The sequence below is a fragment of the Typopeltis vanoorti genome, chromosome 1 (genome assembly GCF_054136105.1).
Source record: "Typopeltis vanoorti isolate ZY-2024b chromosome 1, IOZ_Tvanoo_1.0, whole genome shotgun sequence".
In the NCBI taxonomy this organism is placed as follows: Eukaryota; Metazoa; Arthropoda; class Arachnida; order Uropygi; family Thelyphonidae; genus Typopeltis; species Typopeltis vanoorti.
The window spans coordinates 95,521,105-95,665,283 of record NC_143549.1 but is presented as its reverse complement, the minus strand read 5'-3'; the positions used below and the strand labels follow the sequence as shown (position 1 = coordinate 95,665,283).

General features: G+C 34.7%; 1 protein-coding gene across 1 annotated transcript; it reads left to right on the top strand.

The window, feature by feature from the left end:
* Positions 1–52,253: 52,253 nt before the first annotated feature.
* On the top strand, positions 52,254–139,461 carry LOC150110228 (uncharacterized). Its single transcript, XM_090393678.1, has 3 exons — positions 52,254–53,375; positions 137,080–137,219; positions 139,266–139,461. Exons 1-3 carry the CDS (start codon positions 52,254–52,256, stop codon positions 139,459–139,461), a joined length of 1,458 nt encoding a protein of 485 aa, XP_090249804.1.
* The last annotated feature ends 4,718 nt before the right edge of the window (positions 139,462–144,179 follow it).

Below are 144,179 nucleotides of genomic sequence, written 5' to 3'. Positions count from 1 at the left end.
TAAGAAAAGCGTGAGCGGTTGTTTTCAGTAAGTGAATTACTCGTCGTCTGCAATGAGTAGAAACTTTGGAGATGTGTTGGTCAGCAAAGGTCAAGGATTCCATCTAATGGTTGCAAAGCTAGCACCAGTGCACGTAGTAACTTCAAAGGTTTGTCCTTATGACCATTCTACTACTGTGGATCTCAAGATTTAACGACGTTCTTGATATATCGTTTCGAATAAAGAAGAGCTTGCAAGGGCTAGCACTCTATTAGTCCCGGTAAAGCAATCAACTCGGTTTATGATCCTTTCCATTCTGCTCGCCAGAAGCAACTGGTTTTCTTACTGGAAATGCCATAAGCCCAAACAGAAACAAAAACAAAAATAAAATAGAGCCCTTATGTTCATCCCCTGTACTTTCCTCCTCTGATTGTGACTCTCAATTCATTTTATCAGATCCTTCCAATCGTATACATTTCTTTATGCCTAGTTTCATTTTCTTCTTTACGTTTTCCTCCACTTTTCTTTCTATGGCTTTTACAACCAAGTCATTGTCTTCCTTTTATAAAATATGCGTAATATATCATTTGTTTTATATCGTCATTTCTGCAAAGTTTTGTTTATCGTATTGTTATCCTCATTCATTTAATGAATCTCATTTTCTATGCTTCCATCTTCTTCTTCCGACCATCCTGTATAATATCAAAATCTAGCTGTCCAACAGAATAGTTCTGATTATTTTCACTATACGTTCGATCACCTATAATTCATATATACACTATGGTCAAAGGTAAAAGGTGTTTTATATACGAGTGGAAGGAGGTATATGAAATCTGATATTATCTACGACAGCAGTTCTCAATCCTATGCCCAGAGACACAAATACTCTCACGGACACACCTTATTATGACACCTTTTGGCAACTGGTATATGGAAATATGACTTCTACATTGTTCAACCTTGGTGTCACCTTTGGGTCTGGCTCCCACTGAAGAGAGCTCAATAAAGGTCGAAACCGGCCTGGGTAGTGACCCTTCCCATAACAACATTATACATGTCTGCAGGGAGATGTGCTTTGCATTATGAGATACTAAGGCAAGTGATGAGAGGTTTGTTCACCTTTGCCACGAGTTGCCCCAGTCCTGAAGATACTTCACGAGCAAAATTTGTTTGCTTACACTTGGATAAAGGATTAAACTAAATATATAATTTGTTGTATACGTACAATTAATACATTATTACCACGGGTAGGCAAAAGATCATTATTATTATTATTTTTTATTCACACGTTCGAGAACGGCCTTAGAATTGATGAAATAAACAGATGTAAAAGAACTCGTTTGGTGTTTGGTGGTAGATGAATTTCATCGCCAGGTATGTGAATACCAGTCCGCTTATTGGAGGCCTGGAGATGCTTGAAAAAGTTCCATGTTTGTTCCTAGAGCAGGGTTTCGGTATTTTGTATTTTTATTATTTTTACACAATATGAAAATATTGTGTAAAATAATAAAGATATTTTTATTATTGTAGAAACCACAAACCTGAAACTCAAGCATCTTCAGGCCTCAAGAAGTGGAGCAGTAATCATACTGGGCGTTGAAATTCATCTTTCAATTAAAAGTGAGACTAGTTCACTTTCAATTAAAAATAGACTAGTGTTATACATCTAAAACGAAATTAAGACGAGGTGTTCTACAACTGATTATTTAATCAAGTCTAAGGTTATTGACCCTCGAAGAAATTAATCAAAGTCAGTATCAATAAACATTGATATCAATAATATCAATATTCAATAAATATGTATCACCCTGGTGATTGCATGGCAAATTGAATGAAGAACAGGAAGAAAAAATAGACGAATGTAGCAATCCGAGTATCGATGGATGGATTAATGTGATAATACGCAAGCTAATGACGAAATCATCTAGGAACTGGATGATGTCATCATAAATATGGAACTTTTTATACATCAATTGAGACTACCAGTCAGCAGGATGATGGTCTTCGAGCGGACGATGGAAATAACCAATCGCCTACTGTAAATGTCCACAATTTAAGGAATGACAATATTGTATAATAGAGTGTGTAGTGAACCAATGAAAACGAAGTATTTGCATTTAACTTTTAAACTTCTTATGTGCTTAGCTTTGGCAGTTTTTGTTCTAGTAAAATACTATTTGCTTTTAATAAAAAATATTTATAGATAATCGCAAATTGAAACACACACACATACACACACGCACACACAACAACAACGCGAGATAACTACAATCGCTAACCCTAAAGATGAAATACAAAGTAAGATCGCGGAGTGTCTCTTTCATTTTATAAAAATGATGCTGAGGAATTGCATGAGAATCTTCCAATGTTTATGATTTGGATGACATTTATATTTCATATTTTTTTGTAAACTTCGTCTTTTTAGTTCAGCATGAGTTTATTTAAAGCAAGCCAACCATTTAATGAACACCGTCGATGGATTTAACAATCAACTCGTGGCTTGAAGCCAAAGGAAGTTGTTCTGTCCTGGGGGAAATCTGGAAAGTGGCATCCTGCCAATGTTCCGAAACCCCCCCACACACCTGATGCTATTGTCGACATTGCAGTAAACCGCGATTTCAACAGCTGACTACCCCCTTAAGTACCCATATTTCTACTTTTAACTTCCTTATTTCCAGAAAAATAAAATAGGAAAAATAATATTAAGAGGATATAGTGTTTTGTGAAAGAAGTCCATGGCATCAAATGAAGCAGTGAGCTAATACGATAGTTATAAATATCGTTGAACACGTCAGCAAGCCAGATGTGAATATTGGCACATGTCTCCATGTTTGACAACATCAGTTCACGATTGTTTGACCTGTGTGGGTCGAAATGGTCAAGTAATGTAAAGTTAAATGAGTTGGTTGCTTAATACTTTAAAAAAATCTTCTTTGACATGTTACCAAGCAGGGGGAGGGTAGTGATAAATGCCTATTTTTACACATTTCTTCAACACCACCACCACCACCTGCGAGTCATATTACAACTTAAACGGAGACATTTGTAGAAAACTCCTGTCATTATGTTGCCCGACAATGCATAAAGCCAGATCCTGTCATGTGGTTTCGAAACATTGGCGAAAGAAGGAATATTGTATCAATCAGCGGAAGAAGAAACACTGTAGCCTTCCTTCCCTCATATCCCGTGTCAATAAAGACTTCGTGAACAGGAGATATCAGAGAATAATATGTATGGCTTTAATCTATGCGATAAAATGATGAAAATTCCCAAGGCCAGCATGTATCGACCACTTATGTACATTCAGAAAGAATTTCCCATTAATATACCTGTAGGGAAAGATGATATTTTTGCTCTAAGGTATGTAGAATCTAAATCATCTCCAAGTTAAAATATCACCCTTGCAAGAAAACAAGTCTCATTCTTTAACTAGTTTTGTGTAAAAGTGACCTGTGTCATGATTATGACATATGAGGATAAAAATAAAACAGCGTACAGCGATTCTTAATCTTGGCGTACTTTATGTAACTTTCATTCTCCGAATATGATCGTTTCTTACAGGTACGATAATGGGGCAATTTCGTTTCTAAATATCCATAAAGGGATGGTACATGATGCTTAAGGTAACCTGTCTTTGGGAGATGAGCTTGTATCATTTTACTTCAGAGCTTAAATTCTTATATGCTCTCTTCCTGTCTATCTACTGGCGGCGCGCAGTTTAGGTATCTTGCCGACCTGGTTGACCAGCTAAAATATTTCAGAGTGGTTAGAGCATTAGAGCATTAACTCTCCAATCAGAAGACTTCGAGTTCGAATCGCACCATAGTTATTGATGTCTTTAAGTGAGAATGAGTTTCTGGTCGTTGTAAAACCATCACCATACTTAATAGAGGTTTGAAAAAAATGTTCTATGTTTAGTCTTCAGTAAGAATTTCAGATTATCTAAACCTTAGCTCCCAAGGTGCTAAAATATACGCTTAGCTTAAGACGTTTAATTGAAGGGATTCACATAAAAATATGGCTTTTGTCCTTACTATACATGCTCTATTGTGGGCACACGTTCGATCCCTTTGCGAACATATGTGTTATATGTGTTTTCTTTGATCATTTTTCCTCCAACATGACCACCAACCCAGGTATCACCTGTTGGATGCAGTCATCTATCAATACCCAAAGTTTCAAGAAATGTTTTTTATTAAAATGAGACTGGATTAGGAATCTATGCAGACCAGTGAAGTTTATTCACATCATTTTCCTCAAGCCATATTGCAATAGTCTACATTGGAAACTACTGCCAAATTTCTGAAATTTGGTGCAGATGTGTATTGGCATAAGATTGTGTTTCCCAGGAGATTCAGCTTCTTACCTTTACATCTCTTTGAAAAACCTCATAATTGGGATAATTCACCCTGACATGAAACGTTTCCTCGATAATCCTCCATACATACAGTTACCGATAGCATGGACTTCAAAACTCTTTGAGGACTAATCACAATGTTCTTTATGCGAGTTTCATCTGATCTGGTGACTGGCATGAGTTGGTGTTTGTTTTACGTGCAGGTTTTCTTCTTTGAAAATTGAGACTTTTACGCAGTGCTTTAAACTGAACGTCTATTAAAAGGAACTTCTGCAGACTCTTTGAACTCTTGATTGTTCGTTTCTACATTGGACTGCTGAGATTTTCCTGCTAGTTTTACGATTATCGTTCATTCTCTTGATGTTAGCTTCCTGAGCATTTCTCGATTGAGGTGAAACCTTCCCAATTCCGTCAGTTCATGATGTTATCTGCAGCTCATTTTGAGTGACGCATTCTTTTCGGAAATGAACGAAATGAACGGATAGACTATTGATGTTAACTTTTTTTGCTATTTTTATCGATTTATATTTATTTTGTGTAATTTTTTAAAATTATTTTTATATTTTCCGAAACCCTGCTTCTAGTAACCAAACATGGTATACTTTTGCAAGCTACTTCTGGTTTCCAGTAAGCGCGGAGATGGTCTCACACTGGGCGATGAACTTCAACTCCCACAAAACAATTACAAACATCCATGCCCAAGGCACATTCGAAACCCCGCGACATGTTGGTTGGAGAGTGGTTAGCATACCGGCTCTCCAACCAACAGATCGAGGGAGTTTGAATCCTGCCTTGTTCATGGATGTTTGTAATTGTCTTTAGGTGGAAGATGAATTAGGCCAGCTTATTCCAGTTATGAGGCCTCAATAGAGTCCAGTATTGTTATTTTTCTTCACTACCTCCTCGTGCCGGGAGTGGGTAATTTGCGCGCCTGCTGCCTTCCTTGAATGTTGTGCCTGTTTCTCACCCCCCCCTACGAAGGAGATTCTTTATAATAGCATTATACACCACGAATGATAACAGGAATATATGCAAAATCAATAGGATTCATTCCAATACCTTTTTTAAATAATGTGTTTGCGCTTAGATAACAAGCATTTTTGCATATAAATGTACTAATCGTTTTATTTCTCTCAAAAATTAGAAATGAATATTTATTAAGTTTATACTTAGACTGCTTAAAGTGGATATATTGGGATTAGTCCAGACGCACGAGATGATGCATTCCTCAAAAGAAATTAACAAAATTAAAATATAAATGATGCTGAATTTAGCATATCGAGATTTCCCATCATTAAATAAAAGAAGAAAGATTGTTTGGGTGTCAAATGTCTGGAGTGTCTAATGTCTTTAAGGAATTTTTCTAATTAATTATTTATGAGAAAATTATTTCTTTGCTATCTGTTGCTGTATGCCACTATTTGGTCAAAATGTTAGAAAAATTAAATGTGAAATGGAATTCACGAGTAGCTCTCGACTAAATGACACATGATAGGCTCATAGAAATAGGTAGAAGATGGTTCTCATGAAACTGTTTTTGCGTTCAAGTGAGCATATGCGTTTGGTCATTTCTAATAATGGCCAAACTTTTGTTCAGAATGACTTAGAATGAGGATTCTTAGTGTAAGCCATTAGAGCCCAGTAAGAATACTAAAATTGTTTTCCGTACTAAGATAGCTAAGTCCAGCATTCTGGGATATACTACACAAAAATGATAAATATGACAAGTCACCATCAGGCATGTGGCCAGAAACTGCTGATATGTGTGTGTGTGTGTGTGTGTGTGTGTGTGTGTGTGTGTGTGTGTGTGTGTGTGTGTGTGTGTGTGTGTGTGTGTGTGTGTGTGTGTGTGTGTGTGTGTGTGTGTGTGTGTGTGTGTGAGTGAGAGAGAGAGAGAGAGGAAGGTTACGGGTTGATGAACAGTTTCTCAAATGGCGTATAATAGCAGACTACCATTAAAGGTATCACTCATTTTCAACGAAAAATAAATAGTTATATCTAAGATAGACGCAGTGTTATCAGCACTGGACACATCCGAAGACTAGACAATTGTGGCTTAGAATGATGGTTTTTTTTCTTATTTAATATATCGAAGGAGAACGGTATGGCATCACCAACATAAAGTCAGTGATATATCATTTTTGATCACAACAACAGTGTAGCGGTGGGCTGAGTGATCAAGGTAAAATCTTGGTGTCCTTTGCTTATCCATCCTTGTAGAGCAAAGTGCTCTACAAGTATCAAGAGGAGGAAGAAATATAGTTGCCAATCAAAAAGCATTTAAATCTCCATGTGATGGACACTTCCAACAAGATAATTCGACATTGAGTAGCACATGTCATCCAAGAATGGTACAGGGGGTAGCATTACATTAATAGATTACTCCCCCCATCAATCACGAGATCTAGATCACATGCAACATTTTAAGATATACAGTATTGTAACTAGATGTTCGTGACAAGAAACCACGACAAAAACTTTGATGGCAATAAAAAGAATTCATTATGTTTTCAGCACTGTCCTCTTCGGATAGGATCGGAATGTTCTGAACCTAGTATAGACTTAGAGACTTCAGAAAGCTTAAGATAGTTACCCTAAGAAACTGCCCCCCCCCCCAGTGTATATGAAAAGTACAACCCGCGTTTCTTACGCGACTCCAAATTCTCCTATCTTGACATTCAACATTCAAACTAATAGAGCTAATACTTATTTTTATATGCTTATGATTATCGATATAACAGAGATGAGTATGCCTTCGAGTTTGGTGTTTTTTCCCCCTCTTTTGAAAATTATTTGCTTTAACTGCAGTCGTTTTTATCATCTTTATAACCGGTTTGTTTAGGCTTCTAGTTTAAATATGATTCAGTATAATTTGTATTCATTAGTTAAGTTATCATTGAAAATGTCTACTATATCAATGGGAGATATCAGCCCTTTTGGGAAACATTAACACTCGAGATTCTCAATTAAAACTACTGAATTAGGAGAGGATCGTAATTGCACCCAATCTCCCCCATTTACAATGGGATAAGACATTAAAACGAATCGATATCAGACAGGTAAAATGCATCTGCCGATTAATCAAGGTCGACCAAAAGAAATGTATTTACGTGGTCCTTACAAACCTCAGAGTCCCACACAGGAAGAATAAAATAATATCTAATGAGAAGTTGAATTACTCTAACGCTTTATTGGACAGGAGGGTTTTCAGGTCGGCTTGTGATTCGTCTGTTTTATCACCTCAGCAACAAGCGTTGGCCTGGTAACCACAAAGGAGAGGAGGGTTCGATATGTGCTTGCACGAGACCGCAAAGTCGAACAGTTGGCAGCCGAGTCCGTTAGAGTCCTCCACAGTGTGATGCGTTCTCCCAGCACTCGGCATTACCGATCGCTTGCTAAAAGTCACTCCGTTAGGTAAAAGCGGGTATCGGCACAGACAGGGAAGCGGAAGAGCAGCACCAGCCGGGATTCAGTGAGGTGAACACTGCAGAGGAAGATGCTACTGTGAGTGTGTCAGGGTGCAGAGACTGGGAGATATCCAAGGACCCGATAGAGAGGAGGTTTCCGTTTAGAGGTAAGAGAGTGAGTATGCTTGAGTACTTTTAATGGTAGATATGACGAACGGGATTAAAATTTGTTTATTTCCGGTTCCTATCTCTCTCATCATATTAAATAATCCGTAACGAAGGCTACAGTTGTTTATAAGAGATCTATAGTAACTTAATTTAAGTTGAACCCTTCAGAAAAAATATGCGGCATTTTATGACCTGTGAAATTTGAAATGGATTTTAATATTTCTGTTGAAAATTTTAAAATTTCCCATTTTCCGATTTTATATAATTTTCTGAAGTCTGAATATTCTTTTAAGATTAGTTTTCTGAGGAGTAATACTTAATCAAACTACAACATGAAAACTTGGATCTGGGAAACTGTTTTTCTTAAAACAGTTTTTCCTTCTAACTTTAACAAAAACATTGCACCCACCTGGTGAGATTTAAAAACTAATCCATCTGGGAAATGGTCAGTATATTAGGCGAATAAACCAGACAATGCTGTTATTGGATTAAAATGTGTATTTATGAATTCTTGCCTCCAGGCAAGAATTCATAAGATAGAGGGAGGCAATATTATAAACATCGGAAGACAAAAAAAATCAGTGACAATGATAATTATTATTAAATATCAAAAAGGCTTTTGCCTAAATACTCCACCAAGACTGACAATAATTAATATGAAAATAATAATTTTCTTTAAGTGCAGAGCAATATTATCGTTGCTGTTACACTATATCTTTGAAACTATTATTAAGGCAGTTTATTTGGAAGCTGTAAAAAGACGAGAAAATATCCGCCTATATTCAAACTTCCACGGCCATCTACGTTACATATCCACATTTAGTAATCTGGGTGGCTTCTGAAAGACATTCTTAGAGTTCATTAAATGTTCTTGATAGCAGGAAATATAAACAATATTATTTTATTTATTTATTTTTGTTGAAGACCAATAAATTGATTTCTTCCTTGAGAAGTAGCCATTTGTTTGTTAAATTCGGTAAGCGTTATTTGCAATTGGAAAGCGAATTATTGTTTTAGAAACTTGATAACCCCTCCTTTACCCGTTGTCTTATGGCATTTCATTTGTGACTATTTCTAATATAGTATTGTACCATATCTTTATGACACCCAGCATATGGTTTTTCATATTGTATATTAAATGAAAAGCATATCTCTTTCATCTTGCATTCAGGCGGTAATCGTATCCCCCCCCCCCATGTTATTCTGATGTTTGTGTTTACACTGGAAAACATAAATAGCTACATACTAGATCAGATAACTTGCTTTTTAATTTTTGTGTCATAAAGTAAATGATCATTTAGTGTATGTACGAGTATTTATAGGAATAATGTTGATTAAATTTCTAAGAACAGTTTATGAAAGTTATAATGATAACACAAGTTTATTTGCTCGAAACTCTGTAAATTGCTATCCACCTTACAATTTATACTGTTTAAATGTATGAAGGAAGAGAATCAAAATGCATTCAGAGATGTAAAATGTCAGAATGCTCAAACATTGCTATCAAGACGAATTACAGGTGATCGCGGATGCTTCCTATTTCATTTTGTCGCAATCCCATATCATGAAATATTCAAATCCTTCACCAGTGCCCTCTACATCTGTTGCCCCCAAGCAGATTTCCCTACTGAGTTGGACTTCGGCAATCGATATAAACACCGTGCTAGAAAGTGGGTGATAACAGAATGACTTTTGCAAATCCACGTGCTGTCACATTGCTTGTTTCTGTCGTAATCGCTTTCATGAGGCTTATCAGTGTGGGTGGAGACGCCAAGAACAGGTGATTAGGTCGACAGGCGGAGGGTGGCGTGTAATGCATACACTTATTCGATGAAGATGCACTCGAAAGACTTTATGATCGCATTTCCGGGAAACATAAAAATAAGTGCGTGTCGTGTTCTTAATTCCTCCTCAGTTTCCTCTTATACGAGGCTCTGAGTGCTTATGGATATTTGGATGGGGCGGGGAAACTAAGGGTGTAACGTTGTCGTATTCATTGCTTGTTTGTCTATTGTAACTGCTATGCAAGATATTTCTTGTTTGCCCATTGTAACTAGCTAAAGACTCAGCAGACCGCGCGTACAAGAATAAACGGTGTGTGTGTGTGTGTGTGTGTGTGTGTGTGTGTGTGTGTGTGTGTGTGTGTGTGTGTGTGTGTGTGTGTGTGTGTGTGTTTTAGATCATGATGTATATTTAAACAAACAAAATGAATCTACGCACTATATACAAACACAATTGTTTGTTTAGATAGAAGAAAAAGAGAAAAGAAAACAACAGAACTGGGAAGAAGGAAGAACAAACACTAAAATAAAAATAGAACACAAATTTATACGACAGAGAGAGAGAGAGAGAGAGAGAGAGAGCTTATATGACAAGGAATTAAAAAAGGAAAGAAAATGAATATGAAAGCAAACAGAATGAAGGATATAAACGAATGGACAGATAGAGAGATAGATAGAAAAAAAAAGGCAGGAGGATAAAGATATAAAAAGAAATAAATTAAATTCAGCTAATACAATACATTTATTTAAATGTAAAGAAAATGTGAATATAAATCTAAGAAAATGTAAAGAAATCTCTCTTATAGAGAGACACCTCATGTAACAGACTTTTGGAATAATAGTCATTTTAGTATATTGAATCATAAAAAGATTACGTCTGTAACACCCTCAATATGGAATTTTGTTTTCTCCTAAAAACTACTGTTCATGAGAACAACCGCATCTTTGTAAAAAAAGAAAATCTGTTTTGTTTGGAAATCTATTCCAATGTCTCCAAGAGTTTCCCTAAGAACTCTTAAAATGCGAGTCCATTCACTCTTCTCTTTGACTGACAGATTCTGTGTACCTATAATATATGATAAATCTACGTGTCTATCTATAGGTATTAATCACACGAATCTGCATCTGGAATTCCACAAAGCCATCCACAAAATCTGTTGAAAGCAGAGCAAAAATCAATTACCCTGAAATACACAATTCATTTTAATGTTCAGTTCCAGTTCAGACCCATGTTATTAACTTCTCATCGTCCTCGTTCATTCTTGATAATTTGCATGCTGTGCACTTAATATCCACCAATAATAATTTTTTGAAGAAATAACAACTGTAGTCATCCATTAAAAGTGTCGGTAATATTCGTTTTCACACCTAACTCTTGGTATACCAAAAGTCTTGTTATTCTATATTATTATTATTATTATTATTACGGGCGACTCCAGGGAGTCCTTAGACTCATCGAGGGAGGCCTTAAACATCATGTCCACATAACTATACGACATTCTCACAGTATCTATCATACCTTGCCTTGAACTCACTCACCGTCATAGCACCCACAACAGACTCTGGCAGCTTACTCCACTCATTTACCACTATAAAAGTAAAGGATCCAGCTCTAACACCCTTGCTAACCACACTCTTGCCCAGCTTCCATAGGTGTCTCCTAGTTCTCCGACCACCACCAGTCCTGATCTCAAAAATATCCTCTGAATTAATCCTATAGAAATCCTTTAGCAATTTGAATGTCTCAATCATATCTCCCCTTTTCCGCCTATCAACTAATTTCTGCAACCCACAAATCTTCAACCTGTTCTCATAAGGTAGAATTATCTACCTTATGAGATAAGGTGGATCCTCCCCACCTCCTCCCCATCAAGAAGAAACCTAGGTGGCCAAATCTGGGCACAGTAGTCGAGATGAGGTCTTATCAAGGCTCGGTACAGAGGTACAATAACTTGCTTGTCTCTGCTCGTCAAGGTATTTTTCAACAACCAAGTGAGTTGATGAGCTGATTTAGCCACTTTTGCAATGTGCCCCTAAACTTCATATCCCTATCCACCAACACTCCGAAGTCCCTGGCCTCATCAATCTCCTGGAGTACAGCTCCGCCAATGTGGTATACTGCTGCTAATCTTTTCACCCCAAATGCATAACTTTATATTTTGTCACATTAAATTGACATCCATTTTCCTTAGCCCAGAACTCCAATCTATCCAAGTCGTTCTGCAAGATTTTGACATCTTCTGCATTCACTATTGCCCTACCCAACTTTGTATCATCAGCGAACAAATGAACTGTTCCTCTTAGATCCTTCCCTATATCATTAATGAACAAATTAAACAGCAGTGGTCCAAGAACAGAACCCTGCGACATACACCACTAGTCCCAGGCCGTCTTTTGGACTCTACTCCTGAATAAACGACTCTTTGATATCTCTCCATCAACCGCCCACCTATCCATCTCACCAACCCTATATCCATTCCCATATGTTGTAGTTTACGAATTAGAATTCATGTGGTATCCTGTCAAACGCCTTTGCCAGGTCCAGCAGTATCACTGTAAACCCATTATCCTTTTCCAGTTCAGCAGTCATCTTGTTATAAAACTTGAGCAAGTTACTGAGGCATGATCTACCCTTCACAAAGCCGCGCTGTCCCCCGTACAGTATCTCATTTTCATCAATCCATTCCTGTATTTTTCCCTTGACTACTTTCTCCAAGACCTTGACAACGACTCCTGATATGCTGATCGTCCTTTATGCAGTGGAACTATTTTCCCCTCTTTCCACACCTTCGGGACTAAACCAGACCCGAGACGCAGATAAAACAACATGGTCAAGGGCACTGATAATTATTTAGCCGCTTCACGCAAGGCCCGTGCCGGTATTACCATCCAATCCCACATATGTTTTCACATTAAGGTTCTGTAATAGACTATTCACCTCCACTTCATTCATCACAATTCCCGTATAAACTAATGGTTCCTTCATTTTTTCAATATGACCACCTGGGTGATATACGTTTGCAAAGTGCTCGCTCAGTAACTCCATTATATCGACTAATTCAGTGACCTCCTTACCATCGTCATTCCTTAAAATCATTTTACCGTGTACAGTTTTTTCTTGCTTGCAGCATATTGAAAGAACTATTTGGGATTCTCTTTAACTTGCATAGCTGGTTTCCTTTCATAATCCGCTTTTGCTTTTTTTTTACCACACTCGTTACCCTTCTGGCCGCACTTTATACCGTTCGTGTGCCTGCAGGTCACAATTCTCTTTAAATTCCCTCCACAGTTGTTTCTTTTTTTTGCAGCTCAAGCTTAATGGTGTTATTCATCCATTTAACCCTTACTTGTTTTACTATTCGGACCCTAGTTCTGATTAGTAAAAGAATATTAATTACGATATTAGTTACGATATTATTAAAGAATATTAATATTAATTACGATATTAGTTACGATATTATTAAAGAATATTAATATTAAATAATATTAGTTACGATATGCTCTGAATGTTTCGTTAATAGATCACTATATAAAAATTGGCTACTAAATGTGAGTTCTATTTAAAAGTGCTTGATTTATCCCTGATTGAATGCCTATTTGTAAGCCCTCCCTGTATTTAGTGAGAAATTAATGAAAACAAACTAGACATTTTATGCTACTTAGTAGCATAAAATGTCTAGTTTGCGAGGTTGGTCTGAAAAGTTCTAGGCATCGACCATAGATGGCAACACTATCGGCAAGATTTCTTTTCTAGGTTGGTACATCTGTCATAAGAAACCGTGTGAAATTGCAAGTCATAGTAGTTTGTTTTATACTGTCGGAAGCGAAATTGTTGTCTGTATCCCTTCAAATGGATAAAATTCAGTATCGTGCGGTTATAAAATTCTTTGTAAAAGAAGGTTTAACGCCAAAAGGAATTCATTCGAAGTGAATAAAAGTTTATGGGCACTCTTCTCTTTCGTTTTAGACAATTAAGAAATGGACTGCCGAGTTTAAACGCGATTGTACCAGCCTTGCGGATGATCCACGTGAAGGACGTCCAAAAAGCGTAACAACACCAGACATCATTGACTAAGTGCATGATATGGTATGGATGACCGGCGAGTAAAAGTGCGCGAAATTTTGGAGACTATAGGCATTATAAAAGACCGTGCAGGATATATTTTGCATGAAGAATTGCAAATGAATAAGCTTTGTTCTAGATGGGTGCTGTGCTGCGTTTTCTCACAGCAGATCAAAAAAACGCACCCGAATAAAGCTGATTTCTTGCGTCGATTTATTACTATGAATGAAACTTGGATTCACCATTACATACCAGAATCCAAACAGCAATCAAAACAGTGGACAGAAGCTGGTTGTTCAGTGCCAAAAAGATAAAGTCGATTCCATCAGCAGGAAAGGTCATGGCATCGGTGTTTTGGGATGCTAAAGGCAATTTGTTCATTAATTATCTTGAAAAGGATAAAACAATAACCGGGGAGTATTATTCCGATCTTTTAACCAGACTAGACGAAAAATTCATGAGAAAAGACCCGGTTTGCAGAAGAAAAAAATTATCATTTATCAGGACAATTTCCCATTGCCTGCCCACAAAGGTGTTTTGGCAATGGGAAAATTAAGGGACCTGCACTATGAATTGTTGGAACATCCACTCTGTTCCCCAGAGTTGGCTCCGTCTGACTTCTATCTCTTCCCAAAACTAAAACTCTTCCTTGCTGGTCAGCGTTTTTCTTCTAATCAAGAGGTGATTGCAATTGTAGATGGGTATTTTGCAGTTCTTGCTGAGAACCACTGCAGGGACGGGATAATGGCGCTGGAGCATCGCAGGAATAAATGTATTAGTGTTAACATGTTCATTGCCAATCACGCGATATCGCGCGATGCCAGTTCTCACCAAACGGCCGATCACGCATTATCGCATTGACGTCCCTAACTAAATAAAAAAATAAAAAAAATTTGGCCACCAACACGAAATTCCAATTTTCAGCTTGGCAATGAACGATACGCGTGATGCGAGTTCTCACCAAACGGCCGATCACGCGTTATCGCGTGGACGTCGCTAACTAAGTAAAATAATAAAAAAAAATTTTGGCCATCACACGAAATTCCAATTTTCAGCTTGGCAATGAACGATACGCGTGATGCGAGTTCTCACCAAACGGCCGATCACGCGTTATCGCGTGGACGTCGCTAACTAAGTAAAATAATAAAAAAAAATTTTGGCCATCACACGAAATTCCAATTTTCAGCTTGGCAATGAAAGTGTTAAGGGAGATTATGTTGAAAAATAAAAATAATTTTGAAATTACTGTATTCGTTTTTTCATTGTTAGACCTAGAACGTTTCAGACCATCCTCGTAGCTACTGAAGATAAAAATTGCTGTTCTTTCTGAAATAGACAAAAATGCGAATCAAATTACATAAAAATCTCCTTTATTAGTCCTTTTTGTTTCTCTTTTACTAAATTCCTATTAATGTTGCATTTCTTGTTTGTAAGCAAAAATAGATCAAAGATGCCCCAACACACAAACCGAGATGGTAGATTTTTTTTAATCATTTCCTCCCATTTACAAATACATGGGGATATCTGTTCAATTTGCTTTTATGTTTATTAGACCATTGGCATGTTATGAACAAATAATGTGGCTTCTTATAAACGTAGCCTTGGTTATGATAAGTTTAATGTTTCGTAAATTCACTAGTTTACTGTTTCGAAGACGATAACCAAATTTTCCAGATGGAAAATTTAGTTGTCGTCCATGCCTCCGAAACAAGAATATAAATGAAATATTTCTTACTAAATGGCAGAGTTGCTACCGACTAAGCTATAGAGATCATGTGTATAACATGTGCTGTTTATGATGATTAAGGATTATACTTCGTATTACGCCGACGCTAGTAGTGATACTCTTTTTGTCGAAAGTAACGCTAATCGTTACTTTCTACAAAAGGATATCAAATATTTCATAAGTAGACTAACTTGCCTGAGATATTACATAATTTACAGATATAGGAGAACGACCACACTTATCTTAGTTGCCTAGTGATTAATTCTAAACAATATAATGATTATTGTTGTTACACTGCGAACACTGTTAGAAAAATTTGGGATGTATTATGATGATTCCGATAGTTTGCCAAGCGATTTTTTTCGAGGATTATAAAGGTATCTTGAAGACTTGATTTACCATTTTAGATTGTTTCTAGTTGCGACTAATCGTCTGTGAGGCAGTTTAGCGAAAGTTGATTGGTTTGGAAACACTGCAAAAGGGAACTTAGCTTATGAGGCCTTTTTTAGTTGTTCTCTGGATAGGTTTATATGTTTTGCGAGATGAAAACCCGAGTTTATGAGAAGAAAACCCTCCCATCATCGAATGAGAATGGATAACTCACCTTCAGTTGAAAAGCCCTAATCAATGCCCTTCGCTTCAGGCTGATTTCAAATTCTAGTCTTTCCAACCGAAAGGCAAATTATCGCGATGTTCTCTGAAATATACTATGAATGCATCCAATGTACAATGCAGATTCTGTATAGATAGAGTTGTAGTTGAAACTTGGCTACAGTAAAAAAAAACTGTCTTTGTATTCTTTGCAAAGAATGTTTACTACGAGGATAGTGAAGAATGATATTATCAAATTCTTTAATTCTTTACGACATTCTCGAACAAATTGTTTCATTCTGCTGTTTCGTGATTTCCCTTGAGATACTCCCGGTCTTTAATCTTTAAGGCAACTAGTCACACTCTGAAATTATGATAGACATTTAAATCCCTTTTGAAATATTCCTAATTTGATTTCAAACATTACGTAGTGTTTTTTTAAGGAGTAATTCGTTTGTAAGCACTCCATTGTTTGACATGGGTGGATTTCAAGAGACGTTTTCTGAGAATTACTATTATATACACAGTCATCTAAACTTCTTGAGACGAGAAGAATCTTGGAAAACACAGTCATCCACAGCTGCGTCAATATTAGCCATTATTTGTGATATTTCATTTTACGCAATGCATTTGCGAATGGTCGAGTTTTTCTCATACTTCCCCACGTATAAAGCAAACGCAAGCCATTCCCCTCTTCTCACGTTAATGAAGAGAAACTAGAAATATTTGGAACTGAGGATGCTCTTGGAATACCTTTATTCTTCATTACATGATGTTGCACAGTTCATTCGAACACACTCGTTTTTATCTAAATAGTATGTAGCAATGACAAACCAAGAAGTATAAAAATATATAAAAATGTATAAAAATGTATAAAAATACATTTTTATACATTTTTATACATTTTTATACATTTTATACATAAAAATGCAATGTATAAAAAGGGTGCATGTTAAGAGACTCTATACCATCAGACTCCATACTCACAAAGTTATATAGATAAATTTATTTTATTTTTATTTATTCATATCTAATAATTTTAAGGGATTCAAAGGCTGGTTGGTGGTTGAGGGTAGCATTGGGGGAAAAGGATACACATCGATTAACGCAGAGGACAATATATTGAACTTTAGAAAACATTGAACTACCGGAAATGAGTACCGTATTGATGGGAAAAGGAGAAAAATCTGTGTGTGTGTGTGTGTGTGTGTGTGTGTGTGTGTGTGTGTGTGTGTGTGTGTGTGTGTGTGTGTGTGTGTGTGTGTGTGTGTGTGTGTGTGTGTTTATGAATGTGGTGGAAGATCTCAAAAGCATGAGAGTTAAATCAGTGCTCCCTCTCAAAAGTGGATTAAAGGCTATCGAAGTTTAAGAACATTCCGGTGGCTGTATAATTTGTGCAGAAATATGCATTTTGCCTATTTGAAATATGCACAAGGAAAAACTTTCCTTGACAAAATAAATAAATAAATAGGAATGCCATTGTAATTTTTCGGAGCTACTAAAGCTTTATCTGAAATAAAACGAAAATCAGAAATATTTAATAACCCTTATATAACAAGTGATAGACAGAAAGACAGACATTGCATTCCTAAAACATGAAAGAAATCTAGTTTCGAATTCGTATGATCCAAATATAATAATTATCGTGTAAACTTACTTTATTTACTTTCTAACATGTGTCATTGCTAAGTAATTTGATTTTATAAAAACCTAATTAATGCTATCATATGGCAGCTAATTCTGTCTACGTTATATAATGTATTTCTCAACTGCGTGTACTCTTTGTCCGATTTCTCTGTCAGGAGGGAGGAAAAAACCCGAGTTTCCCGAAGATGAGGTCTCCGCCTCCGAATGAGACCAGCTAACTCATGTTTAGGTGAAAAGTCTGTCTAGTTTCCTAGACTGTATTAGATCTCAAATCTCTTTTGAACCCTAAAGCATATTCGTTAACGATTAAAATTCAGAGGTACATATAATGCTCCTAAAGTATTTCACTTCTTTAAAAAAATTAATGCATCATTTGATAGAGCTGTTAAGCAAGAGGATGATCAGATGTCTGATGAGGAAGATTAACCACTGTTCCGGCACTGCACTCACGAGAGATTATGGAATAATTCCAAAGTAGATAAAGTGGCGATGAGAATTGAATGAAACTGATGTAGTATAAACAGAAAAGAAAAAAAAATGTTCAGTTCTATTCTTGTGGAAGAGAATGCTACTCTCACACAATCCGAGTATTTGTTAATTTTATAGTAAAGGAAAAATGCCTGCATTAATAATAATAATTTGCAGATATCTTATTTTCTTATATTGCAGTGTTTCACAGCATGAGGTGAAGCTCAAAAACAGAATACATATTTTCATCATCAATTTTATGAGTGATAATTTAACTTTTACTTTTTAAGCATAGACAAATTATAAATTAAAATAATTATTCCACCATTATTGCCAACTGTATGACAACAGTAGAATTTATTGAGTTTCTGCTAAGAAGAAATCTCCATTGTTTTGAAAGAATTTACTTTTCAGAATGATAAAATGGCAATTCGAAGTTTTTGTACAATATTATTATCAGAATTAGTCAAAATTAAGAATAAAATTTCTTGCATATAATCTGTTCTACTCAACTGAGGAAGCTTATTTAATTCTCTTTTACAAATTCAGAATTTAATTAGAATTTGTAAACACGCCTGTTTAATTTCAAAATGCAGATATTATAGATCTGCTTCAATTGAGAATTCTATGTATGCATATTAAACAGTAGAGCTTCCGTAGCTCAGTCGGAATAAATGAAAGCCTTTTGGTCGAAAAGACCTAGGTTTGATTTCCGTCCATGACGTGAGGAACTTTTATCTGGTCTCTTTCGACTAAAGGCGAGTTAGCGCTCTACCTCTCATACGGGGGTAGAGAGTTTTTTCACCAGGAAAGAGTCGGGTTTTTGATCCCTCAGAAAACAGGCAAACCGGCAACTTGAACACACACACACACACAAATCTACAGTCATCAGACACTCCTGGAATAAGGAGTACCAAACCTATTCCGTAGGGATGCCTACACGGTAAAGTGTGGGTCTACGCATGAGCGTAAATCAGGATGGATAGATAGGATATTTAACAGTAGCTATTTAGAAATGCGAACCTCCGTAGCGCAGTCGGTACAGACGAAGTCCTTTGGTCGGAAAGACCGGAGTTCGATTCCCATCCAAGACGTGAGGAATCTGATCTCTTTCGACTAAAGGTGAGTTAGTTGGTGAGTCGGATTTTTCTTCCTTCAGAAAGGCAAACCGGCCCCGTGAACACACGTATCTACAAACATAGGACACCGGAAGCCATACAGCAAATTATCTTATCCTCGAAGCGGTTGCAGTTTCGAATCGTTATAGGCTATGCTTAATACGAACGTGACGGGCCACTAAACCTAAATGCCGAAAAGGAGTAAGATTTAAATATACACAAATATATATGCCCTTCAGACCACGGCTCAGTAATGCACTTCATATATTGCATTAAAATCCGTTGTATTCAATATAAACGTGGTTTTGAGTGCTAGCAAATCCGGCATATTTGGATCGAGTGGTTAGAGTATCCGCTCTGCTACGAACGGACTGTGGGTTTGAATCACGCCGTAGGCATGAATGCTTGTTTGCCTTCCGGTGGGAGATAAATTCCACAGCTCGGTGTAATCGCTATTCTACTTACTAGAAGGCTGCTTAAAAACTTTCATATTTGGTTTGTAGAGGAGGATTTCAGGACTACATATATATAAATAAAGAAATAATATATAAAATTGATTATAAAATAGAAAAAAATCCTTAGCCGATCCAGGATATGGGTTCCCAGACAATTCATTGCGGACAATTCATCGAATGGACAATTCATCGCGTGGACAATTTATCGCGGGGGGCAATTCATCGCAGAAAAATCCATCGCGCGAACTATTGATCGCAGAAAAAATTCGCAGAAAATGCTATTCGCCAGAAAACTGAAATGAATTGCATTGATACCGATATATAAAAAGTAAATGAGGGCTAGTTTATATCTCATATATAGTTTATCATCCCAGTTTAAATGAGATTTTATCTCCCGCAAACTTGCCTTGAGAACGTAAAGCTTCTACAGACAAAGGATACACTGGAGGGCATAGGCCAACCACCTTATCCTCCTATAACGGTTGCGGTTATAAGGAATAGAAACCCTCTACACCGTAAAGGTAAAACAGGGATAGATCTATGTATTATTTATTTAGATTTTCATAATATTTTTTTATTCTTATACAGGGAAAGTAATATTTTATTGATTGGTGAGTTTCCTCATTTCTGTTTCGTCTTAAAATGGTATAAATATTCTTTCTTACTTTGATAATACTGATTCTTTTGATGGAATATTAATATTTATAAAATTATAACCGCAACCGCTATACGAGGATAAGATGGTTGGCCTATGCCTCCCAGTGTATCCTATGTCTGAAGAAAGGTTATCTTCTCAGGGCCAGTTTGCTGTTTGCTTGCTTGGGGAGGAAAAACCCCATATAAACTGGGGAGAAAAACCCTGCAGTCCTATCCCAAGACCAGTTAACTTGGCTATATCTGAGAAAGATCCTACACTCCTCACGTCAGCGACTGGATCGAACCCAGGACACTCTTTTCCCAGGCATATGGTTGTGAAGCAACCAGCTACTCGGCTAACCGCGCGGACTAATACATAGATACATAATAAAATTATATTTTGTGAAACTTATCTTGCGCTGCATTTACTTTTCATATATCGGTATCAATGCAATATCATTTCAATTTTCTGGGATCTGTTTTGGGATCCAAGGATCCTTTATGAAGACTTTTCAACCGAAAGTGAGTTATCCGATCTTATATGGCATTTTACTTCCCTAAGCCAAATGGACCAAAGGATACTCTGCACAAAGCAGACAGGAATGTGCGCATTAGTTGCTTGTGTGAGTCTAAATAACAATAAAAAAAAACTTCAGAATGAAAAACAGGTGTTATTCCTTAACTTTTTTCTTTTTTTTTTCCCCTCTCTCTCTCTCTCTCTCTCTCTCTCTCTCTCTCTCTCTCTCTCTCTCTCTCTCACACACACACACACACACAAGAACAATGCATTTGTGGTCATTTCTCAACGTAATTGTCCATTAATTTCCAACATCCAAAAAAGTAAACATTTTTCAGCGCCTCGAAGTAAAATACAAGCATGTGAAGCCTGTTGTCTTTTTTTCTATTTTTGATTCAAAACTTTTTTACTTTTCTTTTTTGCTTGTGTTTTACTTCGACGCTCTGAAAAATTTTCAAAAAGCTATCGTGGATCAAACAGTGCTGAGGCGATTAAACGAAATTTGAAGAAGAAACGTTTAGATTTCGATAAAGATTTCCAACAGTGACAGAAATGATGGCTAATGTTTGTTGCGATAAAATGTAGTTTCTCTGAAAGGTAACATGGATTTCTTTGAAAGTAAGCATGAATCCTGCAAATCTGTTATTTTTGTGCAATAAATTTATGCATCCTGTTTTCTGACTGAAACAGATCTCGCATTAAAATTATATATATATATGTGTGTGTGTGTGTGTGTGTGTGTGTGTGTGTGTGTGTGTGTGTGTGTGTGTGTGTGTTACGGTTAAAGTGATAAATTCGGTTATTATTAATAATTACCGGTTAAAGTGAATAATTAGAATTCATCACTTTAACCGGTTAAAGTGAATAATTCCTAGAGCAGTCTGGTAAATGTAATAAAAACATGTTTATAGGTTTTACATATAGGTTTTCATTCTCAATAGAAATTATAACAGCTTAGGTTAGGTTAGGTTAGTTTATAATGAAAAAATTAAGGAAAGTACTTCTTTCACACTCAATGAAATTAGAAATCATTATAAACTAACCTAACCTAACCTAAACTAAACTAACCTAACCTTTATTGGTTAGGTTAGTTTAGGTTAGGTTATAATGAAAAAAGTAAGGAAAGTACTTTTTTTGCACTGAATGAAATCAGAAATCAGAAATCATTATAAACTAACGTAATCTAAACTTACCTAATCTAACCTAACCTAACCTAACTTAACTCAACCTAACCTAACCTGGATGTCGCATGTCGAACCAGAGTGTAGTCGTAGTTTGACGTGCGCAGATTAATGGAGATGAAACATAAACGTTGTTGTGGGCCAAGATTAATGATTGCAGGCAGATAAATCGGGATAACAATTAAAAGTTGTCGTGGGCAGATGAATGGTGATAATAGATAAATCAGAGGGGAACTGATCAGTGATTTTCTCCATTGATGAGGAAAGAGGTTCAGCGACGACGTTTATCTATAATCCCCATTCATCTGCCCACAACAATGTTTATTTGTTATCCCCATTTATCTGCCCGAAATCATTAAGCTCGGCCCACAACAACGTTTATCTTTTATCCCCGTTAATCTTCCCACGACAAACTACGACTACACTTTGGTTCAACATGCGACATCCAGGTTAGTTTAAGTTAGGTTAGGTTATAATGATTTCTGATTTCTGATTTCATTGAGTGCAAAAGAAGTACTTTCCTTGCTTTTTTCATTATAAACTAACCTAACCTTACCTAACCTAAACTAACCTAACCAATAAAGGTTAGGTTAGTTTAGATTAGTTTGGGTTAGTCTATAATGATTTCCAACCGATAAAGGTTAGGTTAGGTTAGGTTAGTTTATAATGATTTCTGATTTCATTGAGTTCAAAAAAAGTACTTTCCTTACTTTTTTTCATTATAAACTAACCTAACCTAACATAAGCTGTTATAATATCTTTTGAGAATATAAAAACCTATCCATAAAACCTCTAAATATGTTTTTATTAAATTTACCAAACTCCTCTAGGAATTATTCACTTTAACCGGTTAAAGTGATTAATTCTAATTATTCACTTTAACCGGTAATTATTAATAATAACCGGATTTATCACTTTAACCGTAAAACACACACACACACACACACACACACACACACACACACACACACACACACACACACACACACACACACACACACACACGTATCAAAAGCCATGAATACGTATCCTTAGGGGGATCCAGCAGAGGAGTGACGAACCGGCTGCATTAATTCGTCGTACACCCATCATTAAGGGGGTGGGGAGGAAACTCAACCCGTCCTAAGGGACGGATGAGAAGAGAAGTACAGAAGGAAGTGTGAAGATATGGTTTTGGGATTGGTTTTTCTCTATATGCTATTGGTTTTCCTTTACAAACCATACAATGGGCCTCGAAAACATATTTCTAAAATGAAACTTTCTTTATTGCAAAGCAGGAATTGTAATTTGTGGAATCCATACTTTTGAAAACATTCCAGATGGAGTCTTGTTTCCTGGTGGAAAGTTTATAAGTTTATAGCAGTAATTATAAACGAACTTACAGTTTTGTTTACATTACTACATTTGTTTCTATTTTTATTTTTCCACACACACACACACACACACACACACACACACACACACACACACACACACACACACACACACACACACACACACACACACACACACACACACACACACACACACACACACACTTCTATATATTCCAGTCTCGCATAGAAGTTGTAAGGTTCGCACTGCCAGAAATGAGATTTTCCACAGACGTACGCAAACATTCAATCTGAATGCACGGAATTAATACAACGGCGTCATGTTCGTAGTTACTTCATCTCTAGCGGAAATCAGATAACCCAGAACTTAGTACAGTAGTAGTAGTAAAACTCAATTTGATATTGTTTTTATGCAGGTATGCTGAAATCATTCTTGTCCTAATCATATCATATTGTTCAGCGTCTGTTTAAATTATCTAAAATCTCTTCAATGGTAATAGGTTATCGACGTGTGTCTAATTTTCCACTATTTAATGAAACACGAAACGATATCTTTTGATGATTTAGAATCTCGTAAAATCATCAAAATTTATAATAATACCCAACCACTTTGTGTACATTTTTTCTGAAAATCTTACACCTAGTTAAGATCAGGTTGCTGCATACTTACAGGGTCGATAATGCACACGCCTTTCTTATGGATATCTTAAAAACTGGAAGAATACTTATTATGCGTGAATTTGAATATCCATTTCTTTCACTCGTATTTCCCATGGTGAATGCAAATAAGAAAAATATTTTTCGTTGAAAATAATCACAAAAAAAATAGAAAACATGAAGAATAAGAGAACTTTATTATGCAAAAATGCAAAGATATACCTCTAAAAACACACGACTCCATAAGAGATTAAAAATATATATAGAAGCTTTCCATGGCTGGGTTAACACTGATGCCCAAATGGAACTACATTTTTACCTGTATATGAAAAAAGTTTCATGTCTACAGCGAAATGTGGACATACATTTACTTCCAGCATCCTAATAAATTATATTACACGAAAATGTGTTTTAAATTTTCTACAAATTGTATTCCAATACGTTTCTGGCAAGAGTTACAAATTTACTAAGAATATGGTTAAGAAATTAATGAACAGTGCTTACAATAAACTATGCAGACAGAGATATTTCAGTATGAAATATGTCCATCGCGAACTGCGATGCAGTTCTCACAGCGTTGTACCATGCTTAGCATGAAGTGATTCAGGAATTCTTGAGGAAAACTGGCCCACTCTTCCTTCAGAGAAAGGATAAGGCCTTGTTTGTTTTCTGGAGGGAAATTTCTAGTAGCGATGCATCTCCCTATTGCGTCCTAAACGTGATCTATGGGGTTGAGATCTGGGGAACGTACTGGCCACTCGAATGGATTAATATCCTCGGTCTCCAGAAGTATCTCCACTGCTCGTGTACGATGTAGTTTGGCATTGTCATCCATAACAATGAATTCTTCGCCTAAAATATCACAGAACGATGGAAACGCACATTGAAGACTTTAGTTACAATATCGTTCACCAGTCATAATCCAATTTTTTAGCATTTGTAACTTGGTGAGTGCATTAAGCATATGCCTCTCCACCCCATGAGCCTAGCATCGCCGTATCTATATATTTAACGCAATGGTAAGCAGTATCACTTTCGTGCCAGATTGAGTGTCGTCTAGAATCAGAAAAAGGCTAAAACGACTCTCATCTGTAATGAGCATAGATGAGACATTACTCATTAGCCATTGGCGTTTTGTCCAATTTATGTGGATACAACACAACTGAAAACATGCTCTACAATGAGCTGTGGATAAAGAGACGCAGACTACAGGCATTCGGGCGTATAGGCTTACTTGTCTCAGACGTCTTGCCATAGTTTGTCGAGATATCCGAGGACCTGTGCTTGAATGGAGCCTACTTGCAAGCTGACCTGCCATGGTGCGTCGATTACCTTTTGCTCTCATAACCATCGCGATACATGGTAGAGCGACGGCAATTCCTATGAAAACGTCTGTAATATAATACATTCCACTGGTTTGAAACGTTACCAAGTGTCGGGATGCAAAGCTATGTGAGATTTTAAATTCTCTGACAATATCTATAATTCTGCTGCCTTCAAATTTTGCAATAATTTTTCACCGCGTGAAATCATTCAGATGATGTCTTTGAGACAAACTATTCAAGTTTGCAGCTTTATTATTTCACGAAAAGAGCTTCGTTCAAACACAATTCGCTTACCGCAGCCTTTTGCCTTTTATCCTGTCGAGTGCTACCACATGATCCCTTTACACACGATTCAAAAATTTGAATATGTACCCCCCCCCCCCATCTACTCGATATCGTCATGCGAATTGCCACAACTGATTCGTCTGAATTTGCGGTTGCAATCTTCAGATATAATCGTTGTCCTTAAGTTTTGGACATCAGTGTATAATGCAGTCTGTCAACTAACACTGTGAGGTAGTAGTTTGTTAAGCGAGTTTGTTTTACAGCTCTTGTGTCTGTATGACTGGATAAATAATATAAATAAGATATATATATATATATATATATATACTATATATATATATATATATATATATATAACTCAAAATTCCGATTTTATTATAATTTTAAAATTTGTTATCAAATATTAGTCCTCGCCACAGTTACTGTAATTTATTCTGTTAAAATCATTTTCAGTTAGGTTGATGTCTTTACATTTTCAGAAATGTTATTTATTAAAAACATAATTAAAGTGCGGTGCTTTTATTTCATTTTCATTTGAGGTAAGCTAATTACGTTGCTCATTTCATAGGTTCACATTATTAGTTAATATCCATTTAGTAATATGTATGAACAGTCGTTGCATACGTTGAAATGTATGAGAAAAAACGAATATGGAAAGAGTAGTGAAATTGCTAAAATATATTTTAGGTATATCTAAAAACAAACATGTACAAACGGTGGTTTCAGAGAGAGAAAGAGAGAGAGTGAGAGAGAATATTTAATTTACTTGTTCCTTCTTATGAACAAGAATTTTAAGTAAGGTGTAAAGGTATATTCCACGTATTTTAAACATATTCCTGTATATTTTCTTTAAATTATACATATTTTTGTATATTATAAATTTCACATGTTCAACATACAACTAAAGTGTAGCTCTAGTTTCTACGATGCTGAAGAAACAAACTATAAGTGAACTTGAGTGTTTCATTTCAAGAAATGTTGAAGAAAAATTATCGCGAAAGAAAAATATTGAGCTACTCCTAAACAATTAGATAAATAACAACTCATTATTTCCTGTAAAATGTGCACAAGGGAAGTGGCTAAACATGAACGATTATGATCGTTCATGCCCTTCATCTTGATCGATTATGATGAACGATTACTCAGAAAACTCATTATGTCCTGGAATTTCTTGAGGTTTTCGCTGAAATGACTTCAGACTTTTCATAGAATTTGTCAAAAAACAAGTGCCATCACAAATGTAGATTTCTTGTCGATTGACAGCTTACATAATCTAAATTCGCGATCATCTTCTAATTAGTGCTGAGACAGTGTTCTATTTGATTAATAATATTCATCATTGCAAAAAGAATCGAATAAAATCGAAAAAATCGAATAATAGAATAATGATAAATTAATTGAACGCAAGAAAAACAGAATATTAATTCTGAAGTACAGTGAACATTTATCACTGTTTGCATGTTAATACATTCCTTCCTCGTTGTTTTCTATATTTTCCTATTTGACAGCATTTTTACCACACCATCATTTAATGCTGATATGTGTGAGTGAACAAAATTTCTTCCTCATCATTCTATTATTTTATCATCTGTTTCTTTCGAAGCACTGACATTTTCTTCAACACTTGGGTTGATCAAAAATGAATTAGAGATTTCTAAATATATAAGTTGGTGTCTATAATTTTTTTTTTGTTTGAAATTTTTTGGTGGATAATTTACTTATAATATTTTCACATATTTGATCGAAGTATTGTAATTTTGAATAGGAGTTTTTATATTTCTCTTAAAACTATTAGTTTAACTTATGCGATATATAAAACTTTATGTGAAAATTAAAAACCCTTAAAAATCTCGCCGGGAATACTTTATTGTCAATGCCTACAAAGTCACATACGGTCGGAAATGACTGAAAGAGAAAACTAGGTGAAAATATATGAAATGGTGCTGTAGTTTTCATAACTTTTTCGATTACGTTTACCAAATCAACTTTCAGCTTAAATCTGAATAATGTTTCAATTCTCCAAACTTCCTTCATTTAACTTATTGTTATCTGTACAAACTAAAGGCAAAATAACACAATAGTGTTAAGATTATCAATTAAAAATCACAAATGGCTGCACGAAAATTTTTTCGTACAAACAAAAGAAGCAGAACTTAAAATAGCTTGTCATGAAAACAAAAAAGGCATGAAGAAGGAGAACAGGAAATACAAGAACCTCTAAACTATTTCGGAAATAGAAGTAGTCAATGGTGAATACGAAATCCACTATTCTACCTAAGCCCGAAACGAGTGAAAGAACAATATTTGTAAAGGTTGCCATGCGCATCTGTCCACCTGGAACACATTCTTCTACTCGAGCTGCACGCACGCAAAAAATAAAGAAAACGAAATTAAAAAGAAATCCTCGACTTTCACCTTAGTGGTGGAACCTACACATCTGCTGACCCAGCATGCATTGTTTCTTCCTCTGTGCAATGCATCTAGAAATCGTCTATAAAACAATAGTCTGAATTTGTAATTTGTCCTTTGTTGTAAGAGAGGACTACACCATTCTAAGAGATGACCTTAATTAAATTTCATAGTCATATCGGAGATATGCTTGGGAGTGTCTGACGATGTAAATAAATAAAACAAAAACTGTATATGTCTGCTTTATATTAATAAAAGTAATTCAGAATGTATTACCGTGAAGAGGTACTACAGTTTAAAAAAACATTTTGTTTTTGAGGCCAAGAATTCTCATGATGTGTATTTTATATATTTAAACATAATCTGGAAACAAATTGAAATCCATCGCAATCTAATAAAAATAATATATGTGTGTGTGTGTGTGTTCCAAATGTTCTAAATTACATTAATTATTCTTTAAAAATTTTCGGTTTTTATTATTGTTATTATTATTATTATTATTACGAGAGACCTCCAGGGAGTCCGGAACTCATCGAGGGAGACCAAATAGTACACACCACCTATGATATTTGTTCTTCAATTTTTTCGCACTGCTTGCACACACAATGTCCAATGGCAATCCGTTCCAATCATGCATCACTCTATGAGAGAAAAATCTAGCTCTCACTCACTTCTTAGCGGCATTCATTCTCAGCTTCGAAGGATGCCCTCTTGTGTTTTCTGCATAAAATAAAAAAATTTCATCAACTGAACTTCTGTATGAATCTTTCAGAAGTTTTAAGTCTTATATCAATTCTCTTTTTCTGTTCTCCAGTGTCTGCAGTTTGCAAATACTCAATCTGTCTTCACAATCAGTATTCACAATCCTAATATTATTTTAACACTATCTCTATACTCTCTCTACTGTATAAGAATCATAAATGAAACCAAGAGACCAGACCTGCGCACAATAGTCCACTTATCAAGACCTTGTAAAGAGGCAAAATGACATCCTTATCTTTATATGTCAAATTCGTTTCAGCATTGCAATTATCTTTTGAGTTGTAGTTGCATTCTTTGGTATATTGCCTCTGAAATTCAACTTCCTATCTAACGCTCCAAGATCCCTAGCCTCTCAATTTCTTTTAGCACAATACCACCAATATAATACGACATTGGATATCTAATCACGCGGAAGTGAATGACTTTATATTTACTGGCATTGAAGTGACACTCATTTCCCATGCCCACAATTCCAGCCTATTCAAATCATTCTGTAAGTACTGCATATCAGCCGCATTCTTGATTATTCTAGCTATCTTTGCATCATCAACAAATAGCTATATGTCGTATCTCAAATATTTACTAATGTCATTGATGCACAAATTGAAATTGAATAATAGTTGAACAAGCACTCATACTTGAGGTGCACCATTGGTTACCCTATATTTTTCAGACTCACAACCTCCGTATACCACTTTCTGATATCGGTCAGGTAGCAATCTTCTTATCCATGCCAATATTTTATAATGCAAAACCATGTTCTCCAACAATTTATGCAACAGTTTTCCATTCTGTATTATGTCACAAGCAAAATCCAAAAGTATCATGGTTTATGATACTTTTCAATGTTACCATTGAAAAGTATCATACATCATGCGTATCATACTCTAGCTTATGATATCATATCTATTTCAATGGTAACATTATTATAGAATGTGAGCAAGTTGATAAAACATGACTTTTCCTTAATAAACCCATGCTGTTCGTTGCAAAGTAGAGATTCTCTGTTAATCCATTTCTGAATGAGAGCACTAAGCAACTTTCCCAAAATCTTCACCAACCACCGTTATTCCTGAGATACTGATTGGTAGATAGTTGGATACATCAGTCTTTGCATGAAACATATTACAAATGAACTACTAATCAACAACATACAGCCTGCTATGTACTATGTACTTGATCCCTCTACGGTACCATGGCTGGTCGATGAAAGCAAAAAACTGTCAACACCAAATCTGTGTTCCCTTACTCAACAACGTATTGCTCTCTTCTCAGGAGGTGAGATAGCGTTTAAAACAAGTGATAATATGGTAATTTAATACCCCAAATCTGAATTTTATTTTAAGAGAAGTAAAGAAGAAGAAGAAGATCAAGAAGTCCTAACTCTCCATCTTCTGAATTTTTAAAAAAAAATTCAGATCTCCTCTATTTAGCTTGCTTGTTATTCCATAACCCTTTTTGATTGTTTGTCCATTTTGATTGTCTATTGCGCAAAACAACATAAACTCCACTACTTGTTGAGTATTGCAAATACTCAATACTAATTGAGTACTCGCAAATACTAATTTGTATTTTGCGAGTACTCAATTAGTATTGAGTACTCGCAAATACTAATTGCCATTGATGATGTTCCTTTCTGGAACTAGCTCAAAGACGATCACATCAAATTTCCAACAAAATCTATAATATATCTCATACAAGATCCTAAATTTATCGAATTAGGAAGTGTGTGTTTATACAAATCCACTGATTTGTGCATTAGGGTTGTTGAAGGAGCATCATTTTTCATCGCTAACAATCTTTCTCTCATCAAATGTTTTCTGCTCATGGGCAATCTTGAATTTAGTCTGGTGTTAGTTCGTGCTGAACATTTCGACAGCTGATATTCGACTTAACCAATCTGAGGAAAATGACGTCCTGGAGGGGATGAGATAAAACATATTAGTGCCTTTAAACTGGGATAAAATGAAAGAGAAAAGCAATGAAAAGAGAAAATACCAGTAAGGAATAAAAGGAGAAAAAACTGTAGGGCATAAAAGGAGAAAAAAAACAGTAGGTCATAAAAATAACGAACTGAACTTGAGAGTGGTCTCGGCCTTTAAACTGTTGGAAACTCTCAAGTGCAAGTCTCTTCTTCTCCGCATTGTGGCCATTGGTTTTAAAAATGTTTCGTATTACTTTGGCTGCAGTGTATCCTAGTTTGCTAATTGGATTATTTGATTTGAGAACTTATTCCAAATAATAAAAAATCACGTAAGCATTATATACGAGAGATTTTTCTATAACCTTTTGCTTTTTAATTGGCAAGCAGATAGACATACACATGTCTATATAAATTCATTGATTCTGAATAATTTCATGTTACCTTGGTAGAAGCATTGTGAAGATGTTATAGTGTCATTTGAAATAAATATCGATCATTTATTTATCACAGTCCCTAATTTCTTTCATGTTAAATTTTTTTATGCCAATACCACCCAAAGAAGTTGGTAACATAAGCACCTTTAACACCATGAGTAGGCCAAGATTTAAATAATTCGGGAATACTGCTTTAGAGCAGGAAAAACAGACATTTTTCTGTTATCCCGTTTAAGATGTTTCTTTTTTTCAGAACAATAATAAAAGGGATCGGCGAGTGTACACGAGAACAACTTAATGGATACGCAGACGGTGACATGCCATTTATAGTCGCTGCTGATTAACTGGATCGTTTGTGACTCTAATTTGGTGAAACTGTACACCGTGTGGTTTAAATAGTTGATTTTAATGCATCTCTTTAAATCCCAAGGCTTAACTGTATTCCTATACGGCGATCCTGAGCAAACAGCTTTGCTCTTAACGAGACTTCGGATTTCTTTGAGATTCTTGAATAATTAGTTTTATTAACGGTCTTCATTAATGTCTGAGAAAAATGCAGCGTCTTAACTAACAGACATTCGGCGGTTAAAGCGTGACATATTATCTGAAAGAATGGTGGACGGAGCATGGAACGTGCAAAGATAGGATGAGGTAAAACGTATTAATGCCTTTAAACTGGGAGAAAATAAAAGAGGAAAAACAGTGAAAGAAGAAAGAATTAGTAAGGCGTAAGTAAATTAAGGAACGAAAGAGAAAAAGAGATGAAGGGATAGCAAAAGAAAGATAAATGTAGAGAATAACAAGCAAGGTGATTTTCAGGCGTAGGTGGCCAAATTTAAAACTGCTTTTCTATCCCAACTGGCACTGGGAAGAAATTCCATTGTGGTATGGCTGTTTGAAAAATTCTATCGAGTTTTGGAAGTTTTATAAAAATCGCAATTATTTCCATAAACACAGACAGTATAGATAGAATTTTCATCGTCTTATGTGGAATCATACGTGTAGACCAAAAGAGAAGTCTCTTGTTCAACGTGGAGATTTAGTCTTTCAATTGCAAATCAGGGTTTTATACGAATATACGAAATGGCCTGTCTATTACTGCAACGTAACGTGGCTTACTTGAACATATTATGTATTATTCAGGGCATACAGGTTAGCTCCATAGCGTGATAGGTATGCCAAATGCATACCTATCATTTATTTGCAGTAAGAAGGGGGTGGGAGAGAACATGAGTTTTTAGATCTTAAAACCGTGCTAACTACGTATGAATCGGTAAATTCGCTTTCACTTGAAAAACCCTTATAAAAGTTTCTCATCTAGGCTGGTTTCGAAACCAGGTGTTTTCAGTTATAGCATGAAGTTCCGAACATACTGAGGAGGAACTCGATTATGGTTGATTCATAATATTTTTTAAATGGACCTATAACAGGAATCTTCGCGCTCACTGTCATGTGATCTTTGCAATTTATTTATGACAGACTAAAATTCTGGCCAAGTCATTACTTTTTTCTTCCTCCCAATTAAAGATCACGCATTTTTTGTTCTGTGAAATCACTAGCTGATCTCATGACAAGTTTATGCGGAACGCATTTTTATAATGTTTCAACTTATTCTAAACCTAGAGAACATTCATACTGCGGGTAGACCAAGAGTTACTTAATCTGGAACCGTGTTCTAGAGGCCAAACATGGTCATTAAGGGAGGTGTCTCTGACTGGAGATAAAAATCATCAATAACCTGATGACTCTCATACAATCGAAGTCACAAACTGTTGTGGCAAAATGGAGACGTATCTACTCCGCCAGCTAAAATGATAAACGGATAAGATTATTTAACATACATAGAAATCATATTTGCCACGATGATAATTGGCAAGCGTCAGGAGGAAAGAGTATTTACCCAGTGTAAGATTGAAACAGAAGGGGATATTAAGATTACCGTGTGTGTGTGTGTGTGTGTGGGTGGGTGGGTGGGAGAGAGGAGAGAGAGAGAGAGAGAGAGAGAGAGAGAGAGAGAGAGAGAGAGAGAGAGAGAGAGAGAGAGAGAGAAGAATATGTTGAGACGATGAAGTCGAAGAGTAAGAACAACACCATCACCGACAATACGATGATGATGATGATGATGATGATGATGATGAATGAAGTTAAGGAAGAAGAAGAAGAAGAAGAAGAAGAATCGGGTGAGAAATGAGAAGGAAAAGAGTGCAGGATTGCAGACAGAAAGGAAGAGTGAATAAAATACAAAAAAGGAAAAATTATAAAGTGACAGATGAAAGAGAGAGAGAGCAAGTTTTGCATCAGAGTAGAAATTCTCTTGTTCGTCATCTAACGGAGGTGTAGGTGACAGTTTTGACTTTATTAGGGGGTCGTTCCACTTCCTTATAATCCCCGGGGAAGTTCGCCTCTTGTCAACGAGTGGTGTCAATATTCACCGAAACTACTGAATTCCATTTTTCTGCAGCCTCCTGCGGCGAGCTACCTAAGGGCCATTCACATGCTCACTTCCCTGCGATCGATCGTGCTAGCGGAGAGGGAGAGAGAAAGAGAGAGATAGCAGTCCGACCGCCTCACGCGCGCGCGCTCGGCCGCGCTTAAGTTTCTCGTGGATATGAGCCCGAAACAGCGGCAGTCTTTTCACGGTGTCTGGCAGATGACTTTAAGGTGTTCCTTATTAATGAAAGAGGAAAGTTCGTCAGACGCAGAGATCTCCACTGGCTCCCGAATATCGGTAAGTTCGTTTTAAATCTTGTTGAAGATGGTGTGGTGGCCACACGATGAAGAGCGCGGCTACACAGGTAGTTCGTTCTCTTAACCTATTAGCAGTAATGATGGGTGTGGGTGACTCCTTGCAGCAGGCTGACGCCACAGTTAGGCTCATGAACACCACCCTACACTAGAAAGCAAACATGATCTTTCGAACTGCTAATGCCTTTATGGGATTAGTCGTTAGATAAGGAGCTTCCTTAAATCCGCCTGCTGCTGCTCCATAAAAAACAGCAGCTGGATTTAAATCCATCAATCCTGCTTGTCGGTTAGGAGTTACCATTTCCCATATGCTTGTCTAATTCACTAATTTGTGAGGATTAAATATTTAAGCCAAATGTCTATTTCTTTCTTCACAGAGCAAATGTTTGGATTTTTGCAAGCTGCTGGTTTAATCTCATGCGGAGTTTTTTCTAATAAACTACGTTTTCAGGGTAAATAAAGAGGTGCTTACTTTTAATTCTACTTTGAGGTAGAGCTTACGTTTGCAATTCAATTTTCCTATCCGAGAAATTAAATATAATCCATTAATCCTTTGATAATTTAATCTGTTTTACTGCAGTGTATTCCAGACGTTATAATGCCTCGAAAGAGAAAACACAAACTGTCAGTTAACCTGTATAATAATAGATGGAAAAAGAAAAGCCTGTTCTTCACTGCTTGATGGTAAACACCATTTCATTCGAGGATTTTCTCATAGATTAAAAACATCTTAAAATATTTAGCAAAGAATTTGAAGGGTTATAGTCAGATTAAGTATGAATTTTTATACAATAAGAGAAATTAGGGATTTTCGTGGATTACATTTTTAGAAAATACTAAGAACTTTCAATTATCAAAAATATTTCACTACCTTTTAAGAAAAAAATCTTTCTCTTTTTCTTCCTGATTACAGCTTTTTTCTCTTTTAATTTTCTGTCTCTCATTTTTCTGTGATTTCGTTTCAACATTTAAAGATTGATTTTTGAAATAATTTCACCTTTTATGAGATTGATTTCGGAATTATAGAGATTATCTGCATGTTTTTGGATTTACAGAATTAAATTCTAAATTCTGAATTAGAATATAAAGGATTACATTTTGAATCCTGAATTATTACCTGCGTGTTTTCCGATTTACAACATTAAGTCTTGAATCCTGAATTAGAGTTGGAGGATTACATTCTGAATTCTGAATCAGGATTGTAGGAATTACGTTCTGTGAATTTGAATGGGGAAATAAAGGATTAACCAGATATTCTCAGAATATAAACGATTTCAACATTTTCAACGTAATCCTTTTTAAGATTATTCAACAGGATTTAAAAAGAATTTATGACATATTTCGAGGATTATTTCATATTGATTATTTCGTATTAATGATTTGAACATCTTCATTAGATATGGAATTTCCTCTTTTGAAGTCTTTCAACGCAACTAAGTTTGGGGAAGAACTGAAGATTCCCACAAGACACAAAATGCGAAGCGATTGTTTTTCGAGGGATCGCCCACTTTATCCACGTCATAAATTCGTTCGTCTTTATTAATCAGAAGCAACGTGATTAATTAACTGATTTTCGTCGACTCTTTTACTCCCGTTATGCAAAGCACGCAAGCTGAAAGTGTGAGAAGTACGCCAACAAACAATCGATGAGATCCGCTTTCAGTAGCGGAGCTGAACACAACACTCGTATTTCAAGTTTGAGGCAATTATTTGGAGATTACACAGAAAATCGCCCTCGAGTCACACATTTTTCTGTTCATTTTCTCCAACATTTTTTCCCTCTTTCTTTCTGATTCTCAGAAATCTTTCATTCTTCCTTTATTTCCAATGAATCTGCCCATCTGGGATTCTGCATTCTGCATTTCTTTTTCTATTTCCTCTTTCATTTCTTCTCTGTTTACATTGTTCAGTAATTTTTTATTTCTGTCCTATTTTCGTTCTATTTTTTTATTTACTTCTTTCTTTCGTCTTCTAATTTCTTTCCATTTACATCTCCTTTCGTTAGTTATCTTTCTCCTTTTCGTTCTTTCTTTATTTTCTTATTTCGCACTCCTCGTTTCCTCTCTTTCGTTTTAAACTTCCCGTTTTAAACTTCCTTCTTCTTTTTTCCCTTTGGAATTTCGTTCTTTTTTCTATCTTACCTTATAATAATGTATCTTTCTTTCTTAACTTTTTAATTTTCTTTCTTTCTGGTATCCTTTCCCCTATTCGTACTTCCGTTTTATTGTTTTAAGTCAATGCTTCTCCTTCCCGTTTCTTTCTCTGACGAAACTGAGAAATTAAATCTTATAAATCATCTCTTTGAAAGTGAGTTAGTTGAGCTCATATACGTAATAAACGGAAGCATTTTCCTCCGAGAAACTTGGGTTTATCTTTCTGCATAACGTGCAAGCCGAATTGAGAATATACGGACAATCATGAATATCGGAGGAAATACAATTGGATTGCTTAACGGACCAGAGTGTAGGAGATTACTTTTGTGTAGCCTAAGAAGCTGGGTTCTCTAGCTAGGAGAGAAATTTCTCAGAATAAAAGTAGAATAAAAGGCTGATTAACTGGACATAAAAGATGCCTATAAAATTGAATCTGTACCTGGGAAATCAAAGTTCATTCTCTTAGTGTATGTTTACTTCGACGTCTTCCAAACTGTATCACAGATAATATGCTCACGATAAAGCAACTAGAGCTGTGAGAAAATATTTAATTCCGGAGTTTCCGGAATGTAAACTGTCTCTCTCTCGGTCTAAGGCTGATGTTAAACTGAAAACTCTTTATAAATGCTGCTCAAATCAAAACGGGATTCGAACCCAGGTCTTCCCTATCAAACAGAATGTGGGTCTTCAATGCATTACGAAGATTCACCGACAACCAATTTTCATTTTTTATATGAATCCAGCCTACGAAAGATTACTACCTGATATATTTAATACTGCCGGTGGGGCTAAAGGTCAGATAATCGGGATATTCCGCCATAGAAATCAAGCATGAATTTTTTTTTTGCAGCGATGAAAGACTTACTTTAATAATCACATATAATAAAGAAGATATAAACTAGTTTTATTCGCTACTTTCTTCCCCACCCCCAATCAGCAGGACAGTAAAGTAGCATGCATTTCACTATACCTATAGGTTTGTTTCATTTTAAACTTAAATGTAATTAGATTAATAAAACTGATATTTCAAAGAGATATTTGCACGATAACCTCTTTGGAAGTCATTAACTACGAATAAATCTTATTTTGTACTAAATATTTGTCGACTCTGTTAATCTTATAAATAACAATTTGCATAAATAGTTTTAAAATTCATAAACCTAGGTAACTCTTTCGTTTTCCATATTCTGTACACGGGAATTCACGACTATAGCGCGACCTATGCGTTCAATTGTTTAGTAAATTCAACCCAGAAAACAAATAATTCAATACCTACCTGTATATGTAGGTTTTCTGTAAACAGAAAAAGCTAGGGATCCATCACGCTGGCGTGTAATCAAAGTGTCTAGGAAAGGGAGACTGTTGTTTCCCTCTGATTACCCACCACCCTGATGAATTCCTGGCTTTCTCCGATTACAGAAAACCTAAACCTACACATACAGGTAGATACATTCACCAGCAGTCACTCCCCTCCAACAATATGGGATTATAAAAACCTTATCACTTCAGATCACAATCCATACTACTGAACTTAACCATATCCTTAATACCTTCTTAGCCAATGGCTACAACCCTCCAGCACCCCCCTTCCTTCCCCTTCATAGAGAAATTACTCTAACTTTATCACCATTCCATATATTCGGGGTACATAAAAATCCTAAGAAAATATGACCTCCCAAGTGGTTACAAACCACATAAGAAATTGGCATCCTTTATCAGCTCCACGAAAGACCAGCCACTTCCCTTGGAGTATAACACTTCCTGCAGTTAAAAATGTCCTACTACGGACAAACAGGCAGAACAGTCACTATCAGGATATCTGAACACAAGGACTGCCTGTTTCACCAACAGAGCCACTCAGAACTTGCTGACCATGCATTTGGACACCCGCCACAGAATACGCTGGAAGAAGGCCACTTTATTACACCGCAGAAAGTACCTACGAAAGATTATTACTTGAATCAGTCTCAGCTCTGAAAACCTCAACAAATTTGGGTGCATGAGGCTGCCCCAAATTTGGGAAGCTTCCTTTCTAAAATCGTCAGTCCAACTGCCAAGACTAACCTACGTAGCCCGATAGAGGTACCTTTAGGATTGACTTCAGTTGCCTTTCTTCAACCTCGTTTGCTTTAGTGTGAGTGTCTGCGTGCACGTATCATTGTTTTGTAATCCCTGAAGATGACAATGCAATATTTCCCAAATATAGGTAGTTATTAATTAGTGTTTTATAATTAACATTTAGTTGAGTTTAAATTAGAAGTATGCCAAACCAGCCTTATAAGCTTATTTACAAGAATTCAAATAGGTAAGAAAGAGATGTCAAATAAACTATTCACTACGTTAATGAAAACAAAACAGCGAGAATTTCTGATCATTATCTCTATAATATCTTTTCCACTTTTCTCATTCTTATACAGCAATAGCAGAATTATTTTTTCAGGAAACTCGGGTTTTATAGTTCGCAAAGCAGACAGCATGACTAGAAGAACACTAAATTAACGGACATAAAACGGAATGACTTCGCAGCCTTTGTTGATTCGTCCGAAATACCAAATAACAAGAACAACAACAACAGCTAAAAAGAATTCTAAAAACGGAGAAAAACTTACGTAAAAGCTTTATCCGTGTAGAATTTTTATAGCATCGTCAGTACTGTATCACAGAACTCAATTCAACAGTAACTGACAATTCTAAAACGTGCCATCTGAGTAGCTAATATAATATAAATAAGGTTATTAATTTCTTAACTTATTAAAGTATATACATAAACAAAATAATGTTCGAAAAGATTAGCAGATTTTGAAAAGTACTATCTCCGATAAAGGGGATAGACATCGGATCTATTTAAGTTAGCACAATGAATTAAAGTTTCACACGTTTCTTTATAAAGACGTTCTCTTGTCTTGTTTTAATAAACTCAGTGTCGATAGATTGCATGCTCCTCAAGTCCATTATTTTCAGGCTCACTGAAACAAACAACATCTTATGTTGTTCATCGGCATACTCTCGAACTAGAGTTCATGAGATTAAATTACTAAAATAGACATTTCAATCTAAGAGAACAACAGTCTTCATTTATTAAGGTTTACGTCTAGTAATGAATATTTGTGTAATAATAAATTCTAAAAATATATTGCACTAACAGAGTTCGCTACATTATTATTGACTTCACTAGAAGAATAAACAGACTCGAAACTACTGCGAAAATATATTTACGATCGTTTGAAAGATAGAGAGAAGCTTTATTTGTGGACATATGGCACACTAGGGAGTTATTAATACCTAATAAATAAAGATTGCTGAGAACAATTACGTTATTATAACTCACTTTAATTTTCTTAAATAGCTCCTTATCGTTAATCATACATCATTTTATCTACATTTCGGTCATGTAAGCTTTACTGTACTGTAAAGCTGTTTGCTCTTCCAAATTGAAATTTATTTTTCGTTTAGTTTGTGGGCTTGGTTCAGACGTTTATTTTTATTTTATTATCACATTGAATTAAGTTGAAACATTCACCAATGTGTACATAGCTATTAATATCATATACGTGACTTCCATACTTGAATGCTGATGTCCTTGGACTGCAGCTTCAGAGAGAGAGAGAGAGAGAGAGAGAGAGAGAGAGAGAAAGAGAGAGAGAGTTGTCCATTTCGTACTGTATTTTGTGTATGTATGTGTGTGGGGGGGGGGGCGGGGACTAGAGGTCTGATTGCCAAGGAAATTCTGTTGAGAGCTAGCATGGTAAGTATGTAACTATGTACATACAATATTTCCTGATTATATTCAGGGTTACAGCGTAAATATGATAAAAAAAGAACTGAAAGAAACAATGCCTGAAAATTCACCACTAATAATACAAATAATCGAAAATAGAGCTGTCAACAGGAGCTAATTTTTACATCGACGTTGTCGCCATTTGAAACACAGAAGAACGAGTTGAATTCGTCTCTAAAGTTCAATAAACTTTTCACTTACGAAGCCTTTCCTCAGATAGACTTCATCAATAAGTAAACAGAAGTAATAGAAACTCACCATCAGCACTAGTGAACCCAATCCTGTTAGTAGTTGATAGGATACAAGAGGGGAAACAGCTACAATCATACAACCACAAGTCAGATAATTAATATTCAAGATTTTTGCATCTAAATAGATAATACAGCGAAAGAACATTCCGATTTGGCAAAGGAATTTTAGTAACAACGGAGAACTCTATCAGCATTGCAAGAAAGGGGTGGAGGGAGTGGATTGTTGTACTATTCACGCCATTTTAAAGGTCGCTATTCCATCTGATCGGTATGCTTGTTGGAAACGCACGGGAGAATTTGGATGTACGCCAGAATTCTTTACTGTGACCTCATTTTTATCGTCACAACAAAATACAAATGAACACTGACCTTGAAAGGTCAAGCTAAAGACGTATATCTTCGTTATTGAAAAATTCTTTGACATTCTGAAAGAGTTGTTTACGTGAGTTTGAGACCTTGAGTTTTTTTTTTTTTTTTCATTCCATTTGAAGCATGTCAGCAGTTCCATGCTCACTTAAGAGGAAATAAACAAATCACAGCCATTACAAAGTCAATTAATTAAATGCACTTGACCTTACACTCTTCGATGTGTTCCTATTGGCCACTGCTTAACTATACAGTATTCCTTCTTGAGACTGCAAATTAATCTTTGACGTACGAAATTTTCATTTTTATAAAAGATTATAGACTGAAGCAGCTTTCCGTTTAAAAAATAGGAAAACGAATCATATAAAAAATGGAGTCAGTCACCAATAATCAATTTATCTATTCCATTGTTGACAAGTTTTTTTTTTCCTTTTCATTAACGTATTTTTAAAATGTCAGTTTCACAAGAAAGAATGTAACGCATTGTTGATTTTCTAAAGCACAAAAAGTAACAAGGTTTTACTATAGGCTAAATCATCCACCAGCAACAAACGATCGTTTCTACTCTTTGTTCGCGTGCTTGTTGATTTCATCGCGTGCTAGATTGTTGTGAAAGCGCCTCTGTTGCACGAAATGTCCGTCACCAAAGTTCATTTATTGTCTAACCTTCAAAATTAGCCTTTAACGAACGAGAAATCCTTTTTTTATTGTTGAGACATTCTTTACTCTTTGTTCTGTTCCTCGAATCGCTCGTCTCTTTAACGCTAATGAACTATAATCTAAAGCTCTCTTCTCAAACAGATCTTATCTCTTTCTACTTCATTCGAAGTAAGAAGACAAAACTACGTTGTCCTTCAAAAGGTGATCCATTAAGTTGAAAAAGAGACTCACGTGATAAACACACACACACACACACACACACACACACACACACACACACACACACACACACACACACACACACACACACACACACACACACACACACACACACACACACACACACACACACACACACACACACACACACACACACCTAAAATCTTTTGGTAATATTTCGAAAGGGAAAGATGCACGATATTATTAAATAAATAGTCCTCTCCATAAATGAAATAAAATATGAAAATTTAAAAAGCTATTTTTGTAAAAAAAAAAAAAAAAAAATCCTGATCCCACTACTTCTCTTCAGAAATGAACTAGTCTGGACCATGAAAACACTGCTTCCACTGTACCACCACATGTCTGTGGCGTAGTCATATGGCAAGATTGATTCATTGACTCATGACGTCAGAGTTTGACTTTGCAGTAAGCATGAAACAATTGGAAATGGAACTCGTTCGGACAAGGCGACCTTTTACCACTCTTACAATGGCCAATCTTTGCAAATCCTTGTTCAATGTACTCTTATTTCCTTATTTGTAACGGATGGGAGCGGAACGTTGCTATATCAAATCAGCGACAATGTTCGATAAATTATTCATACAGATATGTTCCTTTGCACATTACTAGTGCAATTGCACTGCCAGATGATCGGCTGTGGTAGCCTGTTTGTGAGACTTGGTGTTTTTCTGTTTGTTGAACGTTCTTCAGTACTTTAGATACTGCTGTGCGTGCGTGCGTGCGTGCGTGTGTGTGTGTGTGTGTGTGTGTGTGTGTGTGTGTGTGTGTGTGTGTGTGTGTGTGTGTGTGTGTGTGTGTGTGTGTGTGTGTGTGTGTGAACATTCCACCAAGACGAAAGTCTTATACTTGCATCCAGCCGGCTGTCTGGCGCCGACTTGTCATATTACTCTCCATGTTACTTAGGTCGCGCTGTTATCTCATATTCGCGTTGAATTGATTAACGCACACACACACGCGCACATATACACAATCCTTTAGTATTTACCAATCTATATAGTCTGGAATGGGCACATGACGCTGTTTTAGATGAAGAGGTGGATTGCACAGATGATAAGTGCTTAAATAAACTGACCACCCAATGTATAACGCCCAGTAAAATAACCTATATATTACCCAAAGGTTTCCTCTTAGTGCAGCAAATTGCCAGGTGAATGATGTACCACTAGGACTATGTTAATGCTCGATTGGACCAAAAAGAACAAATACAGCAAACATCATATTTCATTTTCTTTGGTTTAAATTTTTTTAGAATGACAGAATTATTCAATATTCACCAATACTGAATTTTGGTTTATATTTTAGTACGAATCTAAATAGAAGACTGGCAGTGTAATCAAATTTATTTTTGACTGTATTATTAAATGCTGTTCGGGTTATCACAACTGATGGGAATAATGGTAATACAATCTTTATTTCTCGTTGGTTAAACTCAGGTTTTTCATGTTATCAAAACCGAGAAGAAATACACACATTAAGAACTCGATGCACTGGCTCAATAGCCCTTAGTTGCTTGGATCACAAATCCAAACTAGCCAATCAATGAAATGGGACAGATCGTAGTTAGAAGTTGTAAAAGGCATTTTCCTGCTAAGATTACGTTTAGTCATTTTAGTGCTAAACAAGTACAGAACTAATTTGTATTTTAACACTTTTTTTGTTGGAATTTAATCGTAGATTGAAGCCATGCTATTTTCTTGCTTTAATATACTTTTTTTTTTCATATTATAAATTTAGGCAATCCCTATTGATTCATTCCAGTTGCCGTTGCATGCCGTTTTATCGCTAATGGATTGTTTTTTTATAACGCACTTTAAATCACTGAAGCTATTAACGAATTGTTTACCCATGTAGAAAATTTATCGAATAAGTGATTTGCCAGGAGAAAGTGCAAAAGGGGTACTATAACAATGTATGGTACTATCCTATTACCGAATTTTAAACCAGTTCGTTTCTGCATACTTTTGAAATTCTATTCACTTTCTATACAGCATAAACTGAAATTTATGATTGAATTGAAGACTGCTCATTTTTCCCCTACAAGCGTAATTAATAATTCCGATTCTGCAACACTCGCGTGAACAACTATTTCATTGCAATTCAGATACTTCATGGTACGTGCAATCGGCTTTTTTTGTTAGTTTAAATGAACGTCTACGTAGTTATTTGATTTGTAATACGATCTGAATTCTCATGTATTTTAGTTTTGTTAAGTTATAATATCTGAAGAATGGAATATTTGCTCATCGTATATACTTGCACCTCTTTAAAAAAAAACTAAAGATCTGTAGAAATTATTTTGATGGATTTAAGCTTCATTTATAATTTATAAAAAATGTTACTATCTCGCAGATGTTTTAGATAATCTTACCAACAGTAATTTATAGATAATAACAAGTAAGGAACTATGGAAGACATATTACTAGAAAATCGTATAATTCAAAATTCGGACATACAAAAGTTTTCTAAGTCTTATTGTGGCGTTTGTTTTAATATTCTTAAATTCATAGTAGTAATTTTTAGATAAAAACAAAACATTCGTTTAAGGAATGTTTTTTTTGTGTGTGTGTGTATGATCTGAGTTTTCATAATACTGTTTCTTTCTTTCTTTATCTTATCTATGTTTTGTGGATATTATTTGATGTGAAAATTTATGATTTATCTGGATAAATATATGATAGGTGTACTTTCACCTTCGAATGAAAAGTCGACCATCTTATTAAAAATATTTCTTCAACACACACACACATGAGCGCGCGCAATAAAGAAGTACAAAGATTTCTTCTTTCCCAAGACTTTATGTATCTGCTTGGAGACCGAAGCGATTCTTTGGGGTTTTTAAATGAAGTTATAAAATAACAGAGGAATAAGTAAAAAATTAAAAATTACCTAAATACGCTTCTCTAATACTCAAGATGAATACTTCAGAGGGAAATTTCATATTTCTAGTCTCCTTAATGGAGCCTAATATCAACCGTGTATTATCTTCATTAAGTTGGTCATATAATAATTATAAAATTGCTAATGAATTAAATTTCATTAGCAGTTTTATGACTATTTTCTACCTGCCTGTTCGTAACTGTTAATAATGAACTGTCAACAATTAACTGTACACAATTAAATCTCGGTTTAATGTTCGCCTTGGGGTATCGTGCAAAATCTATTAGAGGTGAGATCCATTTATTATCTGAGGTATTGTGAAGCTATGTTTTAAAATCGTAATAAAATTAACATAATTAAAAAGACATTAATTTTAGTTTTCTTACTCGTGTATGCAAATAGTAGTTAAAATCACTTTTTATGAATTTTTATTTAATTACTTCATTTACAAACTCTTTATTTTTATTACTTTTTTGGGAATCCCATCTACAGTGGCTGTTTAGTCTATATAGTGCCGTGGATGGAGAGAAAGTTAAAGAGAGAAAGAAGAAACTGTTTATCATTGGATTTGAAGATCTGTACATCGTACTCTTCAGCAACACATAAGAAGGAAGGCTATTAGAAAAAGACAGCAGTAGAAGGAATAAAGGAATGAATGAAAGAGGTAGAAAATTTGTTCTGTAAGATCGAACATGACTGGTTTAGGAGAACTGAACAGCTGATTTAGATTGAGAAGATTGCGGAGGATCAAAGCTAGTTTATTGCAGAAAATGAAGTTATTGAAACTGAATGTCTGTGTGAAACTGAATGGAGTGAACCCGCGAGGGATGGGTCATCATTCAACAATAATAAATTCCTGTCCTCTGCACCGAGTCGTGTATTTTTGAGCAACACTTCAAAAGCATATTCCCAAATATGAGAATGATATTAAACGGTAGGATTGATTGATGTGATGCGTATAGAGTTAACAACTGTTCAGAGGCAAAGTAACATATTTAGCTAAAGAATAAAAAAAAATGTTTATTGGATGATGAGAGGACAATATTTGTAATGTGTTTTCCAAGCGTTAGAGATTAGAGGTTAGAGTAATATCAAAGAGAAAAATGCAGTCTTGTCTAGAGATATGGATGTTGTCAAAAGTTAAAATGAATGATGAAAGAGTTCTCTTTGGAGAGAAAGGACAGGATTGATATTAAGAAGGTTATCTATGCCCCATTGAAAAAAGAACAATGTTTTGGGGATGATAATGATACTTTAAAGTTGCAGAAGTTAATATTCTGGGAGTTTTTAATGAGATCGGCTTAATTTCCGATTTCATTAAGAAATAGAAAAAAAAAAACAAAAAAACGTTTTCCCTTATAATTCATCAGAACCCTCTTCAACAATATATGCAACCCTACCGGGAAACAAACAGTTAAAAGAAAATATTCTCTGCTCGCGGCCTTGACTGCCTCTACATAATCCTCCACAACATAATTCTGCTGCAGATTTTCCACAAGGTTTTGGAATAGATAAAAACCCATAAGCCTTAATAATGAATTATAATCCTAAAGATTTTCGAAGCCTCATTTATTAACAATAGCAGCTACCAATCTGATCTTAGCATGTGTTTAAGAGGGTGAACTTCCGGACGTTTGCCGGAAGTTCGCCCTCAAATGAATTTCTTTTTCTAAAGGTTATTTCATTACATTATCTACTGGTGATTAACGAAATCAATAACCCAATAATTATTATAACGCTTTCATTGCAAATATCACTGGCCATCTTTAATAGTTAGGATAGACATTTCACAAACAATAAGCAAGTTTTAGAATATTTATCTGAAATATTTGCATGAAGTCCCCAGTAAAAATGAACTGCTTTATGCCTCATGCAGAACCTCTAAGATGACGTTGGTCATCAACGATTGCGTCTTGCTAACAGAAAAAAAAATGAAGGTTAGATTGCATCAGCTGCCCACTTATGTGACCTTAATTTCGCGAATTTACGGTGATATATAAAGGAACTAGTGTATCATGTCAACATTAGCTATGTACATCATTAAGTATTTCGATTGATCCGGATATGTAGGGCCAAATACGCCATCTATCGGGCAATAATACTACTGTTATCGTTTACTTCTTAGTATCCAATGCTGGATACTAAGAGGTGGATACTAAAAAAATGCTGGATTGATGTTTGCTTCTGCGTACTTATAACGTAAAAAAAATGACGGATACTTTGTGGCTACAGAAAGTGCAACACTCTGATACCAACAGCCACACCTTCCTTCCTTACGTTCGCTTTAGCTCAATAAACAATCCTGCAGTCCTTCTCATCAGCAGTCGATATTTCACGGGACGCTACTGCAAAACTCCAACTTTCAGCGCCATAATGTTCGCAATCTTAAGGTAACATCCACTCGGACTAGTGCGTTGCTTCCTCCCTAGTCGCTCATTAAGGTAACTGAAACTAATGTGGTCGCTTTTATTACATCGCTGCTCTGTGAAAACGACGCACGTTTTAGCCAAGTACACGTCTGCCTCTGAACGTGTATGTCGTAGGAGAAATTTCATCGATTTGTAATTCGGGTTTCACAACCAGATAGGGCGCCATTTTCAACGGATTGTTTATTCACTCGTTCTCCTTGAAGTATTGGTTGGACTTGGGGTACAATTTTGTGAACTATTTATGTAGGGAAAGATTATCCAGATTACGAGCGAAGTTCAACAGAAGTATGAAAATATTCCATACTCTTATTCTTCTATCACCAATTTCTGTCATAAAATCGAATATAGAATAGTTTCAGTAATGAGTCTGTGATGACGTAATGATGACCATAATTTTGACATAACAATGAGAACTGGTGAAAGTTATTAATGACGTAACAACTAGCTTTATTAATCTCAGTTCAGTTATTGTAATATGCATTGCTTTTTTTTATCTAGTTGTATTACTACAGACATTACTACAGTCCGCTTTATCATTTTAATTTCCATAACATATTCAAAATATTACAACACAGATAATAGTAGCCAAATGATTTTAGGGATTACAGTTATCATTATTGTTGCATGATTTTCCTTAGACAAACTCATCAGTCTTCTTAATACAGCTTCTTAAGAACACCGAGGTTGAAACGGAAAAGGGAGACGGAAGAGAACAAGTAGAATGCAGCCAGGTCGTAATCGGAGGTCACGACAGGCGTTCACCAATCGATATTTGGGAGTCGACATCTCATTGGCCATAGAGACAACTGTCACTTCTATGCTGTTATTAAAGGTGGCATTTGGGGAGGATGAGGCGGTAGACTTTTCTTTTTCTTTTTTTAGGAAGAATGGATAAAGGCATAGCAGAATAACCACATCAGCTGGCCTCTGATGTTTCGTACAACTGTGATGTATATACAGAGCTGAAACAATGGCAAGAGATTGACAGATTTTTGATTTAATCGAGACAGAGCAGCGCTTTCCATACGGCAAATCATCATCTCTATCTCTACCGAACAGGGCATAGGGGAAGAGGAACATCCTACTGAATATGTTATACTGATCGCTTGCGGAACAAATTTCCTTGGTCGGTTCTTAAAAGGGCTGTTTTGTCAGCAAAGAGAGATACTGTTTCGGATTGCGGAAATAATCAATTGAGAATGGGCGGGGAAATTCACTCATTAATTAGGGGTCATAATCGACATGGTTTTAATTAGTAAGCCAGTAAAAATGTGAGACAAGCCAGATGTCCATGAAGGGCTGTGTGACAGTTTGAAGAACGGTGTACAAGTTTTCATTAATACGCCCCCTTTAACTATTGGACGATCGGTTGGTGCTATCGCAAACACACCCTGAAATCATGTTCAAGAAATGTACGGAAATGAATCTCTTAAGAAAGAGGAAAAAATTCTATCTTGCGAACACGTCTTCTTGTGTTATTAGACAGAATAAAATTAAAGTTCGACTTGAGAGTATTCAAGAGATTTATCTTAGTCAAGAACGAACTCTGTTGTCTTTGATAATGATCGCTTGAGTAATGAGACTAAAGCGTTTACGTTTTCATTAAATTCAGCTCATGTTTTTTATTCCTGAATCAAAAAAAAAAAAAACGAGCCGGCGATAGGATGAAAATTTTTTGGAAAGAACTAAGTTCGAATCGTGTATAAGATACGAGAAACACTTTGCTTCTAGAAATATAGAAGCAAATTCTGGGCTATAACTGGTTACACAATCTGTGAGAAAAAAGCGAGATAATACGTTGATTTTCAATTTATAAATAGAAAAATAAAATAAACGAGTTGATAAAAAATAGTTTGTGAACTATTATTATAAATTTGGAATGAATAATATTCTGGTGGATGATTTCTTTAATATCTTTGCAGATGTTTAAGAAAACATACGAACTAAACATCAAAAAACTTCCTATAAACGATAAAATAAGTTAATTTAATTTTTACTTCTCTATCATATGTTGAACTAGATTTGATCATGACACGTAAGAGAATTTTGCACCCAGATAATCATTTCTTAAGTCGTTTATTCCTGCAATTTTTCCTTTTTCTATTTTTTTGATTATTCTTTGCGGTCTGGCTTTAATTTTCTTTCTTAAAAATAAGAGTCTTCTTTTTCTCCCACATTCCTAGTTCTTACTATTCCCTTCTTAAAAAACGTATTAAGAGAGTTTAAATCATTTTTTTCTACTCGTCTCAAATGAAGTTTTATTATTTTTTTCTTTCTTTTTCTCCTCTTTACTATATTAAATCTCCAGAACCGAATTAATTCAAACTTGTTGTGAGATAGTGACGTTTCCTTGGCAGTTTTATCGGAGGGCTGCGTTGCTCTGTAATCAGCAGCATCTGCAAATGAAGAAAGGCGAATGCTTTTGACAGTCTTCTTTTTTTACCACCCTCGCGTTGCCTCGAAACATTTTCAATTTTATCCGAATTTCTATGAAGTAATTTAAGTGGCCTCTTGGCACAATCACCTCACCGCAAGCGGTAGAAAAGCTCCAGTAATTCCGTCATTCTCCACCCGAATGCGTACATTTTTTTTTTTACTTTTGGCTATAAAAAAAGGAAAGTAAGATTAAGAGGACGACGAAATACTTCTGTGGAAATTCATTTCTTCTTATGGCTTTAAATCATCTGCAGTAGGAGAATACGACTGGAGATGAATCTGCCATGCAGGATGCGATGCTTTGCCGTGACAACGGCAAAAACGGTGACTATTTTAAGTGGGTTTATTCGTCTTTTTTTGAGAATGTTTGACATCGCAAAATCAGTCACATGATCAATTTTAGCATCACGTAATTTAACTTGAGTTGATGACACTTTCAAGAGTGATCTTAGGGTTTATCTTTCTTCTTCATTTCCTCTTGATTTCCATTTATTTTGCTCTTTGTTAGTAAACTGGCTTTCTCTGTGTGTATGTACGTGCAATTTCTATGACTAACTGATGTCCCTGAGCAGCTTGCGATCCCAGATCCCAATAGGTACTCAGTACTGACACCTTATTGATTACCTGCGCAAGGCCTGTGAGAGGGCCTACTAACATTGATTAGCAACAGAAGCAGGAAGAACTTGCAATTAACTAACTAGCCTCTGTCAGCATCCGCACCGGAGTTCTAGTTAAGAAGCTTTATAGGAATTTCGGTTAACCGCGAGCTGTCCAAAGATTCTGGTCATTTATTTGATTGTACACTTAAATAACGTGAAAGATCTCATTTTTCTTAAGCATGAATCACGATGTTAAATGGAAATCGTTTATAGAATTCTTTTTTACACTGATACAAACATTAATTCTTTCAAATCAGATTATGCTGATCGCCAAATTTCAACTTTCTTTGTCAAGTCTGTCTTAATTATTGTATGACGCTTGGTAGTGAAGTCAGCAAAAATATTTTTCGATATCATTGATTTAACATAAATATTCTGATATCTGTTATTTTTGCATTTGGATAAACATATTCCAAAAGTCAGCAATATACACATGTTTAGAAGAAGAAAAGAAAGACTAGAGAGAGAGAGAGAGAGAGAGAGAGAGAGAGAGAGAGAAAATCAATTCGGAGAAAACGGAGAAAAATAGTAGTTAAAATGGTAAGAAAATTAAGAGAGAAAGAAAAGAAAGACCAAAACGAAACAAAAAAAAATTATAGAATCGAATGTGAGAGAGAGAGAGAGTGAGACAGCAAGACACTTGGAGATGAAACAAAGACGAAAAATGAGAGATAAAAAGAGAAAATCAGTGAAAGGAAAAGCGAACACGAAATAAAATTTCAGAAAAAATATTCTTTAAAAATGAAAGGAATGAAGCAAAAAAGGCATGTAAAAATAATACGGGCATTAAGAGAAAATGAATAAAAATATTGCTTTAAATACCAAACATTATTAATTCTAAAACTTGTTATCCAAAATAAAAAAAAAATCAATAAATATAGTAGAACCGAAATAATGAAAGAAAGAAGGGCGAAGATTTAAGATAAGAGAGTTTTATATTTATAGCTTGAAAAAAAAAACTTACACTGCCGTCTCAGACTGGTTTACCTGGCCTAAGTTAAAAATGTTTAAACGTTTAATTATTCTTTCTCATTTCCTTGGCAAAGTTTGAAGTCCTAATTGAAATGTACTGTAGAGGTAGGGATCAGTGGAAAAGCAGAATGGCTAAAATAAATTATGTAATGGAAAGAAAGATAATTAAATGGAAAGATAAGGAAAGGCATGAAGGTAAAAGAGAGAGAAAGAGGGAGAGAAAAGTGATGCACATAAGAAATTGAAGATGAAAATGAAAGAAGAAAACAAAAAGGTGACTGCTGTCATTTACAGCATCGGGATGGCCAATGTGCACGCGTGTTGCCTGTCTTCTTCTCATTGATCTTCTGAGCTTAGTCAGCGTTTGTGTTGGGAATGTGGAACGTGACACGGAAGAAAGACTCTGTCGGCGCTTTATGTTATGGAAAATCACATTTCTAAAGAAAAGAAATCGTCCTTCCTATCAGCATCCCATCGTTGTCTCTTTAGCACACACTCAACTCCCCCCCCCCCTTTCGCTCCCGCTGTAGTCAATCTCTCTTTCTGCATTATTTTTGCATATTGCACATTTCTGTACGCAAGTAAAACTGTCATTCGCCACGCTTCCCTGCACACAGACACGTGACAAATAGCCGTTAAAATGATCACAACTTATTGTGTTGGTAAGTGCTGAGGTGGACATTTACTCGTCTTCTAATGTCGCTGACCGATGATAAATTCACGATAAAACAGTTAAAAACTAAAACATTGTCGTATACCGCTATCAAATGACTTTTAGCTGCTCAGGAATGTTCTTCATAAATCTCGCACGCATGAAAAGGTAAAACAGAGAAAGCAGCAGGGCATTAAGAGATATTGAACAAACAAAGTTTGAAGACAATTACATTATATTGTTAATAATATTGTTTCCATTCAAATATTGCACTTGCTTAAACCTATGCTGGGAAAACATTTTTACACTCAAGTGAAACTCTGAAAGGAAAAAAAGCAATGATATTTAAAGCGTGACAATAACGTCGTACCAAAACAAACCCTACTGTACTCTTTAGCTCCACAATGTACTTTGGTAATATAATTAATGTGCATCTCTATTAGCATCGGTGTGATGCGTAGATCTTCATTAAGTTGTGATCAATATATCTGACTGCAATTTAAAGTAGCTCCATGATGTTTATCGGAAGATTCAGGGAAGTGATCATCAGAAAATTACAACGGATAGATTTAAGGAGGGTTACCTAAAATAACAGGCCAACATTATATACGGAGATTGGGAAACCCTAATACAAATTGATAGAAATGTATATGAATTTAGTCGGAAATAAAGAGAGCTACTAATCTAGACTCTGTAGGTTTATTGTGTTATCATTCAGCTTGTTTGGAATCCTAGGGATGAATTACTGACACATTTTCTTGGTTTTCTTGCAGCACCGCTTCGTTGGATCATCCATCATGCTGTAGAAGTTATGGCCCTGCTCTATAGGTTTGCCCGTCTCAACGACAGAGCGAACACAGGAGTCTTCACCTTCATCGTGACCCGTTCGGTGACTCGCGACGTCCATCGCGACGCCACTACAAAGGATTTCATCTTCGGCTATCACAGGTGGGCGGTGTCTTTCACCCGCACCGACAAAGAGCTTGGAGTCTACCTCATTCTCCGGAATCCCTCCCCAGGTACGAAGTGCTACGTGGATTTCAGCTTCACCCTGCTCAACAGAGAGCACTTCAGTAAGAATGAGGTATTTTCGGAGAAGCAGTGCCGTTACACCGTCGAGCACCCGACCCACGGGACCAGTAAGTGGATGCTGATGGCTGACCTCCGAGCCCGGCGCTTCACGGACGAAAACAGCGAGTTCCTAATGGAGTTGTCGGTCGGCAGCGTCATGACCGTATTCGAGGGGACCATCAAAGTATCAGCCGCCTCCCTCACCAGCTCTCACCCGAAACCCATGAAGCTGGAAACTCCTTACTTCACCTTCGGGAACTTCGAGTGGAACGTGTCCGTGCTGCCTCACGGAACCAGGGAGGATGGCGATACCAGCACGCGGCCCAGGCTATTCTTGAACCGGCTGACGGGATTCGAGCACCAATGTCGAGTCCAATACCGCATTGTGCTGGGCGAAGGTGATCGGAAAGTGGATTCGGGAATCTTGGATCAGATTTCGGATCTCAGTGGTCGCATCCGTGGCTTCTCACTGCGATGTCAGTTGGTCGATCTGATTCGTAGAGGGGGCGTTCGTGTGTATATTGAAATGATTTGTGCCAATACCATCAGTGAAGCGAAGGTGCCTACCGTCAGAGATCCCAACGCTACCTCTAACTGCTACGACAAAGACAAGCAAGGGTGGTGCGTGGAGGCAGACCTGGAGGGGGAGTGTTTAAAACTGAAGTTGTTCTACTCGGATATCCACCACGTTCCCCGCAACCATCTGCGGTACGTGTCTTGGAATGCTTACGTCGTTAGGTTCCACTCCTCTACCGGAACCAGAGAGAGTGTGTTGGTGCTGAATGCTCCGCATACGAGTTACTACATCCAGGATGGCGTCGACATGGGGGTCATCATGGATACGAACGTTGCTGTGAGGCAGGTAGGTGTTTTCGTCATACACTGCAGGTGATGTGTCGTATGTTGATGTCTGCATGTTGTGATTACTTTTTTTACTATGTTTCTATCCATTGGGTTTAATTAAGAAAAAAGTATGGAAATTAATGACTATTCAGCACGCACAGTTACGAAAGCTGCCGGAAGTGTTTTCAATTATGTTTAACATCGGCATTTGACATCTTTATCATTTGTTATTTGTTCAACATAGTAACATTTCAAGGTATGCTTTCCTTTATGATTAGCCACATATTACATAATAGTATCAAGACGAGAGAGAAATTGGAGACTTCATATAACGATGAACAATTACCCATTATTACAGATTTTGGTTTTGAAAGGTGTGAATATCGCTTCATCGAGATTTTATTTCAATTACAGATATCATTACAATGGTTGCGTAACACCAACAACCATAGTTGTGCTTATCTCTCCTTTGTAATTCTAAACGTAACTTTATTTGTTTCACAATTTCCATAACATCAGAATTAAATTCGCGTACATATCAACTTATAAAAGCTTTAAGCTTACTATCTGAGTTAAGTGCACGACTTTTATATAAAATAAGTTTAAGAAGCAAAATTTCAGGTATATTTGAAGTCTATGTTGGCTGCGAAGGACTCTTAAAGAATGCATGAGAAACCTTTTATAAATTCTCTTCATTTGCTAAAGTTCTGAGTTTAAATCTTTTGTTTAAGGTATGAAAAGCACTCGTGGTTGGTGATGGTTGTAATAGTACAAAATCTTAATAATAAAGGTGCGTAGTTGAAATAGAACGATGCAGCGCCCTCACTCGACAAAACTAAAACTTTTAATTATTTAAGAATTAACATACGAGTATATACGCGAAAGTGGAGAATAAAAAACTGAAAAATGAAATGTCAATCTTTTTATTCATTTATAAAATATTACTAATATATCGAGTTCCCTCAAAAAAGAATGTCAGAAATTTAAATGAAAACATTTTCAAATCGATACTGTTGACAGCTGTTCGACTTGTTAGTTTTTGATTTCACGCATGCGTATTCACGTTCTTTCTAATCAGTGAATGTTAAAACAGTAAGTTCTCAACCAAAAAAAAGTGAGAGCAGTCTTACAGTATGTGGCAATTTCTAGGTAATAATAAACGTTTCTGCTCTAAACTGTCATTTAGAATGTTTGGTATTGCTGGATGTTATTTATTTATTTATTTATTATTGTTTTCAATAAATAGTTGGGGATGATTTTAAGCATTTATTTATAAAATGATATATTTATATGATTTATATATATAAAAAATTTATTTTTCCTTAAGGAAAAAAAAGAATCCTTTTTTTCATATAGCCGTTTTGTTATTTCTACATAATTATTCATAAATCAGTGAGATGCTATTTAGTTTTATAAGCAATTTATAAAACATTCAAACGCATTTGAAAGCCATTTTTCATAAAACATTCATACAAAAAATGCTTTCTAGTCTTTATTCTAGACATAGAAAAATGCTTTCTAATTTTATTGCAAAAACAGAGAAACATGCCTCAGTAGTTCAGTCAGAAGACATCGCGAAGTTGGTGCTTAGATATCCAATAGGATGACACAAAGTATCTTTATATACGGCCCTCAACTGAAGGTAGTTAACGAGTCTCATACAGGCAGAAAAAACTTTTTCAGTTCCCATAACTGGAATTTTATTCTCTCAACCAGAGAACGACCTTTTCAAGAAAACACATAACTAGAGCCATCACATGTGCTTCAAGAGACGGCTGAAGGGGTACACAACATAGGAATGTCAAAAGGCTGCATTAAATTTAACATACTTCTAACCAGAGTACTCAATCCATGTAGTATAAAAGAGATTATGAAGAAATAACGAAACGGATGTATGGAAAAAAAAGAGGTTTTATTTTTTCCTTTAGGAATCATGGTGCTTTTTTATATAGCTTCAACGAAGATATATAAATAAATAAATAAATCATTTTATTAGGTACAGATAGTCAAACATTATATTTTAAAACAAAATCCAAGTGAACTAAACTATCAAAAGAATATGAAGTGAGGGCACCATCTTTCGACAAATGATTGAATTATGGCTAAAATCGAGAGCTTTATAAAACAAACTGGCACGATTTTTTTATTTATTTATGGGTTCGAACTCGGATAATATTACAGCAAAATTCATGATGCTCTGAAGCACAACACTTTATCCGATTGCTTCAAGAAATTCAAAACTTCCTGAACTAATCAACATCGTTCTTGAAGATCAACTTCATTCCGAATATACTCTCATTCGATGCACAGGCACCCATGAAGCCATCGAACCTGACCGCACTCTGGGATGTCATCATCACAGCTTGCGAAAGGTCAGCAGAAAATATAACAATGTTCTGCACGAATTAATGCCTGCTGAAATTGGCATCGCCAATGTCTGTAGGAACCTGTTTGCCAGTTCTAGCGACGATTGGCTCATGCAATGAATTGTTATCTAAAATGGAAAGTAGGTTGCTTTATTAATCCGAACATATAAATCAGTGGATCGGTATGGCTAAAGTAGCATTTCTAGTCCCGATTAGACATCGGCTTCGAGAATGGGGTAATTTCGAGGACATGGTTCACTTTGGTTTGGTTACGGAAGGAAGCGCCATTAGCGCCGACCTCCATTGTCAACAACCAGATTGAACGCATGCTTCTTCCCGAATGCTACCCACCATTAATTAATCAAAAGCAAGGGTACTCTTCGTAGAAGACAATGCAGACAATACATAGAGTTCAGACACAATAAAAGAAACGAAGTAGTCATATTCGGAGTGTTTCTTCAACTAGCATACAATACAGATTATACAGTCTCATTATCTCTTGTTCAGGCTCTTGCTGATTCTGAGAAATTCGAGAATTATTCGAATACAAGGATCGTAGAAAGAACACAAGGCCTAGCATCGTAGACAGGGATCATGGCCATAGAGCCCAATATCCTTAATCCATCTATAAAATTACAACCTGAAAAACATTATCTGTTGAGTAATGTTTTAATCAGTGTCGTCCATCCTACCTCCATAAAGAACAAATATCATCAGGGATTATAATGGCCAGCCAGTGAAAAATTTCGGTATGTTTTTATATTTTTGTTAACATTTTAGATTTGCAGTTCTGAATGAAAGTAAAATTGCAAGTATCTACTCTTTTCCCCCTTTTTTCAACTGGTATGGAATGTTAGGACATTATCCATAACGCGTTATTTTTTTGGCGGATGAGAACTCAGAGTCAACCTATATATAGTGCTTTATATACGTGGGACGTCCAGAAAGTAAGTTCAGTTTTTAAATATTTTCACTGCAGCGCTGCGATCGCAATGGTGTGCATGCGTGCTAAGTTTTTTTGATTACTTAGCAAGGCGTTGGTTCAATTTTCAGACATTCTCGCAGTGCGGACGCTTCTTCGTATGTGTGTTTATAATGTCTAAGGAAATCGAATCGCCCGCCGCATGTGAAATTAGGTCAGGTATTCATTTCTTTTTTGCGAGAAATGTTAAAGCAGTTGAAATTCATCGGCAAATTATTGAGGTTTACGGAGAACACGCAATGAGTGATTCAATGGTGCGAAGATGGGTAAGACTTCTGCTGGGAACAATTCCATCATCCTCCATATAGTCCTGACCTCGCGCCTAGCGACTTTCAAACATCTGAAATCTTTCCTCGGTGGCCGGCGGTTTCATGACGGACGACGAGGTAAAAGAAGCAGTCAGTTCGTGGTTTGCGTCACAGGCTTCTACGACGAAGATATACAACTCTTGGTGCCCCGTTATGATAAGTGCCTGAATAATAGAGGAAATTATGTAGAAAAGTAGTGAAAGATGTCTACTTTAATTTCCAATAAAGTGTTTTTTGTAAGTATATTTTTGTTTCTCTGACAGCCCATTGGAACTTACTTTCTGGACGTCCATCGTATAACGCCCTTCTTAAGCCAAAAGTGCTGTGGTTTGAGATTTTATTTGAAAATAAAATTTTTCAAATTGATCAATTTGATTGATTCAAATTGGTTAAAGTAATAGACAAACAAATCTGATGGAAGAGATTTCTTTAGGATACCAAAGAATTAAAACGTGCTTATCGATATTTTTTAAGAAACCAAAATACTTTCAAACATCTGAAATCTTTCCCCAACTAATTGCATTCTCCGTAGCTTAGTTGGTTTAAACAAACCCTTTGGTTAAAAAGACCAGGGTTCGAATCCGTATGCAACATAAGAAACCTTTAACAGGTATTTTCAATTAAAGAGTGAGTGATCTGGTCTCATACGGTAGATGGAGATAAACATAAGTATAATATATCCATTCCACAAACAAAACATTTGTTTGACGGAAGTGTGATACTTATTTCTGAATTTTATTATTGGCCTCCAAGGAAAGAACGCCATTCCTCCGTTTAGAGTTTGAAGTTTAAAAGTTTATATAAAATAAATTAAAACAATTTTATAACGATGTGTGCAAACTCACTCCGTAAAGAGGATTACATTTGAATCATTTCTCTTCACTGGAGTACTTTTTTCAGGATTTAAAGTAGCACTCCACTAGCTACAGACAGTAAGTGTTTTATAGGATACGTTGCATTAAGATATGGATTCATGTGAATTAATTGCGTAGGCGACAATGATATAGTCTTTTGTATTTATGAATTAATGCTATGGATGTTATGGATGCTTGAGAGCTTAGCCTACTTCGCATACTTTATTGTTATTTTGCATGGTAGAGCATATCTCGTGATTATTTCCCCATTCCCTAACCTTCACCAAATATAGTATTCTAAGTGCATGCGTTTAGTTATTTATTGCCCTTGGTGACCTACAACCCTCACATCACACCCTCAGCAAGTGCATCCGGCTTGTTCCCGTATCCACAGCATAGAAAATGTGAACTATGAATTATAAGCTATAACAGAAGGCCTACTTATATATATATATATATATATATATATATATATATATATATATATATATATATATATATATATATATATATATATATTAATAGCAATTAATAATATATAATAGTATATTAATACTTATTATAATAATTAATACAATAGTATATTAATAGTAAATTGGAAACTTTTAAGGAATTCTTTCATAATCAGATGTCTACATTCATCCCGGGAAGTAAGTTTTAAAGAAATACGTCATAAGGGGTAATCTTTGGGAAGAAAATTATGATAAATATACAAAAAAAGTTGTTAACTAAATCGTTAATAAAAGATTTCAAGCTAAATTTGGGCTACCATTTGCGGAGAGGAAAGTTAAAAATGCTAATATTTATATACAAACTTCCACAAATATCGAAAACATTTGGAAAATCATGCTGAAACATCAAAGGAATTTAATAACCATCTCGCGAGTGTTTACGCAGACGAAGATGAAAGTAGGATCATCCAAATTTCAAAGCCAAAAAGCGCTAATAGATCTAACATAGGATAACGAACTTGTTCATTTTTTAAAATGTCTGTCAATCGATAAGGCTGGAGATAGGGATGCTACTCGCCATTACATGTTGGTCGTAATTAAATTGCCAGTGATTATTTTTACAGGGTTAATAAGATTAGCAATCGTCCCGATCGATTGAAAATTTACAAATATAGTAACAGTTCATAAATAAGAAGCTTATGTTTTAAAAGGAATAATTATAGGCTTGGTAGTATCATAAGAGTTATTTATATAACAGAAAAAATAATTAGTTCAACTTGAATCAGATTGCTCAATGAGCAGCAGACAGCATGGGTAGGTTGTAAATGGTCAGTGGATCTTGACGAAACTGTCGAACTTTTACGATGGGGGTTACGAGCGAAATGCATTGCAGCAATGTCTCTGATATGATTTATTTAGATTTCTGCAATGCCTTTGATAGTGTTCCACAAATGAACCTGCTGATAAAGGCATTGCTTTTGTATCGATTACTATGTTAAATGAATAAGTAAGCTGTTGATAGCAAGAAACATTGATTAAAGGGAGGACTTCCACAAGTCCCGATGTTATCTTCGTTAATTAAACAAGGGACAGAATTTTGAAATATTGTAGCGAAGAAATGTAGTTAGGGAATACCATATATACTTTTAATTTGAGATGTAATGAATGTAAGAAATAAAACAGGCTTTTGTAATGCTAGTTATTTATAGCTTAAATTGCTTATGAGTTTTCAAATATTAAATAGAATGTTATAACATTCCAAGCATCATGCTTTCTTAAAATAGACTCCTGACTTGCAATACCCAATGTCACTCTTGCACGGCAGGAACAAATTAAAGTGAAAATTGTATTTCAGCTGTAATTGTACTGTTTTAGGTACATTTCGAAAAATAAACAAGCATCTCATCTATTAGATAAGTTTGATCTGTTTATTTGCTTGTCTGACCGTTCACTATATCTCCGAAATGGCTCAGTGAATGTTTATTGAAATGATATTAAAGAATATAAATTAAATTTTAGAGCAATCCTACATACATTATCGAATCCTCTGTTTTAGTTAAAATGAAATAATTTTAGTTAGACCATTTGTACTTGTTGCCTTTAGGTTGGAAAGCCCTGGGTTCGAATCTTTATCAGGGCTTTTCAATTAAGGATATGTTAATCTACTCATGAGGAAGTGGAAAGGATTTACTCTCGTAAACTCGGGTGTTTCATCATAAAAACAGACAAACCACCTAGAAAATGCACACAGTTTACAGATAAAATTACTTTACTACCAATAGCAATATACTGATTTAGTGTTATGGTGTGCACCCGCTTGTAGCGTTCTCACAACTGTTGTTATCACTATACCCTATATAAGTGTGGAAAATAAAGATAACGTTCTTATACTGCATTTATATTCCTCGCAAACAAAGCCTTTTGTCATATTAACTCACATAATCTATAATCTTGCATAAATTGCTTTCATTTTTTTATCACGACTTCCGCTGTATTATTAAATTAAATACTTTAACTATCAGTTTTATATCTATCATTTATATGTCTTTCCTTCCGTAATTCTCTGGTGAGTCTTGATATCTCTTTTATTCCTTTATTCATTCCATTCACCTTCTTTCACTTTATCCTTTTCATCTTTCTTTTCATTCCCGCTTATCCTCTTTTATATCAATACCCGAACGCTTTTAACTTCATCCTTCTGTCTTCTCTCTCTGTGTGTGTGTGTGTGTGTGTGTGTGTGTGTGTGTGTGTGTGTGTGTGTGTGTGTGTGTGTGTGTGTGTGTGTGTGTGTGTGTGTGTGTGTGTGTGTGTGTGTGTGTGTGTGTGTGTGTGTGTATCTGCCGGCTCTATTCCCTCCCTCCTTCTCTCTCTCTCTTTCTGTGTAGCTGTAGGAGTGGCGAGTTGTCGCCGAGATCAGTTGAAAGTATTGATCTGTTGGCTGAATGACAAGATACAGTGTCCGAGCAAAATGAGCTGCCAGGAGGTGTTATGGTGTGAACGAGGGAATCTTCCAGATGTTTGCTAGCGGCCATCAGTGCGTTCCGATTAATTTTATTGTCATTGACTTATTGATTTTTTACTTTGGGCAGTTCATTGACGTCTCTCACACCTAATATGTGGCTCGTTATAACATTACGTGCATGGTCCTAGTGTTTCTTCTTTTGCTATGATCACTGACAGTATTGCTGATTTTTTTTTCTCTCTGCAGATGATTTCGATGAACCACGCATTCTTAGATACTACTGAGTTTTGTGAACTTTTAACAAAACAGTGGCATTTCTCCTATAAAACCTTCTTTCCCACACAGCAAACAGGCCTTATGAAAGAGCACACTTCTTAAATGAAGATATCAAAAATGAATGCCGTTTATTTGTTTTGAGAAGTGATTAATAACTTATTTCAAAAAAGTTGCGATACTCATTTAGATTTTGAAATAAAAAAATCATAGCTATAATTTCATTTAACACTGCTGATTATTTGTAATCAATAAAAGCAGCACAGAAAAGATCCTCGGTTCAAATGAACACATAAAATTATTAAAATACAGGCCTTCGATAGGAGTTGCTTTATTATTTTCGTAATTAAAAGTCTTTTTTTTTCAAAAAATTCCCGTAATAGAGATTAATTATCCTTTTTAATTATTTCGTTTAATTAACAGTTTCATTGAGAGTGAAACCCTTAAGTGTAAGCATTAATCAATGACACAGTACAGAACAAACGCTAAGACACCAGCTCCAAGGCAGATTTCATCTTTTATTTAGTATACTACCAAGGCATAAACAACCATCAGTTGTTTATCATATCAGTTGTTCAGAAGAGCAACTGATAGAATGAATTCTTAATGAATGTTGAATATTGTTTCTTGACTATGGCTTAAGGCGTCTACTTTCGAAGGTTCAGGCCTTGTTTTCAAAAGTAGTAGCCTGTCTGTTTCGTTTCCTCTATATCATCGTCAGGTATTCACATTGTTTTATGAAGTATTTCAGTTTCATTATTTTATTCTGATTATATTCTTGTAAACTGAATAAGACTATATATATGAAACATAGCACTGAACTATATACTCACGGTGGCCAAACTGCGGCTCTTCTTAAGTTTTATTGCGGCTCAACTAACAAATAAAAATATTTATAATTTTTCTTACTAGCAGACATGGGGAAATCACCTAATAAAGAATCTAAAACTGTAATAGAGGCTAGTTTTAAAATATCATGGAACATCACACGTGCAAAACGGCCTTATACTACCGAAGGGGAATTTATTAAGCAAAACATTCTTGATACAATTGATCACTGGACCTTAATAATTCAAAACTTTTAAAGCTAGTTACCTACATTCCTACCTCACGACATACAATGGAACGTCGAATTTCAGAAATAAACGTGGATTTATTATCCACGTTTATTAAGGAAGCTTTTGATGTTGCCCTTAAAAATGTTCCAAAAAGTAAATTAGTAAGTGTGGGATGTGGCTCTTAACAGTTTCTGGTAGGTAACTATGGCTCTTGCCAAAACTTCTGGCCACCCCTGCTATATACCATAAGAACGGCAATAAAAAAACAACTAAATTATTTGATGAATCAAAATTAACATCATTCACGTGGTGTCGCACTATGTTTATCATAACAATGGGAATGGACAAGCATAGCGATCTCCCAACATCCAGGTTATGCAACAGGAGTTGTTTTTAGCATAAACAGATGGATTATTAAATTGAGAGAGAGAGAGAGAGAGAGAGAGAGAGAGAGAAAGAGAGAAACATGTTCTATAAAAGAGCATAACTTTTTTGTAGTTTATATAGGCCAGACATAATGGTTTATTGTATTCAATTGATTTTTCAATTGAATAAATTAAAATAAACTATTTTATTTAATTTTTCAATTGAATACAATTCAGCTCTGTTGTATTCAATTTTTCAATTGAATACAATAGAGCTGTCTTAATGTGTGTATATGGTCCAAAGTATTGTAATTCTTCCTAAATCCAGCTAGTTCACAGGACTGTATTCCCTCTAGTTTAGATTTTATTATATTATTTATAATTTTTGTGAAAACTTTGTATATGGTGGGGGGTAGGCTTATAGGTCTGTAGTTTTTAATTTCTTCCTTATTGCCCTTTTTAAAAATTAATATTAGAAGTGAATTGTTCCAATTTTTCGGAATTTTTCTCTGTTTTAGGCATTATTGAAGAGTTTACTCAACTGTTTCATGACAGGGCTTCCTCCCAGTTTTAAGAAGTCTACCATAGTTCTATCTTTTCCTGAGGCCTTTCCATTCTTCATTTCCCGCAGTTCCATTTCCATTTCACCTTGTAAGATCTCAGGGACATCATTTTCTTGCTCACTTGAGTAATCCATAGATGATTCTTGGATGTCCCAGTCTTTGTCTTCATAGAGTTCAGTATAAAATTCCTGAATTCGTTTGATTATTGCATCTCTATTTTTTATCAGTTCACCATTTTTTCCTCTTACAGCAGCTATTTCCTTTGTTCCAACTGATAATGCTCGACTTAGGACCTTCATATTACTATTGTTTTCTATTGTTTCTTTAATTTTCCTAGTATTATACGAACTAAGTTTATGTTTCATCCTTTTAAGTATAGTTTTACAAATTTCCGTATATTCTATTGTATTGGTGTCATTCAAGTCTCTTTTCATATCTCTTCTTTTCTTCATCAGATTTAAGGTTTCCTGACTTAGTTTTTCCTCTCCTTGGTGCCTTTTTACACCTCCTATTTCTAGTGCACAATTGGAGATAGATTTTGTTAATATTTCATTAGCATCATCGATGGCAGTAGCTATGTTTAACTTTTTTAGTTCATTTTTGAGTGATTCTCTATAACAGCTTTTATTGTGGTAGAGGTTTTGTAGATTCACTAAATTGGACTTTTTTCTTATGAGCTTATTCCGTTCCCATTTTTTGTTGATCCATACTTTTGCCCTTACTAGTCTGTGGTCACTTCCTGTGTTAAATCTATTAAGCACTTCGGTATTATTTATTATATATCTTCTGTTGGAGAGGATGAGGTCTATTTTATTATAAGTTTGTCCATTTGGGCTTCTCCAAGTCCATTTTCGTTTGATTTTCTTCTTGAAAAAGCAGTTCATAATAAAGAGGTTATTTTATTCTGCAAATTCAATAAGTCTTTCTCTTCTTTCATTCCTCTGTCCAAATCCAAATTTACCGATGGAGTTCAGATGGTCATCTCTGCTTCCAATTTTGGCATTAAAATCACCCATTATAATTATGTAGAATTCTTTAGAATTATTGAATGTGGATTCTAATGTTTCATATAAATCTTCTATTTCTTCATCTGGATGGTCCATATTTAGGGCATATACTTGTATAATTTTCAGTTGGTATCTTTTATTTATGAAGATACTTAGTTCAGCTATTCTTGATGTTATTTTATTTACAAACAGGACATTGTCCTTGATTGTTTTATTTATTAGGAATCCTACACCACCAGCTGAGTTTCTGTCACATTCACAGTGGTAGAGTAGATGTCCATCTTTTAATCGCATGAGAGTTTCTTCTTTCCTTCTTTTCTCTGAAAGGCCCACAACGTCCCATTTTATATGTTCCAATTCCTTCATCAGTTCTTCCAATCTATCATCATCCTGTAGAGATCTGCAGTTATATGTTCCTACTAATATCCTTCTATCATTGTGCACTGTAGGTGGACTTATTGTAGCTAGTGCAGACTGTAGCATATTTTTCGACTTAGACCCTCTGCCTAAGTCCAGGACGCGTCCCTTTTTATGCTGGGCGACGGACGAGCCAGTATGTAATTTTCCTATTTCATTCATTCATTCATGGGGAGATATTTGGCCTTATAGCACCACGCTGGCCAGAGGGGTTGGTGCCCCACAATAGTGCATAAGATGAAATGACACAGCAAAATAGGAAAGATTCACCCCTAGCCCTCGAATACTCTAATAGCATTGGGGGTAAGGAGCATGAAGAGAAGAAAGAAGCAAGGAAGGAAGAGGAGGGACCAGTCTGCAGATAATATAACAGATGTATATTACATGAAGTAAGGCATGGTCCAGCATTAGGTACCTCGGGTTTGCCATGTCCGTACTCACTAAAGTGAGTACGATCATGGCAAGATGACCATGGCAATTCCATGCCCGTACTCACTAAAGTGAGTACGGGCATGGAAAAGTGTATGTATATTCATTCATACACTTTTCCACTGTGGTTACTGAGATTTAAATCGCCAAAGAATTCCTTCATACAAATTCCATGGGGACAAACTTAAAGAACATTTATTCCTAATGATCGAGCTCTCTGAATTTGGCTTGTAGCTGGACTCTTCGGACTGATCACTATTCCAATAACTAGTTTTATGTAATCTAATCTAATCTTAAGGAGGAAAAAACAGAAAGAAAATAAATATTATTGTCTCCTTAGATATAAATAATAAAGCTAATGATTGTTTAGTTTCTTTCAGTTATGAGTTTTGTAGCCGTTTTATTCCAGGTTGTTTACCACATCAGCTCTTCTAGCTGAAATATATTTTACTCTTAACTTTATTCACTAATAAAGCTACAGGATGTCTTTGTTATTCGTGGATTGCATCTTTAATAACGAAATCCTAAATCTTGTGTATTTTAATTGTATTTTATTTCATCTTTTAATATGTATCATTAGTACACTTATCGAAACGAAAGTTCATTAGTAAAGTTATTCTTTTACTTGAGACTGTCTTATGTATCAGAGATGTAGCATCTATTACCTGACTGGAATAAGTGCCACTCTTCCCATGGAACATTTTTTTGGGGATATAGTAGGCAGCTTTACTCTGTCTGTCTCTATAGCAACAGTTCAGTGCTCTACTGCGAAGAGTTAAACAAGAGGCCAGCGATAATTTAGAAAACCACTGCTGCCAGTTCTGTTTCGTATTCCTAGTCCCAATGAGTATTTGTGTATTTGTTGTATGTATGTATTTAATGATGTATGATGTGTAGGCCTGGTTGGTCGAGTGGTTAGCGCATCCGCCCTTAACCAAAAGGCTGAAGATTTGAATCTTGCTTGGGAATGAATGTGATATTCATTACTTCATACACTTTCCCAAGCCAAGATGGATTGAGTTTCTATGGGAGAAGTAAACCCAACCCTTTCCCTCCATTAGTAGGAGAAATCTGATCTCTCTCTCTCTCTCTTAAAACACAGCACTGAGAGAGAGAGAGAGAGAGAGAGAGAGAGAGAGATCAGATTTCTCCCACTTAATGACTCTCTCTCTCTCTCTCTCTCTCTCAACACTGAGAGAGAGAGAGAGAGAGAGAGAGAGAGAGAGAGAGAGATCAGAAGCTTACTTCACAATACTATTTAATAATTGAGAGTATTATGGTCGATTTTAAGGAGATGTCAGATTAAAACGTCGCGTTTATTTTTGTAGAAAAAAAGAACATACTTGTTCCCGTCTGAACTCGGCTAAGTCAGGAATTGGATGAAAGAGACAAAAAAAGATCCATATTCTGACCTGGCTTTGTGTATATAAACACATTTGTGTGTATTTATACACAGCAGCAGTTAAATATACATAAATTTATACGTGTAAAATAATACATGACCTAAAATTGAAGGGATTTACAACAAATTACGTATACGTTTTAAAATTGATAATGCGTTTATCTTTATTAGCAATATTAACACAACTTTGTTACTTTTTGTGTCCTGTTTTCTAATCTGGTTCTCATGCAGAATAACATAAATAATATTTTATGTTCAAATGAAAGACTTATCGAGTTTCATTATAAAAGACTGATTTGTTTTTCAACTATTTGAAAATTTCCCTATTTCTACCTTATGAATGACTTTTTTAATGATTTATTCGTTTTTTTTTGTGCAATGCACGAGTTATTGTTAGGTACGATATCTGTAAGCCCTTTAATGCAATGGCTCTGCATATGTTCGTATTTCTTTGCTGTGTGAATAAAAACAGATATCGTACCTAACAATAACTTGTTCATTGCACAAGCCATCTCTCGATATTTAGGGAGTAAAAGAACATTCACCTTAAATGGGCATCGCTGTCAAGATACCGCTATTCAACAGTACACCACAGATAAATAGCTTAAGACTGTTCAAGAGCAAATCTAGTAAATAACGCTTAAATTTTAAACAAATAAAGAAATCTTAGATTGTCATATATATTGATTTGTACATGCCTCCAATACCAGAAAAACTTTATTTTTCAGGAATTTAAAAAAGATCTAGTGAAGTCTTTCACAAAGTCACACACACACACACACACACAGTTCTAACTCTGGATTTATTTTGATAAATAAATTTTAATGATTTAAAGAGAATAATCAGAGTAATCTCGACGGCTTTGATAGCCGAGTGGTTAGCATACCCGCTCCCTAACCAACAGGTTCGGTGTCGAATCCCACCGTGGCTATGGATGTTTGTGATTGTCTTTAGATGGGCGATGAGTTGCATCTCTCGGTGTGAAACTACCACTCCGCTTATTGGAGGCCTGAAGTGGCCTAAAAAAAGTTCCATGTTTGGTCTCTAGAGCAGAGCTTCCCGACTAGGAAAAAAATAAATTCAACATAAAATAAAGAATAGAAAAATCCTTATTCCACCCAAGGTACTAAATGTATTATAGACTTGCAAATAAGCTTTCGTGGGTGGGAGCAATATATATATATATATATATATATATATGCAGACAGGATTTCTCTTGTCTGCACATGGGCACGGGACCAGCATTACCCTAATAAACTCTATATCATCTGTTCTGTTTGTGTCTCACATATCTCTTTTAATTAAGATTACATCTTTAAATATTGGTGGAAGCTGTTCAGTACCTGATGTTTGAAAAACAAATTATTCACTCATTTGAAAACCTCAAATACAGCATATAACTTTTAAAAAATCATACTACATAATATCTGGAATAACGTAGCATTTACACAGTTTCACACAACACTTGCACACTATATAAACGTACATCTTAGAAAATAAACCTCATTTAATAAATTATTAAGTTATATTTGAAGTTTCGTCATAGACGTAAGATGGCATTTTCAAGCCGTCTATACAAGAGATGCTCAACGGAGACACAATCCAATTATTTACACGTAAGAATATTACAGACCATCTATTCAGTTCTCATTCTTTTTGTAGTAATTATGCTGTTTTCAAAAAAAAAGTTTTTGAGATTTAAACATGTATCTGTGCCACTAACTTTTTAAACTTAATAATTTATTAAAAGGAAATGAGATTTCATTTCGTTTTGAAGCCTAAACATCAGAGCACATTAACTTCACTTCCGAATCTTACATAAAATCCTATTGGTAAAATAGGTAGAACGCTTTTATATTTCTGAAATTCTACAGAATTGGAAGGAGTTTCATTTCCCGAAGTTTAAAGCATCGTTACTAGAAGTTTATAGTTTTCTCAAGCAGAGAAAATCCGAGTGCTTTCTACAAACAGGATGAGTTACCACAATGGGAAAGAAAAAGAAAAGAACACAAAGTTACATCCGAAACGGACAATATGAAAAGTCTAGACTAACTCACATGTCATAGAATTTGACCGTTTCTTTAAACGAATAAAACTAACCTACTTTAGAGACTGCTATTAAATTCCAAAGAATCCATGAATATTAATATTACTGCTTTTCTATAAAGGGCAATATGATTCTTGACATGCTGATGCCTTGAAAATGTCAGTTTACATTTGTGTCATATAAGTTATTGATTTGTTAAATTTGTTATATTCTACTATTACCGTAATTTATTATAATATTATACAGCATATATCAAATATTTCATAATAACTTTTAAAAATCTGCAATTAAGGTTTTAATACCATAATACCCTCACAATATACTTCATTAGAAATTTTGACTTACGTTTTTTTTTTCTCGTTTGCTCTTGTTTATCAAATGAAGTTGATTTAGTCCAGTGGTTCCCAAACTTATTTGGCCTACAACCCTTTTAATGTGTGTGTGTGGGGGGGGGGGGTCTGGGATGCTATTCACCCCCCCCCCATGGAAACTACTTTCTAAGACCTGACCAGCACTACCTGATACATAAAAGAAAATCGTATGAAAATCGGATCAGCAGTTCTCGAGTTTTAAGCGAACAAACAGATAGATACAGAAACAAATTTGCGTTTTAAGACCCCACAACTTAGAATAAAGTATGGGCATCTGCTTTTGCAAATAGAACTGTTGGTATCCGTTTTTAAATTTTAATTTCAATTCCTCATTTGTTGTTAGTTCTATCAGTTCTTGTAATTGTAAAGATTCTTCTGGGTTTGTACTTGAAAATGGGTCCAAAACCCGATTGGGTTTTGGACCCATTTTCAAGAGTCTTGTTTGCATTTGTGTCAAAACTTGACACAAACGCAAAAATAACAGCTTTTGTTTTTATTAAATTAAGCTCATCTGTTTGGAGTTGTAGATTTGCGTCATTAAATTTGTTAAACAAGTCGATCAAATAAGCTGTGTCACTTTTAAAATTAATCAAGTTGGATCGTAAAGAATCATCTCTGTTTTCTAAAAACTGTAGCACTGAGTCAAAGAGTTTAAAAAATTAATTCAAACATATACCCTTTGATAACCAAAGAACTTCTGTATGGAACAGTAAGCGATTGAATTCTTCACTGTTTTCAATACAAAGTTATCCAAACAATCTGTCACTCAAAGAATGACTTTTGATTTTGTTGACTGCTGTGATTACATAATCTAATTACAGCAGTAATTACATTATGTAATAACAGCAGTAATTAATAACCTGTGTAGGCGATCATTCAAGTATTTGGCAACTAAATTTGGCGATGAATCACACAGTGTACAGTGAATACATTTGGCACTGCCTCTGAAATATGCAATAAAACTGCTATAGCGGCCTACCATCGCTGGACCACCATCGGTAGCAACTGACAAGTTACTATTCAGAGGGATTTTATTTTCTTTAAAAAACTCTTCCACTGCATGAAATATCGATTCTACTTTAGTGTCAGTTAGCAAATAATAATTCTTGGCAAATTTTCTCTTCTTTTATGTATCGTACATAAAAGTAGGACTTCATTTCCTGGTTAAATAGACTCAAATTGTATAGGGAGCTGCATTGTTTTTAAATACATAATGAGTCTTCAACATCCTGGGCCATTTCATCAATTCTTCGTTGCACTGTATTATTGCTCAAAGCAATTTTCTTGGTAATATCGGAGGCTGGCTTGTGCAGTACAGTGTATTACATCATTAACAGCTGATAGGATCAGTTCTTCACTAACATTATGCGGTTTTTCCCAATTTAGCAATCAGTAAGGAAGTGTTGTAAGAGGCGCGCAACCCATCATCGTCTAGTTTGGATGCTGCTGAAAACATACCTGCCAATGTTAATTGTTTCAAAATTTTTTCTTTAAGTGCTTGAAAATACTATAAATCCTATTTTTATCAGCATGAACTTCTGTCAAATGCTCTTTTAGTCTTGAAGGCTTCATAGATTCATTTGAAAAAACATTTTAAGACATTGATAATGGTTTGTTTCTAGGCGACTGAATAAAGCTTTATTTCAAATATTCAATATTATATTGTCTACATTTCTTCTTAGCTTCAGCCATGATATAATCTGTAAAAAAAATTAAATTTACAAAATAGCTAGATTAATTATTTTTACAAAAAATGTAAAACCTTCTGTTTTATTGGAACAACAATAATTTGCTTTGTGTGTAATCCTTTGCTTTGTGTAAGTAAGGTACAGACTAGGGTATCGAATATGACTAAAATTTTCGTGCGCTACATAAAATTGCTACCTGCTTGCCACAATTCAGAAAAAAATCTAAAACTACTTCTCACGTATTTATAGTATTATACAGCGAACAAGTCATAGCATGCACATGTTCCTGACGATGTGTACTGGACTTATAAAATCCCGATCACTTTAAAGTGCTCGCCCGCCAACACTTTGTTTGTTATGATCTGTCGTCGGACTTCAACGCCGTGTAACTTGCATTTTGCACGTTATCTTGGAATATAAAGCAACCGTTACGACCTTTACTTACATTATACAACAGTTATATCAAAAAAAAGTTTGATGATATAAATTTTTTTTTTAGCACCAACTTTTTGTCCTTTATGTAGCCCTCTTACTTCAATTCAACGCCCCCTTTTGCTCATGAGGTCACCATCCCCCCCCCCGGATCATTCCAGCGCTCTCAAAGGGGTGGTACTGCCCACTTTGGGAACCACTGATTTTGTCGGTCCCATACGGAGAGGAAGGGGGGGGGGGTTGTTTTCGATTCCCAGAACCTCTTTCTATCTTTCATTGCACATAACCGGCAAGAAACACAAATTACCTATAAGTTACATAATTTAAGTTCATTAATATTATATAATATTAATATTATTTAATTATTAATGGAATTAATATTAATATTAATTTTATTATTAATGGAATCAACTTTTTATTCACTAATGCTCTTAAGATGTTAAAACTTATATCTCTGTCAACCTTAAAATTATGAATCCTTTACCTTATATATATATTATTATTAAATTTGAATAACTTTAAAATAAACGGATTAAAGTATTAGTTAATTGATTAACCATGGATGGTTTAAAATAAGTTCGCGCATTAGAAGAAACAAGTTAAACTATCTCATTTAATATCTTTATTTACTGGCTATTTCATTTTTTTATGAATTTTTAAGGTTTTTATCATTAAAAAGTTCCTGTTGGCAATAAATATTCCATAAAGGGCAATAAAAGTTTATTACTTTAAATGCATCGTACGAAATCGTTGCCACTTAATTGAACACCAATACCGCCAGTGACTACGCAAACCACACAAATATATTCTACTTAACCGCGGCTACTTTCTCTCTAAAAACAACCAGAAATGGTTTCATCAATCATTTGTCTTCTTTAGTTTAAGAAAACTGCAACGACATGTCTTTTGTTTTATGAATCTATTCTTGAATTGATTAACCTTGTAGCATAGCATCGCAACATATTTGCTCGTTCAGATAATTTAACTCCAACCGCCATTGGATTATTGGAGATCTCATTAAACCCATAGAATACTTTGTAAGTTTAACATGCAAGTGGAAGGTTTCGGATAAACTCAGTTTCTCTTTGAATGCGAACGATGTAAGACAATTAATGAACACAATTTACATTATTTAAAGAGAACCCCATTAATTCAGAACCTTCGAGAAAGTGGCAGCGCAGACATCAACTGAATACATCGAGGGTACGTTTAATTAAATTTAAGGTAATTAACTTAAGAAAGCCTACAATAATAGTTTTATTGCTGTAAATAATAGTTGTAGTAAGTCTTAAACAACATCCATTTTGTGGTATTCATATGCTTTGGGGATCTCTTGGTACTCTTGACAAAATGGGAATGTCTTTAGAAATGGAAAAAGACAATGAAAACGATTAAAGTTTGGTATTGAGGAATAATGAAACGTATAGGGGCAAAAGAGGGTATTCAGAAAATTCACCGAAAACAATTCATCGAAAGAAAATTTATCGAATGACAACTTTCCGAAAAGCAATTTATCAAAAATACAATTAATTGAATAAGCATTAATCGAAAAACAGTTCATCGAACAACAGTTAATCGAAAAAGCAATTTATCGAACATCAATAAATCGAAAACACAATTTATCGAAAGGCAATTGGTCCAAAACCAACAATTCATCGAAAACCAGAAATTGATTCAAAATTCACAATTTGTCGAATTGTGATTTTTCGATGAATTCTAGAAATCATCGAATGAACAGTTCATCGAAAAACGAATTATGAAACATGTGAAGTGTAGTGTTTTATTCATCAAAAAGAACTGCAGTTTTTGATGTATTTGATGTAATTGAAGCTTAGCTTCAATTACATCAAATCCATATAACATGTATAAAGGTATTCCCTTTATACATGTTATATAAACGGGTGTGGCATTTTTGAGGGATATTCCTTTCAGTCAGTATATACGTTTCGTGTGCTTTTACATAATCTCGTAAAGATTATATAAAAAATCTTAATTATTATTATTCCCCTTATCCTCCTCTCGCCTCAACCGAATGGTTAGTGGGGTAGAATGCTATTTTACAAGGGAATAATTAGAGAACAAGATGGTTTCCCATTGTCTTCCTTATCTGGTAAGTTTATTATTTCCATAGATATGTATGTTCATGGGGACTGGTTTGCTGGAGAAAACGCCTCAGTTTCCGGGAATAAAACAGGCCATCTCCATATCATACCGGAAAACTCACCTCCAGGTGAAGAGGACTTATAAAAATTCTTCAGGTCAAGCACGGGATTCGAACTCAGGTCTTTCTAACTAAAGGGCTTATACCGACTTAGCTATTGAGGCTTCATTATAATTATTAGTAGTAATAGTATGGTGACATCCGCACGCACGCACACACACACACACACACACACACACACACACACACACACACACACACACACACACACACACACACACACACACACACACACACACACACACACACACACACCAGTTATTTGGGATAATTTTTTTACTCTCAGATTTGATATTTGAACCTTTCGCAAAAATTTGTGTATCCGTTCTCTTAGTTTTTAGTTCAACTATATTCGGGGCTACAAAGGTACAATATGTCTATTTTTTATATTGAGATAACTCTCTGACTTAGTAGGATACGCGCAAGCGTCGGAATTTGATAAACGCAAAAGAAGTCTGTTTGGTTCCGTTTTAATTCCAACAGGTTCACTTTTATTAGAAAATTTTGGCAATGAAGTTTCGAAATGATATTAATGATAAATCACTATCTACACAGTGATAGAATAGCATTTACTCTTACTGAATAATATTGTAATCCCCTCCCCTGCTCATGAAGGCTCAAGTCGTTTCAACAGGGACGGGGAGAAAAAAAAAAGGGGGAAAAACTCCATACGAATAAATAAATAAATGAAAGTGAATTTTAATGGAACCGCATAACACAGAATTCTGTTATTCATGAAAATATTATTCCCCAAAAACTTAAAACCCAATAACAGTCGTGGGTGGACTACAAGTGAAATTAGATCTGGAAACCCTCTACTAGAGGCTAAGCATGATATTTTTCATACTACGTTGGGTCTCTGATAAGAAAATCATTTAAAGCCATTCACAGAGATGCATTCAACAATTTTATGTGATACACACACACACACACACACACACACACACACACACACACACACACACACACACACACACACACACACACACACACACACACACACACACACACACACACACACTGGGGCCCAAACCCAAAGGACGATCATTCAGGCGAAGGAGCTTCTAGCAATTTGTATAACTGAAGATTTCGAGTAGAAAGTGGGTACACTTTCAAATTTTTCAGTCGCGCGCAAAGGAGTCAAGTGGTAGCATTCAACAGAACAAAAGAAAAAAGGCTACGCTAAGCGAATTGTATTTGAAGGAAGCTCTTTTCGTGATGGAATAAAGTTGCAAACTTGGATGTCTTGTCATGTCTCAAAGACATCATCTAGATGTTTTCACGCGGGGAAGAATATTCGAAAAGAGAGTTTGGAATTTTACATAGCTCTGAACAGCGTTTCAAATCAATGGAATATATTCCCGAGTTTGCTAAGAGGTCGTCGTCGCTCTACCATGCAGCATGAAGACAGATATTTCGATTTAACAGCAAAACGCACTACGGCAGGTCTGCTTGCAAGTCGGCTTCATTCAAGCACAGGTATGCCGATATTGTGACAAACTGTGGCAAGGCGTCTGAGACAAGTAGGCCTTATTCTTTCCTCCGATTCTAGAAGATACTTGATCTGGCGTGAAAGTGGTACTGATTACCATTACGAGAAAGGGATAGACCGTAGTGCTGATGTCATGATGTGGAGGGACTTAATGGCGGCACCGAGCTACAAGTTACTGGAAAAAGGGATCATGACTGGTGAAGGATATTGCAACGAAGTTCTTCAATATGATGTTCTATTGTTCCACGGTGCTCTTAGCGAAGAATTTTTCATTGTCATGAAAATGTGGCATTGTCATCCTTTTTATGGATGACAATGTCACACGTCGTACACGAGCAGTGAAGATACTTCCGGTTATTAATCACATCGAGTGGCCAACACGCTCCCCAGATCTCAATTCCATAGAACGCATTTGGGAGACCTTTGGCAGCAGCAATAGGAAGAAGCATTGCTGCTCGAAATTCCCCTCCAGAAAACAAACAAGGCCTTATCCTTAAGGAAGAGTGGGCTAATTTTCCTCATGAACTCCTGAATCACTTTGTGCTAAGCATAGTACGACATTGTGAGAGCTTCATGGTAGTTAACGTTGGAGACATTCCATACTGAAATATCTCTTCGCATAGTTTTCTAAGCACGGTATATTAATTCCTTAACTTCATCCTTAGAAATTTGTAGCTTTTGCCAAAATCGTATTGCAATTTCATTTGTACGAAATTTATAACACATAATTTGTGTAATATAATTTATTATTATGCTGGGAATAAATTTTATCCACATTTGGCTGTGTTCATGAAAATATTTCATATACAGGTAAAAATGTATTTCGTTCTTCTTAGCTTTTGGACACCAGTGGGTAGCTGTTGGTAGCAAAGCAGAAATGCTTGTAATTTTTTAGAAAAATTGCTCTTCTTTATTTCTTAGATGAACCGAATTTCTTTTCGAAAACTCGTCTTTATTTTTTAGATGAAACTGATGAACCGAATTCGTTCATCTGTGTATATTATAATTTCTTAGTATGTACGATTAGATGATCTTGAATGGGAGACATGACTATACTCCACTTGCTGCATTGCTATTATACCTCAATAGGAGCGTATCCAGGAAGCCCTGTTGAAATGGCCTCTACTCCCACATAAGCAGACTCCCCAGTGAAAGACAACTGCTAGTTTAATTGTGGTAGATAGCCAGAGGGAATTTTTGTAAGACTTTCTTCGCCTAATTTTCTGGTCGTCTGAACTTTGGAACGACGTACAGGTGGGTAGAAATGATTTCGATGAAAAATTACAAAAAAAAGTCGACAATAGGACACACTTTATTACAGATGGTAGTGCAAGTATTAGGGTTTATAGCTACTAAATGGTGAAAGTTGCCTGTCATACTCTCTCTCTCTCTTTCCCTCTCTCTCTCTCTCTCTCTCCCTTTTGATTCACTCATAGATTTAACTCTCTAGCAGTGAGGCTGAAGGATGGAGACTGGCTGCCCATCTGCTTTAAAAACAAATTTAGTTAAAATAGTTCCTCACACTCTTGTTGGATGTTAGAGAATTTATTTATTATGAGAAATGTTCAAAGGGAAACCACATATCCTCAAATATTCAAATATTTCAACATAATCTACAGATCAAAATAATAATATATAATTTGGAGTATAACGTAATGTTTGGAGAGAAATAAAACCAGAGTTTGAGCATTCGGCAAAATAGTCACATTGTGTTTATGGATTTAAAGCATCTTGTTTACTAACTTGAAACCAATCACCTGCGTAATAGCTTTCTATCGTTTATGAAAATATCTCGATCGCTCGTGCGAGTGTGTGTGTGTCTGCGCGCGCTTGGATTGGTAAGAGGGGTGGGTGACTAACTAGGCCATAACATTCACATCGTCACACTTCATAGAATTCATTAAATGTATGACTTCCATTTTGTCTAATCTGAATCCAAATCTGGAAAGAAAACCGGTCACATTTTCAGCTGAAGAGTACATAAATGTGGTCCTCACAATGTTCCTCACATCTCTAGACATATCACTGCTACGATTACACTAAGCATCCCACTCGTTACTTCATAGCAAACCTTTAAAAATACTTCACCTCACACTAGAATTAGAACTGCTCACATTAGTCAGAATAAAATATTGGGATTGGTGTTCAGTACATTTTCGACTGATGGTATCACTGATAGCTTGACAATGATAAAAGGCTATTGTTAAGGTTTGGGATTATGGATCAGACACCTAATGCTATGAGGGCAGTGCATCATATCTGAATCTCTAAATTGTATGCACTCTGCTGCTTGACTTGTCTGTTTTGGGAAATGAAAAACATTCCGAGTTTGCCTGAAAGGGGAATCCCCCACAGAGCGCGACTATTAGATCTTTAAGGTTGGTAATATCTTGGACGCAAAATCTTACCAACTAAAAGGCATCATTGTATAAAATGTTTCGAATATTCATCTTGAATACATTCTCTACTTACAATGCTCAGTTAGATTGCAGTGTGATACAGTATATAATGGCATCCCTTATAAAAACGAAACGGACAGAAAATTAGTTCCCCTAATGTATCAGTGTTCTGATAACAAGAAATCTAATATAATATTTTTGTAGTAGCATATATTGTGAGAACAGAAGATCATTATAGGAAAAAAAACGCAGATACCGGAGAGTAGCACCTGGAAGTGATCTACCATAACAATGGCTTTGTGATGGATTAGCCATGTCCAATGATTCGCAACTTAAGTGCTTTCCTCCAAAGTTACTACGTTTTCTTTCTTTATTATCAATCTCCTTCTCTACAACGACGGCTGGAGTGAAGCAAAGAAATATTGGCAACTATGATAACGAAGAAACACTGAAAATCAATAACATCTTCGCTTCATCTCGCATTGATCAGACAGAGCGCTCAGGAGTAACCGACTGGAAGTGGCGAGAGGAGATTAAGAATGCAATTCAGGAAAGAACCAATTAATTCAAAAAGTCTTTCATGATCGTGTACAGCGTGGTCATAGATTTCTTTGTATTTTAAACCATTCAATTTTATATTATGGGTGACACTTGTCTTTTTTTTTGTCTGGGGATAATGTGATTTATAAGGGTAGACAAAATAGCTGAATACACTACTAGGACTGTACATTATTCGAGGCATGAGAGATTTTAAAATATGTAACCTGCCATCAAATCTCCGTTAATAAATCACAGCTGAACGTAGAAAAAAGGCGTTTAGTGCGTAAATGTACTACAAGTCAGAAAACAGTCTTCAGTTGGAGTAGAATGCCCACCTCTACGGTATGGATAGTTAAACAGTTTTAGAAATCAGGAAGTGTGTAGATGAGCGAAAAGGATGATATGAATCGTTCCAAAAGGAACCCTGTACGAAATAGAGGAAGCTGATGCAGCGCTACTAGGAAGTCAGTATAGTATAGTTTTGTGAATATTACACAAGAGATCATGCGGAAAGTAGGGCAAATCAGATTTGTTGTCTGGCTATGTAGTTGTTGTCCAGGCAACCAAGATCATGACATATAGTGCGTTTTGTCAGTGCATATGTTCTCAGGTCTCATTTTGACCACAAATCGAAGGACGATTTCACTCGAAAAACTGTACAGAATTTTTTCTCCAAAGGCAAAAAAAAAAAGTATCTTCTTGTTAGGGTCAAAAGGTAAGGTCAAAACTACAAGGTGTTTTATACACAGGCATATATGAGAGTATTAGAGAAGGACTCTTGGATAGTTTAGTCATAATTAGTGCATCGTAGTTGGAAAGACAATTTTTTGAATAATGTCAAAGTTACGAGAATTATTTTTAATTTTTGAGACTTGTTTTGAGGTCTGTTCGTCTCAGTAGCACAGTCGACAAAATTAAGGAGATGTGCTCTTTTTGATCAAATAAAAAAGGGATTTGATTATTTGTAACGAGACTGTAAGAAATAAACATTTTTATTAATAGAATTTGAATATGGTATGTTTGTTGTTTTGAATTATAGGCAAAGCAAAGCTGCTAAAACTCTAAAGACACTGTATTCTGTCTCTTAACTGCATGTATCCTTATATCAAGTTTGCTTGTTTTGAAGGGATGAAAAATACACTTTTCTGAAGGAAAAAAAACATGCCATAATTTTGTTTTATTCCAGTGGATTCTTGAAACCTGCGGATTCAAACTCTATCATTTTCAGCTAAAGAGCATTGTCAGTAGTGGATGAGTTACGAATGACAATAGAAGATAAACCTTGGTGGTGACGATGTTTTTCCTATAGAGGACTGAAGTTCTTTAACCCTCAACAAATCGGTCAAAATATACGTTATAAACAGATATAAAAGTCGGGGAGAATAATAAGAAGCTCTATAAAAAATCACAGAGTGACTTATTTATTAGTGACTTAAGGATTGGGATTTTGATCATCTAAAACATGATCAAATGATCAAAGAAATAATTTGACTTACTAAATGATAAATAGAAACCAAGAGATTTAGGGAGAATTCAAGTATGAATTTAAGAAAATCTACGAATTAACGGGATCAACTAAATTTGGAGATGCTTCTAAAATAAAGATGAAACTCGGTAGTTCTAAGACTGTACATAACATTAACTAACTCTGCATATAACAATACATCGACTAACTAGCTGGTTTAAGACCAAGATTTAAGTAAGAGTGTTTTATTTTTTACTGATTTTCTTTTCTTTATTATTATTTTTTTTTCCAAAAGAAAAATTGACTTACGAACACACGTGACCATAAAACACGGATACTATACATCGCTGGTATTCTCTAACACAACCTTATTTGAAAAAGATATGGATATATTCTCTAATCATTTCTAGCATAAGTTTATTAGAGGAAAAACGCTGAGTCCTAGCCATTATCCAATTTCCATCTCAGGAACATCTACGAGTAATTTGATATTTAAATAATACAGTGTTTTGGAAAACATAAGTCCGTTTAGCAGCAGTTGTGCTGTTTTTATAGGAAAATTATCTCGGTATGAGTAACTTACCCAAGAATAAAATTAAATATTCTGATTCCAACACAATATTCAGTAGCCAATAACCAATAAGAAGCAACCGAGGAATAACAAAGGGTGAATTTAAGTTGAGATGTAATTAAAAGATATGCATATATATTCCACTAATGATCACCTTGTCCAAATAAAAACATACTATAGTTTATTGTTCCCTGAAGGCAAAAATAACACCGCGTTATTGTGATGGCACGATGCATGAACGAAAAATAAAGTACTGCATTTAATGAAGGATTCAGTATGTTATGAACTACGACTGGAATAGCAAAGGCTATAAGATAAGCCAATGCATCATGTCTGTTAATTGTGAGTATCCATGTGGTCAGTTTTGCTTGTTTGGAGGGAGAAAAAAAAAACAGAATTTCTAGAAGGAGGAAACTCCTCTACACCCTTGTATGCGATTGGTAAACTCACCTTCACCTGAAATACTACACAAAGGTTCCTCCTGTCCTCGCGAGGATTCGCATCTCGTCAACACAATATCAGTTGAACACTCTAAAAATCAGAATCATAACCCAATGATCTCAAATGAATTTCATAAAAAAAAACCACATGTCCTCTCATACCCTCATCTGGGCTTCGAATTCTGAAGAAAGTTCTCTTTTTTTTTGTAAGAAAGAATTTTCTTTCTTACAATTCTCTTTCTTTTGTAAGAAAGAATTTTCTTTCTTACAAAAATGACAATTTTAATTATATTTTCTTCAGTCACAAAATAATGATAAACGTACACACATGTTTATTTAAAAATAACTTTAAAATAAATAATTTTTCTAATGCCACAAGATTAAGAGAAATTGTAATGAAGTCAATATGCAAGAATTCTAAATTGGAATCAATTTTTTATATTTTTTATTTCATATCTACCAAAACGAATACATGACCATTTACGAGTTTACTGGGCAGTATATTTAAAAGAGATTGAACTTTTTTTAAATGTATTTCTTATCGTAAAAATATTTAATAAAATTTCTTAAGTTTTGAAATAAAATTTAAAATTTATTTCAATATTTTAAAATTTAAAAGTTTAAATTTTATTGAAAGAAATGTTATATAATAAAGTAAACAAAAATAAATTAAGAAATTATTTTGAAGTTTATTATAAACGCTATGTTGTTCACATTGGTATACTGGAAAATATCTTCAAAAGTAGGAGTGAGAAAGACAATCTACTTTTGATTTTATTTATTGAATCTCGATATCTGAGATAAGGCTGCAGACAATATCTTAACTTATATAAAAATGCACACATAGATTGAAAGCATTTTCACCTAAAATTGCAACTTCTTACTTGAATTTGCGAGTATAATTTTTTTTTGCAAGCATCGTAACGCTCAATAAATTCAAAACACTATGAAGCACGAACACTTAAGACTTACAAATGTAACAAATCTGACCATTCTTTTGGATAACACCATGTGCTCAAATGGCAATTTTTCACAGTATGATTCCTCACTGATAGCGAAGCTCTCGAAAGTAGAATGATTTCTTTACACTCTCCTAAGCTCATACACAACGCCGGCACTTTGAAGTTTTTGTTCAAATCATGTTTGCACTGCTTTCATGATCTGTTTATTAGAGCTACTCCCTTAACAACGTGTTGGGTCACCGTGAGATTTCTGAATGCAATATTCCGGTACATCTATGCACCATGTTTAGGAAATGTCCGTGTCTATTCCATCCTGGAATGACAGGATAAATTCCCGAAATTTCATCTCATTTGGTGACGATAGGTCCTTCCTCTCATGAACATCCATTCTTTCAAGCCCAAAGATGTTCAGATGTTCAATGGTATTGAGATTTGGTTATTAAAGGCGGGGTAAAAGACATTTATTAAGGAAAGTCATTATCATGTTCCAGTATGCATTCCTGAATGACACATTTCACCCTGAGACTCAGCACCTTATCTTGTTGAAAACGTTCATCATATGCAGAGTACTCGTAAATGATCCACATGAATGGATGCACTTGTTCGGTTTACTTACACAAACCTAAGAAAGGTATGAGTACATCATGGCAAGGCCATGGATTGATCATATACTTGATCTCAAAATGTAAAGCAATAGCAGCTGAATGAGGATCTAGATTATGTTTTAGAGACATACCTTAGACCCCCCTTAGAACTAATAGATCAAGCTCCAGATCATCGCTCTACTTCCACCGCTTTGCATTATTGATCTCATAATCTAGTCCTGTCCGTATGAGCTAAGAATTGGACATCCATACTTCTTCAGTCCTTTAGTACCTGGATTGTGTTTGATGTATGGTATGTTCAGATGCACTCCCTCCAGAAGTTCCTCATTGTACTTCTGAATCATTTGATCAATTGTAGCACTTCTCTCGCGCCAGTCATCTTTTTCACCACAATCCCGATCCACAAAGAATGGTGTTCTTGACACCATTCTTTGAATATCTGAGACACGGTTGCCTCTGTCCACTTAGGACAAAGTTTCCAAAATAATCTTACAGGTCATTATGGTTTCCACTATTACCCTAATGATAAATGGTAGAGAAATACGAGCTTTGCCCACCAGACTAACCAAATAAATACTATCTCCTGGAGGAAATCTAATCTATTGCGTAATTATAGTCGCCAGCTGACACGGATTGGCGAAACGAGATTTCAGGAATAAATGTCGTAATAGTCACTATACTATCCCCACTATTGGAAAAATGTATGCAAAACATAGTCAAGAAAGATACGATAAAAGAAGTGTGAAAAAAGAAATCCAAACAATCAAAACAGTATAAATGCATCTTTCATTTTTATAGTCTGAACTGTTCATGACACTAAAATATGTCAACTAAGAGAAACATGAAAAAAGAATTCTTCGATTTCTACAGCAAAAAGCAAATGTCAATAGTATATGATTACAAAACTCGATGATATATACAAATTATTCAAAATGAAGAAGCAGATTGTAATTATTTGCGAAGCTTTTATTTTCAACGATACAAACACGTATTATGCATCACCTGATAGGAAAACTATTAGAGTTTACTTCTTTTTCACATTCTGGTTGTAGGCTCTTGCGACTAGAACGCGCTGCAAACGCTTGACACAAAAAGATCCTTCAGTCGCTTGCTCAAAGAGTAAACAAAAATAGCATCTCCGCAGGAGAAAGCGTTTTGTGTTACCGAATTTGCAAAGAGTAATTACGTAATTACTGTTCAACGTAAATTTCCCACTCGATTTAAGTAAACACACACGAAGATTTACTCAAGCTATAAAAAATTTCAAGAAGAGAGATGAATATGTTAAAGGAAACAAATCTGGGTAGCCCACGTGTTTTCAAAGTTAACATTGAAAGAATTCGACAAACATTCTTACGCAAGTCAAGAAAATCCAAAAGCCGCGCAAACAAAGAATTAGGAATTCCTCAAACAATTAAACATCGGTATGGTGTGTTCTCAGGAAACGATTGATTATGAAAGGCTTCAAGTTGCAGTTAATGCACGCACTACATACCAAGGAAAAGGAAAACAAAACGGTTATACTTTTGCATAAAAATGTTGGATGACATGGAGGACGATACCGTCAAAGCACGACTAATTTTTTCTGCTAAAACAACTTTTCGTTTAAGTGGTCAAGTGAATCTTCATAACGTCAGAGCATAGGGGAACTTCATTGCAAGAATTTCGGCATCGAATTGTAGCAACAATAAATTCAATAACTATCGATCAGTTACAAAGCCTCTGGAAAGAAATGGACTATTGTTTTGATGTGTGCCGTATTATAGGAGGGAACATACAAAGAATGCCTGAAAATCTCACAGTTTTCCTTACAGGTGACGTATAACATATGTTTATATTGCTGGAAATAAAGAAATAAAGAATATATATATTCGTGTAAGATATTTACTTCTTAGTCAGCACAACATGAGAAAAAATTAATTTCTTGATTACGAGTAGCTCGTTTTTAGTAAGCGTTTTGAGAAAATATTTGACCTCTTAAAAAACTCTCATGGACCTTAAAAGAACTCAGCCTCCATACCTTCCGAAACTCAGTGATAACATCCTATTCGCTGGATAAAATGAAACTAAGATTTTCTATTCATCATTTACAACTGACAGTTTATTAATGTTGAAGGGAGATATTATTTCGCTCCATTTCCATAAGGAAATCCATCACAAAGAGCACTGCATTTTGATATTTAATTTTGATATTTTGATATACTAAACCCATCAGATTTCATTACGAATTGCATAAGGATCAATCGCTTCTCTCGTGATATACGAGAGAAGCGATTCTCTCGTATATCACGAGAGAAGCGATTGATCCTTATCACGAGAGAAGCGATTCTCTCGTGATCGTATATCACGAGAGAAGCGATTGATCCTTATCTCTCTCGTGATATACGAGAGATCATCTTTATATTTCATCGGCGTTATTAAGATATTTCTGGAATATAAATGAAGGTTAAGTTTAACTTCATTCCCCTGCTTTCAACGAAGCCTCTCAAGCAGAGTATAATTGCTGTGAACGAGTCTACGTTTTGATTCGTCACATGATCCATCAGAGTAGCAGAACTGTATAATAATAATGTTATTCACGCTCACAAAGTCTACCAAGACTTTTTAAATAATTAAGTTCATATTTTTAATATCAATTGCTAAGAAAGATCCAGAACTCATAGGATAGCATTATTATGAAAAGACAAAGAAGAAAATCCTTTTTTTTTCTCCGAGTTAAAACTGATGAATGATAGCAGTGCATATTTAGGTTTCTCGGAAATATTCTTAGAAGAATCCCCTTTGCATATGGCAGAGTTAGTAGGATTAAATAAAGACGGTGATTAGTGCAGTGTATAGTGTCTGAAATATAACTAAAAACTGATGTGTTTTAGTTGCTGCTCGGGTTTTATCTTATTTTGAAATAATGTAGAATCAGAGATGCGAATTCCGATGAAAACATTGCTTGTGAAAATATCAGTAGAAGAAATACAGAATTACAGAATAGATGCTGAACATCTGTGTTCAACATCTGCCTTTAGCTACAATCAGAGATGCCACTCTAGGACACATCCTAAATGCCGATAAGATGTACACACAAACATTTTAGCCCATTCTTTCATCAGTAAGGGAACTACGCTCCTACAGCGTAGTTGGATGTATTGATTTCGCCTTCAACCAATATTCTAATTCTTTTCAAAGGCTGTACTGAGTTCAAATTAGGACTGTGTAGTGATCACTTCAATCTGTTTATTAAGTTTCCTCAAGTCATGCCAGCACAGCCTTTGCAGTTGATATAGTACATTATGACGATGACATCCAGTTGAATAACTTCAAGAACTGCCATAACGCAGGTAACAGAAAATTGCCGAGAATATTAAATATGAATACAACTTTCTGCATTCATATTTACAGATACTGCAATAAAGGTTTCATATGCAAACCAGGAAAAGTATATGACCGAAGTGATCTTATAGTGAGACGCTACATTCTGATATAAAGCACATATCATTTCTCAAATAATGGATTTCCCTGTTCAGATCGAATCCGATCACTATTTGAAGTGATGTTTGGCTTGTATACACTTGGCATGTAAGAAGAACTGGTTGTTACGCTATTAGGGAATTGACTAATAGCGTATATGCAAACTTGGGAAAATGAGCATAATATCATCTATGAAGGTCAGTAGGGATTTGTTAAGGAAAGCTATTCATTTCGATATTAAGTTGTTGTAGTGGAATGCAATTGAAACTGTCTGACAGATATCAAAGTGCTGCGTACGAAGGAGCAATATCAGGAAAATGGAAAGTTACTAGCGGGTGTCCATAATAATTTGTGCTAGGATAATTACTTTTCAATTTTTATATAAATGATATTATCACTGAAAGTCAGGCAGATATTCAGTTCTTTAAGATGACGTGAAGCTAGGAGAGTTTGTGAAATGTATAGTGCTAATGTAGAGGATTTTCAGGAGGAACTGAATAAGGAGGAGCTGAATAAACGTGGGTAGGCGACTGAGGATAAGAGTTTAATTCGCTAAGTGTAAGGTTTTGAATATTTGGGATCTGCAGATGGCACACTACATACTCGTTATGTAAAAGTGCACTATAGAAAGACGGGATCTTTTGGTTATGATGGATCGAAAGTCAAAGTGGCGCGTTCCAAAGGTAGTAAAAGAAACTCGGAAAATTGCTGCAATATTAATAAGAAAATTAATCACAGAAAAAAATGGTAGTGATTCCACTGCACAAAGTTCTCATCAGGTCGCATCTGGAGTAATGTTCTCAAATCTCGTCACCGGAGTTTGGAGGGGATGAGACACTTTGGAGAGTGTACAGAGACGATTGAGAAAATGATTTTAGGGACTAGAATGTTAGCTATGAGAATAAATGGAAATTATATAATCGATAGAATTCAGCAGATAGAAGACGTAGAGATGAAATAATTGAGACGTTTAAGCTGTTGAGAAGTATTTATTGAATTGCTACGAAAAGGGTTTTTCAGTACAAAAGGAAGTGACAAGAACTAAATGCCATGCATGGAAGGAAATTACACTAGGGAGTGGTGAATAGGTGGGTGAGGAGTATTTGTTTACCGTGAAGAGTGGTCGGTGGGTGGAATGCATTGTCTGAGTATGCTGCGAATTCTAAGAGTTCGAATGAGTTTAAGCTCCAGTTATACCGTACATTAGTATTGTTTCACAAATTCGTGATATATTGAGTGCATATATGTTGGTTAGCATCATGCCTTTTGCTTGGAACTGATTTGCAGCAATAGTGAATAATAATATTTATTAATAATACTTTAATAATTATTAATATGTTAGCCTATAATAAGAGCTCACTAGAAGTTTGTTAAATCAAACGTTTCCACTACTGAGCACAAATACATTTACTTAGCATACATCCATTGCCTTTATACTTGCTGTGCGAAGTGGTTTGTCACCAGTGTTCGATATTCGAAGCTAGGGTGTCCACGTTTTGAAATGTGCTTTCGGATATTCTATATATTTTAAGTGTGGGTAGAAAAAATAGTACTATAATGCCATACAATATGTCAGTTCCTATTGATCTGCTAATGTCTGTCCTGTCATTACGTAAGGCAGATACATTAGAAAAAATATATATAAGCGAGAAGGAGGAGTTGTTAAGTGAGTTCGGTCATAAAGAATCCACCGTGACAGTTGACTACAGTGAAAAGTGTCTATCGATCGTTCGCCCGTGACGGAGCTGACGCTTCAACAATAACACCGCGGAGGCTAGAGTGACGTATATTGAGCTATGATATAAGACGAAGGCTAAACGACAACCTACACTACAGGATCGTCTATGGTTTCATATCCGCACTTTACTACCCTACACCATGTCTTGCTGAACAGTTCCGCCCTTTTCACTGTACCGCAGTAAGATGATGGGTAATCTTGTTAACAGACTTCGTCTTCGAAACGTGCTGTTGGCCACTAACGTTTTTCAGCCATTGATTTTTTTTTTATTCGCCGCTATAGTGATCAATTCTGTTAGAGCTACGCAAGATTTTTCAACGCTATTCTTTAGCTTGTACAGGAGATTTAGATATTTACATACATCCTATTATACACAGAAAGACCTATCATTATATCGCTATCTACCTGGGAGAAAGAGAGAGGGGGGGAGGGTAAATTCTCTTGTAAACTGTCAATGTTATTGACGATTGTACATTATTATATCACTATTTTCAATAAATATATCAATTGTTTCAAAAAATTTGCCTTTTTCGAATTCGAAAATTGGCCTTTTTTCAACAGTAATTATTTATTTTTGATAAACAGTTCATTTTAACAATCGCATCTATGTACTAACAATAACAGTTTTAAAAATATTTTTCATCATGAAACAAAACTATTATAATAATATCCGTAAAAGGATAACAGTCGTTGCATCATTATTATCCATGACAGTAAAACTGTTTTTACCAACCATATTAAAATCTCCAATTACTATTATTAGAATAGTAATAATATTTCATTTAATATTGCCACTACAACAATCATATTCAATGAATATCTATTGCAGATGCTGTTACTGTTTTCCATGGACATGGACTCTAAGCGATTAGTTGATACAACTAGTAACCATTTTTTATATTTAAGAGGTAGAAATTTGGGAAGAATAAGTATCGTCATAACGGTTAGTTATATGCCTACCTGGTCAGTGCGTGCCTGGTTTGCAAGATGTAAACCTTTCTGATAAAAAAAAAACTTTCAATTTATTTCAATATAAGTTAATTAATTCATTCAATCATTTCGTATGGTGATTCAACGACCGTGAGCCACTTTTCCGGGGATGTACGGCACCACCTCAATCCCCACTTATTTTTATCCGGGCTCAGGACCGGCATAGCTGACAATTCAGACCTATGGTTGGGGAGAGTGTCTTAAGTATTCCTGACTGTATCCGTGTGTGTTCACAGGGCCGGTTTGCCTGCTTGCGGGATGAAACTCCCCAGATAAAGTGGGGTAAAAACTCTGTTGTCCACGCCCAAGACCGTCTAACTTGGCAATGGCTGAGGAAAATCCTTAAGTTCCTCACGTCGTCGACGGGAATCGAACTTACGACACTCCTTCCCCAGGCATATAGTTGCGAAGCGCAAAGCCACTAGACTAACCGCGCGGGCATCTAAATTAATGAAATTCAACTTTCAACTAGACACCTTTTACCTATTTCCCATCATTAGAGGTTACTGAATCGATAGTACACGTGCTGGGTGAGTTATGAATAGGAAGAGCGACAGAACTCATGTGCTTTGCCTCCTTTTGATGTAACCATAAATGAGATATCCAAAGATTATGGTATGATAATATCAACAGAAAAATCAAAAACTATGATGGCCTTTAAAGGATAAGATCCAGCAAGAACAAAAATAGTAATAGATAACAAGATCTTAGAACAGGTGAATTCACTTAACTACCTAGGATGTATGATCACATATGAAAATGAAAAAGATATAAACGTAAAAATTGCAAAATATTTAAAAATAACAGGAGTAATTAACTCTATATTTAAACCAAATCTAGTTCAAAAACAAACCAGGCTAAAAGTATACAATATATTAGCCCTACCGGTCTTAATGTATGGAAGCGAAATCTGGACAATAAAACAAAAAGACGAACAAAGATTAACAACAGCAGAAATGAAGTTTATGAGAAAAAGTACAAAGTATACTCTATTCGATCAGAAGAGAAATGAAGAAATTATGATAGAATTAAACCAAGAACCAGTAATAGAAAAAAATTAAAAAATATAAACATAAATGAATGGAACACGTTCAAAGAATGAAAACAGAAAGATTACCAAAACAAGCCTTAAAGTACAAGCCATTAGAAAAAAAAAAACCAGGACGTCCTCTTGAACGATGACTTCTAAGGCGGCCGGAACAGGCCATGCTAGGCCTAAATCCTTGATATGCATGATGATGATGATCTTATTGAATAAGCCTTAGAAGATGAATAATATTATCAACTTCATAGAATGATTTTTAGACGGTCGTATCTAATAATATTAACTTTCAGTGTTAATTTTCATCTATTTTAATAGTAATTTTACTATTTTTGTTTATTGTTGTTGTTTAAAATTATTGTTTATGCGAAAATACTATTTTCGCATAAACAATAATTTAACATTATCGTTAAAAGAACTTCTTGAAACTGTACTGATCGACGAAAACAAATTTTAATTGCTTCCCATTTTTATATGATATGAAGGTAAAATGCATAGATTATCTGAGATTTGTTTTTTGTTAAAAAGGCAGTTACTAATGACAACATTTATATTTGAACAAAAGGTCGATTAATTGTTTTTCTACTAAATATTTCCTTGTAAATTAACAATTATTTTGACGATATCCAAATATCGTCAAATTCTGCAGTGCCAGGTTGGCAGAGTGTTAGCATCTTCGCTCTCAAACAAGAGGCTACCCGGTGTGAGACCGCCACCATTCTGCTTATGGGAGCCTGAAGTGGTTTGAAACATTTCCATGTAACCCTTTAAAATGTATATAACAATAACAAAACAAAAAACTCTTTGTCCATCCAATATTAACATATTATAGGTTTACAACCGACTGTGTGCGTGTAGGAATCGCATAAAAATCTCCTGATATTTTATGCTGATCGTTACAATATCAACGTTGCAGGCGTAGACTTCTGTGTCTAATTGGTTCAAAAGATATATTTCGGTGATTACACCACATTTTTTATTATTCAGTTATACAAAATACTGAAATAATAGTTCCCGACAAGTTTCGTAAATCGTAGGATTTACACCTTCAGGGGTTCAGGGCTTCCTTATATCAAAAATGTTACAGATAAGCTAGCCAAATTAATGAACAAACACAACATAAAAGTAGCCTTCTTCCTATGGCAAAAATCTCAAGATTCCTACATTCACCAAAACCACCTCATCATTCTCTTAAAAAACCAGGAGTCTACAAAATCCATTGCCCTTGCGGGATTTGATACGTAGGACAGACAGGAAGATCCGGAGAAATACGCATGGCTGAACACCAAAAAGACGTACAATATAAAAGAGAACAAAAATCGGGTCTTGCTTTCCATACCACTTCCACTGGACACGATGTACTCTGACAAAAAAGACGATGTCATACATAGAAAACAACAGTTATATAAGAAAATTTAAAGAAGCTGCTAATTTGCTGAAAAACTCAACCCAATGCAATAAAAATCAAGGTTTAATTCTCCATCAAGTGTGGTCAGCTCTAATAAAAAATCTACCTCAATCTGAGCTCGGACTGTATGCACGAGAACAAGAACACGTGACATCGTCCAGTATTGTTCAACGTCAATAATGTTTTATATCTGCATTTTGTTACTTGAGTTTATGAACAGCCAGACGGTTATGATTTGTATTTATTAATTCTCTTGTTTAAACTTTAAGTTATACTATTAACCCCTGAAGATGTAAATCCTACGATTTACGAAACTTGTCGGGAACTATTATTTCAGTATTTTGTATAACTGAATAATAAAAAATGTGGTGTAATCACCGAAATATAAATTTTAATATCAACGTTGTCAACGTATTAGGTTTGTTTCAATCTCTGTGATACAATTGGGTTCCTGGACCACTGAAAACCTTGTTACTCTGATTTTAACACCTACTTACCCATCCATCCAGCCACTCAACCACACACACGCACGCACACACACAGACACACACACACAAACGTTTCCATTCCTATAAATACAAAATTAATAACGGAAAAACTCACGTAAAAAGATTATTTAATAGTCATTAATTATTTACATTAGTTATTACTTTTGTATTTATATGTCTGCTCACGGTTTGCCATTATTAAAACTTGTTTCCATTCCTCCATCCTTCTGAAATAAAACAATCATCATTTGAATTAGTTAATTTTGCCTACATGAATTTAATTGGAATTGTATTTAAATTTAAGTCGTTACTGTTTGAGATCTGACTTTAATATTTAAAAACTGCTTTATGTAAAACGGCTAATGAGAAAAAGTATATTTAAAAACAAAGATTTTAATTATTTTTTAGCTGTAAACAATGGATAAATTCATCCTTTGCATTTTCCACATACCTTATACGAGACATCCATGTGAGTCGATCTAATTCCATCATTGTTATTATTGCTAAAATTTCACACGTTCTTCTGTTGATCCCCAAATCACGTTGGTGACCTGCAGCTGCAATAACAAGGTTGGTTAGAGGCATCTGATGTCGCTCTTGGGATCGCTTGATCACGTGATTAATAGAAGAATGATGTTTGTTATAAAAAGATTACGCAATGGCAACAAAACTAAGCTATGACGAACCCGTACAATGAGAGCATTAGAGACTCAGGTTTTTTTATATCTTAAAACATACATTAGCAGTATTATAACTACATGTGAATAAATCTGTGGGCAAAATTTGGACAATGCTTCAAAATCAGGATTTAAATTATTCTGTTACGTAAGTCTAAACAAAGTCAATCTTATCATGTAATTAATTCATTTTTTTAGCCTCTTCAATATCCCGCGCATAACAGAGAACAAAAAACATAAGCATCTACAAAACAATTAAACATCTAAACATGCGAAAAGTTACCTCAATAAAAATTTCAAAAGAAACAATGTGGTTACGGACAAGGGACAAATATATTGGTAGTTGGATCGCTCTTCTTTTGTTTCCAATGCATAGAAAGGTTTGACAACTCAAGTCACGTTTATTCAAATCTGATTCAATGCGATTGTTTTCTGCATTATACATTGCGCATCTGCTTCCGAATAAAGAACATACAGGCTGCTTTATCCAGCAATGGAAGTAGATTTTCCCCCTCTCCAATAAGCTATTAAACTTTAGTTGCTTTTAAACGAACATTGTATTTTCCGACCTATAATAAGCGTATTTGTTTGTAATCTGATTTTAACAAAATTTTATACCAGTTGGATAGGCACTGCTGCTTTACTTTCGTCACCAGTTGTCACATTGTTTGGTAAAGAAAAAAAAGTCTAGAAAAAAAGCTGATAAAAAGTAAAATACCATAAAATTTACAAATAGAATTATACATATAATAAAAATTAAGAATATAAAAAATAAATTTTAATGTAAAGTATTTATATTAAAAGAAAAATTTAAAAATAGTATATTTTATTAATACACCTTTTTAATATTAGCATACTTTTTATGGTGTAGCTCACGTTTCATTATCGAATCGAAATTTCAGCGAACCCCTTAAATTGTGCTCACTGTATTGACAGATAACGGGCTTGCTTCTGTGGCATTTACAGAACGATGAATGGCAAGGAGAGTGAGAGCTGCTGGAATAGCGTTCTTGATATCATAGTCTATCAGTAACCGAGAGCTGGTCACTGATACAGCTCACTTTTAGGACAGGAAGTTGAAATGCTCTTGTTTCTCTGTTATCCAAACAGAGAAAATTCTCATCTGGTTTGAGAGTAGGTTCTTGGGAAATTACCTTTGTGTCTTGAAATAGGAATGTGAGTAGACATACATTAAAAACGAAAGGGATGAAATTAATTAAGAATAAAATTTTCATCCCTGTACCACAGACATTATAAATATAAAGATGTAATAGAATATTATACAATATAATAGAAAAATAACATTAAAAAAAGGACTACTGAAACTTTAGTAAGGTAACAAACTGTAAATTAATTCCTAGAATGCCTGTTAAGATTAGAACTATGTAATAATGCATCACAGTTTTCTTTATAAAGACGTTCCACTCCAGAGATACTAAGTCTGTAGTCAGACAAATCGGTTATTGCACTACTCTTCTAAAGGTTATCACCATTCCTGTGGAAATTTTTCCTGAGCTCAGACTCAAGTTATACAAACACGTTAAAGGCCAAGCCAATTCGGCTGAACATTCCTTTGGAATGCGTGCCGATATCGCATCCGTCTGCTCTGTTGTCTAATTCACATCCAGGTTCAGTTTATCGATAGCCCTATTCACCATGCTCGTTTAGTACAGGTTGACAAATCTTAGTGCAGCGAGCGCTCATTAATTGAGTAATCTCATCAGCTTCTGACACAAGTGTGCCATCTACATTCATTAAGTTATTCTTCCAGATTCCTTTTACTTGCAGCATAAAAATTAACACTGACAATTTTTGTTCTTATGACAATTTATCTTTCCGCACAATATTCATAACTTTTCTGGCTTGGACTTTACATATTTCACAACTCCCCGATCTTATTTTCACGATATCCTTCCCATCATCTCCTTTTTACGGATCTCTTGCTTAATAAGTTTTCACATCCATTTCATTACTTGTTCTTACCATCTTATTTGCTCTTCGAACTCTAGGGACGCATTCAAATACTGCCACATTTAAGCACCTTTAAAAGCATGTTATTTAACTTATTAATAATAAATAGGTTATAGGCAGTCTCTAACTTTACTTTTTTCCGGTAATTGAGTTTATGGTTATTGATGGTTTGAAGATTTAAGAGTCACAAAAATATCGATGAATGAAATATTGTGAGTTAGTTATAGATTCGATTAGAATCTAATCTATAACAAGGTTATTCTACTGGTCTAGTATTGTGGACATTAAAGTGTTACCAATAGAATACGCAAGCATTCTTTATTTATTTATTTTTTTATATATTTTTTGTGCAATGCGTAAAATTCTTTGTTCACTCGCTCAATCAGAAATAATTTTAGTAACAGAATCTCGTGCGTTTTTCTAAACTGTTTCTAAACATAGTAATGTTTGTCAACATAGGTAGGTCCCATGCAATATAAAATAATGCATATTTAACCATACTGGTGAGCCACGAGTGAGTCGGTTGAGTCAGTTGTTTGTCCTAACCGAAATGAGTAAATGTAATCCTTAATCCTAATGGCTGAGATACTTTACTCAGTCACGAGCTTGCTAATCGTTGACCTCCGTAATGCCTTATTTCGACTTAGTTATGCATCGATTAATGATTCATCCTCACTGAAATAAATGAATAGGATATCTTTCAAGCATGTTATAGCTGAGAACAAAAAATGTTTATTTCACAGAGCTTGATATATTATATACAGTGAGTGCTATTTAAAACCCATAATATACTAATTGAGAATATATGTGTATTCAACTCACTTTTAACGAACTCTAATAGGAATATTTATTGCCAAGTTTAGCGATGTTGAATGCCAAATACATTTGCTTCGTTTGAAACTAAAATAGGATCCTCTTATAACAAACCTTTTTTATTTTCTCAACCGTAATGTTTATTAACATGATATTATGTTTATTAACATAATACTGAATAATGTTAATAAACATGTTACAGAATTAATATCTATATTTACTTTCACTGTCTGTTGTTGTTTTCCATAGACAACGGATTTATTCAAAATTTGCACATTAATTACAATGTGGTCCTTAGTCTTTTTTGTCATTTATTGGCCATTTATTGCATGACTATTAAGAATGTAGGCATAAGTCTTTGGCGTTTTTTTTGTTCTTGTTGGGGCAAAATATTGCCATTGGAGATGATGCTGTGAAATCATATCATAACACTGTTCTCACAATTCTTCATTCTATTTTCTTTGATTATTTTAAACTGCTGACGTCCTCAGATGTCCTCATTGTAAAAAAATGTGTCTATTTAATCAAGGGTACCACTTGGAGACAGTCTGACTAGATCTATAAACTGCACATGTTGTTATGGCCGATTTGCATGTTTTGAAGGATAAAAATTCTTTCTTTCCACATCATGAGAATGGCTAACTCAGCTTTTGCTGACAGGCTTGATTAAGATTTCGCACATCCAGGTTATTCCAACTGAAATGCGAATATCGCAACACCCTACTACTGAGGCGTTCCTAACACCGATTGAACAAGTTCAGTGTCACTCCCTTTAAAGAACTAGAGGTACGAGAATCAGTCACTTCGAAGAATTATTCTTTCCATTTTTTATGTGATCTTATATAGGCTGGTAAACGAACAATTCATTAGTACCATGGTGGGCTAAGAGTTTGTATTTTTTTATTATATTTTATCTACATTGTAATGTACTTTTACATACTCCGGACAGTTTGCTTAGATGCCAAACATGAACCTTTTGGCCTATCTCCAGCCTCCAATAAACGGAGAGGTGGTTTCACACCTGCAGTGAAATTCATCTCGCTTAATATAACGTAATAACATGTTCAGTCTATAGCAGTGATGGGGTTTTAGGCTCGGCATGTCAAAAGTTCGGAAAATGCCTAACTTGACTCTGCTAGCGTGACACTCCCCCCGAACAAAAGAGAAACAATTCTTTACATATTCATTTATTTAAGAAATACAATACAGTCCAATCATATACACTGAAAAATCAAATAATTATAAAAACGAAATACGAAATACAGGTAAAATAATAATAATAAAAAATCAGTGATTTACAATGGTGAAAACGAGATGAACACTGATAATTGGGCTTAAAATAGTGCACTAAAATGACCCGAGTTTTAATAGTGATTTTGAATTGAACTAAAACAAAAAGAAACACCTTGCATTTGATTTGATTGACATCAGTTAATGACGTTTTTTGTTGCTGAGTCTTAATGGATAGGTCTGAAATTGAAGGTAGGTACTTTGTTCACTTCAAGCCCAAGCAAGCAGTGCTAACTTCTTCTGTCAGTCGGTTTCTTTTGTCTGTTTTAATGTTGTTTAAAGCCGAGAATAAAGTCTCGCAAGAGTACGTAGCGGAAAAAATTGGGAGTAAATCCATTGCTAGTTTTTAAGGGTGATAAAAGTTTCTGGTATTCAGTTCCAAGCATTCAGAATTTCGTGTTCATAGTGGCACTCTTCATTCTGCAGGCAATTTCTTTCCAGATCCTCAAGTTGAGATTTCAGGTCGACAAACACTTGAGTCCAGATCTGACCTGGAACTCTGCTAACTGCAGCTCTAATCCTTCAATTTGTAGCCATTGGAAATCATTTAATTTCATAGTAGTGTATATTACCACATTCGGATACTTAATTATTGTCTCTCCTAAACTTCTAAATTGATTGAATCGTCCTCCAAACTGATAATTTATTGAAATATATTGTTGTTGGGTGTTGGTAAAAGCTGCGTGTTGTCGGTGACAGGCGTGTCATAGGTTCGACATCAGTCACATCACTGGTCTAGAGGAAATTGCTTTAGATTGACGTATTAAAAATGAAACCAAAATACAATGTTCCTTATATCCTTATAAGGACTGGCTTAAAGGGGCGAAGCAAGAATGCTTTTCATCTTCCCCGTTATCTGTAGAGGACAGTGTAGGGATAAGGTGTTATTGAGCTATTAAAGCTCTGTTCATGGCAGGAGGGTAACAGCAATAGCCGAGCCTCAGTTAGAACTTCATTGGCTACAGCATTGCCATATTTAAAGGTAAAGCCGACTCTAAAAATTCGGACGATCCCTAGGCCACTCAATTGTGGGCGAAAGACCATCCATCTCAGCGTTGGCCTTCCGCCCACATCGAGCAGAACCGCTCAAATTCCGAAGAAAATCATTCACCGACAAAGTCCCTCAGCGGGCCGTGCCGGAGAACACTTTCTCCGGAAACTCAAATTGCTCCCTTAAGGCAAAAACTTTAAGAGCGAGAACTCATAACTCTCGAATCTCAGCACCCCAGGGGGTAACCCCAACAGCCGAACCTCAGTTAAACTTCATTGGTACAGCATTGCCATCGATTACCCTCCCAGGGATTCATACTTCAACCATGCAATGTTCCAACACCTTAATGAAAATGTATATATAAAAAAAATGGTGTTTTCACCTGACTGCTTCAAACTTATTGAATTTGATAATTACTTTAAAATATTTTTATTTTTATTTTTAAGAGCAATTATTAAGGCAAGATACGAGTTGTTAAAGTTCGTTTGTAAAATATTCAGAAGGTTTATAATTTCTTTCATATTGATGATACTAAATCCGATCAGTATAAAAGTCTAACGATCTGTAAAGTTAATTTGATTAAATATACCACAACTGATTCTTTTTCTAAAATTCACGTTGAAATATAGGATATATACAAAAATATAATAAATAAAAAGTATGCGTAATTATAACTAAATTTCTTCTCCTTCAGATGACAGTCAAAATCCAAACTATAGTTTTGAAACCACAAAGTTAGTAAGGGTTGCAGACTAAGTAAGATTTTTAGAAGTAATTGAGGGAATTTAAATTTATAGAAAATGTTATCGCAGAGTGTGATAATCTTGGAAAAGTTTTCTTCAATTAACAGCACCGATGTCCTTATCTATTGAAAATTACGGTTAGTGGGAAAGGAGATGCGTAAACAGATGTATGCAGGTAAATTATCATATCATAAGGTACGCTGTTTGGATTTTATTAAAAAGCATTTTCTGTTTATTCAGGGACATTTAAAATTGAATATATGAGTTGGTAGTTCTCTCTTTATTAAGAAGAAAAGATAAATATTTTAATTAAAATGGATGTGTAATTTTGCGTTGTCTGGCTCAGGTTTTTACGCTAGTATATCGTGCGAAAGAACATTTTATTATTCCTATAAAGCATATTAAAGGATTTCTTAGGCGAAAGTGAAGAATGATGGGAAATAATTCTAGAGTACCCAATTCTTTTAGGAAAAATAATTGGATACTCATTCTAAGCGCATAATCGTGTGACGGTGCTAATGATGTTAAGCCTAAAGTATTCTAAAATCTGCTAGAATGTAATTTGGAAGGCGCCTTCAACCACAAAGGTCTCAATTTAAATAACATTAAATTCCCTTTAAAATAAGAAACGGCAACTGGAAAATTGAGGGTACGATATGAGCTTCTTTTCATCAAAATTTTAATGATGTTTCTTCGAAGTCCGCAAAGACGAACACGAGAAGATAAAAAAAAGTGAGTTATTAACATCGATTCTGAAAGATTTCCAAAAATAAATAAATAAATAAAAAGTATAAAAAATTAAAAAAAGACATGATTACTTAGAAAGTTTTTGAAATTTGAAGAAAAGAATAAGCATTTTCGTACGCGATATTGAAGAACGAAGTTTCCCTCATTACTTAGAACTGTTTTAAAGTTTGTTAATTTGTATCTTAAAGATTATTATTGTTAATGAATAGTTAAGAAGGAAATAAAAAAGAACCGAGAAAACATAAAGTGGCAAAAGTTATGAGAAATTTATTCAGTTCAGTTTTATTTTGAAGTTGTTGACAGCATGTGCCAAAATCATTAAAACAGATTTGTTTTAATGATTTGGCACTTTAATGAAACACAGAATCGGGTAAAAACAATATGCTAGTCTAGAAAGTTCGTTATAAAGTGATTTCGCAGCAATGAAGTAGTATTCATATTGGAGAACAAAATTGTGATTGAGATTAATACATCTGAAGTGATCGAGTGCCAACTTTGGTAAAATAATGGCACCAGTAATGCAATAACTATACTTATAGTAGATTACATTCAGGAACGTGCATACTTCCGGTTCAAATATTTACGTCGACAGAAGGAACTGCGTCCAACCATTTTTTTATATAAAATGTCTGCGCGGTCAGCCTAGTGGCTTTGCGCATCGCAACCATATACCTGGGGAAAGAGTGTCCTAGGTTCGATTCCCGTCTGCGACGAGAGGAGCCTAAGGATCTTCATCAGCCATTGCCAAGTAAGCCGGTCTTGGGCGTGGACAGCAGGGTTTTTTCCCTAGTTTAACTGGAGTTTGTCATCCCGCAAAAAAGGCAAACCGGTCCCGTGAACACACACGGTTACGATCAGGAATACCTAAACGATCCCTCCAGCCATAGGTCTGAATTGTCAGCTATGCCGGTCCCAAGCGAGGATAAAAATAGGGGTGATTGAGGTGGTGCCGTACTACCTCCCGGTAATAGGGGATCACGGCAGTTGAATCATCATACGAAATAAAAAATAATAAAAATACATAAAATAAATAAATCCACTAACTTGTTTTGTTTCTCAAAGGAAGTGAGTTGAGCTTCTTTAACCCAAGCCTTTTTGAAGACAGGCAGCCACTCTCCATCCTTCAGCATTTCAGTGGTAGAAAGCTCAAGCTACAGTGAACAGAGGTTTTTTTTTTTTTGAGAGGGGGGGGTGAGTGAGAGAGCATAAACGACAGATAATTTACCATTTTGTTGGCCTAAACCCTACTATTCGTGCTATTGTCTGCAAAGTGCATCGCGAGGGGGAAACCTTTCTTGCCCGTGTCATACACCGATTAATTTATGAACCGGCTGAAGAAGGGCCTATAAGAGTTCCAGTTAGATTCTCCCACCAGACTCTAACGTAAATACGTATTCCTTTGGGCAGTAGTCTGGCAGTGTGGAAACAAACGTTATTTCCACAGAGGTATTGCAGACACAATAGCTGTAAAAAGAAGGTCTTTTTTTTTTTCATTCAGCAGGATGAGATGTAATAGGGGAACATATTTTTGAATTGGATTTCAAATGTGAGAACATATTTTTTTCAAACAAATTCGTCATCAAATGTTTTTGGAGATATGTGTTTTGTCTGAAAGCAAACAAGTGGAAAAGTAGAACGTTGTGAACCCCTCCTCCCTTCACCACTGATGGAAATTAACAATATTATGGAAATGCGTTGGAAACAAGATCTAGTTAAAATTTGATCAGGTTATGAGCGAATGAGAAATTGAAAAATATTTGAATAATAAGTGATTTCGACACAAAGTGTCGACAGAGAGAGAGAGAGAGAGAGAGAGAGAGAGAGAGAGAGAGAGAACGAAAATAAAAGTAATGAAATGAAATATAAAGTAAAAAGAAAAGTTCGACATTTTGTTCCAAAATAAGAGAAACATGTATTTAACCTAACTTTTATTTGGTGTTATAAGCTTTTTATTCAATAATTTATATTAAAATTGTATGACAATTAACCATTCTGTAATATGAATATAAACGAGATTTGTTTAAAAAAGGTATTGCAAATTTCTTTGTTCTGTTATAATTGAAATATCATATAGGTAGTTTATTTTATTATCAGTTAGGCTATTATCGGTTTATATTATTATCGGTTAGGAACAGCTAACCGATAGCTGTTCCTAACCAAACTTCTACACAACTACAATCCACCTCAACTTCCCAACTACATCTTGAATTTTCGGAAGCGAAAGAAAAGGAGGAACGTGTGCTTTTGTCAAACATACATTCATTGCCGAATTACAAACATGAAATCCTTGATTTACGATTTTTGCTGCCTTAAAATTTCCTTACCTCACTTTATAGCTTCCACGTACTCTTTTACCGCTCTGCTAAGTCAGACAACCATGCTGCCGAGTTTGGATATTTATCTCTAAAAGATAATTCATAGAAACTCATTAATCAAACTCTGAGATTATTTTTCTAGAAGACTTCAACCTTCATAACACCAACTGGGGTCTCCTTCTCTACCTTTACAAATCAAACCGGAAGGGAAGTCGATTCATTTTCCATCAATCCTGATCTACCTTAAGTGTTATTCTACAACTAGAATACCAAATAATTCCCATCGTTCTTCCAACACTTTCGACCCTTTCTTAACCAGCTCTTCCTTCGAATACACTGTAGTCATCTGTTTTTCCTACTAGCAACTGTGAATGCAATTTGATCAAACGTTTCCTTGTTTACAGACTCACCTCCTTCCAACCAATCGCAGCCTAATACTCTACAACGGTGTTAAGTGGAGATGAGGATCGCGATTTCTACGACTCTTTTCCGTGGTCTATCTTGATCTGAGCGCTTGCTCTGATCAAATAACCAAACTAATCCTTACTGGAATGAAGACATTTATTCCCCCTTCAGTGAAAGCTCTCGACTCAAAGTCCTGGTTCTCTAGAGATGCACCTTGCGGTCTGATAAAAATAGAGCATATATTCTAAGATGATATATATAACTTAGAGCATATATTCGTTGGCTCAACTTAAACATTCTAATATATTTTCACTCCGCATGAACTATATCATCAAACGAATATAAGAAAAACATCAACCGATCCAATGCAGAATTGGGAAGACTGGCAATCCAGTCTTTTGCTGCTCCCTCGTTAAGGCTGTTGGGTATAAATTATATCATTCCTTGTTTCCACCTCTCTCTCTCTCTCTCTCTCTCTCTCTCTCTCTCACACACACACACACACACACACACATGATGGTACCATGTTGGTGACATCACCCGAAGATATATAGCTATCTTCGTGTGATGGGGGCAGACTACTTGGCAACAGTGTTTTCCTCCAACTCATGTACATACTACGAAGACAAATCACCTCCCAAGATACCACGAACTACTCACTACATTCTTCTTCTTCTTCTGTACCATTATCCCCATCTTACTATCTAGTTACCCATCAATTAATTAGTGATCATCATTTTTCATTCCTCGTCTATAACAGAAACCCCTCGCTAACCTTACCTACCTTTGGAAACAACAGATCATGAAAAGATTCGGAGAAACTCATTTGTTCGCTCTTGACATTTTCAAGGATCGGGTTTGTCATCGATGCCTTTGTAAACTTTTATCTAAGCTTTCATTTTATGGTCTCATTCTTGCCTTTTGTGATTGAATTTTCATCTCTCTCTCTCTCTCTCTCTCTCTCTCTTTCTCTCCTCGTTCATTGCGTATTATGGGGAATGACTTCATCTCATTAAGTTTCTTTATCAATGCTGGAGTATTCCAAGGCTCAGTATTTTCACCCACTCCCTTTTATCTAATGCATCAGTTACCATCCCCCTCTCTAGCTTCAAATCCTATTCAGAGGATTTGAAGGTAACTTGTTTTTAATTCAAGAAACTATGTAGTACTCAAATGATTCAATCTTTAAAAGTTTCATAACCAATATCTTAACCACTGATCCCCTGATTGTTTTCAAGTGGGGCGACAAAAACACGAGGAATTCAAATGCTATCAAAATACGGTCCTATCATATTTGATGATTATGATTAGAAAGGAGACTACTTCACTTCATCTTACTTTTGATGATCTTCAGACTTGTAGTCAAGGTGCGTTTTTCATTCTTTGGCTGACTTTCACATAAATCTTACCCTGTTATAAATACATTCCATCCACAGTCTTCTCAGCCTCCAAAAACTTAGTAAGTGCTCTTTCTCACTCAAAATATTTCTCTCTTGTTAAACTCCAAATCCTTTTAAACTTCGACCTTAAAGTATTGTTTTCACATTTGGAGTGTGCATCAAAAACCTTCCTAAGAATACGTGCTTATATCCAAAAGAGGGAAGTCCGCTAATAGATGCACTTGCTAACCCAGATCCCCCTCCAATCACTTTCATAGGCACTTTGTTTCATCTTCTTCTTCTTCTTTTTATGCGTTATTTTCATGGGTGCTGCTCCATCGAACTGGCAACTCTCATTCCTCTGCTTTTTTCTAATCATCTAAGAAACACAAGCGGACACCTGCCATTCTGCACACAGCTCAAACATGTAGAACAAATTTCGCATCTTCTTAACTATCGCGTTCTTTCGATCTGTTTTCCATTTTCTCAAATGAATATAGCTTTTAATAGACTCCTTTTTCCTTATCCAGTTGCTCATACACAAAGTTGTTGTGTTACAGATCCTGTTTGCTTGTGTGTGTGTGTGTGTGTGTGTGTGCGCGCGCGCGTGGTTTTGCAACTATGTTTACGCTGTTCAAATATTTCAACGGAAATTATATAAATCATCTTTTCTAAAGTGTAATAAAATAATTATTTTTATAGATAATTTTCCAAAACATATAGATTAATTTTTTTCTATTATCTGTATACTATAAATAATATATAATATTTTACTTAAAATACTTTGTTTTTTCATATAACTGCTTGAATAATTCATAAACGGTTTTGTTAATTGAAATAGTACAGTGATTTGGATTTTTAATTAATATTCGCACAATAGGCAAGCAGGTTTTCGTTTCGCAATTATTCGCAGCTCGTTTTTTGAATTTTGTTTCTATAAAATTAAACCAAAATATTTTAAAATCATTTTCATCTTTCATTAAATATTGTGAAATTATCTTTCACTATATAAAAGTTAGGGGACAAGGATGTAATAGAAGTACATTCCCCAACGCCCAGTTCTTAACATGACAATATTTACTGGCCTGATTACGGTATATTTTGATGGATGCCTTTTTAAAATTAACCTAGTGGAGATTTTATATTCACATAATTATAGTTAATTACCGATCTACGTCCAAAAAGTTATCTTTTACCAGATCCAACTTTTCAAATTTTTACAAGTTACTAATTAGATTTCCTTCATGACTTAAATCATAATATTCTCTGAAACCCTGAAATCATTGATTGATTACGCAATTAATGACTCTAATTAAAGAGTTTCGTTGACTATAATTCCCTTATCAGTGGTAGTCTGCGCCTGTGCATAGCTCTACACCAATCAGATATTTTTCATGGTCCTAAATGTGAAGCACGCTGGTGCAAAGCTGTACTTTCCCTATTAGGGAAACCAAGTAAAACTTGATCACGTTGCATGAAGAATTTGAATTCACTAGATCATAATCAACGCTAGAGCTAATCTAGTTTTACTACGTTCTGAATCGTAATGATATCATTGCACATCTTTCGTGCCAACATAAGTTCTGGGGAAGAATAATGACTAAAAATTGGAGATGCTTTAAGTGAAGACTATCGTATCCCAGAAAATCCAATTTAGAACGTGTTGAAGTGAGATTTATTCTCATTAATAAACATTTAAAAAATCCGACCAATAAGACAAGGACAACTGCTAAATACGGACGTTGTGCTAGTCGCACTGAGTGAGGGTGGTTCACATTCAATGATGCTCCCGTTGCTATACATCAATTACTTATAAGTTAATAAGTAAAACTACAATTTTGTAATTATTTATATTCTTAAGACTATTAAGACTTCTGTTAAGTTTTGCACAGTGTTAAAGGAGTGGAGGGTTTTTTAGACTTTAGACCTTCCATTGAACTATTTACCTAAATAGTAAAAAACATAATTTCAAAATGACACCAAGTCCTGTCTTTTTTTCAGTTGATTTTCCAATTCTCCTCCGAAATACCTTAGACATGTAAGAATATCGTTACAAATTCTTTTCTCAGTTACAATGCCTTTTTTCTTGTTCTTATTCTTGTATACACATATACAACTCTATTATATATACGATATTTCAAAGTCAGGAATGACATAACTAAAAATATTCAACTAATTCAATAAAAGAATATTTTTCTATTCTGGTGAGTTTTTGGTTAATCGTGAAAATCTTTTGATTTCTCGCACATTATCATTTGACAATACTTGGGAATCAATCACCATAAATTTCCATTTTAAAGTATGTTTTTAAAAATAGTTTTCTTTTGTGAGTGTGTTTGAAGTTCCTGTGGTCTCTCTCTCAGATAGCGCTGACTGTTTTAGCGCTGGCATCTTAGTTTCAACCGTATTAACGTACTCGGTTTTATGGATCGATTCACACTTTGTGTGCTTGACTTTAAATTACTGTTCAAAATCTGCTCGTGTTCTCTTAACGCATATTCTTAATAGTGAATTTTTCGATATTTTTTTCAGATCATTGATTTATAACGGGCAGTAAATTTCATCACCTTTATCAAGCAGCTTTATCAGAAATTAGTTACGTAAGTGAAGTATTCTCTCTGTTCAGAAGCGCTTATTTTACATAGAATTTCACAGTAAGAAGAAGGCAATCCTCAGGTTCTTCAACTCGAATCATTTTAAGAACCCTTCTACCACCTAAACTAAAATTATATGAAATGTAATGTTGGAGAAAACAACTATTCTAAGAACTATTTTTTTCTTATAACTTGATTTTATGATTTACAAGGGCAATCCTAGATAATTCATGACTGAAAACATCAAAAGGACTTTCTTTCAGCTAAACAGTGGATTTTGAGTTTCTTTTTGCTATATCGGTGAATGTATGTATATCCGCTATCTCGCGTACTGCAGAATCCGAGCAGTAAATCACTCCTCTATTTAATTCTTATTATTGTTTTTGCTCATTTCAAGTATTATTTCCTATTTCCAGAGTCAAACTGAAAACTTTCACAGTTGCGACTGTGCGTTTTGATACACTTTGGTTGGAAAATTGGTCTGATAACTGATATTCAACTAAATGTTAGTTATCCGGTCTCATACGTTAGTGGAGGGAAAAACCCTCATAAAATCGAAGAATACAAGCAATTAATAGAACTGCTCAAAGCGTCTATTGATTTAGCCGAAATTCCAATAAGACTAAACCAAACTGACAGCAAGAACATGAATTAACGATATGGACGCAGAGGCGTCCATATTGTTTTTAAAGTTCATAGATCTCCATGCATAAATGTGAACAACTCATCTACTTTGTCACGATCAGAATAAAAATATTCCCATTAGAGAGAACGAAAGTCCTTTTCGCTGGCGTCTTGCTAATGGAATTGCAGAACGCTGTGAACATTTAATAGCACAAAAGTAATACGTTTTCAAAGTAATTCGTCTTACGATTCCTGTTTATTTAAAAAAATATTATTTAACATTAATATTGTATTTTTTAAGCACTGTTGGTTTCCCGAAGAATGAAGAAATTAACATTAAAGTGATAAATTAGATAAATTAATAAATTTAGATAATTTAATAAAAATAACATTTGAAGTTGAATCTCTAATTTTTATATTTTATATAAGGAAGAAAATGATTCAAATAAATTAATTAATATCAAAAATAATGAAACAAATAAAACCCAAATACGTAATATTGTTAGTACATAGCACAACTTTCTTTCGTTTTTTTGAATGTGTTGTACGAAAATCTGATTTCGAGTTATTAAGTAACCGGAATCTGCATTATTATTTTAAAATCTACTGAAAGTGGGTATAGCAAGTGATATGTATTTGCCACATACATAAGAAGACAAAAAAAACGTATGTCAATGTGAAATATAAACAAGCAAATCAAGAAGGACAAGAAATAAACAAGAAATAAAAGGCACTGCTCTACCAACTGCAGATTCTGAACACTCCTCAAGTATTTCCTGGTTCGATTGGTATGTTAGTTAAACAACTATACAGGCTTACTAAAGATGTTGTCGAAATTGTCATTATTAGCAGCATGACTTCCTAGCAGATTCTTTTTTTCTTGCAGCAGACTTCAATTCACACCAGAATGATTTAACAAATACTTTCTTGAATTGATGAAAATGAGTTCGCTTTCTGTATGTGGTATAAAATACCAAACTGAAAGAATGACATTTTTCATCTCCATTCCTTTATTAGAAAGAAACACACATTAATTTGTCAGTTTCTTAATGCTTATAAACACAGTATAAAGATAAAATTCTAAAGATGGAAAGATTTATCTTATTAAATGCGTTAATCTCATTACCAAGTTGAATATATGCAGTTCTTTATACGAAGTAATATTTATGAAAAATGTGAAAAAAGTATGCATTCTTCACAATTAAGAAAAGACGAACAAAACACTTTAAGAAGATTAAGAAACCAAACCGGGTGTAACCTGTAATTATAAGCTATTGATCACATATTAATGATTATGTGTTACGTGACATTTTAATATCTCGAAACTTCGTATTTATTCACTAAAAATGACAACGCAGCGAACCGGAAAAAGCTGCATTGATTTCTGACAAATGAGATGTATCAAATATTAAAACCAATGAAGCATAATTGGTAATTTATCGAAAGGCCTTGTCGTGACCTAAATAACGATAAAAGTCCACACCATGAGCGTACTTTATTTCCTGAATTTTTTCCCGTCGTTTCTTATGTCCACACACATCTTCGTTTGTTTTGAAATATCACTGTAATATCATGAGTGTCACACATTCCAAAGCATTTGGAATTCGACATTGTAAGGTCGATGTGTAGTCTGTGAAAACGTAGAATATTGCGGATCTCGATTTGGTGTTTCTTTTTTAATTTCATTTATTTTATTTTGCACTTTCATTAATTTGTCTTCGATTCCATTCTTTTCCTATTGAAATGGACTCAATGATTACCCAGAGGGCCATTTTTAAAAACGTAGGCTTTGATGCTAATTTTAAATATTTAAATACAAACTAAACTGTTTTAGTTTATTTTATAACACTTTCTTCCAAATAAAATGAAAAGGTTTGATTATATTCATGATTATTTCGCCAATGAAAAACTCGTTTTGAAGAAAGCCATCAATAATCAAACAGTATTGTCGATATACACTATCTTATAATGGAACTACAGCTTTAGATTCACAGTTATTTTTTACCCAATTATAATAGCAAAATACACAGCAGATTAAATTGTTTAACACTTTTAAATAGTTCATTTCTAAAACCAAAGTCATCTAAAATAAATTACAGATATTTTCGGTTACTGATTTCCCAGATAGTCAAGGTCCAAAGGCAGGTCAAAATGTAGAAGTTCTAAAATACTGGTAACTAAACTGTCATCTCTTAAATAGAAAAAACCCAACCCATACGAAGCAACAATATTATAATGCAGTACTAGTGGAATTCATAATCCCTGTTTACACTTCTGAAGCTTCCAAATCTGTGAACCAAGTTTGAAGAGAAAACTGTGTCGTGTAATAATAAAACTGTTATAGCGCTTAAGTTCCTATCGCTTGGTAGTTGTAATCGTTGCTAATTAAGTTAATTCGCAAGGATTGCAAAGTTAAAATTACAAAAGATAAAATTCACGGTCCAGTAAATTTTGAAAGTGCTTTAAAATGAAGCTACGGATAAGCTGTCTTTACTTACTAAATATTTAAATAATCAAACAAAAATAACAAACACATCTAATTCTTATTATATAAAAAGTTAATCATTTAGTCTAAAAGCTAAAACAATTTAATATATATGGAAATTAGGATGACTGTCGAGATTAGAGTTATAGAATATAATACGAATAATATCGATTGTTCATTTCAATTGCAGTCATAAAACATAATAATAAAATATTATGTCACTAGTGGTAAATTGTTAATATCAACATTTAGTATTTTATTTTATATTTTATTTTTCTGTAAGAAGGACTCCTAGTTAAAACCTCTTAAAGGAGTATTAATATTATTTTTAAGTGCTTCGCGAAACAGGTGGGCCGCAAAAATCGCACAGCGGGCCGCATCCGGCCCGCGGACAGTGCTTTGGACAGTCCTAGATTAAACAATGAATTTGGCGCTTGCGCAGTACCTTCTTCGTAATTTCAGGTTTTACTGTGCTCTGTATTTTAAAATTTGAAATGTTAATATATTTACATTTTTTGATTGATAATAGTTTCAGTGTAGTCAGGTTATAATTGGAAATTTGCCAATGGTTGTATAATAAAGACCCATCCCCACAAAAAAATAAAAAAAATAAAAAAACTAAAACATTTCACCTTCTTTCTTCTTCATTTCTTTAGTCCGATATCTCGAAACAAAACGATGTCCATTCGAAAATAGAAAGGGAAGGTGAAGCTATAAATGATCTCTTTTTATATATAATTTAACAAATAAAGCAATATGCTTACATTGATTATATGCCCATGTAAAGAGAAAAGATGAGGATGTTCCTTAGTCTCATCGATCCTTCAGCAGCACAATAAACTTGAATGTGTATTCATCTTTTTCAGAGTAGAAATGTAGACTAATTCTCGCCAATATGACACAGAACTACTCTTGGAAAGGTTGGAGGGAACCAGAAAAACACAAGAATGTAACCGTATTCAGGTAATTCAAGAGGGGGGGAAATAATAGTCAAAAATAGTCATCTTTCCTTACTGCTATAAACAGCAAGTTCAGCACATAAACAGAGTAGCTATATGCTGTGTGTGTGGGGGGGATGAATGTCGTGAATGTCAAAGAATCCCTTGATCTCTTTGATATTCACCACAACATTCCATCAAAATAAGCCAAACCATAACGATTATGGCAATAAACAATCATAAACAGAATAAGTTTTAATGGTAATTCCACTCATGATAGATTACATATCTACTGAAGGACACATGTTAAGCTTTAGAAAATCTGGATATCGTACTTTAAAAAACTAAAGATGAATTATTTTTTCAAGCCACTTGAAGTCCCCAATAAATAGGCTGTGGTCTCACCGTGGTGAAAGAAAATCATTTACTACTTAAAGACATTCAAAAATGTAATTATAGCGCGATTCACATCTAACAAATTGTTAGTTGCGATGTGGGAGCAACTTAGTTATTCAGACAGGCGTAGTTGTATATAAATGTTCATCAAAGAAGACTTAAATTTGGGTAAATATATACAACATATAAAGTCATTAAAATTAATGATTTTGAAAAGGTTTACTGAATGTGTTGTACTGAATTTTCTCTAATAATTCCAGCTACAATAGACGGAAAGTGAGAGAGAGAGAGAGAGAGAGAGAGAGAGAGAGAGAGAGAGATTGGTTTCAGCATTGAAGGGGGAGTGAGTATTGTTTGTTAAATCTAAATAAAAATGCAAACACTATTTAGAATAGATAGCAAAACTATATTTATGAAGCGCTCCTACTAATAGCACATCATTACTACCAGGAAAACAACCACAAATATCATCTCAAAATTACCTCATGTAAAAAGTGAAATGAAAGTTTTGAAACGTAAAATAACGATGATATGCATTTATGCGCCATTAAGGACTTTGAAATATTCAGTTTTGAGTTTTGGTTTAGAGCTCTCCTTTACTGACGTTGTTTTGTCACGAAATAATATTTTCCAATTTGCTTCGACTACTGATGCGTATAATCATACAATTTGTCACCGGACGAGCTATTCCTGTTGGGGTATAAAAATCATGGTTTTTGTATAATTTGAGAACTTTTAAGGCTATTATCTGAAATAGTAAAACGATAAAATCGCGTTTATTGCTTCAATGCTTTATTTATAAGCTTTATATCAATATTTAAAGTACTTTCTTTCAGTCGTATGAAATATTCTTTTCAGGTCATAATAACCAAAACGTCTCTTCCTGTAATCGTGTAACTTAAAGTACGTATTAGATTTATTTAGGTTTTTAATATGCTATGCATTTTGTTATGTATTCTTCCTTTTAAAACATTTGTGTTTTTTGAGAGAAGGCTTTTTTTAAGTTCATAATATGCAACGTTTTTTAGAATAGATGACAACATCAACACGGGCCATGTTTAGATTAACAGACATATCATATTCCTTCCACAATAAGAATGAAAAAAGAAACAGATAACCGAATTTTAAGCCAATTCAGTCATTAAAAATAGCTGATATTCATATTTGCTCAAAGGACTTTTTTTCGCAAATGCTAGTGAGTGCATTCTGGAATGAAGTGATAAGCAAATTACACGTTTCTCTTCTGCATCGATTCACTCTCGTAATAAAAAATAACATTAAATTTTAAGCTATGCACTAGCATATTTTATTCAGTATCTAAGACAGGAGTCAACATTAAATTTAAACCCATTTTTTAAGAAGATTTAATTGAAACCATTTTTTCCCTAGGAACTTCATCATTTACTTCAGTGTGGGAGAAAAAAAGATAACACGAAACGAAGTGTTTTTATCTTACTTTAATTAGCTAAGTGCTCCCTTTAAACATAAACTAAAGCAAACAGGATTTAAAACGAACGACACCAACTTTGAAGAATTCCTTCAATCTTGATAATTGATGACATCCTCCAGGCAAGTGGGTGAGATTTCATGTTTTGCCTCAAAAATGCAGTTTTGTTTTTAGCAAAGATTTGTTTGTCTTTTAAGAAAATACTACGTGGCATTTAGATCAGATTGATACGCCTTATAGAGTTCATTTATTTTCTTAAAGTGCAACAGTATATTGCTGCATTTAATATTACACAGAAGAGTTGGGTGATTGTTCTAGTGATAAAGTGTGCACGGCTGAGAAAATACATTTCAACACACACACACACACACACACACACACACACACACACACACACACACACACACACACACACACACACACACACACACACACACACACACACACACACACACACACACACACACACACACACACACACACACACACACACATGTAGTGCTAAATGGGATTCAATCCCCAAGTCTTTTTCAACCGAAGGGTAGTATATGTTTTTGAATTTTTATGACACAAACTTTTATTATATAGTTTATGCATTTCATTTGTCAGGAGGAGAACTCTGAAGTTGTATGACGTAGAAAGCCAACCTGGTTAGCGAAGTCAAAAATATGCACTATCTGACCGAGAGCTTGTGGACTGAACCAACTGCAGCATTGCTATGTTTGGGAATAAATAACCAAATGATTTTCATCATCCGGATCATCCGGTGTGAAACCATACTACCCTGCTTAGGGAAGGCTGAAGTTGCTTGAAAAAGTTTTCCATTTTCATTTATTGGTTTCTAGGAATGATTCCACGTCCATTTAAGAAAATAAACGTAATGAGTTTCCAACCTTTCGGGTATAAAAAGACTAACCGTGAAAATAATATAAAACTAAAAGCTCTCATTTGTTGTGCGATTTTTATTGGAAATAACTAAATATTGATCTGGTCAACATTTTTTGAAAGGCGAATCGATAGCTGTGGTGGTATGAACGTCACTGTTCTTTTTTGTAGGATATAAAGTTCCCGTCCTAAAATTTTAGGAGGAGAACATTATTTCTCATCATTCTCCAAATTTCATTTGATGCTTTATGCAAGACGTTATACTGTGCAATTTTCTATGGAGTCTATTACATAAATAGAAGCATAAAATCAAATATTTCCTCTAGGAAAACATAAACCGACAGTTACTTGTTTCCATTAGCAGATTATGCATTCTTATTTGTCTGGAAAAAATAAACAGGCATCGGAATATATAAGCAATATTTTTATATTACTCAACACCCAGTTTAAAAAAATGTTTTTGGCTACATTTGATTTATAATTATACCATGAAATGTTATAATTATAATGGCAAAGAATGCATCTATTTCAATGATTAATGAAAATAGGGATATCAAAGACATACATTGGTAATTTAAAACGGCATGGAAACTGGATTATAAATTACTATGTGTAATATAAATTATCCTTAAATTAAGGATCGATCGTTTGAGAAATAATAAATAAAATTAGAGACATGAAAGAGTATGAATAAAAACTAGGAAATAAAATAAGATGGAAGAACTGTAATGCAGAAACCCGAGATATAGAGTTACCGAATAAAAAAACCAATGGTATAAAAATTAATAAGTAAAAGTCAAGATATAAAAATAATAAATCAAAATTAGAAAAATGATAGATAAAATCCAAGATATAAAAAAAGAGGTAAACAATAAAATCCCAAGATATAAAAAATATCGAATAACCTAGTGAATAAAATCTAGGATATAAAAGGTTCACAGTACACTCAGTAAACAAATGTTTTTTTAAAATGCTTCTATATTATTTTAATTTTAATGTTCTTATTTTTTTCTTTTTTTGGAAAAATAGTTCAAATATTTGGACCAACTTATCGAGTGAGGGTGATTTAAATAGAAATTAAGCTAAAGCGAACTAAAAGTTCTGTAAAACAAAGTCAATTATTAGAAAAATTATCAAATTGAAGATTACTCGTATGTTCAAAATAGATTAAAAATATTATTAAAGATAATATTTTTTTCTATCTTATTTTTAATAAAGATACGATAGAAAAAAATAATATTAAATGTTTTTAATTATTGTTTTTATAAATAATTACATAACAGCATTAATTAATTTACAATTACTTTATTTTGAAAATGATAATTCTATAAAATACCTTTTATTTGGTATTTTTTTTAAATAAGCATCTTTTCATCTGAAATTCATAGCATTTCAAAGCCATATCTGGAATGTTTATGAAAAGATCCTGGTCAAGAATATACTTTAATTATAATATTCGCTATTCGCCAATGAGTGTTGTTTGATGTTTCATATTTAATACCTTCCATTTTGTGGTAGGACAACATTTGTTTAATGTTTATACATTTTACCTTATCTAACGTATACAGTAATAAACTCGCCTTCAAATTATATCCTTCAAAATCAACAAAACGAGTACATAGAAAAGGTGCTGACTTCGAATCAATGACGTTCCTAGCTTATATACCAAAAATAATTTATGAATGGTGGTGGTATAATAATCTGTGCAAGATATCGTTATATTTCATTTAATATGGTGTATGCTAATAAAAAGATGAAAATGAAAACTGACAAAGCAGATGATATACTGTTTGATAGTTTGTTGAGAAAAAAATTGATATGATGTGAACTAAAAAAAATATGTAGCTGCATTGGACTCTTGATTTTGAAACTTTCATTTCTTATCGTGTGGTTAGTTAATTTTCGATGCACTTAAATGTCGGACGAAGGCTCCAGATATAGTTAAGAATTATTTATTTCTTTATTTAGTAAATAAAAACGTTTAAAGTGCGATTTTAAGTTAAATTTTAATATTTGACTCTAATGCTTAATATAATTTCTTGAAAAATTAGTGGCCTGAAATTTTGGAACTTCTTAGGTCCCAGCAGACTATGGTTATTTTGAGTTAGTACTAAGCAGACCGGTCATCAAATATGTGTTTTTCCTAGCCGGTTTTGCCTGCTTCATGAGGAGAATTCCAACTTCCTGCTTAGAATGAACCCTACCACCTCCTAGCAGGCATGCGTATATACAATAATAGTAAATGTTTGTTTGCTGTTACTTAAACTTTCATTTATTGGCACGGTGTTTCACTAATATGCTTAAATATATTTTATAGAAATGGGAAATAACATACCATTGATATATCCTTCTACACAGTTGCAATTTCAACAAATTAATAGTCTTAATTCTATTTTGTCACTCTTGAAAATGTTTAAGATCTCAAAATTAAAGTATTTATTTTTGCGATACTTTGGATTCATCCTGCTTCGAATCTCCGATGCTAATTGAAACTAAATATACATTGTGACACCACACTCCTTTCATAAACTTTAAAGTTGTATCTTCAAAACTAATTTTGCACTATAACTTGTGAACTGTCGGTTAATTCTTTAGCAGTAATCAATTTGTTCCGGAGTTTTGGCCTATTCAATGTTTCAAAAAGAAAAAAAAACTCACGACTCTCTACTATGTGAGGAGACAGCGAAACACCATTTTATTTTATTTATTTTTTATTTTTTTAAATAATAATAATAATAATAATAATTTATTACATATGATACATACATTACATAGTTTTGTTTACGTATGGTACAACATTACATACATTTCTTTACATTTGACACATTCATTCTTATAAATGATCTCAGCAAAAACGATGCAAGAAAAGTTCCTCAGATATTTTTTAATCATTTCTAGAATTTGTCACTTGGACGACAAATAGCGCTGATCAAGTCGGAAAATAACTTTCGTAATGACAAGAAAGGTTACAAAATATACCAAAATCTTAATATAGAAACTCCCGGAATTAACGAGGTTTGGTTTATCGTTCTTTTTTACACCGATTCTTATCCTGTATTTGGATACTCATCAACTAATGCTGATTCAGTCATGATCGAATCTGCCTACTGACTGAGAACAGAAGTGACCAAGAGGTTTTTGTTCTTCAAAATATCTCAAATTTCTCAGGACTTTCTTCTGTAAAATTGTCCTTTGTCCAGTGACTCTAATGACACTTACTGACTGAAAGCATGTACCGCATACTTTGTGACTATGAATTTTAAATGGACTGGAACCAGAAACATTTAAAGCGATGTTGAGACTCCATACAGCTATGAGTCTCCTTCCACTCTAGAGAAGACATTTTTTCATTAGTTTTTAAAATCCTTTGTACACCTATTATTGTGATTCTGGATAGTGCTAAATATATATAATGGAAAAAAAAACTTGAGCCAATGAAAGATTATTAAAAATGCGAAACGGATGTAACTTTTTTTTTTTAATGCTCTTTTCACTCAATTCACGGACATGAATAAAACTCGTTTTATGATTATAGTGGAACATGTTGTGGAACATAAATATGACCTATTATCTGTGGTAAACCATAAATCGATCATTTTAATACATAAAATGGCTCAAAGTAATAAAATGTTAAAAGTAATTAAGTAATAAATTTATGTTTATAAATTTATATGATAAATTAGATCCATTACATCCACCTCCGGTTAGTTAATTCGTTTAATGGGTTTTTTAAATCCAATTAAGAGTTCTAATCCGCTACTCATATGCTGGAAAATAATGAACGCCATTAAATGGAAGGAGTAAATAAGGAAGTATTTTGAAAGAATGGTTGTAGAAAATAAAGTATATAATCTATTTTAACAATTTTAACACTGATTTAAGAGTATAGCAGCTTAAGTGAGCCCAATACATGAGTGAGAAGAAGTGCGAGAGGACATAAAAGGATGCCACTGGAAATAACGTCCTAAATTCATGAAACAGTAAGATGGTATCACTTAAAAACCTTTATTCACGCGCTTTTATAATTTGTTTTTACATATGTATTTATTTATTGATTACTAAAATATTTATACATACAATAAACATCTTGTGTGACATTTATAATTTTACAGAGTTCAGCACTAAGTGCTGCAATTCCTACATTGGATTTCAATTAAAAATTTTAATAATACTTTTTTGTTTTTTTTTAAATAATATTTTAATATAATACCTTTATATTATGTATTTACAACACATGTTCTTCTAATATTATCAATGAAGATTATACAGAATTGTTTGTATAATTTGTTATTTTTTATTTTAAAGTTTGAGAAAGAGTGATTATACATACAGATTTCTGCATTTGCTTATAAGGATTACTTGTAGATGAGTGAAGCAAGGTAATCCCACCTACTTCGAAGCTTGGGTTAGCTTTTATGAAGAGAGTGGGATTTAGTCTTCACTATTTGTGTTGTTGCTACTGTTTATGTATGGGATGTAGGCATTGGATGCTAGTGATTTGTGATGTGTATATTAGTGTTAATGGTATATTAACTTTGTTGGTATATTTTCCAGAGGTCGTTTTTTAATGTTCTGTAGTTATCTACGTGTTTTAACTTTCTTGGTAGGTTATTGAATTGCGTGGGTATCTGATGTGATCTCACAAAAGAACCGTATGAGTTGTTGAAGGGTGTGGGGATGTAGAGAGTTGTTGTAGGTCGTGTTATACGATATGTGTCTCTGTTGTTTCGATAGGTGATGTTGAAGTAATTCCTTGTTAATGTCATGTAGTGTTTCAGGTTTTTAATGCTCAGAATTCTGTTTATCGCCACGTGCTTGTCGGATATTGGTTGTTGCGTGTCAGGTGTCCAGATCACTGTTGACACGATTTTCCTGTGTAGTGTTTCTAATTCTGTTAGGTGGCTGTTTGATGTATTTGCATAGACTGTTATTCCGTATCTGAGTAGGGATTCGCAGATATCGTGATATAGGAGTTTTTTTTTTATGTTGGGTGGAATAATGTCTTTAACTTGGAAGAGTTTTGCTGCGATGATCCAGAGTTTGGTGTATAGGTATTCTATATGTTTTATCTATTTAAGGTGGGAATCTATATAGAGACCGAGGTATTTTGCGTGTGTTACAGGTTTGATTTCAGAACATTGGAACAATATAATAATAATATAATAACACAATAATAATAATAGTAATAATAATAATAATAATTATATTATATTATTATATATATATATATATATATATATATATATATATATATATATATATATATATATATATATATATATATATATATATATATATATATATATATATATATATTATTACAAAAGCTAACCCAAGCTTCCAAGTAGGTGGGATTAACTCGCCTCAGTCAACCACACGTAATCTTTATAACCAAAGAAGCAGATTATGTAATAAAACAGTTAGTAAAGCATATAACAATAAAGAAGATACTGATTATTATGTGATAATATCATTAATATAATACTCTTATGTAACATGAAAAATAATGTAATAAATTATTCTTATAATTAAAAAATTATATAAACAAAAATTATTATTATACAAAAAATTCTGAATAATCTTCATTGTTATCATTAGAAGAATATGTGTTGTAGATATATAATACAGAGGCAAAAAATACTATTAAAATTTTAGTTGAATTCAATGTAGAAAATAAATTACTTAGAGCTGAATTCTGTAAAATTATAAGTTGCAATGTCACTCAAGATGTCTATTGTATGTGTAAATATTTTAGCAATCAATAAATTACTATTACTATTAAAAATATTATTATTATATTGATGTCATACATCAGAGATTATTTGGTCAGCCTATAGTACACTAACGCCTGGGTTGTCAGAGAGAAAGAAGAAATTTGTTCATATTTGTCTTGTAGACACGTGGATTGTATTTCTTGTGAAACACATGAGAGGAGAAGGGAAACTGTTCCAGAGGGCAGCAGCAGAAAGAATGAAAGAAGAGGTAGCGAAACTTCTGTGAGTTTGGAGTTGAACTGTGAAGTGGTGTTTGGAGGATGCTGCACCGTTTCCATGTATTTAATAGAAAGTGAGAAAATCATTGGTTCAAAGGAACAGCCACTAATAAAAGTATTTATAGTTGCACGCAGCGGAAACTAGAAGCTTGTGTGAAAATGGAAGGAATGAATTGGTTTGAGATGGATCATTAATCAATCTCATTTCCGTCTTCTGAGCCAAGTATTTTTGGAAGGCTCTTAGGCGAAACACCCAAATATGAGAACAACATTCAATGGTGGACTGGATTTGTTGGTTTAAATATGGTTAATATCTTTTCAAGGTAAAGTAAAGTCTTGAGCGAAAGTGAAATAGAAATTCTAAATTTTTGGATCCAAAGAGGCAATAATTGTAATATGTTTAATCCAAGATACTTTTCATGTCAGAGTAATTCCAAAAAGAGAAATCTTATCTTGTCTAGAAATCTCGGAGTTGTCAAATCACTGAAAGTAATAAAGAAAAACCATTCTTTCTGTGGAAAATAACACAGAAATTTTTACTATCGTTAAAGCTGAATCCCATTGAAAAATGGTCTGGAGATGAGACTAACCTTGGGGTAGTAGAGGTTGATATTCTATAGATTGTGGTGGTGTAGTGAAGAGAGAGAGAAAGAGAGAGAGAGAGAAGGGGGATTTTGGTGCACTGTCATTAACAAAACTGTCTGTTGGACTGACGGTAAACTAGAATAGTTTTGATATATAAAAAGAAGAGGAGGAGTGAGAAAACATACCCCTGATGAACTCCAGCATTAGTTGCCTAGTTATAAGAAAGGGAGCCATCTACCATCAGGTACTGTGTGCGTCCAGTTAGAAAGCTTGATCTAGATCAGAAGTCAATGGACCGTCTAAATGATCAATTCTTACTTAATATATTCTTGTGCTGACTTTGTCAAAAGTCTTGGAGATATTAACAGCAACCATTCTAAGGTCGCCATACTCTCTATGGTATTTGTTCGGAGATGGGTGACATAAATAAGTGGAATCCCTCTTGATTGACAGTGGAGGCATTCATACACACGATCGTTTATTAGTTGAGTCCCTTCAAGGAAGTGTAAACGTTTAGCGTTGATGGTTCTCTGCTTCACCTGAGAGAAGAGTGATAAGAGAAAAATTGGACGCTAGTATAATGGATGTTTGCTAAATTTTATAAGGGATTGCATGCAGGATAATTTCTAGGCTGTGGGACAGATAGAGGAAATACGTTTTTAAGAATTACTTCAGTGATATATTCAGTGCATATATTTGGGTCGGGATACCGAAAGCAATAACCCAGTGAAAGGCATGCGGCATAGAAGTTACAAATATAATCTCATTGGATGCATTTTTAAAAATTATGGAGACAACTACCGTGTTTGAATAAAAACTTTAGTTTAATATAACTAAAATCTGCATTCGACGTTTCGACCTTTATGTCAAGGTCATCTTCTGGAGCATACAACTATACACAGAAAACAAGCTACACTACAATCAAACTGGTTTGTTAAAGACACTGACCAACCGCTACAACAATTGTTGGTCTGACCTCTGATGGGGAAAAAATTATACATCAACGTTAGAGTCCTATTGTTAGTGTTATCTGTTGGTTGTGGAAATACATTGGGCACAACAACAAGTATCTATCTATATACATATATTAACATCATATACACATTCCAGCCAGTTGGTATGGAATGGTTTCTAATACTAGCTGAAGATTGGCTAGAGTCCTGACTTATGCTGGATCTTATATATTAGGTAGGCTGAATGTGTGCCATCCAGATCCTTGGAATATTCATGCCATCTTTGTTGTTGATATTTGGGTGGTTTATCAGGATTTCGCAGGCTTCCCTAAATTTCCTTTCGTACCAGGTTTTTGTGCGGTGTAAAGAGCGGTGCTTTTCCAGTTGATTTGGTGTAAGGTGTTGAGTGCGTGGTCTGAAAGGCCTGCTTCACCATATTGGTTATATTTAATATGTCTAATGTGTTCTTTCTTGCGTATAGGGATTGTCCGTCCTGTTTCACCAATGTACGGTAAGTTACAGGTGCAGCGGATGCAATAGACTCCAGGATGTGCTAATGGGAGGAAATGATCCTTAGAGGAGCTGAATATGGTTTTAAGTTTAGTGGGTGGTTTAAAGGTGGCATTGAGGTTATAATGTTGTAGGATTCTCTTGATTTTTTCTGATAACCCTTTAATGTATGGGATGGCTATGGTTTTACTGTAATCTAGATTAGTTTTTTTTTTTTCCCACAAGAGGTTAGGCCAACAATTGTTGTAGCGGTTGGTCAGTGTCTTTAACAAACCAGTTTGATTGTAGTGTAGCTTGTTTTCTGTGTATAGTTGTATGCTCCAGAATGACCTTGACATAAAGGTCGAAACGTCGAATGTAGATTTTAGTTATATTAAACTAAAGTTTTTATTCAAACACAGTAGTAGTCTCCATAATTTTCAAAAATGCATTCGGATCACCGTGTAAGCTTAAAAGAAAGGATAATCTCATTGGCGTTTGTATATTGCTAGAACACGCTTCATTGAGAGTAGCTGTGTGAGTGTTGCACCATGGGAGAATAGATCAGCTATAGGCTGTCGTCTAAATTACTTGTAGAACATACACCATTCACAGTGTACTTAGAAGTTTATCATCATTATCATCCTCGTCGTCGCCGTTATCATCATTATTAGATCTCCATTGATTCAAAAGAATCATTGCGAGCGATCCCACTATCAAACACACACACACACACACACACACACACACACACACACACACACACACACACACACACACACACACACACACACACACACACACACACACACACACACACACACACACACACACACACACACACACACACACACACAGTGATTTAAATGCATTCACTCACTCACCACCACACTTTCAGGCAGTTCATTCCAATCAGCTACTCGCTCTCCACGCAAAAAAAAAAATAAATACTCCTCACCTCCTTACTCAGACCCTCCTTATACAGCTTTCAGAGGGATGGTGGCCTCTTGTTCTTTCCATGTCTTCCCATTCTATGAAAAATCTCATCCATCTTAATACGTTGATTACTCCTTACCAACTGATGACTCGATCATATCTCCCTTCTCCTATATGGTTTGATCGAATCCTTTTGCAGTGGAATAGTAACATCCTTACTTCTGCGTGTCAGTGTCCTTCGCATCATTGCCATAATTGCTGTGCCGTCCTCACAGTGACAGACATTTTAGGTCCTACCTACCATCTTCCTCAAATCCTTCATCCCTTTCACCTGCTCTAAGATATCCCCACCAACCGTATACTCTGCATCCTATCTTTGCTTCCCAAATTTTAAATATTTGCTACATCAAAATGGTATCTCCTCTCATTTTCTCGTCAACCCAGTGTATTCACGTCCTCTTTCAAGGCTATGAGAGAATGAACGGATGTTCAACATCTACAACACAAACCCTCGGAGAATACCACTAGTGACGTTCCTCTTCTAGGGTAATCTCCCTTCTCCATGCAATACTTGCTGATACCTATGGGATAGCGATTTTTCAATCCAACCTTCTAATTTAGTATCCAATTTCATCCATTCCAGTCTAATTACCAGTCTCTTATGTGGCAGTCTATCAAAGACCTTTGCAAAATTTTAATGTACGACTGAGTATGCATCTCCCTTGGCCAATGCATTTGCTACCTTCTGATAATAACTAAGTAAGGAAGTTGCTAAGGCACAATCTTCCATTAGCAAACCCATGACCAACAAAGAGAATTCTACTGTTTTCAAACCAGTTCTGAAAATAACTGGGCTAAACCGCATAATTTTCTTTGATCGACAGCATTTCAATTATTTATGTTTTTCTTTCTTTTTTCTTCAATTCGTTATCCACCGAGTTCTGAAAGGAACTAAGGTGAAAATAATTTGATAGACTGGTGCAGAGAGAGATGTCATCCAAAGAAAATCAAAATCGGGTGATTCTAATTTAGATGCACTTCGTATGATACGCCAGTGATATCATATGCATCAACGCTAACTTTGAAGCGAAATGAGTCAAAGATTGTAAAATTGGTATAATTGAAAAAGCTGAGATGAATAGCGCTTAAAGAGTTTGAATCTAGTTTTTGTCAGGAGAAGTAGGTAGCAGTTTGCAGAATGGTGATAAAAATGAACATTGTTGAGGTTCGAATTGAGACAAAGTATATTTGTGAAGTGGATTTGAAAGTTCTGTTGGGTATGTTGTAGACGTTTCTCATCTCTCATTTACTTAATTTAGAAGAACTTTTTTTGCACTTTTTTTCCTCTAATACGGGGTAAATTAGTGGAGGAAATTATTATTACATGGAGCTTTAATATAATTCTGTGCTGTCAACCTTTACCTTCTAAAGTGGCAGCCGTCCGAGCAGGAAGAAATTGAAATTGCTCTTAGGTATGCGTGATCAGTGGCGCAATTCATTACCACTACTAATTCATGGTCATTCCGCTGGGCTTTTAACACACGAAGTCTTTCACAATTTATTTTTCGTTAGATGCGTATTTGTTAGCAAAATGAACTACCTACTTCATCCATCCATTTACAACAGAAGTTCAATAATTGGGTTAAAAATTATACGATAAGTGTTCATATTTTGTGTACTACTATGATAATAACTATGATAATCTTGAAAAGTAATAAATTTAATCTAAAGTATTTCCATCCAAATGTTGTTGCAATTTTTTTTTATTCTGCCTCTCTTCTGTAAATTCGCTAAAATATGATCTGATGGGCTGTATCCAATTGGATTGTACAGAACTGAAATCATACGGACTACTAAAATAACGAAATCAATGATATATTAATGGAATGGGTTCAGAGGATTCGCCTGTGCTTTATTTATTTGTCAACAGATTTCTGGAATGATGGATATTCAGTATACTGACAGGTCCCCCATGAAGAGAAAAAAATAATGTTCATATTAATGAATAAAATATGTGGATTCAATTAAAATGTATAGGAAAAATTACTCTATGTTATATAGTAAAATTTTCGATGTAACTTTCCATCTTTCTCAATTGTTTATGGTTTTTTTTTAAGTTGCCAATATTTATCTGATATATCTTTCTTGCTACCTGTCGAATAACAGCTGAGGATGGTTTTCTATATTTACTTTTGCGCAGCTGTACAGAGCATTTCTTTTTCTGCAGTTTCATCCACTTAAATACACAAAGTGCAATGACATGACTTTTCCCCCCCTCCACTGATATATAAATATTTAAACGTCTCTGTTGTAAGTTAACAAGATGACTTTGAGTTTAGCCTTTGATGGTGAATGAAATTAAAAAATAACTCATGGCTATATTTAAAAGGGAAATGATTAAAATCATTGATAGATTGGATTAACGTAACTCGTTTGCGAATGACACAGTCCCTGATAAAGAAATAATCGAGAACACTCTCAACGAACTATGAGTTCCCAATGATTGAAAACGCGATATATGACAAGGAATACCCACGAATGAACTTTATAATTTTAAGTTAACAACCAGATTTTCTGTTCAGCAAACAGACAAGGAATTTAAATGGCCATTTTATTGAATTATCACAAGGGCTATGAAAGGATTAAAACTAATTTTCAGATGGAGAAACATGATGAATTAATTATTAAAATTCTCATTCCATATGAAATAGGTTTAAGAAAGATATGCATCTCACTAATATTAAGGATAATGCATTTGAATAATCAGCAGTCATTCTCAAATGCGTATGATTGTCTTCCAAGATTTGTCTGCTGTTTATTTTAGACATGACCGATTAGGCCGATGCATGATATTCTGCAAAGACGGTGTGTTTCCAGGAGGTACTGATGGTCGAGAAGCATTTCTCTACATGACCTCATTTTGAATTCGAATATGATGACGTGAGTATACATGCAGTATCGAGAACATGCTCGAAAAGGTGGTTGGCCATTCTAGTGAAACCGAAAAAAAAAAAATTCTGAAAAAAAAAATTCAAGCCGCAGTAATTCCTGTTCCTATAATTAAATCAATTTGGTTTGATATTCACTCAGATAAAGTATTTGGATTCGCTATCGACAAAGCTATAATTTGGATTATGATGAAGAACTTTTCAAAAATGCCCATCGGCAAATAAAAAATAATTACCTAATAGTAGGAGACCGATTTTCCTGAAAATGATTAAGAACAACGAGGAAATTCCTCTCATACTCAGTTCACATTATCCGAATCAGATAATTTCCAGATTATGGAACCACTCGGAGGTAATGCAGATTTTTTATATTATTTTATTATAATTTATTTTTATTTACTTTTTTTATGTGAAGGCCATATTATTGCTGTTGACATTTATTCTTGTTGCGCTGATCGTGTTGAATATTGGGCGCTTATTTAAAAATGATTCTAACGGTTGTTTTCTTGAATTAGTGCACGGAAAAAGGAAATCGTTACATAAAGAAATATTAGCATAAATAAATCATTTATGAATAGTATTACAGTGTCATTATTCCGCTTTGCTAGACATTATAACTAGAGAAGAGTAATTAGCATCCGAGACCATAATGAAAAGTCGTAAGATTGAAATGGAGAACTACAGGCATTAACTACAACGAATTAACTCGTGAATCTAATACGGCGCACATTATTACAAGTTATTGTTCAGGAGTCTCAAGAGACATTTAGATTTCAATAACATTAGTAACAATCCATTTGAGTAAACATTATAAACGAAAGGTAACGCGACTTTATCAAGAGGCAGTTTTTTTTTTTAATACCCACGAAAAATTATAAATCTACATCACATAAGGACTACAAGTGTCTGTTATAGAACGGAAATGAGTTGAATAGATCAGATATATAATGTAGGAGGCATAACATGCTTAGGGCGTTTTACATTTTGGGCGTTTTACATTTGTCTAGGATAATAAGAGTGAGTGCGAAAAATGTCATAGGAGAGGAGAGAATCTGAAAAGAACCCAGGCGGTTTCCCTCCAGGCGATGGGTTTCTGAACCAGTCTAACAAGGCTGGGTTTTTTTCAGAGAGAAAATGTACTTAAGACAACGGAGAAACATTAAAACCCATTGTTCTTTGGAAATCCAGAGTGTTCACAATCATGTGCCTTCACACACATTAAGTACCATGAGTGCAACTGAAAATTTCTTGAACAAAAGAGATACATGGAGAAGTCCAAACTGACCACCTATACTAAAAGACATGAGATCCACCAAATACCGAGACAAGAAGCTAGGAGATTAAACTCTTATTTCAGAGATAAAATACAAAATACATACATATAGAATAAAGAATAAATGACCATATCAAAATCAACTTTTAGTTCCACGACGCTAGCCCTACCAAAGAAAGAGCGTCCTAAGTTCAATTCTAGTAACCGACTACAAGACATTTTTCTAAGCCTTTTTTCGACCTGTTCCGGAGTTATTCGATCTCTGGCAATGGCAAACGGGTTTTTTTTCCCGGAAACTTTGAATTTCGTCCCATAAATTCAAGAAATTGACCTTAGAGCCAACACTATTTCAGACTCCTAATCCTAATCCAGTCCTTAATCCTAACACAGTAACATAGTGTTAGGATTATGAACCACGAGATGGCGGCAGTTGTCAGTCGCCTCTCTTCATCGGATGGTCTTGGGCCAGCTATTTCTGACTGGTTAACGGTGGCGAATGAACTTCCCACCTTCAGTCTCCAAAAGTTAGATAGGGCTAAAACGGCCTGACCTACTTCCTATAAGGGAATAAAAGACGTTCGAGGATTTAGTTTTATTCGTTTTAAATTAATGTTAGTAGCAAAGTATAACTAAGCTATGAAAATGCGTGAACTTTGTCCAGATTTGGATCAAATTTGGAAATGACAGGAAACCTTCAAATGACAGTAGTATTATAGTTCTTGATCAGTATGCCTAACATTTTCTTAAAGGAATGTTAAGATATACTCTGTGAGATCACTACTTATTAGAGGCCTGAATTGGCTTTAAAAAAGTTCTTCGTTTGGTCTCTAGTACAAGGTTTCGGGATTATCCGCCAGACATCTACAGTCGATCTTCTGTTGGTAGAATTCACATTAAAAATGTAATTATTGACGCTTTTCAATACGAATCTGACTTACCAGAAGTGTACCGTTCGTGGTAAATCTCGTTCATTTATTCTCTTTCTTCAGTAATCCACCTATATGTGTATACGACATTGTTTGATATGCAAAAATGACTGATAAATAGTTGACGTTTGCATGCTTGTAGAGTGAGTGAATACTCTTCCTGTCTGTCAGACTAAAGTCGACTACCTTGAGCATAGAAGAATTTAGATAATTTTAGAAACATATAAATGGAACTGTAACACTACTTGTAAGAAAGCTGTCATAAATAAGACAGTAATTCTAAATGAAGATAAAATCCTTTCTTCCTACTTAACAGCTTATGTACGTTACAACGCGTAACAAAACTTTTATCTTCCACACAGAAAAAATAGCACTTGTATAATTTAGCGAAATGTTATTGGAAACACAAACAACACCTAAGTGTTTTCACACAGAAGGAAATCAAAGTCAAGATTTATTTACGAACAACACTGCTACGAACTCCAGTATTGTTAACTTCTGTAAATCAACCATTTGTAGTATATATAAATGTTGTGAAAGTCAATTGATAAAGGCAGTTGGGGCAATTGGAGCAATTGCAACTAATTTGTTTAATGAGGGATTGATTCTTCCAGAAGTTGTCGATCCTCCATTACACAATAGAAAACGAAATATATATGACACAATACTCAGCTGACGTTTGCTAAAATGCAAAACACATTGTGTAATGTGACATAGAAAACGACATGAGATATGAATATATGTGAGTATTTACTAACCTCGAATAATATGACATGAATTAGTTCATCCACACTAGCCTGTTTTCAAGAGAATTGTACTTCGGTAATCGATTAAATATATTATTTACCAGATGTTTTGTACCAAGACCATTTCTAGTACATACATCCAAGTAATGCAGATGCATAATATAATCAATTTCCTTTCAATTGATTGCCTTTTTCATTTTTCGATCTTCAGTTCGTCGTCCTCGCTAACCATAAAAATGGACTACCGCTTGTGAAGTGGCCTTTCTTCACATTACTTTAACTGTGAGATGGGGAACGATGTGAATATCTCTGTCATGTTAGTTCTTGTTACAGAATTTTAAAGTTCGCATTAAGTAGCTTCTAGTGTGCGACAGATGAGAAAAATTATAACAAAGGGATTTTGTTTTTTTGAATTGAAGTAACCCTCAAGAATTTTTTAAATATTACTTTGCCCTTGAATCACCTTTATCATGAGTTGTCTCTACATTTCTTATTTTAGTGCGGGGCATGTGGAAGAAACTTGTGGCAAAGAAAGTAAAATTCCAATACAGGCATCTTTCTGTAACAAATTAAAATATTATCTAGACTCTAAGAAAAAAAATGCTTCCAATCTCTGGCTAGTTTGCCACCACCTCGTAAGAAACGGATGGTTTTGGCCAAGCTAGTTTTGCGAGTGTGTACCAAATGGATGATACATGCCAGTTATAGGTCGACTGACCTACACTCTAAGTTTGACACATATTTATTCAAGGTTTCAATTATTCAGCTCGAATATTTTTTTAATATTCGAGCTGAATAATATGAATTTGAGTTCACAGTAGTTATTAATCTCATTTTAAAATAAAATAAAAGCAATTTTATCATAGATAAAGATATTATTTTCAAATTTTAGGTTAAAAAAACCGAAAATTTTCAAAGCACCTTTTAAATTTTATCATGATTATAATAGATATAAGAACTACTCGAATGTTTTATTGTAATCACTGAAAGGTTTTATTGATTTTATTCATATGAAAGGATCGCCTGTCTTCCTTTAAATTTGAAAGTATGATCTCATCTAAAGTAAACTTTCTAAATGATTATAAAAAAGCAATTGCTCATACGAGTGAAAAAGAGTCGATGATGTGTACGAGTCACTTTATCTGATGGAAAAGAAAGCTCTGGAATGGAGATATGTCAGTACAGAATGTGATGTGTTATCGAGAAATTTAATCATAAATTTATTATATTTGCCTGATAGCAGTATTGAATCCAAAGTACTTCGAATTGTGTTTCTTATTTCTACCTATGAAAATAAGTAATAATCTAAAAAAATTTGAAATATTCTAGGTTTTGAATTTTTTCTGAATATAATAATAATAATAACAATAACAACCGTATGTAGATGTTGAACAGCGCCTTCTAGTGCTTTTTGTGCTAAGAGAAGAGTGGAGGAATGTGGCTAGCCGGTTTGGAGGAGCATCGCTCACGAAAATACCTACAGAAAGGCAGAAACATAACGTCTATGGGAAAATAATTGGAATCAATATATAAGAGAAGCCGGGGGGTAAATCTATTAACCTGATTATTGAATGATTTCAAGCTTTTTAGAGAGAGGTTTTTGAATGTGAATCTCACCCAGGAAAAATATGAACTTTTTTTACGTGGAACTGTTTATCACTTCATACTCTTTTAGTAGGATTTCATTGTAAGTGAAATCCTACCTCTAGTTAGGATATTTGTGAATGTCCTTAGGTGGTAGATCATTTTAATAGAGCAGTGTAAGGCCGGTAATTTATAGATCGTAGGGAACTGTTCAAGTGATAGGCATTGTCACCTGTATAAATCTGTCCATTGCTTTCCAAATAACTGGAAGCTGTGAAGTCAGCTATTGATAACGGGTTAAGGGTGAAACTGGCTACTTACCGATTTCCCAAAGTTGGTTTAGGAAAACGACGCTCTGTCAACTCCCATTGGGGAACCACAGTGCTCAGGAATGTATTTATTTATTTTGTAATATTTTATCTCCTCCCACATGCAACAACGCTTAGACAGCCACTCCCACACAAGCGTAGCTTGGCATTATAACAGTGCCAAGTGGGACAGCCTCCGAGACTACTATGCTTCATTCCCCTGGTTGGACTATTGTTTCCGGTCTTCCAATCCAAACACATGCACTGAACGTATCACCAAAGTAATCTCCACTGGCATGGAAACATACATTCCCCCACACTTCTCTGAACTACTGTCCTGTAACTAAACCTTGATTCTCCAAAAGATGAACCAAGACTATACAAATGAAAAATCAAGCATACCACAACTGGATCGAATCAAGAACTCCATCTTCCTTCAATGCTTATACCGAAGCCCAAAATAGATGCAAGAAAACTATCGATGCTTCCAAAGCAGAATTTGAACGGGCAAAAAGCAGGAATCATGCATCCTGCCCAAATGGCAGCCATGTCTTTCGGTCTCTTGCCAAACACTATTCCCACCCCTATTACCCATCATCACCCACAGAAAAGCTAATATCCTAGCTTCACACTTTGCCTCCAATGCACGCATAATTGACAGTGGCAAATTCCCTCATTAATTCTAGCTGCCGAACATACAATTTCTCCATTGTCCTGAAGGTCTATACATCAGAACTGATTCCTATCTTATGCCACCTGTACATACTCTTACTCCAATGGTATCTACCCCAAAGCCTGGAAATTGGCCTATATTTCAACATATTCCTAAGAAAGGCGACAAATCACTGCCATCTGACTACCGCCCTATCTCACTCACCTCAGTACTATCTAAAGTGACGGAGAAAACCATCAATTCTCAACTCTTACTTTGAAGGCACGCAGCTATTAAGTAACCACCAGTACGGATTCCGTCACGCCAATCAACAGGAGATTAACTCTCATATATCACCCATCCCTGGACAAATGTTGTGGAGAATTTTGGCGAATATCAAGTTGTTGCACTTGATATCTCTAAAGCTTTTGACCGGATCTGACACTAAGATTTACTAAGCAAACTCCAATCATTTGGGGCTGTCTCAGGGCTTCTGCCGTTGGATTACCAGCTTTCTGTCTGGACGCACACTTTGTGTGATGGTATACGGTTCCTTATGCTCTCTCACCATCCAATTAATGCCAGGGTTCCACAAGGTTCTGTTCTCTCACCAATTCTCTTCCTTCTATATATCGTGACCTACTTCAGTTGACCTCCAACCCAATAAACAGTTTTGCAGATGACAGCAGATTGCACTCCTTCCTTTCATTTGGGGGTGAGGCCGCTGAACGCTCCCTCAAAATGCTTGACTCAAGAGCAATTAGACTTATTTTTGACCCATCTATAACCAACTCACTCCCCCCCCCGACATTTCCCCACAGACGTTTGGTTTCAGCAATGCGTGTATTCTACAAATATTTCCATGGGAAATATTCATCTGAAATAGAATCGATAATTCCTCCACATAGTACTAAGAACGTTGGAACACGTGCAGTTGCTGCTCAACAACCTATCAGAGTGCGCCTTGAAACCCACAGAACAAGTTTCTTTTCTCTTCCTTTCATCCCATACAACTACTGTGCTGTGGAAGAGTCTTCCTCCTGTTGTATTTCCCAAGGAATACAACATAAAGACTTTTAAATGAAATGTGAACAAGTTTCTCCTTTCCCAAACCACTACTCATACATGGTACTAAGTTGATCAACCAACCTCTTGTGTATGGGCCCAACATGAAAAAATAAAAAAATCTTTCAACATCCTTAAATGTAGCTTCTCCAACAACCATCTTCAAACCATTCTGAAACGCACATGACTCGTGCAGCGCATCACTGTTTTCGCGTTTTGATTGAGACTAATTTAATAATGCATATGAGTTTTGGTTTTTAATTTTTACTGCTTTCTTTATCTTCTATCCTGAAGAAGCCACTCTGGTCCTTAGTGTGCGTCACTACTCGTTGTATAGACTGATTTTATGTAGCAACAAACGATGATCAAACCCAACATCTAATAAACTATCACGGATTCTGCAATGAAATTCTTTCTATAAACCAATAGCACAATCGTACCATAAGTGGGCTAAGTATTTTTTTCTTCTATATCTTTATTTAATTTTTTAGCCCAGAAACCTACTATAGAAACCAAACATGGAACTTACTGAAGCCACTTGAGGTTTCCAGTTAAGTAAGGTGGTCGTCTGATATCGGACGAAGAAATTCATCGCCCACCTAAAGACATTCAAAAACATTCATGTTTACGAGGAAATGCGAACCCTCAGCCCGTTGGCTGGAGAACGAATAAACTAACCATTAGGACAATCACACTGGAAAAGTTATTAAAATTGAATATTTTTTGTTAATGTGCATGATTATTTCACTTTCATGACTGTAGCCTCAAACAATAATAAAACAGATTATAGTTGGTTAATGAATGTGATCATTTTCAAACTTCTCAATTTCGTTTCGCTTAGTAAGAATTGTAACATATTGTTCAATTTCTACAAAAAGTAACGTAACATAATTTGACCTCGGCGATCTTCTATTTACACAGTATAGGTGAAATCATTCTTTTAAACTCATCTTATGGTATTTTTGAAAAAAAAAACGTTATTTATTTATTTATTTTTCGAAAGAGCACGCTGTACCCAGTTATGCAAGTGGTCCATTATACCTAATTAATTTGTTCAGAATTACGTAACAGTACTAGTAAAACAAAACTAGTAGGAAACCGCACCATACACGGGTGTTACCTAAAGAACTAATTTGTCTCAGTCACCGATATCTAGATTAGCGACAGATGGCTGGGCATAGTATGATATTAACCTCATTAGATGATCGCTATTTCGTAATTTCTATTTTTTTTCGATGTGAAAAAAAATAATAGAATAATAGCAGGTTTCAGATTACAACTATTTTACTTTTATCATTAGATGTAAGCAAAATCGAGATCGAAAAAGAGAGGTGAATATCAATAACTTTAAAATGACTGGACGCAGTAGTATGGATTTATTTACATCAATTTTAACTTCATAGTTAAACCCCTTTTGCAACGAATTTATCTTATTTGAACATGAGGATGTCTGATATACCTCATTTGCAATGAGATACTGTTCATCAGGAAAGAATTAAACATTAATTTAAACTTAATATTTAAATCATAAAGAAATAAATTTAGATTAGGTATTTGGTTTGATGCTCTCTAAATATTTTAAGAAAAGAGAAATAAAAATAGCGCGTTTTTTAAGTTGCCGACCACGCAATATTAAAAACAAAATACTATACTTCGTTAAATCTTACAGTTGGCTGTTGGGAAAACGACATTTGCTATATTCTTCTAAAACTTTCAAAAAGCTTCAACGATTTTTTTAATCTTTTTACAATCCGATGATTTCCAAATTGTGCGAAAACGTAGGAAAAAAATTGTGGGAAAATACTCTATCAAGGAGAAATGACACGACAAAGTAACCTGTTCAGCTACATTGCACTCAGCACAATGTTGCGATTACATAGAACTACATATAAATATGTAAAGTACCTCGTACTGATAGACTAAGATGAATATCTTATTCATCACACACCAATTGGACACGTGATTCAGCTTCGAGTATAATTCTCATTTACATATCAGTACAAAGTAATTTTCGTAATCAAGATAATATCAGTACAAAAACAGTCTTAAAATTTATTAATTTGATAAATCTAAATAAACATAATTATTATTAATTTGGAAAATTATTCAAGAAATGGCCACATCATGAGAAACAGCAAATACCAACGTCTACAAACTATTTTGGTAGGAAGAATTGATGGCAAAGGAACTAGAGGAAGAAAAAGAATATCATGGTTTGACAACATCAAGGCGTGGACAGGAAAGAGCAGTGCACAACTGCTCAGATTAGCACAAGACCGCAGTTTGTTCGCCAAGATGGTCGCTGACCTTCGATAGAAGATAGCACAATAAGAAGAAGATTCAAGAAATAAAAGAAGGCCTAGCGAAAATCTTCCACTGCTAACGAATGCACGTTTACATCAAGTTTGAAATATATGCAAACACGCCTGCGCAGTAGGTTTCATTTTCGATGATACCTCAAACATTGACGAATTAAAAACTACAGCCCAGTCATTCATTTTATTTTATTTATTATTTGATTTAAGCGACAAAGACTAAAACACTTACCTTCTTTTGGAAACCGTTCTGTAAATGCTACAAGAACACAGTAATAAAAAGTTTCAAATTAAAGTTTACATACTCGCATTAATGCACCTGATATATTGCCATTGTACATTTTCCCAAAGTAATTAAAATGGTCATTAAAACTACTCAACGTTATAAAGCATACTTGCAACCTTAAAATTACTTTTTTTTAAAATTAAAATTTCATTTTAATCGTATTTTTCGAAGAAAATAGCCACGCCTTTCTGATTTATTAATAAATATTGACTTTTAAGCAACTGGAAGGCAATAAAATGTCAATGTTATGATATTTTTATGAATGTTATCAAGCGTTCTAAATTTACAATGCCATTATTACTAATATTGTATTATATAACAACAGCATCCGTAGCTAGACGAAGCCCTTTGATTGGAATGACCTGAGCTCGATTCCTGTCTATAACGTGAGGTACCTTTCTGGTCTCTTTTGACTAAAGGTGAGTTAGCTGGTCTCATAACCGGCTAACTCACCCCGTGATCACACACGGTTCTACAGCCATTAATTCTTACATGAATACTTATCACTCAGATGGGGTGAAACGTTACGTTACTGAATGATTTATAGTCAAACAATTGTTCATTGTGTGTGTGTGTGTGTGTGTGTGTGTGTGTGTGTGTGTGTGTGTGTGTGTGTGTGTGTGTGTGTGTGTGTGTGTGTGTGTGTGTGTGTGTGTGTGTGTGTGTGTGTGATATTTTGATGTAGTATATTTACCTGAAGAACAGTGCATTTTCAAATGTGGCAAGCCTCTATTCGAACAGACTGAAGCAGAAATAGAGTATTAGCTGTTTCATTTTTATCATATGGCTTTGTAAATATATATATTTACGCAAGGCTGACCAGCCAGTAACTTTATTTTCTTGAAAGCCAAAGAAACGATGAAACTGGCATCTCCACATAACAGAAAGAGAAGGAGGGAGGAAACAAGAGGTAATCAACCTAGGATGCATATTACAATATTTTTATTCTAGTAATTTAGAGTACGGGATGTAATTGCTGGTGTAGAAATTTCATCTGATGTAAAAGCATCGCCACTACAAGTTGCTTTTGATGATCTGTTTTTCAGCGTCAGGTTTGAAGGAAGTACTCAAAAACTCAATGTACTCGATTACCTACTTGGAACTCAGAACTGGATTGCTGATAAAGGGAACTGTTTTTTAATCTTATACTATCAAACGAAAAGGTTACAGGATTGTCCTCCCACAGCTCTCTTTAAGTATTGCATTAGCGTCACCGCTCATTGCGATTCAAGTTACTACAAGATCATTGAGACCTCATTCGCTCAATTTAAATTTCGTGTTGTCATTGTCAGCAAGTCGACAATGCTGATGACTTCACTACACTTCCTAGAGATTGTGAATATACTGAAGCTTTCTTTCAAAGTGCAGGATGTTTCTCTTTTCTGACCTCTGAATTAACCTAGACAAGACAGATTTCAAAACTTGAGCTTGTTGTTGCTTCTTGTATAGGAGATGATATCACAGGAGGTGTCGTTTCGAATTCTTTGGACATTTCAGTGAAGTATATTGACATTAAAAGTAAAAATCAAAGCAGGCTTGAAGTAGCAGACCATTGCTAACTTCTCTTTTGCTGCTGAACCAAATATAGTCTAGGTACATTTTTCCAGTGCTCAGGTGTATCATAAACGTAACAGGATTGATAGGAAACTAGGACAGATATTTTACAAATTCGTGTTTGACTATTTTTCCAATCATACAGTCATGAAGTGGTCAAAAGACTCTATTCTTAAAAGAATCAAAGAACTACACCATTCCTTTGTGTTGTTCTCTGATTGTAGATGCCAGTGGCTGGAGTTTAGTACAACAACAGTTATTTAATCCCAAATTATTACAATAGTTTGAAGATATTAATGAGTATAGTAATTTACAGCAATATTTAATTCCGTTGTCATTCTAAACGCAATCAGAATTAGAGCAACTAGAGTTAAAGTGATATCATATCACCATCATAGGCGGCCATTTTTATTTTAAACTACTGCTGAAAATGGAAATTTCCCCCACAGTTGATTTTGATTATAAGATGAACATGGAAGATAAACATGGTTTATAATATCTATATATCACCATATCACTAGGGATTGCGACAGGGCGCAATCCCCAGTTTCCTTCTCCTAGAATTTGTTTCTTCAACTAGAAGAATCATATGATATTCCTTGTCACTAACAGCTGTCATAGCATATAAGGAAAGTCTGTAATAAGAAACTTCTTTTTGAAATCTGTCCGGGAGGATGTCTTTATTCAAATACTAGTTCTCTGTATTCTTTGTTTCAAGCTGAAAATAAAAGCGTTTGAGAGAAGATATCCTTATACAGAAGTAGTGTCGTACTTCTGTTGTATAAGTGGCGAAGTACCTGCCAAATACTTTTCTTGCATTAGCTTACATCTATGCTAATTTACTATTTCATGTCTCCCTACACATAATGAACAGCAGACATGAAAAAGTATGGATTCTCTCCTCCAGCCTGACAGAAATGATAATTCAGTCTGCAGATAGCCAATGAATCCCCGTTCTAAAGGATAGGAGTATCCTCTCGATTATAGTGAGCTTAATCTGTCGGGTTTGTTCTCCCCATTAAGAGAGCAAGTGCCGTTTATCCTTCGTAAACGAATTATTTCTTACTACCTCATCTATTTACGCTTTCCTTTGATTTTGCTTAACAATCTTTTCTGAATAATTTGGTAAAATAGTAAATTGCGAAATCTAGTATTAACCAGTGCGGTTTGTTTGTTTTATCAGAAAATTAGTCAACTTTATCGTGAGTTTTATGAGCTAATCTGGTTTATACTATTAAATAGTTACTGATTAGCAGAATCAGGGCAATGACAAATTCGGCTGAGGTTCAATATTTCTAGACACATTTAACAAAGAACAAGCATTAAAATCTTTACATTCGAATTATACAGAATGGGAAGAGGGTTGATTCTAACTTTTAATGGTTAAAACGTTTAATGACTAATCTGTGTCTATTTTTCTCCTTTTTAACGCTAGTTTTTGGTGCATGCGCAGATACTCTTCTAGATGAGAAATTAGCAAATAAGGGTCTTCCCATCCCTTCCTGATTGCTTCTGCAGTGCGCAATTCCGCATTGCCAATTTGCGTTATTATATTTCTGCTCATTTTTTACAAGTACTGCTCAATACTATGATGAAGACTTCGGGAGTTTATCTCATTTGTATAAATATTCACTAAGCTACCATAGAAAAGGATCTATAGCTGCTCAACTTCGAACTGAATTTGAAGACCATCTTCAGTTTCCGAGAATTCATTCATCGATACGAACTTCACCGTTTAATACCATCTGGATAAATCTAATTGTTTTGATCACACTGATATTTCATTTTTTTAAAGAATAAAACTGCAAATTCTTGGAATTTGTATACAATAAAGACAAAAGAAACGTATCCACATGCTAATTAGTGATACTATATGAAACGTACTCTTGTTGTAATAGAAGAAACTTACTAATATAACCAATAATGGAAATATCTTGGAAAATAATGGAAAAATGTATTGAGCTGTTAAATATAATGGAGCACTGTATTACATGGGAGACGATCAATCTTGAATAAAATTGAAAAATACACGAAAACAAATTAAGAAGATAAAAAAACAAAACTCTCACGAGCATTATTCTGAATTAAGTATTTTTTAATAATCTTACACTTGTTATATGCAATATGCACGCAAAAAAAAACTCTGTAGATTTACTTGGCTAAACTTAGGAAGACAGAAATGAATGACTTCAAAAACGATCAAAAAAGTGATTGATGGAAGGAAATACGATAACAGGGAATAATAATTTAAGTTCAGGATCCAACTATACGGTAGCACTTTATCTCAACAAACAGAAAGAAAAGAAGAGCTAATGCGCGAAAAAGTGATGAAGATAAACTAGTTTTCAAGGGAACTGAAAGAGGAAAGTTTCCCAAAAGAGGTCATCACGGGTGAATGGGGACGCACAAATCACTGATTAGCAGCGGATGACCGTCAATATGTTCGCTTGAACGAAAGGTTTTCAACTCAGGGATTTAGCACTTGGCCGAGAGCTGAGAATGAAAAGGGGCGGAACAGCAAGGGGTCAACAGAACACCACACAGATGGAGCGTTGCCTTGGAAATGCAATAAGCTAGGCCTAATGCGCGCATTAAAGTTAAAAGGGAGAGGATGACATTCCCCCTTCTGCGTCGCTGGCTTCGAAAATTATCCAAGTGGACGTTGCTAGCAGAGGGGGGTCTTCGGGTCACCGAGGGATGAGAACGTGTACAGAACGCGAGAGAAGTAAACACAGTGTTAGCACATAACTAACAGAATGCTAAGCGAATGCAGTAGAAAGGCAACACTGTGATTATATCTTTCAACTTCCATTAGTAGTTCCACAAAGAGACAGTTGGGTCAGACAAGTGACTTTTGCGAAATTCCTATATGAGGAACTCAGTTCTTCTCGATAATTTAGAGAACTTTTAACTGTTTTCGATATCTTTCAGTTGTGTAAGTTTCCGGTATTCCTGTTTCTATCACTGCATTAGCGATATATGGAGATTTTATAACCACCGATACGCCACCAACGCGTCCATAACGTTACGTAAAACCGTTGTTTGCGAGATGGAAAGAATGTACAAGCAATGTGCAATTATCTTTCATTAATTTTTTTTCTTCTATTTCTTAGGTGAAAGAGATGCCGAGTGCCTATTTGGAAGGAGGCAATCAGCTCACTGTCCACATTGAATGGCTTGAATCTCTGTTACTGTTTAGCGCCTTGTATCATAAGTACGATGACATATGTAGGGTCCATGGACACCAGATGAAGTAAGTACTGCACATTAATTCATTTAAAGGTAAAATAATATCTCAGTTGATAAATAGATTTCTATCAAAATTGTTTCCATTGTAATCCAAGTCTAGTCTACATATTTTACAGAGTTTCTATTGAGTACTGTGACAGGCACTAACAAGATGTAATGAATGTAATCTTCAGTGTTTAGTACTGAATCTCCAATGTTTGACTATTTTCTTCAAACTCTTTCATTTTCTTCCAATATTTGTTTCAGGCTACAGCTCACCTCTCAGAGCTGCTCGACTTTTTTTCTTTCTTTTTTTTCTGTATAAGTTTTTCTTTTCAATACGAAATTCACTTTATTATCCCACTGAAAACTAAATGATCATCACTTCCCCTTTCAAATCCCTGACGTATTCGTGTAATCCGAACAAGTATGAAAATATCGCTACCAATAACATAGTCAATAAATCTTTTCTTATTTCTTATGTCTTCTTTCCATATAAACTTGTGCACATCTTAACGTTGGACCATAGTAATCATTAGTCTATGGCAAGAAGAAAATTCATCAGGTACCAATATTTTTATTAGTTTTGTACTTTCGTTCACATTTTCCCAAAATATTTTATGTTAGGTAATCTTTTCTACGCCGATGTTCCCCAGCTTCTTCATTAGTAGAACTTTCTGCTGAATTGGTACCAAAGGTACAAATAAATCTCGTTGTCTAATTTCCCATTTTGATGTTTGTCCATATCAAAATAGGGAATTGATATTGCTTACCATTTAAGATTTTGTTTAGTGTTGAATATTGTAGCTAATCCTTCGTTCCTTTCCTTGATCATTATTATCTCAATATAACACCGTGTAGATTTCATCTAATTTTTTTTTGTCTTCTTTGTGTCAGTAGCACTAATTATGTCGAATATCACTTGTCTTCTAAAATGTTCTGACAGTGTTTTTGATAGGACACGTATGAACTTCAAGCCAAACTAAGATGAAATAGCGCACAAAGATATTTATTTTAAAAATTACAAGTTAAACTTATAACTTATATATTAAGGACAATAAAAGTTTTAATAAACTTTTTGTGGTCCCCACAGTTTGAAGTCCAGTGTTCTCGCGTGTTAGACTTAATACTCTATTCACGGCTAAGTAATTTGATAAGTAAACTAATCAATGCTGTGATAGAAGGCTCAATATATAATAACAGACATAGCAGACGACATAGTCTGCTACGACTGGTATGTCTGTCAACTGCATATATTCTTGAATTTTCTCTGTCTTGTGAAATGAAAATTCGAATTTCCCAGATGAAAAATTCTGTCACTGGTATGAGACCAGTTAACTTACATTTAGTTGACCTTATAAAGGTTACTCTTGTTGTCCTAAACGAGATTTGAAGTCAATCTTTTTCCAAGCAAAAGGCATCTTTGTTGTGTTGTCGAATGTGCTTGCCAGACTTCGCTTTCTAATCAACAGGTCGAGGGTTCGAAAATCTAATTTTGCAAGCATGAATATTTGGGAATGTATTTAGGTGGTTGGCATGCATTCTGCTTATTTGCTTATTGTGCATTAATATGTAGTATGTATTTACATGAGTGACGTCTTGTACATTTTATCACCTAGAATGTGTTGCTCTTAGATTATCCATATGTTATTTTTCTACACATATATATATATATATTTTATTGAATTAAGAATTCTAGGTTTGCTATGGACGTTATCATGGTGATAACGTGGGTTTTGGTAACGCAGTAATGCGAACGTTATCTTTTTTCTGCAAAATGTCATTAGGACGTTACGGATGATGTTTTATAGTAATTTGTATATATACCCTGCTAATGTGTTAGGGTATAAGGCTTGCAAATGGGTCTAGCTATTCGCTATTACGAGTATATTTAAAACGAAAGAAAAATGATGGAAATAGAAAGACTGAGACTAGCCGTGAGAGAGAGAGAGAGAGAGAGAGAGAGAGAGAGAATGTAATGTGAGTTAAGTCCAGAATGAAAGGAAATGTTTACTTTGATCTTTTAACTCTATTCATTCTACTAATGTAACTTTTTCATTTGTTTTTACAGAAGAGAAATTGCTGCTCTTCAAGCTGAGAACTACAGTCTAGAACGACAACTGTTCAGCTACCAAAAGTCCTTATCTCTGTCTCACACTAGGGGCCAAGCGTCAGAAGATCTGCCTGACGAATACTACAACCACGACCCCTATTATGAACGTGGTCTCACAGAACAGCAAAGTTTCTCTGAATCGGAATACGCCTGACCTCGCGGTTTCTACACCCTCCACACTGTGTGTGCACAAACACATCACGCTCTCCCATCAACCTAAAGTGCCTCCTCCATCATTGTTTACTCTCCACACACACATACACACAGTAACTGTAACCTCGTGTCATCCTTGAGCGCCAACATAAGCGTTCGCAGTCTATGCACTTCCTTCATCTTCGTTGGATGAATACAAGCATGTTTTTTCTGATATAATATATATATATATATATATATATATATATATATCCACGGCGCTTTGCATCATCCAATCGCACAAGTCTTTGTGTAAGCTATTTTTCGTATGTCGCTTTTGTGAAGGGTCCATATCTCCATACCATTAACAGATGGGTTTTTGAATCATCTATCTACCACCACCCCAGCTCTGTTTGCTCAGTATCGTAACTCTTCACATTAACACTTTAAGAAGAACTTGGAAAGCCTGTTGGAAAAAATATTAGATTATGACGTAATTATCTTATCTCTTTCAAACATATAGCTTTAATATCTCTAGAATCATTTGATGATTTAATTTTACAGTTTTCTTATTCAACTACATATTAATCTGTTGATTTAAATATATAGAAGCTTTGACTCCAAAGCATTAGTGAAACTGAAGATTTCTACCATTAACATATTTTCACTAATAAATGCCATTCATGAGAATACTGAATTGCTACTTACTTAGTTACTAATTTATTTATGGATTATTTCACATATTATTATCTAGGAAGATTTAAAATTATTTTATTAACTTTCTTAACAAACTGTGATAATATCATTTTCTGTCTTACCAACCAAAGTATTCAACTGTGATCTGTTGATGTCTATTCCCATATGAGAGAGATAAGATAATCCACTGATGAGAATTTTAATCGAGTGATATCTATAAAATATTGTAGAATTTTAAAAATTGAATTTAGATTATCTGAATTTTTATTACTTTTAATTACTGTTTCGTATTAATACGTTTTTTTCAATGACAGTCAATTTAAAATAAATATACAAACAACATTTCAAAAACGCTCGGTGGTATGTTGATATTACGATATAAAATGAGGTATTGTACGCTGCTGGAATGAATAAAGAGAGTGATTTGCAATAATTATGCAGTAGAATGTTAGAAGTTGAAGACGGTGTCTTAAATGATACCTTAAATTATGAACTATATGTTCCATCAGTTTCATAAAAGAATGTGTAAGGTTTTCATGCCACATCCCACCATAGACTGGTAGGTAGCTCCAGCTAGCGGAAGAAAGATGCATAATTCTTCCATAAGATTGGTTTACTTGGTGAAGAAGCAAGTACATTGTTCATATGCCCTTGAGTTAATATTGAAATATCAGAGTAAAGATGAATCAATAGTAGAAAATTTTGTTACTTCTGATTTTTCAGATTATTTCTTTTCCTCATTTTTCTTGATGAAAAAAAAAAAAATCTCCCACCTGTACGGTGGGAGATGTACATGGATGTTTTTTTTTCTCTCCAAAACTCCTATTCACTTAAATCTTATGAATTATTACAGGGATGCACCCTTATGAAAACGATTGGAGAAATGGAAGCGAATAAACTTACTTTGTAATGTTTGCTATTACTTTTAAAGTAAGATATGTTTATACTGATACAAGTGGTCTTTCTCTCGCCTTATTTAGCGAATGAGTTAAGTTTAAACTCTTTAATTGGATCGATAGTTTCAAATCTCATTCGTTTCAGATGAGTTTCGAACTTCGTGAACAGAAGAATTTGCAGAAAGAATATATCTGAAGAATGCAGTATAGTTGATGTGGAAAATTGCAGTTTAGAGAGAAAGAGAGAGAGAGAGAGAGAAAGAATAACTGAGCGAATTGGTCTTCGATTATTATCAATTTGACAATAAAAGGGAATCCGAGTGTTTTTGAAACGTTGTAGTAAGTGTATTTACGTGTTAAAGTTTCTAATAAGTAAATTATTTCATTTCAAATCTGGCGTCATTTAAAACTCTTATTTCGAAAAGTGTTTCAGTTGCAAGAGTGCGTTTCTTCATTGAAAGAATGTAGTGAGTAGAGAAAACTAATTCTTATGGCAGTAAAGCGAAGTTGTCAATTATTCTGAAACAATATTTCCTCAATTGCTTAAAGTGGAACCCTTTAATGAGAGATTTTGAAGTATTTGCCATCGCATTCCTCATCAAACAACAAATTCTACTCATTTATTTTTCTACGCAGGAACACTTGGAAGTAGGGTCTTATTAAGAATTTGTTAACTCTTTAGGCGTATTTACATTTTCCGCTTTAACTTTACAATAACAAACGATAACAGATCGGATGTTTTTAGATTTTATTTTAAAGCTTAACGTCTTGTAAGCAATGCGGATAGTGATTTGACAAAATGAAATTTTCTTAATTGCATAGGAAGATGTTAAATAAGTAGCATAGAGATTCCGAAGGGGACTGTTATTGTCCATGCTGTCACGCACATCAACTATAGAGAAATCCATTCTAAGTATACCTCATGAGTAAGTCTTGTTTTAGATTTTTTTTATTCTTCGATGTTTATGTCAAAATAGATTGTGTGTGTGTGTGTGTGTGTGTGTGTGTGTGTGTGTGTGTGTGTGTGTGTGTGTGTGTGTGTGTGTGTGTGTGTGTGTGTGTGTGTGTGTGTGTGTGTGTGTGTGTGTGTGTGTGTGTGTGTGTGTGTGTGTGTGTGTGTGTGTGAAATAACAAGGCGCGGGCTCTATTTAGAGTCCTTTTTCAATGAGTGCCTGTAAAGTACAACAAACATATTGAAATATTTATTATCCGTAGTATATTCTCTAATAGTGGAAAATCGGTTTTTTTAAAGAATGACATTAGTTCTCAAAATGACTCATAACAATGCATCCGAAAAGAATTGTTTAAAGCAAACAAACAGCAGAAGATTTTGTGCTAAGCAATAATAGAAGTTTCGGTCTTATTATAGTGTTTCTATTAGCAAATCACAGCGATTTATTTTCATAACGTTTCTTTCATTATTATTTTGCAACACTGAGAAAGATGCTAATTTATTTTCCAGTTCGAGAATTAATTGTTTTGAAACGATTTATAAAGATTTTGTGTAAAATCTAAGTTAGCTAATATGTTTAAAATAATCAAAACAGGGAGATTAGGATGAAAAAAAAATTTCTTTCTAACCAAAGCCCTTTTATTATATTTAAAAGGCCCCACTGCAGTTAGGTCAGATGGAAACACCCGTGTTCGAATCCAGTCTCTCACATGTGAAAACCAAGGGATTTTAAAATGAAAGCGAATTAGCCGGTGTCATAAAGAAGTGGAGTACTTTCTCCTAATGCAAAGCAGGCAAACAGCTTCTGAGCACACGTAGTTAACAAACACGATATGCACATAACCTTAATTCTCCGACGGTCATTACCACTAATAGCACTTAAACAGATAACATATATTGCAAAAGACAAACACATATCGTATTTAGGCAATATTATAATCAGCAACGATATTTGTACAATCAAATGTCAAAGAACAATCAAGTCAAAATTAATTGTAAAGTTCTTTGATTTGATTGGCTTTGCATATACAACGTAGACTCTTATTCTGAGATTCTTCTATAAAAGTTTAATGAATAATGTTCAGATCAATGCTTTTAAAACTGAAATACTTCCTGTACATATTTATTTTACGGTATCATAAGCAAGCAGGATTTTCTTTTTCAAGTCCTATTACGCATTTCGTATAAAGTTACAGTTGTAATTGCTAAATAATGAAGCCTTTCTAATTACCATTGGAACATCAGCCACAAACAGAAAAGCTGAACAATTTAGGTCAGGAAAAAGGACAGTTATATAAATATTACAGTAACAGTTGCTATTGGAATTAAAATGAATATATTCTGTTTTATAAGAAAGCTGTAAACAAACGGTAACTATTAATGGATAAAGATTTTCCTGCAGTTTGGTTTAGGTTGTTTAACTTTGCAAAATAGATTTTGGCACCGAAAACAAGAGTCTGGGAAGGTAGTATTTTATACAGCTCCTTTTTGATTAGACGAAAGATTTAGTAATTTAGAAAGATTTAGTACGTATTGGGACTAATATGGAAACTTGTACATAATAAAAGTTAAATGTCTACCTTTCGAGATGATAATAATATACTTTTTTAATAAAAGACGATATTTATCAACTACGGATAATAAAGATGATTTAAACATATAGATAATCCTGTAAGTACTAAGTAGAAATAATACGTGTCTCAAAGTTTTATCACGATTACATAATTTTTAATATTATTTAATCAACCCAGTATTGAGATGACTATCTATCATTACTTTTCAATATATAACACTTACTTGATTTTTTTCTTAGCGAGTACAGCTTCAGATAATTAGAATACCATAATGTATTTCACTAATATTATGCATAGACATATTATAATCTAAAGAACCAAAAATAAATTTAAAGTATAATATTTAACTTTAATTTCCAGCTGCAGATATAGTGAATATATTGAGATGAAATATTGTTTCAACCTTAACGCTAGCTGCGCTTAAAATAGTGGCAAATGCCTGTAAGTAGATAGTGTGTTCAAACACTAGGAAATATTGTTTTCACGAGACGGTCAAGACGACTAATCTTGGAATTCAAAGAGATTGCATCAAGTCATGTGAAAGGCTGATTGAGGAAAAAAAAAGTAAAAATATGCAAGACTAAATTATTTTTTGAAACGTTTGACTTGGTCATAGTTTCTA

Excerpts from the sequence above, each read along its gene's own strand:
- LOC150110228 (XM_090393678.1), top strand. The coding sequence starts at position 52,254 with ATGGCCCTGCTCTATAGGTTTGCCCGTCTCAACGACAGAGCGAACACA. Across the intron at positions 53,376-137,079 it reads CGAACGTTGCTGTGAGGCAG|GTGAAAGAGATGCCGAGTGC; the intron begins GTAGGTGTTTTC and ends TCTATTTCTTAG. Across the intron at positions 137,220-139,265 it reads GTCCATGGACACCAGATGAA|AAGAGAAATTGCTGCTCTTC; the intron begins GTAAGTACTGCA and ends TTGTTTTTACAG.